Below are 118,551 nucleotides of genomic sequence, written 5' to 3' on the forward strand. Positions count from 1 at the left end.
ACATATTGAATTGTTTTATGGCAGAGAAACAACATTTTGACTGGACCATCACAACTGAAAGCATTTCCACACAGGAGAGGTCCATTCAGAGGGATTTCGCAACCCTCTTGAATCTCACTCACAAGGACGGTAGGTCTAATTTGTGATGTCTCATGTCTGACATGGATTATTGGGCATGAGCCTCTTCAGTCGTCCCTATTGTTCCCACATCCAAAGCGTATCCCTAAATTTATTCCGTCGAACATATGCTACCTGCAAATGGCTTTGCAACCCTCCTGGAAATCTCGCCACACACTCCGTCTCATCAGAGAGTCTGGAAAAGTGAGGGAAAAAAGAGATTGGAGCAGCGAAACAATGGGGAAACCCGTAAAAATCACGCAAACGACTTTTCCACCAGTGATTCTCAAAGTCATAATTCATTTTTTTATTGCACACTAAATTTTTTTTTTCGTGCGCCAGTGTCTCTCTCCCGCCCATGCTCATACTAAATTACGATCGTGTACCCTATTCTATGCAGCAATCCCGAGACAATAAAATGGTTATTATTGCGGCGAGAACATTAGTCATTTTATCCACTAGAGCGAACGAGAGTGTGGAAGAAAAATAATTGTAGAAGAATTGCACTTTAATATACAAAACAACTCAATTAATTTTGTTTATATATCTCCCCTTCTCAAAGTTAGGAGGGAGATTGTGTGTATTGTAATGGTGATATCCGTAAACTACTTTATTATGATACCTTCAGTCATATTCCTCTCTATCGGTGTTAATGATGTACAAAACCGTCAAAAAATTGTGATTTACTACATCCAGAGTCATAATCAAATGTCACAATTGCGCTTCTGTTGTTCTCCTCTCAACTCTGTTTTAATGTTTGGAAAGTGAGAGCGAGGGAAGATTTTAATAAACACAATTAGGGTTTTGCTACAAAGTGTGACGATGTCATGAATACTCTTTTGGCGTTTATTAAATTAACCTGACAAAATTACGTTTGCGAGAGGAACACATTTCTTTCTCATTTATCCGTGTCGCCGTATGAAATTTGAACTAAATTATTTGTGACTGAAATGTATGAGTAAATCATTTTTTTTCTCTATAATTTGAGAGGGTAAAGCCCGTGATCAAATGTTCAAAAAATGAGCATAAAATCCAAATACAATGAAAGATTATCCCAATTATTTTGCCCAGCAAATGTAACGCACTGCACATCGTTATTTTATGGAGGGTTAGCAAGATCGAAACACACGCCTGAATTTAATACTTACGTTGCTTTGATTTCTAATCACCTAAATTTGTTCAAGAACACACATAAAGAAGTTAAAAACCATATTCTCAATACCTCTGTTTATTTCTTTCACTTATTTAGCATATTTTCACTTTTGTCTACTTACAAATTACATAAATATCATGCAATTTCTTTTAATTTACGTAGCTACAATATTCTTCATTTATAAATTATTAATTATGTACTTATCTTAAAGTAAACAAGATTTTCTAAAGTTAGAATTTAAAAATGTATGTTTTATGGGTGTAGTTTTTTTTTAAGACAGCAAACTTATGAAGATTTTGAGTCTTACTTCAATTTATTAGCCCATGCAAATATGTATCTATTTCACATAATATCGTGTTTTGTATCTGCCAAAGTTATGCTGTATTTACACAGAGTAGTCTATATAAAAACTACATCTGATCCTTAGTTAGATTGGATTGAGATGGCAAGTTTGTATAACATACTTGCCCCAAAACGAACTTGAAAGTATTTAAAAATCTACGAGGACGTAAGAAATTTAGAAGTCTGTGCCTAAACTTTCAAATTGCTTGGCACCCACAGAGGATTTATGTGTATTTATTTACCCTAGAAACTCTCACAGAGATGAGAAAATTCCACTTAGGTTAATTGTAGTAGGAGTGTTGTCAGGGAATATTCAAAGAGAATTTCTCTGCCTAAAGCTACGGGTTTAGTTTACAACTAGACAACATTCTAGATTGAAATCATGTACAGAAGTCCTCGAGGATGGAAACCATTTAGTATGTTTCAGTCGATCGAGTGCGGACTGTGCGGACCGCCGAGGATGAAAGATGGACTGTGGGAACTGTAGCTGTCCAAGTCCAGGGAGATATCACCTTTGTCACCACCTCCGCCCTTGCCCTCCTGCTTCATCATCATTCGCCGCCACTTCGCTCTCGCGTTTTGGAACCAGACCTACAAGAGATTCTACTGTCAAGGGGCTCTCGGGGGACCTCACATGAGCTCACTGTACCTGAAGCACTCTCTTGGGCAGGCCCGTCTTCTGAGACAGCTGCTTCAAGTCCTTGGCGTCTGGATTGTGATTGATGGCAAAATAGGACTTCATGGTTCGCAACTGATGATGCTTGAAGGACGTTCGCATCCTCTTCGTCCGCGAGGACGCATTCAGACCACCTGGGCCACCCCGTCCGTAGCTCAGGTCCAAGTATTCCGAATTGAGATCTTAAAGAATCAGAAAAAGCCACAAACACATTAAAAAGCTTCTTTATGTAAATACGGTAAAATGTATATGCGCGAGTCAATTCTTCAGTGTTATTTCTCCTTTTTGGATTCATACAAAATTGTGTCCTATCCATGTTCTTCACAGTTTCGTCAGAATATTTTATTGTTTTATAGCAACACACCCAATAAAATAGATATTTTAACACCCTCAGCCTTGAATTTTTGATTCCTTTCTCAAGTGCCCAAAATAAACTTGTTTCTCTTCTAGGACAATCAGACCTCCTGCACAAGATAATAAAACCATCAAAATGCTTCATCCCTCGGCACAAGAGAGATATCAAGAGTCCACACAGTGAAATATGCCTTCTTCAGGCTCCCTCAATAAAGTTTCAAGTTTTGGAAGCGAATGTTTGTGATCGAGAAACGCTTCTTTTCCATCTTTTTGTTGAAATAACATCATGGCACCAGTGGATAAGGCTATAACACACCCCAAATGAATACGGGAATGAGGCGAGATATTGATATCATAAAGCCTTTTCCAGCATGCTCGTGAAGAAGGGCCTTATCGGGAATAAAATCAGTGTTTAGTGCTCCTCCTTCTCCGTCAGACAAAGCACCAGAGCCCTCCAGAACCAATCCAATTTTGGTGATTCTCGAGGGGAAATAATTAATGTTATGAGGATTCAATTTTATTTCGAATTTTTATGACACCGCAGTCCAGCTCTTTATTGTTCTCTGCCACTGGCCACACTATTCTTCTCTGCCTCCATGGCTCATCGGAATGGTTTCTCCGCGCTCCCAAGTTCAGAAATCTCGCACTAGCCATAGACCATGTCTATTGCGCATCAATGATTTCCTTGTACTTCTCTTCCACCTACCATATATTAGTAATGTTTATAGAGACTCTCGCGAGTTTATGTGTCCATTCGCAATGTGATTCCCGAAAGGCATGCGATTGCGCGATTTATAGAGCTGGATTTATTCAATGTTCGAGCAATATTTACTTTAATAGTAAGCCTTTCGCTAAATTGCGCGCCCCTTTCGCAGGCTCTTGCGTGCTCTGTGACCACTTTTCAAGATCTTCAAGAGAGTTTTGCTGCATTTCACAATGGAAAATAAGCATGGATAGCACATGAAGATTGTTGAATTCATTAAAACTCATGTTATGTAGCATAATTGTGATTCTTGCCATCAAAATTGGCAAAGATTTTCGTCAAAGCACAATCTAAGATTTTCTTTCGTGTAAAAGTTGTTAAATTTGATGATTTTGTAGAAAAATTCCACGTAAGGCGATCGGTGGAGATACAGAATCGGCAAAGATTCTCCGATGGACTCACAAAAAAGCATTCCCACGGCTTTTTATCGTTTCGAGGGGCTTCTGGGTCGAAGAATTTGAGCATTGAAGATATTTGTGTACTTAAAAAAAATCAGTAGCCTTCACTTTTCCGTTTTTTCTCCACTCATTATCCAATGTCTTGCACCTCCCTTCCTGATTTATACAGAGTATAATGATCAGTTTGTAATAAATTTCTTATGCAAAGTTTCAGTCAAGAATGACTTTTTTGATGAGTGTTGAAAGTAATCAGTGCAGACGCCTTCAGTTGCATAAGAATATGGCAAAAAGAATGAAGATAACAAAATGCAAAAATTGTTTCTTCACTCTATCCATCTCATCAGTGAAGTTTTTCAGTTCTAAAATCTCACATTATTAAATCTTCCCCTTTTTGTTGCGCCCCCGACAACAACAAAAAAACACACACTATTCCAGCACTCTGGCATCAGAGATGAAAAAGAAGAACCACCAACTTTATATCTTTTCTGGTGGTGTAAATTCACAATGCAATACAACTTGAAGGCGCCAGTAACACCCAAATTGTCTGACTTGCTGCTTTTATTTTAGAAGAAGAGAGGAAATTATATGGCAAAAAAGAACATCTTTTGTACCTGTTTCCATATAACATGATATTTCGTTTGGTGAAGTCCTAAAAAAGCGGAGTAACAAGGAAAAATAAAATGAGAGCTACAAGACTCTAGAGTCATAAAAATCATTTTATGAAATTGTTGAATGATGCTGAATTAATGGGCGAAGCGTCAAGCTTCACAGTAGCTTAACTTTTATGAAAGAAGACATTTAAGAAGTTTGTTGCTTTTGCATGAATTTGCAAAGGATTAGCATTTTCTAGGAAAAATCTTCAACACTATTGAGTGAAATCCATAAGAAAACTTCAACAACAATTCTCCAACGAGTATAAAAATAGTCATTTATGAAAATATGTAAACAGAAGGTCTTCACTTTTAAAAATTCACCCCAATCGTTTATGCTTCAAACGGAATTCATTCAACCCTTCGATTCTCGTGTTTTCCCTGAATTGAGTAACAAATATTTGCTGAGATTTTTGATGAATGCTCAGGCTAATCGAGAGATTAAAGTTTTCACTTTTACTATTTGCTTTTTTAACACTCTTCAGATCCAATGGGTAAACACACAAAGTGAAATAAATGCAAAATCCCTCGTATTTGCTCAAGCGGGTGGAAATTGGTGTGTTTATGCTTCAGGACAAACATGTTCAATAACAATATGACTCGTTAAAACCAAGAGCAAATACGAATCCCGAGAATACACAAAATTCCAGCCTTGCTGGCAAATTGAAGGGTCCACCCTGTGAGGGAGAAAATTTTCAATTCACAAAATGAGATCCTGCAGCAGTGGAAAAATTCTGCTGTGTTCGCTTAATAAAATGTAAACACACTCTTCCAAAATTGATTCCTGTGCTTCATTCCGCCGACTTCCGCCTTTTTTTTACGTTTCTTGCATGAATAGGTAAACTTGGCAGAAGTATATATTCATTCATTTTCAGAATTATTTACATTTTACTACTCATGCGAGGCAAGCACATAATTGTATGTAATGTATATTTCTAAAATTTTCCTTTTTCTCTTCTACATTCACTTCCTCTTTTCCTCAGGATATCTTCCTTGGGAAAATACCCAAATTTATGTCAATACAGAGAAAAGTCTCTCATGTGGTATCGCTTCAGATGTTGACGTTGGCTTGAAAGAACGAGAGGGGAAGACATTAAATTAATGAAAACATAAATTACACAATCTTCATGGTGGAAATATTTCAATGTGACACAGTCATTCATTCCAAATGGTTTTCTCTCACTGCCAAGGGAGAAATGTTCCTTTTCGTGTGGTTATAATTTATTTCAAGTCACCAGAAACTTCAAAATGTCCCGCACTCTTCTCTCCCATTCTACATACAATGTACTCTTGTGCTCTACTTCGGTGCCTTCTGGAGACTCCCAGAGTCACTCTTCAGTCGATTAAATTGTCACACCTGCCACTTCTAACCACGAAAAATATTTAAATTCACGATTAATTTCTTCTCCTATGAAACTAGCGTGGCGCTTCATTTCATGTTCATTACACACCATCTTCCGAGATGCTTCAATGCAAACTTAATTGTCTCATTATTTACCATGATCTGCCTCGCTTGTCTAGCTCTGCGACCCTCCCATTCAGCTTTCGAGTGAAATTGTAGGGATTTTTCACAAATTGCTCCAATTTCTTGGTATACGAAAATATATTTTTCACTCTCTTGATAGTCTTTGTTTTATGCATCGCACTAGAATGCAGTTAAAATTTTTAAGATGCTCAAGTTTCTTGACTAACTGTTCGGACATCCTCGTAAGATTCTTTGAGAATTATATAAAAAGCAGAAAAAATTGTGTGCCATCATTTAACTCCATGTACTGTATTTTTTTCCACCTATTTGATATTAAAATCATTACGACTGCAATTAATGTTTTGTCGACAAACCAACACAAAACTTCCTTGTATTAAGTGAGTGATGACTCAATGGATTTCGTGTATTAGTAAAGGAGATGTGGAAGAAAAGAATTTCATTGAAATGATGAGCGATCCCGCACGCGTAAATCTTTCAATTTGGGATCTCAACAGGAGTCTTTGGCTCTTTTAACAGTCACTTAAGACAAATCCCAATACACTGAACTCATTGTTGAGCACAGCAACATTACGAGTCATTGTGACGCTACATTTCATTTATATTTTCGTCAATAGAGATTTAAATCTTGATTTATGATTCTCTCGTTATTTATAGCTCTTCCTCGGCAGTCTGCCGTCTGCATTGAGATGTTGCTTACCTAAATTGGCCGTCATGGCCTCGATGTCCTTGGGCTTCCTCTTCCTGGGGCGCCCCTTCTGTCGCGGAGGCTGAGCCAAGGCCGCGGTGAGGTTGTGCTGCGATCCGCCAAAGAAGCCCGAGGGCCCCAGCTTCGTGGCGCCATCGCTGGGACTTGGCGGTCCGAGAGGAGACGTCCCGAAGGGCTGCGGATGCTGGCAAGCCATGGTCATTGGTGTGGTGGCTGGCAGGGCTTCGGTTTCCAGGGATATCTCATAGTGCAGTCTGAAATGAATTCGCCGGGCTTGAGATGGTCTCTCGAGTGTACACTGGGATCTTGCACGGAACTCACCGACACAGTACCGTTGACTCCCTCATCCCGAAGTGGTCCCCCTTTGTGAGGGGTGTATTGCACACGGCGCAGGAGAAGCATCTCACGTGAAAGACAAGATGACGGGCTCTCATCACCAATTCCGACGAACTGATCGTGGCCATGCAGCGGCAGCACCGTCTCGTACCGAATACTCTGAAATTATTAGTTCAAATTACAGGGTTAAGTTTTACCGCCATTTTTATGGGTCTGCATTTTGAATACGAGAGAGAGAGCAGGCTCAGAAATTCAGCATTCACTCCCTTTCATCTTCTGTGTGAAACTTGAGCAAACACTGAAATTTCCGCAGCCTCACTAACAGATCAATGAGAGTCATTCTTCAGCGGTTGAATGTGAAATTTAATCAGTGGTGTGATTCTCAGGAGCATCTCTGCACTTCTCTCAATCACATTTCGCTTCACGGCTCGGCACTAAAAAAGGGACAGAAGTATGGGCTCATTTGAATTTAAATTGACAAATGGCGCCAACACGCTCCAATTTCTACCCCGTTTTGCCCCCTTGCAGATGCTGATTTTAACAACTTCTTCTCGGAACGAGTATTTCCCGAGCGAGAATCTCATTTCAATTTATCCCTCAATATTTTTGTGGCTAGTTAGAGAGAAATTACAATGAGACTCATTCATTGTAACATTCAAAATAATTTCATTAAAATTTATAGGTTCTTGCTCTGACCACTGTGTCTCGGCCATCTCTCCTTGTCCCACAATGGGAGAGAGGAAATGGTCGTAAAAAATACACACTTTTTACCATCTACCTTCTTGGCGCATTTATGCTATAAATTCTGAAGGTAGAATCAACTATTTTTATTGCTTTTATGTTGTGTTTATTCTTTTTGTCTGACCCCCACTTCCCGCCAATTCTGCCCAAAGCTCCACCAATTCTCCCATTCATGAGTGCGATCAAGAGTGAGAAAGAGGTAGAAAAAAGAACCCAACGGACTCAACAATAAACCTGCCCGAATATTTTTCATCTTATAGTCGAAGATACACTAAATAAAATGGATAATTAATTTATTTTATGTATATTATACAACACCACATTTAGTGACATTCACAGGGCGAGAGGCGAGGAGGATCGTAAAGAGAACATCGCCGAAGACTTCTTCAGTGTTTCTCGAGATAAATCTCATCACAAGAGAGATGTTTCAACAGTGTCCCCACAAAACATACAGACCATGTCCGCACAAAAACAGGCATTCTTGTGCAATTTCCTCTCGACTAAATGTTGCCCAAAAATGTTTTGAAAGAAAAAAAAACGTCTCTAGTGAAAGTAATTTTTCCAATTACTCAAGGTATTGCTCAAAATTTTGCTGTTACTCAGCATGACCATGCTGTTCCGCTTTGAGACTCGTGATATATTTTTTGATAAGACAATAAAAAGGATCCTAATTGTGAAGTGCATCGATTGACAATCAGTGAACTTGAGTATGAAAATTAACTCCATGAACATGATTTGAACACCTCTTGGAATTCCCAATCGTCGAACATTCTGTATAAGGCATCAGCTGCTGAAGAAATCACCAGTCTTTCATCTTGTCATCTTAGCAAGGTGTCTGCCAATGCGAGGAAATTGCATAAAGTGAGATTGAGACTTGGATATAAATAAGATGAATATTGTCAAAGTGTCAGGTGCATGTCGCTAAATATTCAAAGAATGAAAATTGTTTCAACCGCTTTTTTCCCGCAACTCGCGAGCGCCTCTTCCCCTTCAGGCCTGGCCACAATTAAAATATTTTCCTCCATTGAGCAAATATGACAAGAATTTGTAATCGGATTGTTAATTTTGAGCTCGTTTGGATGGAGTTGTTGTGAATGTGTTTCATGTCATTCTCAGTGAAATTTCCCCATCGAAGAGGAAAATTTTACCCAACATTCAGGGGCAAAATATGTGTTGGAAGGTCAACGCGACGAGGCAGTACAAGTGAGGAGAGAGCAAATGCATAAATTTCTGAAATTATCGCCAAGATATTTCCTTCATGGCGACTCTAGTGCATCAAATAATATGCAGATAAGAATTTCATAATTATGCATAGAATTTTTTGTGTTGCTCATATGCTGTACGAAGGCATTTTATGTTTCTGTCTTGTACATTTCATTCTCGTCTTATTGTAATCATTCTTCACTGTTGGAAGCTACTAATTGGGAGTCAATGAGGAACATTTTTACTGTATACCATGACATAATTATGAACGTCGACTGATCTTTAGGAGCTACCAGCGAGGTATGATCGAAGTGAAGATTTCACGTGTCATGCGAAGGGCTTATAAAGACTCTTATAAAGATGTTTGAGGTGTGTCGTCTTCCTGCAACACCACCTCTGGCGATGCATTAAGTATGACTTAGATGAGTCGCGAAGGTGCCGATCATCAAAATCGATCGCGTGTCGACCAATTGAGAGAGAAATGAACCGACCAAATCTAATCGCAACAGTGTTTTGCACTCTTTTTCGCTGCATTGAACGAGAAAATGAGGAGGAAACGCCATTGATCATCGTGCAGTGATTATAATAATTCAGCACATGTTTATTCAAATTTGTCTCAACGAGCCTCATGCAGACATACGGAGTGGAACGGGTGTGAAGAGGCCCCTCTCATGCGAGGAGCTAATTCAGCAACTTTGTTAGACCATCCCCAGGTTTTCAACTGCAGACGGACTACAATGTTCCGTACCATGTTTCGGGATCACCCGCGGAGGGAAGAAAGATGCCCAGCGGGTGGTTCTTCCTCTGAGCCCTCGATGGGACATCTTTTGCGGTGATGAAACCACTTCCACCTTTCGCTCAAACGGAAAATCACGCAATTTCAACCATTGAAATGCAACATGGGAGTGAACCCATGAGAAATCAATAGGGGTATGTTTTCGCAGAGACATTCACCGAACTGGAAGAGTAACTGTATGACGTGTTTCGAAAATACGACTGCAAACATCGAAGCATGAGATTTTTATAGGCAGATAATGAACTATTGATATTTGAAATGTGGCACTTAATAGAGTGAACCCAGTGAAAGGATCAATATTGATGCAACAGATAAATTCCATATTAAGACACGTGAAAATTTAATAAGAACTAAAGTAATGGAAAACAGAATTCGATTTTAATAGAATAATAGATCAACCAAAAAATTAGGAAATATGTATGTCTAAGGCGCTTGGTTGTCTATTGAATTTGGCATCTGTAAACATTACGTTTCAGTGGGTCAGTCGCCTTGTGAAAATATCTCATTTCAAGTGCGAATGAACCTCTGAGTCCACGTGCTACGGAGCCAGATGTATCTTATATTTATGTATTGTAGGTTATGAATATGAAACTGATGGTCTTGAATCAAAAAAGTGAGACTTTTGTATTTGAAAGTCAAGTTTAAAGAAGTTTTCTCACACGTGACTTCTCTAGCACATTTTCAAATAGAAAATCATAGAAATATTTGACTGAAACGAAAAGTGATATCTTCTTGCTACACTGATTCCAAAACTTATGATATTAATTCAATAAACACACAAAAGTGTGCAGTTAAATATAGGTTGAAATAAAACATGAAGTATTTTCCCGCCTATTGATCTCGAGAAAATATAATAATTTATCCAAATATACCCAGAAACCGAGGGGGAGAAGAAGACTTTACAAATAACAAAAACAAATCTCAAGCAGCTTTTCAACAATAACACCCATTTACCCTTTTGTCGGACCATTCGCAGGAGTATTTCTGCCACTGGTGCGAGGACACACAAAAATGTTCCCATTGACGATTTGTTTGCGCAGGGTTGGCTCTGAAACAGTCGGAATGAAAAGGTACAATTGCAACTTTTCACCAACTCTGTCTCACTCTCAGATCTGAGGGACTGGTTTTTTGTCCGCTGCGATTTAAAGCCCCGCATTTTGAGACGCTTCTCTACGTCTATTGTGGTGCACTTAATTGGTATATAGGATAAATGCGAGTGCTCGAAAACCGCGCATTATCGCAGCGGGTTATCATTCTTCGGTGTTATGGGCGCTTCCCTAGTCGTTCTCCTCACTCTGGCGATATTGTTTGCGCTTGCAGCAGGGACCAGCCTTATTGGTAACAACATTTAATGCGAGAAACGAGTGTTATGGGAAGCAGTGGGACTTCCGAATGGATTTATGTGTGAAATTCACGACCCAACATGCCATTGATGGGCAGAACGTGGACACATGGTGATGGGAAAATATCAATGACGCCACATCATCTGCGAGAGACATTTTCACCGCCCAGAATCCCAGAACGCGCAGTCTTTTCTCACAAGAATTTTGCCATCTCACGGTCAAAGATGGAGGCCGAAAGGTCCCGCCAGTGGCAACAAGTGATGAAAAGTCGATGACATTAATTATCAACGTGATGACACGGAGTGATTGGTATTTACCACACCTCAGCCAATTGTGTCGTTCCGCGTTTATAAATTAACACGTCAATTTCGCGGGCATTTTCCTCAGCGGCGTGTGCGGCTTGCAAGATCGTTAATAATTTGATCGAGTTTTGCGTTCGACATGCAAATCAAACACAATTCATTCGCTTCAATTAATCGCCCCTTTTCGCTTGCAAATTATCTTATTGAGCTCTGTGTTACACGACGAAGGGTGAGTTTCATGAACAAAACACGGAAATTGCGGAACAAGTGATCTTAGCGCAATTACAGTAAAGGCATTCCTTGCTAAAGGCGCATTTCATGCATAATCACCTCAATTACAGTTTTTTGGGTCATTAGAGCTATTTTATGTGGTAGCGAAGTGGTTATATGTATTAATATAATATATTCCTTTTGACAGTTTATCTTAAATCGCATCAGAACGACTGCGATTCATCACTCTACAACATATTACCACTGCTAACGTGTCGCATGGAAAAAAAGCAGAATGATAAACTATCTGGAGATTAGAAAAAGTTTCCATATCGGAAATGAGAAGGATGAGTTCTGGGGTGAAATAAATTTTGGCGCCAACGAGACGAGTCTTGGTATGAAGATGAATTCCTCGGGAGAAGAAGTCAGCATGTGTACGTGATTTATCGAGATGATTTCTCAATTAATTGCCTACATGAATTTTATGACAAATGCGATAATTGTCATTACGGTGTAAAGAATTAAACACGAGGACAGTCCTCTCGGTGTACGCTCCATAATATATGACAGTGTTCTTTCACTCTTTCTCACCAAGATCTGTTTGAAATCTGATACTGCACAGGCTCTTTATCACTATGAGATCTTCCTCATCCGCGGCACTCCGCGTGGCCAGTTGTCTGTCTCACTCCGCCAAGTGCTTCTTAGGCGCACATTTGCACTGCACTCTCCTGAGGAGCCACAAGATCTCGAGGGCAGGATCACAGTGCATTCGCCGTGACGATCTCACGAGTAATTTGCCAGTCATTCTGCGCCGCGAAGCTCCCTCCGAAAATCGGCAATTTCGTGTGAGTCTTTATGTGAATTTTTGTGTGTCGCTCACAAGAGGTATAAATCTCGGATTTTATGTCGCGCACTCATATGTCCACATCTTCAGGTTACAAATCATATACACCTTCGTGCCCAGTAGTTTTATCCACTCTCATGTCTCGGCGGTGTCCAAATGCAAGAGATGGAATTACCTTGCCACAGGAGACCTCCATAAATTCCGTTGAATTTATTGAAAGCCACCGCAATCTCTCTCCTTCAACTTCGTGCCTTTATTTGGCACTCTTTTGAGTCAATCTCCTGCAGGTGACACCGTGGAGAACAACTCATCTCTGGTCTTGATCAAAAGAAGTCCCATCAACTTGCTTCTGTCCAGTCGTTGTTGATATCCAGCAGATTCACAACAACTTTAAGGATGTCTCACACTAAATTAATCGTCAAATTGCATTCTTTAATCCATTCATGAGACTCAATGAATTTTTAATGGTGAATCCAACTGATAAATTCGATAGATTGTCACTTAATAGGTTTTCCCTGAGATTTTTCCGCGAATGCGGCGTGAATTAAGAGGTGCAATTGGAGTTAAATTGAAAATGAAGGTTATACAAATGCACAGTGAAAGAGATAGGGAGAGTGTGCAAAGAAATAGTACTCAAATAATTGTTGGACAATTACTTAAAACAATACAGAATGCAATAATTACTCGAACAAACTCTTCATGAAGTGAGCGAGAGAGGAGATAGCAATAAGCCTCACTTTTCACTCCACCCCATACAACTTGCGCTTATACTCCCTGTGTGTGCATTATAAGAATTTTTTCATACATATTCAGACACGACATCTTGCGTTTTCTTCTGGTGTTGGAACGCAACCTTTAAATATTTTTTTTGTTCACATGTTATATTTGCATTAATTCATTTTTTCTCATCACGGAATTTCTCATCATCGCTCAGCGGCAAAACAGTATTACCTTCAATTGCTGGCAAAGTGCATCGGAATGGGTGGAAAGAGGACGCAGAGATTCAGCTCTTTTCTTCTTCGTTTTTTTTTGTATGAGATAATAGATTAGAAGGCATATCTGCAAAATGCAATTTCTTCTTCTCGCAAAAGTTGGCCGTTTGCACGCTGCCTGGAGGTTGTGGAGGGGCATTTTCCAATGTTTACATTAAAAATTAAATAACATATTATGCGATACCGAAAAAAACATGGATTGAATTGCACAGAAACACAATTCACCTGAGAATTTTATGAATGTGCCAATGAAGAGAATCACTCGATGAAGGTGAAAATCATTAAGAGATGCAACCATGGAGAAAAGCCAGCAGAAAATCCCACACATGATCAAAGAGAAATCCCATGGAGACGGTTTTTCAGTAGCATTTTCCCATTCGATTTTTCATATGAAATTTCATCAATGTGTCACTGAAGAGTAAATATCAAAGGCATCCTCCGTGACATCTTGACATGTGAAGAGAGATCTCTGAGCATTACACGAGAAAATAACCTTCCGCAGCGGCAAGTGATCAAATTACTTTAATGATCACGACTGACGATAGGAGAAAGTTGTGAAAAAATTGCCAGATTTTCTCTATGCAAACTTCGTCAGAAGAATTTAGCGACAAAAAGGCATCTTTTGCAAGCCACGCTAAAAGTGCACAAAAAAGATTGGAAAGAAACTCACATTGCCAGCGTTGAGAGTGGGAAAAAGTAACTTATCTCAATCCTTGTCTCAATCTTTCGCGCCCTCAAATTAATTGTGTCTCTTGCACGGTTAATTATTTCATTTCACAAAATGTTGACAAATTAATTCACATTTAATTTGCCGCCGTTAAATCAATTTAAGTGTCTCTCAATTAAATTTTCTCACTCAATAATTTGTACCTCTCTTTGTGAAATGATCACCATTCGCGCCTTTTTCACCCGTGCGCGCCTTGATCAAATTGTATGGCCGACAATCTGCTGAGGAGACGAGGAAAAAATATGAACTGCAATAACCTTATTTTTTGCCTCTTCGCGCTCTCCTGTAATTGAAAAGCGGAGATTAAAGATCTCTGATGGTATCAGATTAGCAGGAGTGACACCAGACCGCTATTTCAAACAATAAATACTTAATCTTATACCGACACATAATTGCGTAATTATTTTTTCACTCACTTTTCCGTTGATCTTTTTTGAATTCGGCACGAGTGGAGGGAAAAATTTCAGGGACTCCACTTATACTTCATTCATCTGAAGTGTTTTAGGCAACCTCATATTGGTTTTTATTCATGGTCGAGTTTATGATTTCGCTAAGTGAAATATGTCTCTAAATGCACATAATCAGCTGATTCTTTGGTCTCCTGAGTTTTTCCCATGCGAATAAATTGTGAATAAAAACAGTGGAAAAAGATTCAATTACTTCAGATCCGAACTGAAAATTTTCACCGCTGTGAAAGAAAACATCATCCACCATGAAGTCTTGGGCATGGCCAACTGATTGTGTGTGCTCTGCTAGTTCATTTACACCGAAGCATTTTTCCTGGATACCTTAAATTTTTTCCTCTGTTCTACCATAACGAGAGAGTGCGAGCGAGAGAAGTGTGCACAGGTATAAATTATATGAAAGTGACGCCAGATACAATTGTAAATAAAATATAATTATTTTTGTGATATAAAAAAATATATGCCACGTCTCATGATCTCTCAAGTTTACCTGACTAGTACGGGATGTGTTAATTATAATTTGTTACACCAGGATGATTTTTGGCATTTTCACCTCTCACTCACACTCACTTACACATCTAATAAATTTAATTCAATGTTCCATTTGATTTTCGCTCCCACTCTTCGCCCAGGTCGCTTCGAGTCCCGAAAATCGCGGTTGATATTTGTTTGAGCGCGCAATAATCTGCCATTAGCGAACAGAGGGAATTCAAGAGGCAAGAATCGTGAATGAACAGGGGACGAGAGTCGTTAATTATCGGAAATAACTCAATTCTGAAATTCAAATCCATTGTAGTGGTGACTAAAAAATATTCATATTGATTTATGCATGGATAAAATTCACTCCCATCCTTTTCAAGTTCCTCTCTTCACGTCTGTTATTATGCAACCTAAACTCTGCAATTATTGCATTTTCATCCTCTTTGCACACCTTTACGTCATGCCGAAAATCATAATGATGGATTTTTAAAAGTATAATCCACATAATGACAAAAAAAGTGAATGACTTTTGTAGACATGGAAGTTGGCAAGGTGCAGGGTATTTGAACCAAAGTACGGAAATACAGAAAAGAGAAATGCAAAGAAGTGGCCATAAGAAGTTTGTAAGCATTAAGTCGCCACAGTATTCATTCACTTGCTGGGACCTCTTCACTATTTACACTGTGTACATAATTTAATGTTATACCGCATAAATAAATAAAAAAAAGCATCATATATGTATACGTCTAATGTGTACACACGAAAAAAAGGCAAGAGAGCATCGACTGTCAGATGTTAATCTGGCGTAAAACATGCGAACATCAAGAAATGTATAAATTATGTAAGTGCTGTTTATATTTTTATACTTAATAATGTTTTATATTTTGTTATTTGGCTTTGGGTCTGCTTGGTGTGGAATTGGGTGGGATATTGCGTGTCTCTAGTGTTGCTTCTCAACTTCATGGACTGTGAGAGATGCCGCGCGAGAGATCTCTTGAACATCTTAGACTGTTTTGCATTAGGTGAGAAGCAATAGAGGCATGAAGTTTGCACTTTAATGCACCACCACATGGACTCACTCACAGAACCTTGTAATCGATTATAAAGTGCCAATATCTCGCCGTTAAATCTTGAAGTGTATCTTTCCCTTTCAATCTCCTTACTTCCTTCAAATTTTTCATTAGATTTGCAGAAGGAATGTCGTCAGAGAGATGAAATATCTAAAAATATACATCGGTATTTTCTCGAGTTCCACATTATCTTAAGATCATATAATGCAAAGATTAGAATTAAACCTGTGTTTAACTTCTTAATAAGTAAAATATGAACTACATATGTGAGTTCGACATAAACTTACTATTGTGCGAGTCATCCTAACTAAGCAAAATATAGTCTTGAAATACTTATCATGATTAACCTAATGCAGATTTCGCAATATAGTTCAACCAACAATTTCCTAATAAATCACTTTCAACAATTAAAAATTTCTGCAAATTATATGCTCTTAATAACCCTTACAAAGATACATAAAAATATCATAGGAAATGGAAATGTCACGCCGGAAGAGGAGAATAGAAGAGAGGCGAGAAAGAATTTAGAGACAATCTCTTAATGACTTTATTGTGAATTTCCTTCACTGTCATGCGCGTCTTCAGGAATGTGAAATTTTCTCACCTCTCTTAGACGGAACAATTTAATAAATCGTCCCTGTGACTGCGACAAAATCCAATTGATTTGATCGCTTTTCTCTTGTTGATCACTGGCTTTATGACATATCTTGTCCATTTAACACTATAAAATAAATTAGCCATAAAATCACCAATATTTCCACACGCAGAGAGCTCCATTCCACAGGAGGCTGTATGCCTCGTGAGCGACCGAAAATTATGATTATTTCTGAGAAAGACATGAAATTCTTGAAAATTCCTCCCGCAGTTGGAATTTTATGGAAGAAAAATGGTAATTCAAGCGAGAAGGCGACGGCCAGTGGATTTCAGCGTTTGCATTCTCTGATATCGTAATTGAATTTCTTTGATACAGCCTAGCATGGGCTTTTACGACACTTTTGTCTCCTTGACCATCAAATTTTTAATGGTCACCAGAATAGAGAAGATCACATGAGGAGAGGAAATTCATTACACACCATGGATCATTTGAATTTTGTGAATAGATTACACATTTGGCGCACATGGAGACGCCTGAGCCATGAAACTATGGGCCCCCTGTGGCGCTTCTGGCATCTAGGCTAGTCGCAGCCTTCGCCAAAAGAGCCCCGAGATGAGGATCATGAGCCTGCGTGGCCATGCTTTCATAAAGTTCCCAAGTTTAAGACGGAAGGCACAATTTTTCGACAGTTTTGATCGAAGAATCTCTCTTGTAAATTTATGTTCCTCATGATAAACTTGATGGCTTCATTCTCTCATCTTACTCCCAAACAGACCCATAAAGATCTTCCACTTGTGCTTCTACCCATTGACGATGATCGTCCATGCTTGAGTGTGAGGTGGAAAGCACGAAGACGCGATGATGGGCAAAAGAACACGGAATTAAATATAAAATTGTACCTGAGAGCGAAGGTGTCTCTCTCTCTCTCTCTCTCTCTCACTCAAATCTTCCAAGGCACAAAAGCCATTCAAGAAGTCTTTCAATATCTCAACAGAAATCAATAATAAAACTATTTTACGTTGAAATATCATCGTGTGGTAAATTTAAAGAGATAATAATCATAACTTTTCAAAACTGAAAGTCGACCGTTTTTCTTTTATTTGACTTTTTTTTCTCCATATTGCCTTTTTATTATTTACCCACCGGGAGAGGGAGAAGAACAAAAAAGCCAAAGAGACACACATTTAAATAGACTGTGGAGACTTTTAATGCCTTCTCTCAAGTCACACGCAGTCCATTTGGGAGAGATGAATGATCAACTTATCGGAAGGATCTGACAAACATGTTTGACAACCTTGTCATCAGACATATTTCTCTTTTATTGTAAAATAGAGAGATATACACTCAAAATAATATGCATATTAAATTGTCCACTGACATTTTATATATACAATAGATGGTCAGGCAGAAAAAGAGTCCAAGATAAAAATTTGTTAGGAAATATTCCCAACGTGACACTTTCAGCTCAATCTTTAGCCAAGCGAGTGCACACAAACACAGTCCTATTTGTGTTTTGTCTGATTAACCATGTTCATCAAATTGATTCCCAATTCAGTCTGCTGGATTGAGAGACGGACAGTCAGGAAAACGATGAACTCGTTTATAGATCACATATCGAACGTTGAGAATTCAAGAAGTGGAAGAAAAGATAGACAAAAATCACTCCACCAACATACGAACTTAAAATAGAAATCTTGTAAGAGATTATCGAATGAGTTCGTTGAATGAAATTTCTTAATTCCAGTTTTGATTTTACTGTCGAAAAGATTACACTCCTTCAATATGGATTTACGATTTCATCCTCTTCTCGGATATTTGATACTGTCAAATCCATTGGAGCTCGTCTTATCACCACAATTCTAATGTGGGATTTCTTTATGATCTACTAAAGCTCTGACGCACCCACAACGTGGCCACGGTGATCCAGAGGTGAAAACAAGACACTTTATTAGTTTCACACTTTATTAAGACAGTTCAATAATATCGGTGGAAAATTTCTCATTTCTATTCATTGTTCGTTAAATACGGGTTTTTAATTAATTTGAATTGGCTACCTAAATTTATGGCTTTTTGAATGCTCGAGAAGTAAATGGATTGATAAGAAATATCAGGCCTTCCTTAGAATTCAATTTACCTCAGAAAATGCCGACATTGATTTGAAGGAAATTAGTTTCTTTCATAAATAAATCAGTATTAATTAAACTAATCAATTGCCATCATTAAACGATAATTCGCATACGACAGAAAAGCAATTCACCTGACATCATTGACAGTTTACACAAAAAAAAACTCATTTCGTATTTGGTATGCCTTGACATGGCGCATTTTCTTCTCAAGGAAGTCCCGACCATAACAGCGGGTATTGCAATAAAAATATTTTTCCCAAATTTGATGCTTCTGCGAAAGAGGAAAAGTGCCAGTTAATTGCTGCACTTTTGCAACAACTACTTGGGCAGAAGTGGCTTGATGGACGCCTCCTTGTGAGGTGGTGGCACAACACTTAACCTGAATTCCTCTCCCTTTTTTTCTCCCCACAATTTTGTGTTAAAATCCAATAGTGGCTCTGTGCCAATTGACCGTAAATGCAAAATTGTAGAATTTTTCCCTGGCTCTCTTCTCAATCACGCGCCACGTCGTGGCCATTTGAATTGTACATAATGTGGCATTTTTTCGCCTTTTTTCTCAACTCGTCCCTCACACATTTCAGCATCAATCGGTGAAAATCAATCAAAAGTCTCTCGCGCCCGTATTTGGTGGACATCTCATAATCGCACTCTCCTGCCAACTCGCGCCTCTCATAGAAAAGTCCGCGCCACAGACGTGATTATGTGCAATGTGGAAGTTGCATAAAAAAGTGCACAAAGCTCTCTCAAGAAGGCGGCACATGTGTTGGAATTTCCCGCCAACTTGCGACGAGATATTGCCAATGATAAAAGCATTGCCGACAATTTTTTCACCTCCTTCGTTATGGCCTCTTCGATTGGAAAAGTCATACGGTGAAAAATGTTGGACAGGAATAAAATTGCATCACAAAGTCGTCTCACCAGACGCGCCATCAAAACGCCCCGAGGAATGACCCGCAGACACTCTTTATCACATATCAACACTTCTGCTCAGCTCATTCGCAATGTTGCCCATCGAGCTCAACAATAAAGTGACTCTTAAAGGAAGTTACCGTGCTGAGGAAGCAATTGGCATTTTTCCATCTAGCGCGAGATTTACGGAAAAGCTCAATGCTTTTAGTGCGTCGTAAAAAGCTTTCCCACGCTTCAAGTGAAATACACATTGTTGAAAATTCATCAAATAGAAACAATTCCATCTCAATATTCATCACTTGCTCTTCAACGGAAAGTGAAAATATGTGCTCGTGCCTTTAGATTGGAATTTGCTCTCCATAAATTACACCAAAATCGTACATCTCATCACATGAAGTTGTTTTGATTTCCCAGAAACACTTGAAATACATAGTTTACAAGGCCACAAGAGTTCTGAGGAAATTTTGAAACCATACATACATATTAAGAAAATGTAGGAAAAGCACTAGAAATTAACAGTTGTAAAATATAACTTTTCCGTAAATACTTCTGAATGAATTGTTAATTAATTATGAACTCTTACTGAGAAATAGTTGGTCTTCAATTCTATCAAAATACTCTGTTTATCAATGACAAATATAAAAAAAGACATGCCAGGAAAATAAGGCAAATTAAAATTCTAATAATATTTAACATTGTGTGGCGTTTAATTTTTTCATATAGTAATTAAGCAATTATTAGCACTCTAAAGAAAATTCCAGATAATTAATATGGTTTATAAAAATTAAAGTTATCTGCTTGGAATTTCTTCTATTCACCACCATTTCGGCAAATAAATAAAATATACAATAAAAGCAATGACATTTTAACGATCATTAAACTGGGAAAGCAGTTAAATTCAATTATCAATGCGTGATAATAATGTCATTCAATTCATTGGCATTTAATCTCTGTTGTAAGACGCCATGAAGAAAAATTGTTGAACTAATTGCCACAGTTATGGGTCGTATTTTAGGTAGGAAGACAGCATTTTCAATTGCCAAGTGATAAGTTTTTCATTCTGAATTAATGTGTGAAATTACGCATAAATTAGAGTAATAAATTGATCTCTGGGTGGGAAATGAGCGACCCCATTTTGATTATTCCGACTATTCTGTAGACTACGGATAGATTAATTTGTGTTTAGAGCCAACTGATTGCTACCACCGGAAGCTCAGGAATTTTTAGAGGGCCTCAAGAGAGCTTTGCACAAAACTGAGTCACAGACTAAAGCGAAGCTGGAAAGAATGGCAGAAAAGAGTTGTGTGACCAATTTAAAATTCGAAGAGGAGAAGCAAAATGGCAAGATTTACGATGATGATAACAAGTCAGGAGGAGGCTGCAGCATATTCTCCGTGCCAGGCAACTGAAGATGTGTGAGACAGACAAGGCGGTCAGAGGTGAAGAGGGGTGAGACTCTTGTCTCACCACCTCTGAGCGAGGATTCATATGGAAGCCATCAGATGGTAAGACTCGGTCACGATTTCTTTTGTGGGTGGGCCAACACTTGAAATTTTGCCTCTCAATACACTCATATCGCCCATATTCTCTCACGTAGAGCCAATTCCGAGCATCAAAGGCAGTGATTTAGGGGAGATTTGGTCGGACTTTCAGGAAAAAAGAAGAAGTTCCCCAGCGCTTTCTTTGCTTCGACGCAATAATTCCGCGATGAGAGCGTACTTGTGGCAGAGTTGTTGAGTGAATTCAGAGGAAATTTTTCCAGTTGTTTTATTATTTTCAAGGGGATATTTTAGCTCTCCTAATTAGAATAAAATATTTGTTTTTCCTTCCATCTGAGAAACATGCTCTCGCGCGACAAGGTTCCGTACAATTTATATTTATATTCTTTTTCACGCACGCATCCTTAGGCGCCGCACGCATCTTGGATGATTGAAGGAAAGAGAACGATGGGAAGTGCAAGATGAGGGAAATTGAAAAGTTTTTGATCTTGTGCACCACAAACACTGAAAAATTTACACTATAAATAGAGTGAGATGCATTTAGGTGGAAATCACATACTTTGATAGAAGTAAGATTTTCATTCAGAGACTGTTGCAATTCACATACAATATAATCCGAAAGTCAATTCAAAATGGTGTCTTAGAGGAGCTGAATTGAATTTCCAGGGAAATTTTATATTCTAATGCCACTTTAAAAAGATTTCATGATCAAAGGAAATTCAACCTTCTGATCCAGTTCCTCCTTTTTCCGCACTCCAAAAGGCGGGAAAAGTGGCAACCCGAGGAGCGAAAAAATGCCGAAAAAAAATAAATCACGGGCACACTGCAGTGTGTGACACCAATTACTATTTCCGTTGCGCCTAATTGGCCCAATGGTGAATGTCACACAAGATTTTGTTGACTTTTTCTCCTCGCCTTGGCCATTTGATGCGGCAAGCAATTGCATCTTTGAAATTGCCCACATGTTCCACGGAGAATCAAAACAAACCTTTTAAACTATAGCAAAAATTGTGTGATTTATCGTATTGTCGGGTGAAGGATGAAGGGCAATGCAGACACCACGACAGTGTGGCCCGGAGTTGTGTGAAGAAAACAGAGAAAACACGGAGAATTTCAACAGAAGTTGATAGACAGAGATTCCTTATCCATTCGGCATATTAGGCAATGACTTTCGTGATTTCTGCCACGAAATTGGGTAACATCTCACGGGAAATATTGGGAAATTATGTAATTTCTTATGACACATACATAGACGTGAAGGTAATTTCAGCGAAAATCGTCAGTGAAGAAAATGGAACATCATTGCACAAAAAATATTCATCACTTTCGGCTTCACTCTTTTGCACGTTATGAGTTAAAAACAAAAAGCAAGCTGGATGCTCTTTAACTACTTGCTTTAGCATCGAGAATCCATTTTCTTTGCAAATCACCGGTGGAGGAAGATGAAGAAGGTCTTTCTCTTTCTTCTTATTTTATCTCCTATCCACCAATACTGTAACCATTCTACTTCATGCTCTATCTTCGTGTTGGATCCAGCATCCCAAACAGGGATTTCTGCAAAAGACGCCATTCTTACTCCACGCAAATCAGCCATCGATGCATACGAGTCGCCGAGAAAAAATCTTAATATTTCAGTAATTTCCTCGGCTATATCAAATCTTACAATTATCGCAATGCAAAATTCTCCCAGTTGCCGCGCATGAGCGATTGAGAGTCGGCAAAGGTTAAAAGCTCTGCACCCAGGCAATATTTTCACGAAAGGCAAATGAAATTCATACATAAATGCCTCATCTAATGATAGGAAGCAAATTCTTTGATTGCATACCACAATATGAAACACAGACAATTTGTTCATGACACGAAGGAGATGCGAGGGACTGAGCAAAAAGGGTGAGCAATGGAGAACAGCACGTTGTAGTATTTTAAAATTGTTAATTCAAATGCAAATAAATTGTAAGAATAATTGTACGCAATGTAGAACATAACGCGATATAACAGTCTTTTTATGCCACTTTGACTTACAATGTATGCTTTTTGCAACTATTAGTTGGAAGAATTAAGTGAAAAGAAATCGTTTAATGATTTTACCATAATTTACTTAGGTATATAGAAACACTGCAGGAAAATGTTATACGAAATTCATTTGTTGATTGTGCCAATTTTGGGGTGTAAAAGTTATTTGAGATAAGATTTCTATCTCTTTGAATACATAAAAAAATCCTTTACGTGGTTTATATCTGACTAATGCGCTAACAAAAGTAACCTGCATGAACTAGACGTCAAAGTCTTTCTATTCCAACTCTCAAGAGAAAAAGTTATACAGCTTCGAAAAACATCACTTTATGGTATTAACTGTATACACCCACTCTTGAAAGTTTTTAAGTATGAACTACATCACAGTTGCGGAAGTTTTTGCCGTACATTTCAGCACAAAAGGAGGAAAGAAAGAACTTTCACGGACACATCATAATTGCGAAACTATGCACCACCTTCAACGCGATTATCATGTATCCGCGGGCGGGAAATTTACTCCCTGGCTCGTTGCAAAAGACTACCTCTGTGCAGACAAAGACAAGAATGGCAATGAAGAATTAGCAAATAGGGCAAAAAAGTGCACCAAACGGAAAGGCCAAGATTTTGCCCACGGAGATCATTTTTGCACACATAGAGTTCAAAGGCGAGATGGCGTCTCGTGGGTTTGCGTGCAGAAAAGTGGCAGTTGTGGGGTGTATCTGGCGAGAAAGAAGCTAAAGATGCACTCTCCGCTGCACTCACAATTCACAGCCATGAGACTCCGAGAGGGGAATGCGGGGATTATCGAGGCTCCTGCAGCAGTGCAAAATCTACAATTATCTCTCACACTCGCGCAGATTGAATTCGCCAATTTAGCTGCAACGCCGAACATCCATCTCGCTAATCTTTGCACTATCAGATGATGATGGAAGTCAAATTTACTCTTGAGTTGTTTGCTCATTCGCTGCGTGCCTCGCGGTAAGCGTCTTTCGGAAATTCGTGGGCGGTGTGATGGTAAAAATTGCAGAACCATGAAATCCCGCGCGCAAGTGAATTTTGCTGGTGTATAACAATAATGCGAAATCTATATTCAATTGCTATGAGCCAAGTTGAAAAAAAAAACACCACCCAAGATCTCTATAAGATCAGTGAAAGACAAATTGAAAAGATGTTCAGGCGCGATTAGGAGACGATCTTGTGAGAAGTGATCGCTAATGAACTTTCGCCGCACGTGAAACGCCGATCAGACTCTCATTGGGAGAAACGTCAGGGAGCTCACGTACCTGTAGTAGTCGGTCTTGCAGTAGATGTTCTCATCTCGGGCATAGCAGGAAGTCTCGCCCTCCAGCAGTTGGCGACACATGCAGCACTGAAGGCATCCGGCGTGCCACCGTTTCTCCACCGCTGACAAATAAAACCGATCCTGAAAGCGACAAACACATGAGAAATCATTTTCCAAAAACCAACATTTTAGAGATATCCCAAGATCAGAACTTTTAGAGTGTTTTAGATCTATCTGTGCATATAATCTGGGTATCTTTACCTGTATCAACTGGCCACATCCAGCGCAGTCGTCAGGATTGGAGGAGGGAATATCCGAGGAGGATTCTGGACTGCTGGGTGCCGATGGCTCCGCTTTCAGCTGTAGATACTGATCGGACATTGTGGTAGAGCCTGCGCTGGCCGCCCCGCCGCTTCCCGTGGGCACACTCGTGCGCTCCAGACATTCTTTGGGCAAGTCTGTGTAACTGAGGGAGGCGTCCTCGAATAGGCCGCCATGCTCCGGAGACTTGTAGTTGCTTGAGGGGAAGACAAGGTTGGTTATTTCTGATGGTAGTCGAGAAGCCTCGAGTGTGTCCTACCTGCGGCATGAGTCCGAATACACTGGATTGGGCCCGAAGGGCTTTCCGATGTGCTCACAGGGCTCTAGACAGGAGGCACAGGGTCTATGGAGTGGGTGGTTGTTGTTCCTGTTTGTACATTGGCCACTTATCACGGGTGTTGGAAGAGTGGGACTTCTTTCCCTCGTCGGCCCGAAGAATCTTGCGCTCTGCTGCTGTTATGCGCAACGATGGGGAAGCATGAAAGGGGGAAAATATGCAAATAAATTGATAATTTGGTTGCAGTTGTACATTAAAAAGGCATTTGCAGAGAGATGACAGTGGTGTACGATAGAACAAAAATACCCGTGGGCTTGTGGATTTCCGTGCTGACTTTTCTTAAAATCATCGTCGGTGAAATTATTAATGCATTGGGTTGCGGAAAGTTTAATATGAAATTAGGATAAATGTGCCATCAAAAAGTATAATTAATGTGGCTGTAATTATTTATATTGCGATATGATGATATAATAAATAACCACATGCAAGACACGGTAGTTGAATCAAGACGCTCACGGGAATGCCGAAAAGGATCTCAAGTGCATTTCTTATTCAATTATCGCATAATTGCGTATATTCACGTTATTATTGAATTATGTGTATCTGTGAGGTCTCTTACTCACTCCACATGAGAATTATACACCCATCCATTTCACCTTCGTGTGCATCACTGACGAGATACATTTTAAATGTGCAAATTGTGTAATTTATTGAGAGCAAGTGCACAAAGTCTTATCACTTTTTCTCCACCCCAAGTGACTCTGGCGGCCAGATATCACTTCACTTTCGCACAAAGCTGAACGAGCGTTCATTACAAAAAACGGGTTTTTTTCATTTTTACCTAAAATGCCAACTTTGCTTCCCATCGGCTTTCCATAGTACATGTTAAAGTTTATCTTCCAGATCCAGACGGTGGCTATTTATTCGTATTAAAAATTGAAATATTTTTCTCTACAACTTTTTCTGCACTAAAAAAAACTTTCCAGTCACTTTGCTATGCAAGTACATCGTTGACTCCAAGACATGCCACAAGCATATTCATAAATATTTATAAGCGTTTTGAGCTTTATATTTATTGTATCATTCAAATAATTATTATGAATTATGGTAGTTTCATTGAGAAGTAAGGCAATAAACTACAAATACGTGCTGGCAGAATTCTCTTCAAAGTGATCGTCTCTTAATCAAAAATGACACTTTGAACTGAACATAAAATCAAGGTCTTTTATCTTACTCTTCTTGCATATTTCAAGAGTACGCAGAATTTATGAAAGATTTTATTGAAAATTTTATGCCTAATCAGTCTTTTCAAAGAAAATCATCATATATACGCATTTTGAAACGCCTTGTGACAGTTTTGTAACCATCTGAAATTGATATCTCAACAATAATAAACCTTATAGTAGTCTAATGATTGTCTATTTAGTCAGTCTACACGTGAAAACAACCGAGAGCGGCTTCCATCTCTAACCTCAGTGGCTTCTGATCACACTGCACTTGTTCATGGAATGAAATATGGTGAAAATTCACGCAATAAAAATGAAGATTTTCCTTCTATCGCCGTGGAATGCCACACGTAGACAAATGAATGGAGCGCGAGGCAAAGTGGAGACTCCGAGTTCACGACCTACAAGTGGCAGGCAAACTAATCACGAGAGTCATCGTCTTTCCCGTCTTTCCGCATAAATATCGTGTGTGTGCGCGACAGTGAGAGTGCGGCGGAAAACGCATGTCTCTTTAGTGTGAAACAAATAGCGACTAATGTGCAATTATTAATTAAACACTACAAATTATTCTACAAGTTCCTCCCATCCACCCACCTTTGGCGCTTGCCTGACAGGCTTGAAATGGACGCGAAATGTGTTCAAGCTGATCACTTGTCACGCTGTTTCGCGTGATTTAGCAGCAAAAAGATATGACCGAAATTTGTAGAGGCCATTCGGCATTTGAGGGACACTTTTGGTATGTTTTCGCATCTGAGATGGGCTCAAAATTGTTGCCAATTTGGACAAAATATGACGCTAATTTGCCTCTAATGATCTTCAGAGAGAATGCAAGAAATTTATTAAATTTGAAAATCGAGATAGTGAGACAAGGACGTGATGCAAAAATGATAAAAATATCACTAAATTGGCGGAAAGATTTATGTATGCCGTTGTGAATATAAATTTCGGTGTATCTCTTATCTTAATAAGTGCGATTTTTATACAAATTTGGCTTTATTGCTGTCTATTAAGAGAGTTGTTTAAGATTTTTATGTGTTTATAGCATTTTTGAGAAATCTTTTCGACCCATTCATAATTTTGCGAAAATGGAGATTACAGAAAGAAGGAAAGGAGTTTGTAAAATCATAAAAAGGATTTATTTGTTCAAGTAAATTTTGCGTTATTATAAAACTAAAAAATTTACTGTACCAAACAATTAAGCAGTCCCATAAATTTTTACTATTTCTGGAATTATGGTATCCCAAATTTCAATTTTTAATCATTTCTTTCTTCAACCCAAAGAAAATTCAGTGATATTCATAAAAAAAATACACAGAGTAAAAGCTAGCGTAAAGCCGGTGATCTTCACAACAAACAACTCTGTATTTTCTCCGCGCGCTCGCGAGCAAAAACGGAGAGACAAACTTGATAATCTTTCAAATTGGAAATAATAACAATTTCTTCAAATGAATTTTCTTATCGCTCGTTTGAACCGAAATGAACTCTCATCTAAAAGTTTGTCTCATTTTTACTGCCATTCTTATAGACTTTTCCACATTTTTCATTTCTCAGTGGCGGTTTTCCCTGCGTCTTGGAGGCGCGCTGAATCTTGGTGGTGTTGATAATGAGCGGCTATAGTAGTGAGACTGACTGAGACTCGAAGAAAAATAACAAACATATAATAAATCCGTCTGGCTCTGATGCAAAGGTCAATTTGATGTTATGAACTAGGCGGATTAAGAGGTCGCCAAATAGGGCCAGTCAGAGTGTTGTTCTATGATTTGATCACGCGGAGACATTTCTTCCAGCTTTCTTTGCCTATCATCAAATATAGCGCTTTCTCAATAAACGGAGAATTGAGCGGAGAAATTCACTCTGACACCTTCTATGAAGTCATCGAAAAATTAAATTGATGAGTTAAGTGATTGGATTCGAGTAAGTTTCAGTGATCAATAAATTTGTGATATGGAAATTAACACAATAAAATTACATAGAGCTTATGAATATTCAATTAATGTATACGATCGCACCGTGTCACAACAAATTATTTTCTCTTGAATTCTAAATGATCTTCAGGGTGAATTTGTTAAGTGATCTTCGACAGATCTAAAAAGTAAATTTTGCTCATGTCCTTCTCATTTCATGAAAGAGATTGAGAGATATTGAGACGATCAGCTTCTCTCTCTCCACAGGAGAAAAGCGTGGGCCTCTGATTGATGATCGTGTGTCAATAGTTCGATGATGGGAGAAGGTAAAACAAAAGTCCATCTTATGAAGGTTTCTTTTTCACCTCTTGGCATGCTGCTGCACAATCAAAATCAGATCATCTGTATTTCCTCCTCATTCTTCATCTTCCCTGCCACAGTGTTTTGGATTAATATGAAATGTTTCCACTGGAGATCCATCATAATACCATCATGATCATGTCCAGTGTCCAACACGCTAAATCTCAAATGATCGAAGACACAAGGTGGAGAGGTATAAAAAGAGCGCGGGCAAAAAATTCATTCATTGAGTTTCAGTGTGAAGAAATTCTAGAATAGAGTCCATGCCAAGACTCCTGGATGAGCGACGAAGCGATAAGAGATCTTGAGTATTTGCTATTTGGACAGCAAGAGCGATTGCGAAGGAGAGGGAGACTTGGCGCCGTGATTTCTCCACCTTGGCCGAAGCTCTGCGAAGTCTCTTGCCCCCTCGCACACTTTGGCGTGCAAGAAAGGAGGGAACCAAGAGCGACAGCACATGTGAAATGCTGAAGAAGTTAATGTGATCACTCCTCTCGTGTACGCTTCACTGAACAATTGGATGGGAAGTCACATGAGATTGAGCAGAGATTCGAAATTCGTGTCATTTGTCCATGATAAATGCATCCACATGGCTGACGATGATGAGGTGATCATTTCACAACACCAATTGTCGTTTTGTCTTCCTGCATTCCCATCGCCACAATGATCGATGAGTGATCATTTAACTCACTCCTCAGTAACCCGTTTCATTCACCAATTAAAGTGTCAATGAGCACCTAAAATCATCCCGTTTTCCTCTCCTCACCCGACGGTCGTGATGATCTCACTTGTTTTCAACTTCTCACTTCATCTTCACCATCACTCAGATCATCAACCGATCATGTTTTTGGAAACATTTCCAGAACAAGCAATATACTTCTTAAATGCTCTTTCAATAGATCCCTTAATTTGCGTGATCTACCCACTTTATGTTGCAAACAAAGATCGTGTTTGCCAACAGACCACACCATAACTCATGATCGAACAATTAAAAGTCCGCCACTTTAAATCAAATTAACTTGAGATTCGTGTAACAGGCGTCGCTTAAGCTCAAAGTAGCCACTTTTCACTCTCGATTGACTCGTAATCTCACTATTTTGATCTTGTCTCAAATGGTCTCCATGTAAATCACTGGATTATCCTAAGCGATCGCACTTCAGCACCAAATCATGAGATTTGTATTGAAAATAATTCAACACCTGTCGGCAAACCGCCAATTGTAATTTCATCGCATGAAACAATAGACCGATCAGTTCGAGGCTTTTTATTTAAATTTTACGATCTTGTTAGAAGTTAGTTGATTTCAAGAGATCGTTCTACATATACAAGAAAATATATTGAATGACTTGAGAATGATTTTACTACTCATATGAATTATAATCAATTCTAAAATTCCACAGACACACGTGTGTAAAAAAGAACTCATTTGCAGTGTTTGCAATATAATTTCATCCACTTCAAGAATCATTTCTTCGTACTCAACATTTTCCATTGAGACATTTTCTTGAAGCGCATAGCAATACATATATGCAACACATTGCTACTGTATATCATTTTACGCACTTTACGTCTCAATGACGACGGAATATGTAATTATTCTTAAATAATTTTAATAGTATATAATTAAAGGTGTAATTACACTTTTAAATACTGCATTAAATCACACTCCCCGCACTGGAGCATGTATTCCTTGGCAATTAAAAATGCAAACATCGATGAAATTCTTGCAGTGGAAAAGTCATTTTAATTTTTTGATTCCTTCGTCTTTTTCACACTGAATTAATTTATCCACGTCTAGGTCATTAATGATCATTGGGTGAGACTTTTAACTGTCCAGTTTCACTGCAAATTGTGAAATGTCTGTAAAATTGGTTAACCTTATATTGTGAATTTCTTGGACACTTTTGTCCAATTACTTGTCCAAATTACATCTCTCTTTTGGCAGAAGAAATGCGTAATGGGAGGTTTTAGGATGAAATTAAAATTTTTACTACGTTTTTTCCACCCCACAAAATTATGCTTACATTTCGTCACACTCTTCTATTTGTTTCAGCTTTGTCGCTAAATTTTGTTTTTTCCCACACAAAGTCAAACTCTTCTCATCTATTAAAGTGTTTCCCAATGCAAAATCGTGTCAAGTGGACATTATAAAAAACAGCAACGAAAAAATTAAGACAAAGAAGACAATCTCAAGCTTAAACTGAGACTAGTTATGATAAAGGCTTATCTTAGAACTAAGATTTTTAAAAAACTATTTAAGACAGTCAATGAGTGAAGATTTTAGCAATTCAGCAACAAATTTGCATTTTATCTGTCAGTTTGTATAAAATCACCGGCCACAAGTATTTAATTTACGCGCGAAAGAAAAGAGATTAAAAATGGTGGCATAAATCATTAGAGGAAATGAGAGCTATTTTTCTTCGAATCACTTTTGCTTTTCAGTATCATATTTTTTTTACTCATCGTCCCGGCAAAAACATGCAAAGACATGGTCTTTCTTGGAAAATGTGCCTCTGTTTCTATACCCTCTCCAGAAATTTTCATCTGCTTGATATATTTTGAATTATGATGACGTGAAACAATAGCAATAAATCATATGTCGAGTTCTTTCTCCACTCATTCAGCTCAATGCAGCGAAATAAATAATTTCTTTTTCAGAGTCACTCCAGCCACTAAGCCTATGTTCTCATCTTTCAACTTGCATCTCCATTTTTCTCACATTACGCCAAAATCACCACAAATTTATCGACCTGACTCGATGACTAGTGGGACAAAGTAAAGGAAACGTTAATGGTAAAATGATAATTAATTGATGAATCTTGACTAAATTGTTCATCACATCGATGCTGTGCTATTTGTCGTGCTATCTGACTGTTGTAGGAAAGCATAAAGTGTCGATTTCTCGATAGGAATCACCAAAATTTATTGGAAAGCCCGTTAATGTGTCATCCGCAATTCCGGCCGTAAGAATTTTTTCCCTCACAAGTTCTCGGGAATTTTACCTTTTTTCTCGCAACTAAGGAATGTACAGATGTGGAAGCAATTTATAATATACTTCACAAAAATTTTCATGATCAAATTGCCGTAAAATGCGCTTTATTGAAAAATAATTGTACGCAATCGCCGTCACAGTCGTAAAATTTTTATCATAATCCATTTACTCTGATTTAATTTCGGTCAAAATACTCGTAATAATTTCATTTTTATAAACAACATTCAATGAAGATGTAAAATAATTGATTTTATCTCGAAACACAGAAATATTCTATTAAAATTCCTAATAATAGTTATGATTATTGCCTTGAAAATAAGAAATGCGCGTATTATTCAGAACACTTATTCATTTATTCATGTAACTTTAGAGGTGTTAACAAGTAATATAAAATTTTATAGGAAAAGTAATCTTATATTGCCAGAAAGAAGTTCTTTTCCCCATAACAGACGATATGTTATTGAGAAAAAGATTGATTGCATCTTATTATAAATAATATAATCACATAAAAATTAACTTCATGGGCAGATTAGAAGATCAATATTATGAAAAAATGTCAACATGAATCTTATAAACAACCCGGAAACTTGTCTCATGCTTTAAATTCCACAAACGTGCCAACTTTTAACTAGATATGATATTTTCCTGGATGGACAGCCGATTCCGCTGGACCGTAAACTTTATACGTCAAAGCTCGCCTCATATTCATTTGGGTAATTGAATTAAAGCACTGTGGTTGTTTGCATAATAAAAAGAGACACAAAATTAACATGAGAAAAGGAGAACATTGAAATTTGTTGAGCAGAAAAAAGAGGTGGTGTATAAAAATTTCAAGCCTTTCATTTGGCAACATAAAATAAATCTCGAGGTGGCTCTCGCGCAAACTGCCTGTTTTTGCACCCCACTGTTTACGATAATTTGCTTGAATGGGTTGTCAATGTGAAAACATTTTAATATTTTTCGTTAAAAATCTGTAGACGATAATTTTTCTTCTCCTCAATTCGCCACTCAATGAAAAACATCCAATTCCTTTACACTTGTCATAAATACGGTGGTGGGCCATCAGGTAAAAGGAGGAGAAAGAAGCATGGGAGATGGAGAAAAGAAGCCCAAGAGACTCGTGAATTGATGATAAAGAGAATTCATCGTCTCCATGAGAATCACTTAAGTGCCGTGATGATGTTATCAATGTCTTCGTTAACAATATTCACCCATAGAGGAGCCCAAAAGCTGATGGCGTGGAGAGAGAAGGAGTGCGATTAGTTGGTAAAATATGTCTCTCTCTTGGGATATTCCGGTAGAACGCGAGATATAAATGTTTGGTGATTTAAATATTTTCAAAACACGGAGCAATTCTCCTCCGGAGGGAGAGCAGCAGTCAGACCATGGCCAGAGTCTTGAGACCGCGACCAAAAAAAAATCGATACCAGTGGCTTCTTCTGTCCATTGCGCGATAGAATTTCCGCCGCCGCCGGTCGAATGGCGCGCTCAGAGATATGGGGATTGGCTGGCTGATGCTGGAAACCGGTTGCCGGTTCCGAGACTCTCATTCCAATGAGGCTACCACTTTGGTCATAAGACGTGCTGCATGATTGAAAAGGTGGAGAAGAAATAAGCCAAGCAATTCAGGTGGCAATCGGCCGGCTTTTTGCATGACTCGAGGTGCAAATTTGCAATTGTGATTCTCTCTCTACTAAAATGTGCACAATTGATAAAATTCCTTGACACATAACATCAATTTAATAATGCTAAAATACACCCAACTCAGCAGAAATTGCAAGGAGGATGGAGGAAAAAAAGCCCGCTTTCATCTTTTATATACATTTTTTCTTCTATGCTCTCGCCATGAATCTTTTTTCACGCACACTCATCACAACTCAGCCTTCGTCCCTAATAAGGGAGACTGATTCAGAAGTTCACTCTTTATTTGGCCATGGAGTCCCACAGAAGAACTCAACAGTGTTTCCCCGATCACTGGACTTTTCTCTTTACGTCAGCAAGAAATTCTTTTATGAGGTTTGCGGTCACTCTTAATGTTGGAAATAACCCTAAAATACATATTTGTATGAATATATAATAAAGAAAATCAATAAATGTAATAAAATTCTTCCTTTGAAATTAAGAAAAAGGAACTCTCCCAATAATATATTCACTAAAATATATACAACATCCGGCATAATTTGAAGAAAGATACAAAATACCCTAAAATTACATTACTTTTCACTCTTGTGACCACAATAAATTTTAAATAAGTATTCTTTTAGGCAAGAAAAAGATTCACACTCAATACTTTGCATGCAATATTTTGAGATCACGAAATTTTATCGTGTAAAATGCAAGAACTCACACTTCGTTCTAGATTAAAAACGCAAAGTCTTTTCCAATCACTTGCGTCAGTCTTAAGTTAAGTATAATTTTGCTCCACAATTTCACGAATTCTCATTCATGGACTGCGGTATATTTTGCAATGTGAAAGTCAGCACGGGGTTTGTTTTCTTCAAATTGGTAGAAGAGAATTTAGGGACAACTTACCCAATGCATTACAGGGCGCTCCTCATTGCAGACGCCCATAAGCGCCTCAATCGTTGTGCCGCTTATCGTTGTCAACGGAGCCCGTGCGAAGGGCACCCCTTTCTCAAGAGGTAAAATTTCGCCTCACAATATCTCAAGCTTAGTTCGCACTGACGCAAATCACCAATGCATCATTGCGTGCGTCGCACAACACTTTTTTTTTGAGGAGACGCACTATTCAAATTCTAATGACTCTAGAATGGAACTTGGTGAGTTCTTTTTTCGCCTAACACGTGAGGGAAAATACCAAGAGTTGGCCGGAAAAGACAAAGTGCTGAGAATTCACAGGCGAAAATTATTATCTTCAACCTGGGAATTGAGAGTCACACAATAAACACTTCACACTTTTTGAGGTCTTGGTCTTTAATAGGTTTCAGGCGGGGTTTTATTAAGCACCGATGAGGAAACCGGAAAAGTCGGAGGTAAGCTTTTCACCAAAAGTTCTTCAATCCCGATTCGCTTCAGCCGGCGTTTGCTCGTTTGAGACAGTTAGATTCAGTCCAGCAACCCCTTCAATTGTCCACACTCAAGGGTAACAACCCGGCGCTCTCGAAAGAGATTCACCTGGACGGTATGAAATCGGCGTTGTTGAAAATTCTTCTTCAGCAATTATTTAGGAGACTCAGGAGAGTGGATGACATTTATTAGAATATTTTTATCGTCTTTTTTGTCTTCCTCCTCTCTTCTGTAGCCGCCTGCAAGATTCCTTTTTCTGTCACTGGCGAGAAGGCCAAAAAGTCGAATCTTCTTCACTCCCCAAGAGAGATGTATCGTGGTGATAAGAAGCAATTTAGAGTACCGTGTGTGTCATTTAGAGATTATTCATCGATAAGGAATTATTTATATTTGTCTCTGCGCCTCTGCTGATGGATACATTCCACTTTTTGGGGCACTGCCTTCAGGAACACAGGTCTTAGTCAATAAAACACCAGAAACGATCTCTTCATTAGATTTTTACGGTGCGAAGGACCCGAGAGATCCAGGAAACGACACTGCAGTCGATCGGCGGGATCGAGGCTATAAATTGTGCATCAAGGGGGATAACACGGTTAACTTTGTCCGGAACGATGCTATTTTTCGTCCTGTCGAGACTTCAAACAAATTTTTCCGTGCTTCACTTTGTATTTTGAATCCTCTCGGCTCAGGACTTTGAAGATTTGCCTGGAGATTTTCTCGTCAGATTTCAACCTCCTTCTGCACTCGCGACTTTTTTGCCTCGCACAATTTCAAAAGACCGTTCTTTCCGCGAATTTTCCGCACAGGATCTCGATAGATCGGACGAGAGGAAGTTGCACCGCAAGAGTGAGAGAAACGCATGCGCCGTCCGCGAGGCTCAGCTGAACACTGGGGTTCTGCGGCGAGATGAGAGTTCTCAGGCTGCGAGAAGCCAACGGAGGCCTCGTGAATGAGGTGGGAGATGCCGAGTGCACAGCTGGAAGCACCCGGTACTCTCGGATCGCTCTCCGGTGTGTTGCTATGGTTTTGGGGCGGGCCTGGGCGTGGTGCTCTCTCGGAAAGGGAAGACAAGCTTCCACTCTTTCTCACCAAACCAACACATATGTACATCCGCCGAGAGAGAATCGCCGAGCAGCACGCCACACCGTGACTGATCTGACAACCACCGACCAACACATGGGCGAGAGACAAACAATATAAGCGACTCTTTGACCACAAATCCCCACTTCAAAACTATGATAATCTTCCAGCGTCTACGAAAATTTGCCCAACAGAGACGGAGAGGAACATCGTATGATTGATTTGTGTTGGAAGAAGTCAGAAATGCTTTTTTGGCGATTTTATTGTCTCGTAAAAATTATTTTTAATTTACCTGTTAGAAGCTATTTCAGATTATTGTAAGCGATTACATTCAGCAAAGTATCTCCAACACCTGCAAAGAGTTTTTAAAAAATAATTGACTCATTGCACTCAGAAAATCCTTAATTGTCTACATTCCTTTATATCAATTTATGTGCACGAAATGTCGATTGAAAAAGACTTCCGCATTCGCATTTCGTCTTAGTTTGAGTGATTAATTAGTCCCTTTTAGCAATAGCGTGTCTTTATTTAAGAACTTAAGATACTAAGCATATTTTATAACTAAATGTAATTTGAAAAATTCCTTACAAATGTTCTTTAAAAAGCAATTTATTAAGAATTCAATGGAAGATAGTAATATCTTTTGTATGTTGAAGAAAAGTAAATTAGCACTCGAAGATGTGTTGACAGGGAAAAATGTATTAACATTGACTTTGGTTGAAAATATTACCTTTCCACTTATGTAGAAAATTAGAAGAGGAGCACCGAAATAAAGAAACTTCCTTCCATCGCCGTCATCACAGAGCAAGATGTATGCGAAAGAACTGCCTTGGGGCCATGCACTCCCCTGCCTGTTCATAAACACCATAATCCTTGTGAATTAATAATCACCTGAGGAGTCTCAAGTAGCCAGAAGGTGGGTATTTTTTTTATCAATAAAGCGAAATAACGGCACCGTGTCGCAGGCTTCCATGTCGCTGCGGCGAAACTTTTGGCACACTTCAATTATCAGTAATTACCCCTTCTGCTGCCAAATCATCTTCGGTTTTTGGCGTGATTGCAGTCTTGTCCTAGAGGGAATGAATTGGAGAATCGCAAGTGACAGAAACTGCCATGCTGTAGGGAAGATGAGTAAAAAAGATTTGTCCGGATTTCAGGGAATCAATTAAGTGCATCGCATGGTGGCAGAGTCACATCAGCATCTTTCTGCGGTGTGCAATTTGCCATCCGCTGAAGACTATAATTTGTAAATCAATCATCATTCATATTCCAGCAAAATACGACACAAAACGAAGAAGAAAACTTATAAAAGAGTCTTCCTCGAGATGGTGATGTTTCCTTCACGACACTTCATCTGGCACCTCAAATACAGGTGATTTGCCCAAGAAAAAAAAAACATTTTTACTAAGAATTCATATCGAATTTATAGGGCATAAAGAATTATTAAAATTGATTCCTACCAATTTGGCGCTCTTGACCTAAAGAAAGACCAACAATGGTTCTTTTCAACATCAGCGATTTCTATAAAACCCCAACAATGCATGTGGATTCCTTCGCCCTGGGAAAATGTTCTATTGTATTTCAAGTTTGTGACTTGCAGTAACTCAAGGATGGCGCCACTTAACCACAAGTTATCCTCCTCTGCTTCGTCAAAACCGTTCCAGAATTTCCTGATAGTCATAGCAGGCCACGGAAGGTCAGTTGTAATGAAAAGAAAATAATTTTTAGCTTCTCATCACTTCACAATTTCACATATGCAATCCGTAAAATTATTGTATAGCCATGATAGAGATGTAATTTAATTTTATCGACATGTATAGTAATTTTGACGTCTTTCAGAAGCGAAAATGACAGACAATTAGCAGATCAGAATAATTTGAGTGTACACATAATTTAGCCATGATTTAATCGGTATTTTTGCTGTTTAAGAAATACTGAAGTGATTTTTTTCTATCTTACGATAGTTGTGATTCTATATGAAGCAATGTTCTGCTTCACGCAGAATATTGAGAGTCAGCAGAAATTCACACTTTTTTGTGGTAGAAATTGGTTGGATTTATTGTTCCTGGGCTGACAAAATAATATTTCTGTGTTATCTCTGGTGAATGTGATTTGAAAAAGATTTTAGATCACTATGCAGATGTGCCATTTGGATTAAAAAATCAAGTTAGTCGATCGGATCACTTGCCAAATGCATAGAGCTGAACCAAGAAATCTGCCCGTGATGGAATAAGCGTGAAGAATGCGCAAGAACCAGTAGCTCCTGTGAAAATTATTTCATCTTCCACGGCAACAATTGAAGGAGAGCAAAGTCGAGGAGGCTTCAGTGCGCTCGTGGTTAACAATAGAAAATTGATTCAACACCCAGAACTGTTATTATCGTATTCCCATTATTCCTCACTGGGCAGGCCAGACATTAACGTGCCGCTTTCGATTTCTGCTGATGTCATGGTTATTTGAGGGAAGCTCAAAGAAGCACCACATGTCAGAAATGTAGAGATAAAGAAATCTCTCGCGGAACACCTCTTTCTCACCTGACACCCTCATTTGCCATTCCTCGAGCACCACACACATAACATCAGCACTGTGAAGTCGCGGAGCATTTTCGAGTCATCTTCAGTCGAGCTTTGAACCAACAAGCAGTGCAGATGGCCACGACCAGATGGTGATGGACGGAGTTTCCACTTCAAATGGAATAATCGTTAATGCTCAGTACTCTATGTGACATTGTAATACCACTATAAGAGACATAGTAACATCAGTACAGGACTATTGACCCAGATAAATCGCTCTTACAGATGTTCTTCATTCCATATTTTGCCCTGAGTTAATTAATATAAATCTTTTGAACCTCGCAAAGATAAACATATGATAGTCCGCATACGAAAGGTGCTCCACGGCTGATCATGAGGTATACCCACCTGTTGAAAATGAGCATAGAGAGTCAGTGAGAGTTGATTGAGAGAGTATGAGAGTGTAGCACAGGTATAAAGTTTCTACATCTCTCATTTGTGCCATTGAATTCAAACACAAAACATCTTCCGATTTAGACACTGGCAAGTGATAATTTTTTCAGAATGCAAACTTGAAAAGTTACCAGCTTTTTCACATTTCGGAGACGAACGCTCGCCTGTGTTCTGCGAGATAATCAGCTAAAAGGTGTGTTGCGTGTGTCAGTGATAGTACACAGTACAACTTGTGATTCTACTGAGAACTACGAGAGAAGTGGCTTTCAGTGAAAATGCTGAAGTGATGGTGTGAAAACGAGCTGCTGGAGCGCAGAGTTTGTACAAAGAAAGTCAACAAAACGTGACGTTTTTGCTGTTAACTAGTACCTTTGGCTATTTTTCGTTAGTAAAAATCCTTTCCGTGAAATTGATTTTGTCGATATTCACTTCCGTGCTCACCGCATTTGCACTTTTACTTCTTCAATTGCTTCCTCAACAATGGCTCGATTTTTCTTCTGCTGAACGAGAAAAATCGGCGCGGAAAAATCAACACGTTTCTTTTTCACCGACTTTGTGAAGTTGGCCAACTTTAAAAGTGTGTACGGAGCAGGTTTTGGCATAAGCATAACAAATTGATGGGTTCAAAGATTCTGCGCTGAGTAGAAAAGTTATGTGTGCTATTGAGATGAGAGATCGTGGCAAAAGTTTCATGGAAATACTTAACTCACGCTTCTTTGCTCAGATTAATTCAACTAACATCAAACAATTAATAACATTAAAGCTATAAGTTAAAAGTATCTATAGTATCAGAGAGAGAAAGAGGGAAAGACAGAGAGAGAGAGCAACGACCCTCCAATCGAACTAAGTGACAATTTAATAATTGCAATGTAATAACTCACGTTCGTGCTAAAAAGTCGAGTGAAAAAAACACTATTATTGGAAAATTATGTAAAGAAAAGACATAAGAGAGGATTTCGACACGATTCAGAGGAAATGCTGTAGTTTAAAGAGTCTATGATTGATTTTGTTTTCATTAATGATTCACTCTTGCATATTTTATATGCTTAAATTGATTATAAAGAAAAACACGGTCATACTTTAATTAAAATTTTATTTGTCACACTTATATGTGTTTGCTCACATTGAATTGATAGAAAAGTGTAAATGTGTTATTGGCAGATTAAATTTAAATTACTTGATTAGAATGCTGTCGCAATAAATAATTTTGTGCGACAAACGCTTGCATAAAGGACACATTTGCAAGATATGCTCATTGAGTAGATTGATTTTACTGCGCACGCACACTCAAAACAATGCATTACAGTCGCCACTTACTCCTCAGTGACTCACACCTCTCGATAAGACTCATTTAAGTCTGCTGAAGCAGTGAATATATCTTTTGTTTAGTGTGTGTTTGTATTTTATTGTGATAATTGGAGGGAAATATTTTATGCCTTTAACTTACTAAGTTTACTTGATAGACCGTGTTAATTGAAATGGTAATCCATACAATTTGGATGGTAATTTTCACCGAAAGCGAAATAAAAAACTTAAAATATTTGGAGTGTCAAAAAGTCCAATTGTGATTCATAGTGTTGAGAGTTTTTGTGCTAATGATAATTTTTCTATTCTCTGGAGCGATATGCGGGGTGTTAAGAAATGTTGGTTTTTTCCGATGTCTGGTGGAAATGGTTGCAAAATGGAGAGTGATTGTGCAAATTGGTAGCGACAATCCAGTGTAATTGTCATGCAAAAATATTTTCGTTTTGTATATTGATTTACTAAATTACCTTTCGCACTTTTGCATTGAGCTGGAAATATTACCAACTCACGATTCGATAAATGATCTTCAATTGCGTTCAATATATTTCCCTCTCCAGGTTTGCAGCGCAGACGACAAATATGACATTGAATGAGAGACGTTTTCCAGTATCCAGGAAAATGGGAGAAGTGGCCACAAGAGCTCGTGTAGAAATTATCTGAGACTCGAGTGATAATCGCGGGTGGGTTGATAAGAAGCTGGTGAAGTTGAGGAGAAACATTTGTAATAAGCTATTCGCGACATTCTGATAACATTCCGTCAATCCTCGCGAGTGTGGAAGCCTGTGATCGATGCCAGAGGAGCTGATTTTTGGCTAACTTTACTACACATCATGGCTGATTACATCAAATTGTTCGATGATGAGTCCTCAATACCAATTGTTGTTTCTGATGACCGCTCTCCAGACGATGTACCACTTCTCAACGTAAGATCTCATCGGAAAAGTGTTGTGCTATTGACTAACATTGTGTGCGTTTACAGGAAAATGGAAAAGACCATCACGGACAGCAGGGCAGCAGATGTTTCTACGGCCAAAAAGGATTTCGGCATCCAACAGCGGATTTGCAGAGTATTAAAGCTCAAAAGCAACTACTCATAGCAACAGTCATCTGCACAATCTTCATGGTAAAATCAGTGATAGTGTGATATAATTAAAAAAGAAAAAGCTAGATTTCAAATAATACTAGTTTTGTGTGAATACTGTTGAACTTTACACGTGTAAACTACAAGCTATAGATTAGAGAAAAAACATTTCCTCTTTTATCAGCCGAAAATATAACCTTGAAATTTTTTATGAGGCAATGAAAAACGTGTTTCATATTGTGACTTAACAAATAATTAAACAGACAAATTATTTCTATTTTAAATATCGTGTCTCTGCCATAATATTAATTTATAGAGAAGATAATCTTTGAAATTGTTTTGCAAGTACTTTTGATAATACTTGTGAGTACCTGCAGTCAATTATCGAGACAATCGCTAATAATTAGTTTGACACGTTCCTCATCACACTCAATTCAATTCATAATTATACGATATGGTTTGCATCGTTTATATGCTTTTTAACTCCCAAATATTTTCACCAAATTATTCTGTGAACTTGTAATTTTTTTCGAGCAAAATGTTAATTTGTTCAGTGACGTCTAAGCGAACAATGTGGTTCACATAAGACTTATACTCTCAATTACACATTTGAAAATTCAACAAAGTAAAGAATCACGTACGAAAAAATGCGCGTGTTTCCCCATACCACGTAGTGCTGAAAATATTGAGAATGCAGAAATTTCTTTCTATCTTCCCTTTACAGATTGCAGAACTCATTGGTGGGTACCTGGCGGGGAGCCTTGCTGTGATTACAGATGCTGCTCATCTGCTCTCCGACTGCATTAGCTTCATTGTGGCTCTCTGCGCAATCTGGCTGGCCAAGCGACCCGCCGATGAGCACATGTCCTTTGGCTACAAGAGAGTCGAAGTGGCTGGAGCAGTTGTATCAATTCTCGGCATCTGGGCGCTCACTGGCGTGCTCATCTACCTCGCCATCTTGCGCACCATCAACTGGGACTTTGACATCGATGCCAACACCATGATCATCATTTCCTCCGTGGGAGTTGCCTTCAATGTTGCGTAAGTGTAGCCTTGAAGACTCTCCGAGAGCACTTCAACTTTCACTCCAACCACTTGCAGAATGGCGATAGTGCTGCACGGATCTTGCTCCAGTGTCCTTCATGCCCACTCCCACACTCACGACAGCTGTGATAGCGACCACACCAAAAAGACTCTGGCGGAAGCGCCGAGAGCCCGGCTCGACGTCGCCCTGCCCAATCCCCTAAGTCTGCACAGTAGTTCTTTCATGACGACGCACAGTCGCCACAACTCTTTCAGCAAGGCCAGTGGGTGCAACGGAGCCGCCGTTCTGGACGACGTAATAGACATGCAAGCCACAGAGATCCGGAGAGAGAGTTTCGATGTTGCGCTGGGAAGGTGAGGCTCAATTATTACTCTCTGTGATTGACACTTTCATTAACTCTCATTTGTATTTGCAGGTCCTCCTCGGATGGTAGGACATTTTCGCACAATTGCCACCCAACCGAAGACTACGCAGTCCTGGAGCTCAATGGTTCCGCTCAGAGATTCAATGAGGAAATTGATCTGACTATTCAGCAACAGGAAGGCTTCAACAGAAGCAATAAATCTAACAAAAATATCAACGTTCGAGCAGCAATGATCCACATTATCGGGGATTTTATTCAAAGCATAGGAGTCTTGATAGCGGCAATTATCATAAAGATTTTCGTAAGTCAGATAAAATAGTCATATTGAAGACATCAAAATTATGTGGTGAATACTTCTATTGCAGCCCAGTGCAAAAGTCGCCGACCCTATTTGCACCTTCATCTTTTCGATCATCGTCATGTTCACCACTTTTCACATCATAAAAGACGCAGTATTAGTTCTTCTGGATGCTGTTCCCAAAAACCTCAACCTTACGAGGCTTGAGCGTGAAATTTACTGCATTGATGGGGTCAAGTCAGTGCATCATTTGAATGTCTGGAGCCTCAGCACGGATTTGCATGTGATGTCTGTACACTTGATCATAGGTAAGTTCCTCAATTCAATCATTGTCTTTCCAAGTAAATCAATTAACTAATTTGCAGATCATCAAGCGAAGAGTGATAAAGTTCTAAAATCAGTCACTTCGCTCGCGCGAGATTCCTTCAATATTCAGCACGTTACTTGCCAGATTGAGAGGTGTCCAGGCATCATCGACTCAAAGCCACACAATCTCACAGAAAATGGACCTGATGTGACCTTATAGTATTGAAATACCTCAGTCTTCCTTGTGTGTGTTTTATTATACAGTATGCTTTAAACAATAGACATGAGATTCTTTGCAATACTTCTAATTTCGTCCAGAAGCAACTGTTGTGGCGGTATCTTTGATTTTCTCACCTTCTGGCAGTTCTCGGACCAAGGACAGAAGCTTCTCTAGCTTTTGAGATTCGAGAGTGGCCTGATCCATCCACTGTTGCTTCTTCGGTGGCTTCACCTTTAGTCGAAGGTTCGGGGATAATTTCAAGGAAATCGTTGTGCCTCTGTTGCAAGAATGAAGATAATTAGAATAAGATGTGACACTTCCGTGGCGTTCTTACTTATCATCTCCCACAATGATGAAAGGCAACTTCTGGTTGAAAGCCAATCGTGTGAGTTTGTTGCGCTTCTTGGAAACAACTGCCTGAATGCAGATCGGCTTGTACTTGTTCACATTCAAGTCGAATACGAACACTTTTCCCTCAGTTGTGACAGCTGCGAAGACGGTGCTTGAATAAGGAGCCCATTTCACATCGCCCACGCTTGCAGCCAGGTCAAAGATGAAAAGAGGTTCGCTTTGGGAATGATAAAGTCCAAATGTACGATAAATTTCGACAAGAGTCACAAATACTCACCCTCGCATGTCTTCCCAAACCTTGATCCTCCAATCGCCCGAACAGGAGGCAAAGATATTGGAGTTGTATTTGTTGAAATCAATCTTATAAATAGGTAAGTAGTGAGCTTGATATGTCATCAGGTATTTAGAACTGTAAGCGGTGCTGCACTTGAAGATCAGACCCTCTTCTGTTCCTACAAGAAAAATCTCAGGATTTGTAGGATGGAAAACCATGCATGTGGCGCATCCCTTGAGTTTTATGTCCGTCCCATCAGGACATCCTCCCAGATCTCGATCGAGATAGAGCGTCATGATAGGAGTGATAGCCAATTTATTCTGCATGAGAACCCAATTAAAGACTCTCCCATCCGACGAAGCTGAGTAGAAATTGAGCTCGCCATCCGTCATATCCGGACCCCATTTGATCTCTGACACACACTCGAGGTGCTTCCCGTTGACGCCTTGAGACATGTACATGGGCTCTCGGGTGTTGGCCTGCAGATTGTACACAGCGACATTGCCGTCGTACATGCCTTGGGAAGAATACATTCATTGGCAATATGTATCAATAAACACATTCAGGGAAATATCTCACCTATTGCAAGGAGATAGGGGTACTTCACGTGAATATCGCAGCACATCACGCCACTCTCGGTCCAAACTGGAATTCGTTGGAACATGTTATAGTGAAATTCTATTGGAAATTGCAAATATGACTCACTTCGGTAGTCGGGAAAGGAGGGATTCTTCATGGTGAACAGACAAACGGATCCCTCTGCGGATTGCTTAACAAAGTCCACTGAAAGGAGTGTTAATTATGCAAATTCTCACAAATTAAGGAAATTAAACTTACTGGATCCGAAACACACAGCGTAAAGGTCATAATAGTGCGTGTTAAAGCACAGATCAGTGACACTGAGCTTCTTCGTTTTTTCATAGGAGAATTTCCAAAGGGGTAAAAGCGTGCCCTCTTCTTCTCTGAATTCATCAGACGGATCTTCCCAATAGCGATAATCTTGAGCAATTTCATCGTAAATATTCTGATTAACCATCCTTTCTAGGATTTGCCAACTTTGTAGATACTTCTTGTTGAGTTGCTCTGAAGCTTTCGTCTTATCCTCCTTCTTCTTCGACTCATCCTTCTTCGGTGGGGGTTTCTTTGTGTCCTTTTCCCTCTCCTTCTGCTGTTGAGCATAATCCTCCGCATAGGAATCATAGATTACCCACTGGAGAACATTTCCGCCGAAATTAGATCTCGGTGGCGGAATGGTTTGCGTTTCAACAGTCTGTGGAATATTTTCTCACTCAATTCTTCAACTGAAACTTTAAAACATTTCCAAATTCTTACACGATAAGGATTATTGAACGTCAGCGCTGCTCTTTCGCAAAAATTAAACTGATTGATGAGCTTTTTCTTGGGACCAGCTTGAGCTGTGCCAGGTTCATCGTCAAGTACCTCATCTGGAATTAACAATTACAATATTGGCGAAATGTTAAATTGCACGTCGAATCAAATGTGATTACAAGTCGAGTTTTGGTGAGTGAAAATCCTTTGGAATGAAGCATGAAGCAAAAACATTTAGACAATTACATTTGAGGAAAGTGTGAGAAAAATTTACCATCAGCCGCCTCGCCATCAGCACCCTCTCCGTCGGGATCCACCTCCTTATCTACCTCCTGAATATCCTGATCGAGCGTCGGAAGTTTCTCCTCCACCTTCTCCGATTCCTCTTCAACCTCTGAATTTGGGAGAGATTTTTCGAGAGTCGAAAAGTAACATGCAAAGCTTCAATTTACAGACAAAGTTAGGATAGAAGGAAATGAGAATGAATTTGAAAAGATAGAGATAAAAAGGAGAAAGCTGTAAGAAAAATGAGACGAAGGAAGAGTGAAGCAATATTTGCTTATAAACTTTTTGCACTCTGCAAATAATGGAATACTTTTTAAACTCATTTCTCAGTCACTCAAAATTTGGATTATAAATTATTTCATTTGAAGCACCGAACAATTGTTCTGAAGATAGAATAAAGTTGTTGTAGTTCAAATGTACAAGTTAATAAACATTGAGAAGTGGAATAAAAAAATGACAACAAGGGAGAAATTCGAAAGATATACCCTCTTCTCCCATGCTGGCCAGTTGTGCCTTTGCTTCTGGTGAGTCCACATGAAGAGAAGATCCCTCGAATTGAAACAGAGTCACGGTGTTCCCCATGGAAGGAGCCTGAAAGCCATTCACACAATTCTTGGTGACGTGAGGAACATATTCCTGGACATTTAGAGAGACTCACGCTGACGAATCCGCCATCCTTGAAGCTGTAGATGACGAGATTCTTCACAATATTGGTATTTTCGGTGGTCAGCAGCTTGGGGATCTCCTCACTCAGCTCCGCTTCCGTGAGATCCAACTGATCCTCTGGCCTCTGCAGCTGTCGCGACTTCATCCAACTCTCATACTCATCGTTTCCCGACACTTCTCCCATTTCCTTGCCCAACTTCTGCTGACTCGGCGTCTTGTTCTGTGATTTGGGGGCCAGAGAAAGATTACAGTGCATGATTTGCGATGAAGTGTGATCAGCGGATGACTCACTAGAGGTGGTACACTTGAGGACTTGCCCTCAGTAGGAGAGGTAGTCATTTTGGGAAACTACGACAAAACAGTACGACTATAGGAAACAGGAAGTTTACATGCAAATACCGCGAAGGACTCCGGCCGACTGAAGCCGGAGCAGAAGTGAAAATAAAGTTTTCCGCAGATAACATTTTACATTCCTAAAATACAAATGTTTATTGCATTTTGGCGGAAGGAGGGGAAAGCCAAAAGTTAACAGTTTTCCCCATTCATGTGTATGTGATTTATTAGCTTCATGAGTTAACGGGGTGGTTGAAAGTTTGTTCACCACCCCCGCGCACACCCTCTCAAGACAACAAATTAAACTTTCATGCAGCGTGACTTTAAAAACTTTGTCGCCACCCCCGAGAGAAATGCCCGACTCGAAGTCACACACAACACAAAGTGCAAAGACGGTAGAATATGGAGTTCATGAGTGCGCTGTGAAGAGAAAAATTGCAAGTGCATGCAAATGGGAAACTAACAAGAACGACAAGAACTTTTCCCTCATTGAAATGTCTCACATGACCCACAACCTATGCCGAGACATTCCAGCAGACACACATTCTCGAGACTTTTCCACCAAAAAGCTCTGGAACGCATCGCGAAGTCTTGAAGATGCCTTCATTACAAGGCACTCCAATTCACTCTCTCTCTCTAGAAACTTACTCCAGCGCGCCTTCGCAGCAAGAAATCCAGTCTCGGCATCTTGATTGCAATTTATAGTACTTTGCTTTGAAAGAAAATGCAACACTTTGAAAATTCCACACGATAGAAGAAACAGTAGCAATTTACGTCTTCTTCAAATGAATTGGGAAAAATCAATCAAACTGATAACAATTCAACGTTGCCACGGAGGCCAAAGGGATGGTCGCAATTATGACGCTCGCATTGTAGACAAATCGCAGTCGCAATGCCGTAAATTAGAAGCATAATAAAATGTCCAAGTGTGATTAATAAAATAAAAAAAAAACTGAAAAAAACACCACAAACATATTGTTGTCTTTTAGAAAGAATAGATAAAAACATGCTAAACATTCTAAAGATCGTTCAACTTGCGATAATTAGGCGTGCTTCAGTTTATTCGTACGTCAATACTTTTTGCAATGTTGCAGTGTTTCTTGTTTCTGATGTTAATGTAAATATTGAAACTTGTTTTTATAAACATATTCAACTCTAGAGTAATAACGAGAAACGTGTTGAAAATAGACGAAATAAAATAAATACACACAAGTCTTGAAGAGCAAGAGAACTTGTTGAATGTTGAAACTCGAAGATATCAATAAAACGATAAAACATTTTAATGTAACATTACGAATTTATTCAATTCTAAATCCTCCCAAATTCTCCACTATATTAAGTTACGTAAATTCTTCACTATGTTAAAATTAAATTGCTTCGCTCATATCTGAGATCGTTTTCTCACACAGAGATACGAAATGTTGCAAGAAGAGGCGTAGTGTCAGCATTTCACCAAATGGAAATGCAAAATTTCAAAATATCCTCTTCGTGCGGTTTCATGATCGTTAAATTTTCGCATTTTGCTCAATCTAGTTTTTATATAAAGGTATAAATAACTGGAGGCTTATTACTTTTATTACTATCAAGATAAATCGCTATAAATAAAATATAGCTTTACAATAAACATACTTAATAAGCTAGGAGATTGATTAGTCACTCAGGATGATTTGTTATTTGGCATGAAAATTATAATCTTCTATTGCGGCATTATTTCCAACAAGAATTCAATTGGACATGCTCACGACTTTTGATGCGCTTCAATTGTATTCTTCCTAATATTTGTATTTGGCGCGTATTGAAAGTTTAAATTGCATATTTTGAGGAATCTTATGTAAATTTTAAAAATTTCCCTGCCAATTAAAAAATTGAGGTTTCCATGAAATTCCCAAAACTATTGTGTATTTTTCCGCTCAAGGTCTTCTTGCTCTCTTTCTCCACCGCTTTTGTGCATATTTCATCCAACATTGTAGGTACGTACAGCCAAGCCATCCATGTTCACTTGTACCACCACATTTAACAACTTTAACACACTCTTTGGCTCCGGACAAAATATCTTTACCCGAAGATAAGGAAATTACCCAACGTGATCACTGCTTTTAGACTGATGGAGAGCAAGAGTGGCCAGAAAAAAGCTCTCTTCTTGCTTGTTGACGCGAAGACAAAGACACTCAATTGTGGAATCTTCAGCACAAAAAAGCGATCAACGCGAATCAACAATTTGTTCAGGTGTGAAAAAGTTGTTTCAATGCCACTACGTTTTATGGCACATTTTGATGTCTGACTGCTGGGGTGCGATTAAATTGGCTCGAAGGGGATTGAATACACGCGCCTGAGGATGAGCAGCGGCAACTCGGGCAGGCAGATCGCCACCATGAAGATGAAGGGTGTGCAGAAGAAGAGCAGCGTCATCCAGATCATGATCAACCAAAGCGAGTTGGAGCTGTTCATGGAGGAGATCATTGTCTCCTCGGCTGGTTCATTTCAGAACTCTGCAGAGAGATTGCAAAAGAATGGTTGTTTTATTTATTTGGGCCACTCAACTGGTGAGATAAGACATTGAGTAACTCTTTTTTCGTACCTTGCATCTTTTGCTCTCTGCCTCAAAATCACCTTCTCCAACGTCGCTGAACGCAGAATTTGAATCAATCACTTCATTCTCACAAGATCACTCTCTAGATCATCTTTTGAGCCACAAAATGCTGCTTACTTTATTCACAATCAACGGGAACTTCCAGCAAATTCTTCGGGAGTCAGTGGTCTTCGCTGGACACGCAGCAAGAATGGTCTGAACGACGAGTTTTCAAAACTGCTCCACGAACACTGGCAAAAGTTGAGCCGAGGCTTGAAGGTAAACGGCGTCACAATATTTGTGCTATTATGAAATTGAGAGTCATTCCCAACACAAGCGTGCTGGAGGCCCCACCACTCGCCACTCACTCAGGTGAGACCCGTGCGGGCTCTTCACGTGTGAACCCTGGGCATGTGTGTGCAGACTTTCCGAACTGGGCCAATTTTCCCCACTTCACCAGTGAAAAAAATATTGGAAATTGCAGTTAGACGCCGCAAATGCATGTGCAATACTTGAGCCGACTGATAATTGGCCAATTGTTGAATGAGTTTTAGGAAAATTACCAACACAATTTTCTAGAAAAAGCACCTGCGGTTTTTTTGTGATCACAGACTGAAGTAAAAACGTAAAATGATCTCAATTCTTTGACGCACGCCGTTTCATGTTTAAGATTCTGTTGTATGCATTGTGTGAACAAGTTTCTAGTTCTTCCTGATATTCTCAGTTGAACTTCAATATAAACGTGATCAAATGTCGAGAGAAATTCCACATAAATTCTCACAAATGATTGTGTGCAAATATAAATAAAACACTTAAAGTATTCATTTATCCGACAATTGCAATAATCAAAGAATTGTAAAATCAAAAGTCCGGTTTTTATCATAATTTTAACATATTTACCTTATTTACACAAATTTTAACTTGAAATATTATCAAAAATGCACTTATTATCCTTAAAATTGAAAGAATATGTTTACTAGATAATTTCCTCTATTCAGAGCAAAACTGTCTTAATATCTCTACAATGTTCTCTGCTTTCGTGGCCTCGGAGGACACCAGGAAACTTTAGTGCCATCCGTGACTGAAACGATTTCCATTCCTCCCATTTGCAGTCCTTTTATCGCCGACTAAAAATAAAAAGAGATTCTTTTAAATATTTTTCTATAACTAAGTGACAATTTCTCACCATTCTTCCTGGTCCCAATCCTTGTACGAATACCCGAACGGTCTTTATGCCAAAGTCCTGGGCTTTCTGCAAGTGTTACGAGAGAATTAGAATAATTTTAGCGATTCTAGAGTGTGGCTGAGAAATCTTACCCCACTGATGCTGATGGCAGTCGCTTGAGCTGCAATGTTGGTTCCTTTCCTGGTATTCTTGAATCCTTCAATTCCACACGATCTGATCATCTTCACGGCACCTTTGTGGTCAGTCATCGTGATGATTGTGTTATTCTTGGACACTCTGATGTTACAAATCGGCAGCTCCTTGAATGGAACTCCATTGAACAGCTGATTGGCGGTGTCTGCGTCCGGGAACATTTTGTTCCTCGAGCTCCTGCGAAAGAGAAGTTAAGAAATAGGATTTGCGAAATATGTAAGCAAGAATAGAATAACTCACTTAGATATCATAGAGTCGATATCAACAACACTTTCACCCATTGTGCCTTCGTCTTTTTTGGGCATGGAAGCCAGCATTTCCCTTCGATCCTCCGCTTTTCTCACACAATTCGTCGTGTGATAGTGACAAACAGAAGCTCCATGGCTGGTTCTTCTCAAGAAATTGTTGATAATCTGAGGAAAAACACACTTCAGAGACATTTTCCGAGCAAAGAAAACACACGACTGCCGGCTGAGGTTATGTACTAAGCTAACAGCTGATTCGGTGTAGAGTGTGTCTCTGCTGTTCGGATGTTCGGTGTACTAAACCCCTCCGGAAATGTCCGGAACCCCGTGAATGTCACTGGAGGGGATTTGTTTTGACTTTTCACATCCGTGCGCGAGAGTATTTTGTGAGTACTTTTCGTGTGGTCTTGGCGTGAAAAGCACAAATCGCGACACAATTAGTGCTCTCATGTCGTCCTCTGAGTGTCTCGTGCGATATTTGACTGCATAAGTGACATGTTTTACGTGTAAAATGTGTGTGTAATTGCATAAGATCTGTGCTACATTTCCTCAGAGTTTACACGAAATTTTTACTTCCTGATCCGCTTCTATTTCGCATCAGTGACATTGAGGTTAGTAGATTTTATGCTGTTTTGATCAATTCAGGTGGTTTTGCTTCCTGCATTCGCGATGTTTCTCTTAGCCTGAGTGATTAGCGTTATCGCAAGGTGTGACTTTTACATTCTTCGATTTTTTTCTATTCATGATTCAGCGATTTTTTTCTCAGTTATGCGGTAAAATTTGCTGTTTTTACCCCTGCAATGTTCATTTCTCCAATCTCAATTGTTCAGAGCATCTGTACGTTGCACTGAGAGACAGTAGAAGTCATTCTAAGTGGAAGAATTCATCAAAAACATTGCTCCAAAACAACAGGAAGTTAATTATCTGCAGTTCTACACTGCAAAAAGTGGGATATTCTGACGAAACAGCTCAGTTGTTCGCATCTTGTTTATGTTTCCTTCCGCACAGAACCCCTTGAGAAGTGTAGGAGAAATTCAAAGAAAGTACACGACTGCGATAAGAAGTTGGCCAGAAAAGAAACTTCGCCCGATAAGAGTAAAGATCCAGCGAGATAGAGGCTCTTTAGCGTGATTTGCAACTCCGGCAAGTGGGTTGCGTCGCTCGATCGGGTGTCGATTCGTGTCCTCTCCTCCAAAAAGTTGGGGCCTTGCTTTCGATAAGATTTCCATACGCGATCACACAATCACGAAGCATTCTGTCGAGTCATAATTTTGTCATACGCCTCGCCATGAGCTCGGTTGGTGGTGTGCTCTTGCGTCACACACACAGCGTTTCCAATTCGCATTTCCAACCGTATCTTCGCCTATTCTCACACTCAGAAAACGTGCATCTCTTCAGATATCGCGGAAAGAATTACACGCAAAATAACACTTTGAATACAATTGATTCGTCCGACTGCCTGTGGAAACTTGATGAATTGCCGCGCAGCTGCAGCGCGACCCTTTCTGGATCGTTTCACTCCAATCTCGCCGATCCCCTGATCTCAGGCTGATTGTGCACTTTTTGCCAGCTTCTTATCGCGAATAACACTCGAAAAGGGGGTTTTTCAAAGGTTCATATAAAATATTTTACGTCTTTGCAAAGGGAAAAATTAACCTTTTCACGCCGTTCAATTTATAGACGTTCTATAACTCCTATTGTTGAGAACATTGAGATGATTGAGATTGATTTATCAGAGAATCTATTTTATGATGAACTTAGGATTTTATTCAAAAGCATGAAGATAAAGTTAGAAGTCAATTTACTTGGCAAAGAATATGAATCTGTGTGGATCAATTAATCTTGATACTTTAAATGAGATCATTCCTTTATGGCAGGAAGTTTGGGGATGTTCCACAAATAGAAATAAAGGCAGGAAGTTCATACCTGAGATATTGTGAAACTTTCCTCCACAACATTCTCGAAAAAGTGTTTACGTATGAGATAAATTACCAGGAACGACTATTTTTCGATTACAAGTGATACAATTTAATCACACGACAGATTTGATAAAGAATTTCTCAGGAAATTTGGTCGCACCAGTTTATTTCTCAACTCTTTTCGCCAAAAGTGAAAGCGTGGACAAACACAGCGCTTCAATTACAAAAAAAAATCATCATCACGCATGCTAAATGTGGAATACACAAAATTCTAGTAGAAACCACCGCTGTGATAAGAAAATCGCACGAGTTGACGAAGTGAGCAAAAAAGTATCATGTGATTTGTTGGCCCACAAAGCACGCGAGTTTTCACGAAAGGATTCCCTCACTTGAAATGATCATTTGATGGTAAATGATTGTCTATACTTTGTAAGTTTGAATTGCCCTTACAATTAACATTGTGCATATATTGTTGGGGATTGTCTTATCTTGATAATGTTCTCGAGTGGATTGTATTGTTAGATAATTCAAATATATTACAATGATTTGCAGATGGGAATTTTTCTCTGTAACACACTCTCACAATCGTACGTAAGGAGAAGGATGGCAAAAAGATATTTTGGCCAACATCAGAGAAAGTGAGGAAGGTCTTTGAAATGTTTTGATTTTGCCTGGCTCATGAAAAACTCACCAACAAAAATGTAATGCCTTTTTAGCCTGTGTTTATCTATTTGACCGGGCGGAATGTGTAAATTGAATATGATGAAAAACAACATAAATTAGCGCTTCTAAGTCGTTTTCGATGTACCTTTCATGGGAAGTGAGATGATGTATGGATTTTTTTTCTGTCTCTCTCGGAAAGTGCGAATTTTTTCAATTGAGCCGCGCGCGTGCAAAAAGGTAGGCAAAGCACACATGTTTGATTTCCTTGTCACACATTTTCGTCGATCATCTGAGGTGGGAAAAGCAAAGGCTGGGTGAATTTTCGTGGGGAGGGAAGCGTGGACAATACATTGTTGACTCGTCGATGCCAGAGAGCACATGTACTGTGGCGTATATTAAACCGGTCTCCAACACTCGCAAATATGTGTGACTGAAATTGAAAATGTTGAGGAAGAGTGTGTGCGACTGTGTGAGGCTTTATCACGATGAATAAGCAGAAAATATTTCTGCTCTGGCGGCATTTGTTTATGGCAGCCACACAATTTAATTCTACTGGTGGCCAGCAAGACGATTGGAGCTCTCAAGTTTCACCTCAATCGCTCTCGGATGACGAGAAAAGGTGTGAAAGTGTAACGGGGCAACAAGGAGAGCACACAGCGCAACTCTAAGCGTATCAGGACAGCAGACACAGTCTGAGGAAGTGTCCACGAAAGCCCGGGATAAAGTGAAGTGTGGGAAATTGAAGGATTTTCTCCCGCAGTGTGTAAAATAATATGCTTATCGCGTTGAAAGTCTCCTTGGCATAACAGACTTCTCTCAGCGGTTCATGTGATATTGCAGGCTTGCAAGGAACGTGTTGTGATTGTGAGTTTGAGAAGGACTACAATTGGACAGTTCCTTCAGTTTGCTTTGCAATCCTCTTTCAAGGACTGCGAAAATCTCAATCAGATCAGAGCGATTTCAGTTGAACTGAAAAAGGGGGAAGAACGAGACTGTTATTATGCATAGATCCAATGGAGCGAGGAGTAATGGCAAGGTAGACAAATGTCCTTCCTGAATGACTATGAAGAAAAAAAAATACAATTCAAGAGATCATACAACACCTACATCAAACTTGTGGTTTTTCAACTTTTTTTTTCGGTGTGTTCACAAAGAAAGAAAACACACAAAACTGATAAAAATTTAAACAGATGACTGGCAATTTTATTTCTTCGTCTTTCTTTTTCCTCCTATCTTTTGCCAAAATGTTTTATCCGTTAAAATTACGTCTCTTTTTCTTTAGACCATATAAAAGATTTATATGTTGTAATTTTTAATGATTTACCATAAAATTTAGAGAAAAAATTAAGTTCAATTAGAGCGATTCAAATGCTGCGCAGAATACGATTTGGGGAAACCATTGTCACCAAGAGATTTCAATTTTTCAAGTGATTTTGGCATTTTATCATGGAAAGTTTATTGATAATGGCATTTGAAACTTGATATTGTTATCAAATGGTTATTTTGTCATTACAAAAATACCCAAACAATGGATTTTCTTGCAAGAAAAGTTCTGTCGAAGCTTCCAATGTCTCGTAAGAATATTTATCTGTGAAAAAATGTCTTTAAATCGGTTAATGTGTCACCACTTGACAAAGAAATGTGTGGAAAACACAATTGATTCTGTCAAGATAAACGATAAGATGGGCTTTCAACAGCATGTCATTTGCAATACATCCATGATTCACAACTAAAATAATGCTGAAAGACCGCGCAAGAGAGAATATTTTCGCAATCTTCATCGCGTTGTTATCAATTTTCGTATTAGCAACTTTTTTGCCCACAACATTTGAGCAGGGAGAATTTTCCCACACATAAAGTGGTGTCATACATCGATAATTATTTCTCCTCGAGATAAGGCAAAAGAGGCAAATATTCAAGACAGGGTTATCTTGTGAGCCGTCCAAGAAGCGTGTTAAATGAATATTGATTTTTTTTTTCAGTGTATAGTTTCAACAATGAAACAATTGTTGCTTGGCTAAAATGTACAAAATTAATATCATTTTAATATTAAGACTTTTAGCTAAACTAGAATACTTCTTTGAAATCGTTTGTGGTAATTTTTGATTAACAGAGAAATTAATCTTGGATTTAACTCGATTTATTGGGATTAGAGATGCTTTACGGTATCTCAAAGTATCCATAATTAAAATCAGCCACAAACATTTAATCTATGGAATCTGACGCAAATGTGCATATATTTTGCATGCGTACATTTTCTTAGAAAGATCTTAGTACAAAAAATCATAAACCACTCTTCAAATAATGTGAGTAATTGAAATAATTAGGAGCTGAAAAGGTTTCTTTACCTTTCAAATGTTTGTCAAACAATGTAGGAAAAAAGTGTATTCTTTTCTGTATGGAGAAAATTGTTGTATCATCGGTGTTGTATCTGACGTTATTATCTCTCCATTTACTTTAATATCTTCCGGTGTCTCGTGCAATATTTTATGTTAGTGCTTTTGAGGGGAAAAAAAACATTCAATTGGATAAATACTTTTATAAATTGCTTCGAATAATAATTCTTCATCGTGTGACTACATTTTATGGGAGGAACTTTGAAATTTCCAACTGTTTTCATACTTCTCCAACTCTGACTTTCCACAAAATTGCGCGCTCGACCAATTGATTGTAATTTCATAAGAAGGGGGCATTTAACTTTGAGACGAAACACATCAGTGAACTTTGCATTTACTGTATAATCTTGACGTCGATATTCTTGCCTTGACGCCTTATCTAAGTGGATTGTCTTCGATGGGGGGGGGAAAAGGAAAGAAGAGCGCCTCATTACTTGGCCGATTTGCAACTGGAGATGAATAAAAGATGAGGTTTGAGTGAAAGAACTTTGCATCATGACATACAATTTCTCATTGTCTGGCCTCTGATTGCGACCTCAAATTAATAACTGCTGTTGAAACACGACTGACTCGATGACGCGGTGCAAATTTGCTAGGCTACAATTTGTCTGCTGATGTTGAGTGTTTGATTAAGTCTTCGAATTCCTTTAAATCCCACGGAATTCCGAACAAAAAGGGAATAAATCCTATGAGGAATTGGTGTAAATCCCACGGAATTCTTTCAAATCCCAATATATTCCAAGGAATCCCAATAAATCCTATAAGGTATTCCTTTAAATCCCGCGGATGAATTTGTCTGCTGATGTTGAGGCCTTCAGCAATGTCTTTGGCGCTTCATCTCACTTTCGGCCGAATATTTTCATCAGAGGTTGAAGAAAGTCTTCGGCCGTATTTCGTAAGATGATGCCCACAGTGATTGTCTGTAAATAGCCTCAAACGTCGTCTCGCGGAGCACTCTTATCAGCAAGCGCGCTCTTGGTGACTCTCTAACCGTTTGGCCTTTCCCTTTTGCAGTGCTACCAAGAGATACCAATGGATGTTGCCGATGAGATAGCCGTAACCGGTGACTCGACGTGTTCATCGTCTTCATCAGAGGATGTGGCTCTGATCAAAGAAGACTCCGGCGATATGACATTCCGCATAGCAAAGTATTCCAAAGAAGTGCTAAAGATGATGTTCATGATGAGATCTCACCATATGCTCACGGACGTGATGCTGGAGGTGGGCAAGGAGATCTTTCATGCGCACAAAGTCGTATTATCAGCTGCTAGTCCCTACTTTAAGGCCATGTTCACGGGTGGTTTGAAGGAGACTGAGATGTCGCGCGTTAAATTGCAAGGAGTGAGTTTTATTGCTCTTATTGCTTATTATTGATTGATTTATGTACGTAATTCGAATTGCTCAACTGATAATACTTTCCGCTTATTTGCAGATTTGCCCCACTGCAATGGGTCAAATGATGTTCTTCATGTACACGGGACATATTCGTGTCACGGAAGTCACGGTGTGCCAATTACTGCCAGCGGCCACGATGTTCCAAGTGGCCCACGTCATCGATGCCTGTTGTGCCTTCCTGGAGAGTCAGCTCGATCCCACGAATGCCATTGGAATATCGAACTTCGCCGAGCAGCACAGCTGCGACAGTCTCAAGCAGAAGGCAATACAATTCATCGAGAGGCATTTTACTCAGGTACATTCCGTCATTTTCGCTGATTCTTTCAAGCAAACGTGCCTGGACATCCTCCTGATCGTTTTGCCGCGAAAACCACTCACTTTCGGCGCTTCCTTCTAGGATATTTTGGCGTCTTTCCGCAAAGTTGAATGAAATATGTATCGCGCGTCGGGAATGCGAGTGGAAGCAAATTGTATCATTTTTATATAGATGTGAAAAGCACACGCCAATATCTCTAATCGTTTAACCTCCACGGATCAGAGATCGCCAATTAGTGACCTGCAAGTTATTATTTTGTAGTATTTTCAATTTTTTCTTGCGACACTTTGTGCGCTCTTTTTTTCTAAAATTGATTCTAATTTCTGTGTCTCACTTTTCATGAAGTATGTGGATGACTTTCCCGAAAACATAATAATCAAGTCTGCCGAGATTTCTTTTTTTTTGCGAGAGGAAAGACGATTTTCTCACATGATCTATAAATAGAGGCGAGAGAGTTCAAGTCAGAGTGTATTCCCTTTTCAAGCATGATTTCTAGACACTTGTGGCCAGATGTTTGGATTCTCTGAATATAACTTTTGGGAAATGACCGACGATTTAACAAGGAAGTTCTGCATGGAATTAAATTTGAGATGGAGAATAAGATTCTCGATAAATTAAACTACACAGCAAATGATAATTCTTTTGATTTTGGCGATATGATTTCTAATATCTTCTTCCTCTCTGTTTGTCTGCAAAATAAGATTTTGCAGTGACGTTTTCCACAGCTTTAGATAAGTGATATCGAGTGATAAACACGTGACATACCAAGATTTGATCAAGTGAAGTTTGACCATCGATATCTCGACGGAAATCGTCAGTATTTTTCGTACTAATGATGTTGTTAAAATCTGCAGCAGAGAATGACTTTCACTTTCTAAATCAGCCGATAATTATGCAATGTGTTGATCATTATCAACGCGATAAGAACACAATTCGAGATAGTCACCAGAGTATTTGGAGAGGGTGTTTGTTCACAAGCTGTACAATTAGAGATTGTATCAGTTGATTGCCACCATCGATGATATGAAAATATTTGCAGATTTGCCAAGAGGAGGAGTTCCTGCAGTTGTCAGCCATTCAGCTAGTTAGCCTGATTCGGAAGGACGAGCTGAACGTCCAGGGCGAGAGGGAGGTGTACAATGCCGTGCTGAAGTGGGTGAAATACGACGAGGACAACAGATATCCCAAAATGGAGCATATCTTGTACGCCGTGCGCTGCCAATATCTCACGCCGAGCTTCCTCAAGGAGCAGATGAAGAACTGCGACGTGTTGCGCAAGGTGCCGGCGTGCAGGGAATACTTGGCGCGCATTTTCAAGGATCTGACGCTGCACAAGAAGCCCGTGGTTAAGGAGCGACGACCCAACACGACGCGGATGATCTTCGTGGCCGGCGGCTACTTCAGGGGCTCCCTGGATGTGGTGGAGGCGTTCAATGTCGACGACAAGACGTGGACCACGCTGCCTCAGCTCAGGGTGCCTCGCTCAGGCCTGGGAGCAGCCTTCCTCAAGGGAACATTCTACGCCGTGGGCGGTCGCAACAACACTCCTGGCTCTTCCTACGACTCGGACTGGGTGGATCGGTAATGCCGCATCAATTGCCCACTAAAGGACGAATAATGAATGTGAACTTCTCTTTCCGATGCAGATATAATCCCGTGACAGAACAGTGGAGGCCCTGCTCTCCGATGACTGTCCCTCGACATCGTGTCGGAGTTGCTGTGATGGATGAGCTTCTCTACGCTGTCGGCGGGTCAGCCGGTTCAGAATATCACAACACAGTTGAATAGTGAGTATAAGAAAGAATGTCCCAATAGGAATGTAATCCTAAATCCTCAAACTTCCACTACAGCTTCGATCCAGAGGACGATCGATGGTACATGGTCCAACCGATGCATTCTAAGCGTCTTGGAGTCGGTGTGGCTGTTGTGAATCGATTGCTTTATGCTATTGGTGGATTCGATGGCGAGAATCGCTTGGCGACTGTTGAGTGTTATCATCCAGAGAATAATGCTTGGACATGTTTGCCTTCTATGAGAATTGGTCGAAGTGGAGCAGGTAAGTTTGCAATCACAATGCAATCCTCCGAGTTCGTTTAATTTGATTTTCTTGTGTGCTGTTGCAGGTGTTGCTGCCCTCAATCAGTACATCTATGTAGTGGGAGGATTCGATGGGCAAGCGCAACTGTCCTCTGTGGAGCGCTTCGACACTGAGCAGCAGATCTGGGAGATGGTGGCTGAGATACGGATCGCTCGAAGCGCTCTTTCGCTCACGGTTCTGGATGGGAAACTGTACGCCATGGGTGGATTTGACGGGCAGCAGTTCCTGGCTATCGTGGAAGTGTATGATCCAGTGAGGAATACATGGGAAGAGGGCACACCCTTGACATCTGGGCGATCGGGACACGCTTCGGCAGTGATTTATCAGCCTTGCGGCATGAATGCTCTTGCCGAAGGAGTGGAAACGTGCGCCAGTCGGGACAATGATAGCGAAATGAGGCACGAAGCTTCGCAGTCTGCGCCGGAAAATGGTCCGTCGCCCCAATGCAGTAGCGGCGGTGCGAAGGACTTGTGCGGCGGAGGCGGAAGCAATCGGGATGATGAGACGTGTCCTGAGCAGGAGCCGCAGGCGAGGAGAAAATCTCGAGTGATCAACTACACGAAACGCGATTGTAATCTCATAAAGAGCATGTGGGCAAACCTGAACCAGGGAGCTGACGAGAGGAGAAAGAGCCTCTCGGAGGCGGTGTGTGATGACCAAAGCGACAGTGAAGATGATGATGATGAGGAGGAGGGCGAGTGCTCGCGACAAGTCCCGCCGACGGAGCGAGACAATCCCTTTGTATTCAGTGCCACATCCTCGAAAGCCGCAGAGACTAATGCACCGGGCAGAGGAGCTGCTGGGACGCCTCCGGAGAAGATAGACAACCCAAAGAAGTGCCGGAGAAAATGTGCAACGTCCCTGCAGCAGCACTTCTACATCAATTACCGGCTGAGAGTCATGAGAGCGTACTATGACATGGTGAAGAGGAACATCAACAGTATTGTGAGACTGTCCAGTCGCAACATCAATAGTCTGCGGCTCAAGAGCGGTCGCTGTCGCGTGCTGGCAGAGAGGAGGCGTCTTCAGCAGGAGAACCAGAATCAGACCACGAGGTAGCACAAGCTGAACGGATCGTCGTGTACATAGTCCCCCCTTCCCCGCTAATTACACACAAAAGAAACGTAATTTATTTGAGAGTGCGAGCAAATGAAATCAGGAGAATTGAGAAAACCAAGGGGGAAGTCACAAGGCGATTTTAGAGGAAACTTAATGTTCTCAAATCAAATAATCGATTATTTGACTAAAATAATCAAAAAATGATTATTTTCCCATATAAAAATGAAAAATAATCAGAATAATCACAAATAATCAAAAATAATCAAAAAATGATTATTTTTCCATATAAAATTGAAAAATAATCAGAATAATCACAAATAATCAGAAATAATCAAAAAATGATTATTTTCTCCACGAGGGGGCAGCGCCGCCTCGCGGCAAACACGGAACATATTTTAATTATTCACGATTTTTACATTTATATTTAATTTTTAATCAAATATTCGGAAAATATTCATAAAATAGTCAGAATTGGTTCAAAAAAATCAATTTTTAATCAAATATTTAGAAAATAATCATAAAAAAATCAGAATTTGTGCAAAAAAATCGATTTTAATCAAATAATCATAAAATAATCAGAAATAATCAGAATTTTGTATGAAATAATCAGAATAATCAGAAATAATCACAAATAATCAAAAATAATCAGAATTTTGTATGAAATAATCAGAATAATCAGAAATAATCAAAAATAATCAGAATTTTGTATGAAATAATCAAAATTTGATTAATAATCACAAATAATCATAAAAATGATTAAATAATCACAAAGTTAATGGTCTCAACTTGCGAGTGACTTCCCCCTTGGAGAAAACGTTCCATTACTCTTAAGGACAACATTCCCGTATAATGTTGAGACTTTTGACTGAGATTTGAGGACATGAGATTATTTGCAAGTTTATCATCTTTGCGGATGTTAAAGGGAGAAAGATGATGCCCTTGTGAGCAGAATCTCAGTTAAGTGAAGATTTTTAATTTTACCATGTGCAAGTAAGAAGAATAAAGTTACTGTACAGTGAAATTTAAAGGACTTTTCTCTTGCTTTATGCCTTCTCTTATGCGTACTAAAAACTGAACGCTAAATATTACATTACAGCGTGTGAGTCAGCAGTTGCGCATCGACAACCGAGTAACGCTGAGTCTTGATGTGGACTTTTCTCATCGGCAAAAGGCTAATGTCAAATAGTCTTGCAATTGAAAAGGGCATCAGTGAATTTACACGCATATTCTGATCATTTTCTGTCCATTTTCAAAGGATTTCCTCAATTTGAGTGCAGATATTTTGTCAATAGACACGTCCCAAGTCGAATTTGTCTTTTTCATCGCAAAACACGGTAATTTGGAGATAAATTATCCTCGACTAAAGTAAAAGACTATTTATATGCTAACCGTGTAAATAAATACAACAAGAATGGATGATGAAATTGATCCAAAAGGTGAGAATTCTGAATGATAAGAAATTGTGTATATTTTCTAAGAAAGTACCTTTGTCATTCTCCTGCTTCTAGACATTATGCCAAGGATTAAAGTGAAGCCTCTTCACACTCTCACTATCCAGAGGATAAAATCGGTAAGAATGCATAGAATTGATTTTCCTAAAATCAAGACTAAAACCTCCTTTGCCTTATAGAAGCACGCCAATTCGAAGCAGAGAGAGAAGATGGTTGAGGTGATTCTGAAGAATCCTGAGCTCTTCCGGGGCAGAAAAGGCGTCCGGGCTGTTGAGAAGTGGAAGAAGGCGTGGGAGGATCTCACTGTTTGCCTGAATACTCTTGGACCGCCACGAAAATTGCATCTCTGGCACAAGGTAAGGCTTTATAGACACAACTGGGAGGTGTATTTGATGATCCTTCGCTTGCAGATGTGGAAGAACATGATCGGGAGAGTGAGGGAGAAACAGGCTGCTATTACCATTGAAGCGAAGAGATTGGGAGATGTCAGAGGCTTGGTGGAGCCTCTGAGCGAGATGGAGGAGCAGATCCTCAAGTTCATCAAGTTTTGCAGGGCTGAAAGTTCACTTCAGAGACTGGAAAAGGCAGTGAAAACATATCCTGGCTGCGTAAAGTCGATTCCATCAAATCCCCCTGCAGAAACCTCGTCAGAACAGCCCGCTGTCCCACCTGACGTTGATATGGACAATGAGGATACCGAAACATATTCAATTGAGAGTCCTCCGCCGCATACAAACACGTCGGAATTGGGAATCCAGATAGTCAGGACTTATCCTCGATCCAACAAGAACCTCGAAGCAAATTCTGCTTCAGACACACTGCCGGACTTGAACATTTCCAGCATTTCTGAAGATCAATCAGACGAGTTGGATCCCTTGGTGGAGACTGAGAGTTCGTCCGTTCAGAGTCCTCAGCCCAGCACATCTGCCTGTGCTCCGGAGATTGAAATTCTTCCAGCATCTACGCTAGTAATTGCGGAAGAAAAGCCTCAGATAGGCAGAGTAAGTTCATTGCAAATCTTGCATTTTTCAGTGCAACACTGAACAAGATTTTCTATCTTCAGGATCTCCTGGCGGAAATTGCAGAGCTTAAGCGGGAAAATAGGAGACTACAGGGGCAGGTGGAATACTTCCAAAAGGAGCTATCAAAAATCACCGATATCTTTCACCATGTAGTCACAGAACGTTCAAAGAAATAATTATTACTATATCCAAAGTGTAACATCAACTTAAATCTATCGCAGAAGCTTGAATTTCTTCACCATATGAGCAATTTCTCCCTTCTCGTAAACCTTTATGGCCAAACAAGTGGGAATGTTTTTCTCAGGATTTGTCCGCAGCTCGAAAGAAAAATCCTTTTCTTTGAGATCATTAGCCAACTTCAGCAATTGCGATTCATTATCAACCTGACAAGAAGAAAAGGAAACATCGTATTAAAGAATGAATTTGTGAATTGTTAAAGATGCATTTCTCACCCCCAGGACGACTTTGTGCATGTTGTCCACGTCCTTGAAGTACTCTTGCGTGGCCGGATCTTCTTGGCACGCAAAATGAACAGCGGAACAAACTAAACAAGCCTCGCCCATTATGAAGTGGAGCCCATGCTCCTTGAGGACGTCCTTCCGAACAATGATGTACTGAACTAGGTTCTGAGACATCCTTTGAAACGCTCTGCTGAACAGGATTGCACTGATTTTCATTAAAACCCACTTCAGCGGGTTTGCGAGGGTTATGTTTATGTTTTCATTCCGGAAAGAAACCCAGCTGGACAAGTCCTCATGACTCTCCAACATCGCGAGAATCTTTTGAAAATCATATCACCAAGTCCGTTGGTTGCCTAGGAAATGTTCGATTAAACTTCCTGAAAATCCCCTAAAAATGTCTTACATTTGCATCGGACCCAAAGGATCAGGTAATTGCAATCACTCTCCAAAGGAAGTCCCTGAAAATCAACGTTTTGCGAATACATTCAGGAAAAACCCACTTGCTTCACTGCCTCAAGGAAACTGAGTCCATCAATGAAACATCCTACTCTGTATCAACTGTTGGCACGAATATCTACACAATAAGGAATCCCAATGTGAAGGAGACAGAGAGTAATAAGCAGAAGGCAAGGCAAGTCCTTAGCGTGCAAATCCGTGAAATTGGCGGGACAATGGCGCCAATCTGGAGGCGATATTTCGAGGGAGTTACTCACGTTATCTACGTCGTGGACACGTCCAATCTCTGCCAGATCTCAGCTGCCGGCGTCCTCCTTTACACCATCCTCACGGAGCCTCGCCTGCAAACGGCCGATATCTTGCTGGTGCTGACGAAGATGGATCTGGCCTATCGCCAGATGCGAAACGAAGCCCTGCTCATGCTGCAATTGGCGAAACTGCGGAAGGAGTTGAGGCAGCGCATCACAGTCGTGGAGACAAGCGCTGTCACTAACAGCGGTCTCACGGACGTCCTGGATTGGATCTTCTTGCCACACAAGAAGGCCACGCAAGCCAAAGGGCCTCACGCACACTAATGGTAATCATTTATTGCACCCCATCCGGCATCATCGAGGATCTCTCTCACTTGAAGGTAAGCAGAGGATTGAAGATGATGTTGAGTACATATTTGCAACACTTGATGAAACTCTGACCGAAGGTCTCCCATCTGTAGTCACTGCCACTCACTTTCACGAAAGTGAGCTCCTTGTCCGAGCAACTCAGGCATCCCATCGCCTTCAGGTCAATCCTCACGCCCGGATTCTGCGCGGACCCCTTGTCAGTCTCACGAAGCATGTTCAGCTCTCCGACAAACCACACGCGATCCGACTGGTTGAGGCGCATCGTAAAGTTCCCAAACTCATGCTCTGCCACGAGAGCAATCTCCGTGGGCGCCTTGAACACTCCCGAGCTCATGCGAACGGTGATTTGATAGTCATACCTAAGTTAGAAGGAAACTTATTAAAATTTATAAATAAATAGCAATCGAATAAGAACTTACGTGTTGAATTTACCCAAATGGCATTTGGCATTATTCTCTATAAAGTCCTTCATGTCCTCGCAATCCTCATTTGATCCACACTTGACGGTGGTCTCCTCGCCAAAGTAGCACACTAACATATCCCTGAGAAACTTTGGCTTCACGTACTTGAGCAGGGTCTCTTTGCTGTTGCTGATCCTGCTCAAATCCACCTCCCTCACAGTTCCATCCCACTTCACGGTGACTCCATTGAGTGCGTTGCAGCGAATGCGGGAGTTGACCTTGCTCACGTGCTCCCAGGATGGGTTCTGGCAGTATCGATAGAACACCTCCCAACTCATGCCGTAAGATCTGTCAGAGAAATCGTGCGACGACTCAATGGGAGCCAGATTCTCGACTAGAGGATTGAAGAGTGAGTCTTCATTCCGCGGCACTCCAATATTCGACGACAGCATTGGACTGATTTGAATGGCAATCACGGCAATGCAGATGGAAAACTGCAAAGAACAAGAGAAAAAGAGTCATCTCAGCAAGAGATTCCATCTCTCAAAATCATACCTGGAAGAACGTCAAGTATTTCTGCGTTGTGGGATTTGTGGCCAGGAAGCTGCACCCGATGAGAATGACGATCGCCACCAGGGCAATTACAGACAGCTTGATAGTTGGTGTGGTGGTGATGAAGGAGTCCACAACAGTGAAGACAGGAAGCAGCAGAGTAGCGATGCCGAACAGAGGCAGGAAGAGGAATATTCCCGCCAAACCTAGCGTCGCTCGCACGAGGCCAAACATTGTGGAGAACTGAGAGCTGGAGATGCAGATTTGGAGCCAACTGAGGGTCACACAGTGCGGTATGAGAAATTTGTAGATGCCTCGCCAATTCTCTCTGGCCGCAATCTGCACCATCAACACTGGTATGATGAGGTAAAGCAGTGCGCGACAGTTGAGGCAAAACTCAATTCCATTCCCAATGACAAAGGATTGAAATGAGGGCACTTGGAGGTCCAGAAATCGCCATCCTTGGTTAACCACGCTGTCCATCTCGTACGGATACTTCGCGAGGACATTCACTCCGAACGAGATGAGGATGAGATAGTCGGGCATAAAGGAGGACGTTGAGTACATGAAGGCGAAGAGAGTAATGAAGACCAGCACGAATGCAATTACCGTCATCTCGGAGTGAAGAATCCACTGGTCAGAGACAATTGGCGTCAGCATCAGATTCGTAATGAGAGCCGCGAAGAAGTACATGAAAGGCTTCAGATTGTTCTTCAGAAACTGCGCCTCGGTGCTCTCCGTATCCAGCGATTCATCGCCATAGCGCAGAAAGAGGCCTGACCATATTCGAAAGTCCACGTAGTTGTGCTTCGACTTCAGAATCTTGCACGTGGACACAATGAGGAAGAGAATGGAGAGATAGTAGGCAGCAGTGGGTAGAAACATCGCCAAGTTTGTGCTGTCACTGGAAAAGGTCAGGTAGACAATAAGCAGCGCTGGAATCTTCACACTGTAGTCACAGTCCGGCAAGGAGGCCAACATCTTAATCAGGCGATGGTAGAGGAGCGTCCAGAAGAGAAACGGATGCACAATTGGCCGATAGAGCAGCGGCACGTGATCGAGGGAGTGCGGATGAGGTTCGGATATCGTGATGACTCGATTCAAGTTTGGCAAGTGGCCATGGGAATACTGTCCGGCGGCAGAAATAAGATTCGCCTCTGTGAACACCTCTTCGTCGCCACTGAGCACTCGGCGGCGGTAGAGCTGAGGACTTGCCGAGATGCCATTCTCCAGATTCTCAGGAGCGCCTCGTCTTCGGCGATTCTTCTGGATTCGATAGATTTCTCGCATTTTGCTCTCCAGCTGCGCCGCCGTGATGAACTCCTCGCCCTTGGACAGACAGAGGAAGACTTCCCGAGCAGCCTTCCTCGCCGCCCTCTCGGCCCGACTCATCGAGAGACACGCCTGAACCTCGTACTCATTTGATGCGCTGATGCCACGACGGGTTCTAAAACACTCTTGCAGGAGTGTCAAAGCACCCTCGTGACCCTCCTTGGCAGCCCGCGTGAGCCAATGGACGCCTTTGCTCTCGTTATCTCCGTCTGCAAAAGTGCAGAGTCAACTGGAGTTATTATCCAATAAGAACAACGTTGGACTCTCACCTGAGTTTTCCGCCAGCAATTTGGTTGCCAAATCATATTGGACTTGTGAACAACCATCCTCGGCTATTTGGTATTTGAGATTATCGAGAGACTGTTTGTCTGGAAGACACAGAGATGAAAACATGCAGGAATCCCAGAAACCAGAGAGAGACATTGCGTTATTCTTGCAACTTACTGTCGAGATTCCACTTTTTCCTCCTGGACGAATTCTGTGGTTCATTCCTCGTCCAATTGGCCATAATGTTGAGACTTCCCTGTGTAATCAAGCCACGAAAAGACCTCCTGCAGAGGAATGTCTGGAAATCCTACCCTCAGCACATAACCTCACTGTCGCTGAGAACGGTCAAATCTTACGAAATCCTTGAGTAAATAAACAATTTTCACCACCCAGAGGAGGAGCTCCACCCAGTAATCGCGATTGATTGGACTAATCACGTTAAATGTTGCAATTATCGCTAAATGAGTGCGAAAAGAATGCGCAACAACTTGCACAGCAAATCACGGCAGCGAAGAAAAAAACATTGACGTGTGCGTTTTCCGGAATTTCAAATATCAAAAATGTCGACCGTTGACGAGAACTAAAAAGAATAATTATTAATGTTTTATTTTTGTAAAATTATTATTGACATAATATATTACACAATAAAATACTTTGCCAAAAATTAACCTGAATTTAAAAAGAGAAACCATTTTTTTCATGAAGTGCGGGATGAGAATCAACATTGGAATTAAAGGAATTATACTGTGAAAAGTGATTGATAAATTCACAAAAGAATTTTATGCAGTAACAAAAATAAAGTGAAATATTTGCTTAAAAAATAGAAGAATTAAATTCTGTGTTACTTTTGCTCGGTAGTAAAATTATATAGGTTTATTTGCATTTACCATCTGACTTGTACACTGCATGGATTAGATTGGAAATTGTGTAGGTTGAATTTCATTTCTTGCCTTTTCAAATATTTTCATTGGTAAAAATTATAATCAATCATCTGTAACATAAAAAATACATCACCTAATATCTATCACAGTGCTTGCAAATTACAATTTTTTAACGCAATTGTTCTCATAGTTTTTTTTTCTCTAATTAGAATCTTCCTAAAATGTGTTTCTATATCGCAATGATTTTTGTTTAGCCCTAAAATCATGTAATTTTATCCACAATATTATAAACGTATTAATTTTTAGAGGATGAAATTATAAATTCATTTATTAACGATAAAGATTTTATATTGCAATTTTAGTGAGACAATTTCGTTTTTATGCTGAAAGAAGAGAGAATTATAATGTAACCATTTCTCCATCATCTCAAATTTGTACTCAATTGACAAAATATTTTAGTCTTAAAAATTATTAAGATTTTTCCATGGAAATTTTTGTCAATTTTTAAACTTTAAGCTTGATTCTACCATTTTATCTTTCACTTAAGCTTATTAAATAATCGTGAAGCTGGTAAAATTTCTCAACTGTGATAACTTTATATACTTCATTTTGTATATAGAAGAATAATAGAAAAAAACCAATGCATCTACAATAAAGAGATTCCAATAAAATTATACGTTTCTCTCACAATATGCTCTCAATCAGTTTTAACTCTCTTTCGTCAATCTTATCCAATTATTGCTCAAACTTCCTTCTTTATATTCTCTTAAGATCACATCCCATCCATATGTTAATGAAATCCCAGTTCAAAAACTCCCCAATAATCTCCATGCCCGCCATTCTGAAGAAGCGTTCTTAAGTTTTATCTGCAACAAGAAGAGAATTCATGATTTTATTCATGGAAGAAACTCAAAATGTCTACCGTGAGACTGGTTCCAGCATCTCCAGAAATAATTTATTCATCGTGACATTTCCCTCGCGGTAAATTCGGCTCCAGAACTTCCTGATTATGGGATCCGCCTGCCTGAGAGCCGGCAGCAGAAGGAGCAGCTGCTGCTGGTGAGAAACGGCTGAGCTATGCCTGCAAATGGCAAAAAATCCATTACAACTCTGTCAGCATTGGCATGCTCAAGTGGCAAATGTTTGACGATCTTATGCACAATTTCATGCAAAAATGCTTAAAGTCAATAATGCTGAGCAAGATTGTTTGTACAAATATTTTCAATGCTACGAAAACATTGTTAAGTCTATGCCTAAAAATGCTAATTCGCATTCAGCGTACAACTCATCTAACATCGTGCTGTGAGGGAATATATCTTACCTCAGCACATAAACACAATCATTGAGTGCATTGAGAATTGTCTCCCGGAATTTCCTCAGAGCTCCATAATTGTCCAATTTAACATCACAATTCGCCAATAGAAGAGCTTTAAGTAAATAATATTCCTCTTTGCTGGCCGCAATTCTTTCCACACGTTGAATTGTAAGGGCACACTGTTGCAAGTAGAACCAGAACGTAGAATTAATTAAGAGTGAACGAAGGATTTTCTCTATACAGAATAACTTACATGACTGTACAGTTCCACGGCACCACATTCTTTGGCTGATCTCTCGTCAAGCCAGAAGTCTGTGGCGAAGTACAGCTTGCCATTGAATGGCACTGACCGATGAGCCAACTGTAGTGTGAGAATCTCTGCCCAGCTTCCCTGGAGTAGCTTCATCTGATCATTGAGAGGTAAATCTGTAAAGCCTAATGAGAAAAGCACACATTCAGAGCTAAATTCACAGCTTCTTCATGACTGAAAGTGCTTACCTGGAATTTGTTTTGCCCAACTGATTACATTGACTAATTCTCTATCATACAAATCACTTAAAACGCTAAGCATTTCCTGAGCATCAACTCCCATACGATCATCCATGAAGACTTTCACATCCATCTGTCGATTCATGAGGTCAATCCCGCCGTGTCCCACGCAGAGCGGATCTGGCTCGAACGATGACAGCATCTCCAGGATCTTGTTGTCCTCGAGTGTTGTGCCACCCGAGGAGATGGCATTCGAATGAGGTAATTGCAGTTGATAGGGATTGTTTAGTGGATTGCGCCGATACTTCTGCCTTCCACCGCGCACTCTGTCCAACCGGACGCCCTCCTTGAGCATGCCCATTCTCAGGCATTTCTGGAAGCGGCACGCCTGACACGCTTTGCGACGCCTCTTGTTGATCTCGCACACATTATTCGCCGGACACGTGTACTCGATGTTGCCCTGGATGGTTCGCTTGAAGAATGCCTTGCACGCTTCACAACTCGCCACGCCATAGTGAAAACCAGACGCTGTGTCGCCACAAACAAGACAGATCCTCCTGCCAAAAAAGAACATTGTTTCCCATGTAACTTCATCATCAATTGAATCCCTAATTAATCACCACACTCACCTCGGCAATTCCTCCTTTATTGTACTCTGTTGTATAGAATCACTCGAAATTTCACCCAAGGCTGATGTTGTGGAACTACAGAACTGACCATCAGGTGATTCTGGTGACGAATTACCCTGATCCAGCACCGTCACTTTGTACTCAATCTGATTAGAGAGGATAGAAAATACATGTTATCAATGAATTGTATCTCAATGTAGCTGTTTAAAACAAAACTCATTGCTCTTGATTACAGTTCTGAGAAAAAAAAGAACCACGGAAGAAAATCATTGAGTGCAAATCTCTTCCTATTTGGAAAATCATTCCCATTCAATTTCCAGACTCCATTTGTCTAGCAAATTTAATAACACATGATCTACAGCACCCCATAATTCTGGATAGCAAAAAGACAGCTCAAAGATTATTTGCACTGTTATCAACGTAAATTGGTTCTGTGCACATAAGATTCAAATGTTGATTCTAGAATCACTCCACTCATAGATCATCCACCTAAATTATGGCAATGAGTCGTTGCTTTATCACAAAACTCCTCCAACTTCGATACTAACTGTTGAATTTGGAGATGTTCTGAAGTTGACACCGTGGGCATTGGTTGCCGACGATGGAGATGGACTGCAGCATGAATTTGTATCGACTTCTTGTTTGATTCTAGCTCCATTTTCCTCCGCCATCATAGAAACCTTGAGGGCAAAAATATAAGAAATCAATTAAAGAGAAATAAAATTGTAATGGATTTTTCATATTGTGGTCAGTATCAATTAAATGGTCGCACGATACTGTGTTTTCCCACTATGTACAACACATCAGATTACCAGCAATTTACTATGATCTCTCTGTGAGTCTAAGTGATTTTAATAGAACAGAAGAAAGGAGGTGTAACAAAGTGATTCGTTTAAGTTTTGTATAAATTATGTGCTTCTTTTTACGTGCCTCGTTTCCAGCTAAAAAAAAATGAGTATCGCGCATTACGTAATACGCTAAGGACCATAGAAATATGCAAATGAAACCTCAATTATATATTGATTATTATGTAATTCATTCGCAAAACAGTGTATATCTTTTTTTCGATTAATTTTATATTTGCGAGAACTCATAAATCATGAGTACCTATACTTTTTATTGTTTTTACTTCATGACATCTTCTTTTCAACATCCAACACCAAAACAATGCCTTTTTTTAATCCATACAGACAATACACACGCATTTTCAGAGAAATTATCGCCTGCAAAAAATTGTTTGATGACTATCAATAATTAATTATTCGCTTGAATAGACGCCTTTTTTCTCTTTTCAATCATCAATTAAGTGGGTCTCGATGAGATGAAAATCTGACAATAGACAATGAAAAAAACGACTTGATGAAAATTTTACAACAAGACATATTGAACAACTCAGCAGTGAGACCTTGAATGTGAGTCTTTTTTTGACAATGAAAAATAAGAGCAATTTCAGTCAATTTGTCTTAATAGCTCAAGAAATAATACACCAAATGTAAGACCCAGACAGAATTTTTGCCATCCTTCCATCTTCTTTATCATTCTCGTCGCCTTGCCATATGATGTATTTTACATTTTAAACAAAAAAAAGAAGAAGAAAATAAAACGAAGAGCCTTTCGGCAGAGCCTTTTGCAACTTCTTCTCAGTCATGGCAGTAAGACTTTAACAAGCGACCGCAGACACAGGATCGTGTTTGGTGTGTTAAAATAATTGAACATGATTTGGGATTGTAATTTACTTAATAAGCCACTTGTTTTGGGGGATTTATTTGCAAAGTACACACATGCCAAGATGAGAAAAGAGAGACAGAAACAGTGAGAGAAGAACCTTTGCCAAAGAGAGATTTTTCACTGTGTATTAGACAAAATAAACAATCTCATTTCTTATATACCACTATATGAAGAAAAACGCGTTCTTTTTTGCCCCCCACAAGAGTTATTTTCGGCAAACAGCGACATTTGGATAATGTTTAGTTGAAAATGGTACAGCAAAAAAAGTAAAATAAAGAGACAAAACACATGTAAGTGAGAAAGATTCATTGAATCTTTCAAGGCTGTCTCATAATGTTTCTCAAAAAAAAATTCCTTCTTCTCATGTGCTTTTCCCCGGCAAATTTTGTAATCCAAAACTTCATCTATTTCCCGATTGTTCGTATAATGAGTAAATTAGTCAAGCGAAACTTGGGAGAATTTTTTTTCTTCCATTTGCCGGCACTTTTTTCTCACAATCACAACTCTATAGATTACACAATCTTATCAATTATCGCTTTCGATATGGAATTATATCGAGACGAGCCTCCGAAACGATCTTTGCTCTTTGCAGACACTCTTCTGCATGTGAGGCAAAATCATCAAACATACATACATATATGACGATTTGAGCATTTATCGAGATATCAAGAAAAGTTAATTAAACATTTTTTTCACTTATATTTATATTACATTATTAGCAATATTCACGTATGAATGACGCTTTTATATTCTTACGAAACAATTTAAAAAAGATGTGCGCTTACGCCTCAAACGCAATCACGTCGAACAATCTTTGTTATTATGTCGTAAATACATTTTTAGAAGACGTCAATGCAAGGGTCAGCTAATTGCAGCATTTCTACACGACAATGTGCAAACGAGAAGCATCCAGAAAAGTGCTCAGATTGTATACAGAAAACAATCACTTATACTTTTCTATATACATGTTTCCTATAGGAACACGAAAGATCCGGATGCCATTCGATACGTTAGCGATTTTCTGTGTATTTTAGAGTGATTTACAGAAGTTTGCCCAATGGAAGATTATAAGCTCACGAGGTTCTCAATTTATCATCATTAATTCGTCTTAGTTTGCCAAAGGCCAAAAAAATCATCTTATTTTAAACCTGCAGACACATTTAACACCTCCGCATTGAAAGTGAAACATCAATTTAAAGAAATCAAACATTCTTTACAGACTATAAAACAATTGCCATTAGAATTTCAATGGCCGGACGCTATTTTGTCTATTGTGTCTCGTGATTCCAGATTTTTTTTTCTTAACACAGAATGATTCAATGCTGCTAAACCGGCTGCGTTTATGATCATTTTCATCTGTCACACCTCCTATAATGATCTTGTCATTGCTAATAAAACCTGAGTTTTGTATATGGTTGAGTCATGTGCATATGAAGTTCCATAAAATTTAAAATATAGACACAATTTAAATACTTTATAACTTTTACATAAAGGCAAACATAACAATTGTTTTTTCTTTGCCTCCCAAAATCCCCGAGATGCCAAACAAGACACCAGATTATGCTAACAGCCATAATTAGTCGTAAAACTAGAATCGCGATTCTTCGCTCTGTTCTGTTTGCGATTTGTTGTGTAAAAAATTTGTGTGCAATTTGCTTCTCTCCATTTAAAACCATTGTGGAAACCAATTTTTTGCCGTCTCTCCTCCTTTGGCTATTTTTGACAAAATGTTTAATGTATAATAAGACACAGATCCGAAAATATATAGCACGTATATCGTTGCATATAAAAACAGTGTGAGACAGAGATCGAGAGTGATTGAGTGAAGAAAAGAAATTAATAAAAACTGTTATTTTAAAAGCAAACCACCAGTGCGAAAGAGATGTAACACCACACTCGGCGAATCAATGCGCGATCAAATACTAAATAATGTAAATGTGTCTGTTGTGTGGTGTTTCTCTTTCACGGCCAAGTTCAAGGTAAACCAGTCTGTGTGTTTTATATGAGTGAGCCTCTTTTTTTATTTATTCCCTCCCCTCCTTTTCTTTTCATTTATATTTAAATAATCATCATTCATACAACACTCTAAAAGTTCTGTGTTTGCCACTTTTTGTGCCTTCCCCACCACTAGTTCAGCCGCGACGTTCTCTCTTCTACGTGAATTCATTTACATACCACCACACATCACTCCCAATCACGAGAGAACTTTAAGAATATCACACTGACCAAAGCGGGTGTTCCATGGCACGCAATTGAGCGCGGCTTTCGAGACAAGATCTCGCCTTTTGCCACTCCACTAAGCAATCTTACAAATATCCCCCAATATATATATGCCCACCCTGTTAATTTTTCCCACATTCTGGCAATATTACTTTCTATTCTCGCGAAAGAGAGAGTGACAGTCATGGTGAGAATGGGAATATACTGACACGCCAAGTGGCTCATACACCCAAACAACCCATACTTAACACACTATTCAAATGCTATTTTGACTCTATCAATCCTCTTTCTGATACATACACTCAGTAGCAGAATTGTCGCCACCGCGACTACCAAAAAGCCCAGTGAGAATCAATCAGAAAAGAAACAAATTGCACTGCACATCTTTAAATCAAAACTATTCACATGAGATTCTAAAAAAAAACCCCTTGATTCAATTCTATTCTAAGCAAATACTCTAGCTTGCAACACATTGATATGCAAAATTACTTCATATGCATAGATTCACTCCTGTCATCATTCTTCAGCCGCCTACTGTATGTAAAATTTACCATTTCTATGTCTGAGAAAAAAGGAATTTCCTTATGCCTACAATTCTCACCAAATTTTCCACCCAATTGTTCATTGGAGACATTCCTCGTTGGATATTTCGAAGAGAGTTGGTTTGGAATTTGCGTCACTTTCCTGAACAAACTTCTATCGAGTTTTTTATGGAGAAATATCAAAGTGCCTCGGAATTTTCATATTTGCTCACTGCATTCTATTTATTTTAAATACCAAAAATTCTATCATGACAACCATCTACACTTCATGTACAAAAAAATCCCTGTAATTGTGTTGCTACTTTAAAAAATAATGTTTTCAGAGCCATCAGGCAATTTAAAAAGAACTAAGGTCAGAGAAGAAAAAAACGTATTATTTCTATCGATAAACCTCCCAAACGAAAAATTATATCACTTTTCTTTCTCCTCTCTTCTCTATTTCACTTAATATTTGAGCAATTTTCCTCTCTCCCTTCGCGCTCTCCGTACAAAACATCAACAGCACTCCAACACGATACCAAGCTCAGAAGCAACTGACGAGAATTGTTGCTTGAAAGTAGTGTTTCTATAGAGAAGACTCAAAAAAGTCTCAATTGAATAGCAGAAAGAGAGGAGAGACTAAGCGAGTGAGATAGAAATGTCGTGGAAGAAAAATTCTCGAATCTTCACACACATTTTCTTGTGTATGGGCCAGAGAATCAAAGAAAAAATTCTTATATACCAGCAATATATTTTAGAATTATGAGAATACACATGTACGTGAGTTGTCTGAATTAATTTGCGCACATAAGAATTTTTGCAGAAGACACAGCGGAAAAAATCTTGAGACTGGCTCAATCAAACACACACACACACACACACAAACACACAATGAGGGGCGAAATCTTTGAAAGATTACCCATTAAATTGTACTTAAGTATATTCAATAAATCTCCCAAGACGTCCAAGCCTCGCAATGCAACGTCCATATTGGCCTATACACAAATCCCATAACTCCAATTATCTCCCTCAGTAATCTACTTCAATTGAATTTCCTTAAACAAGCAGCTCTAGATGAATTTATTATTGAAATATTGCGTAATGTCATTAAATGTAAATATAGCCGCAACCACATATACAACCACCAAAGCTTCACCACTGCACGATCACAAGCCAGAGACGCGATCACTGCAAATCTGTCGCATAATTCTCAATGTAGAACTACGCAAAATGTGAATTAATCTATACACACCTCCAGAACTATTCTCATCAAATTCAACTCCTCGCAATTATTAGCATCTCTCTATTCATTGCGACAGATTTTATTTTATTATTATTATATACAATTATGTCGCGATGACAAAAAAAAACCGACACAATTGACGCAATCCTCTCCGTGGGTGATTGATTTTTCTATCGATTCGCTAAATAATACGTTAAACATGATATCGCAAATACTAAACATCTGTTTCGAAGAATTTTTATCATTTCACACCTCATTTAGGCCTGAATAATGATCGAGTGTAAACAGTATACATTTATGTCAACATCATCCCATAACACCTTGTGGACATACTTCACACCATATTATGTGCCATAGAAGCTTGCAAAAAGAATTCATTCTAAAAGTATGGTTTGCTTTTCTTCTCAAGTTGCAATATTACAAATATGAAAGTTCCCCAATAAAAATCTATATTCTCCAATCTGTCGTTAGAATTAAACATAAAACACACACTGAATTGCGATAGAAGTGAACTTGAAGTACTCTCAAACACACATTAAGTACACCACCAATGAATCATTTATTACAGCTTTCAGCGGCATAAAAGCGACTGAAAACATTTGAGTAACTAATTAATAAACACTAAATTTATGTGCATATATTTCGTCGTTGTTACTTTTTCAGACTCTTGCCGAAGGGTTTTCTTTTTGTTGTTATAATGTGTTCGATAATTAAATTTTCAGCTTTATTTTGGTGAAAGTAGAAAAACATTTCTCGGAATTCCCTGAACATACTGGAAAGCATACGCTTGTCATATTTCGTGAGCAAATCAAAGCAGAAAGCATATGACGAGACTTGTAGGATTTTACGATCATCTTATTTATCAGCATTGAGTTCAGCTGAAATATGTACAATATACATACATACATATTCCTAGGACTGTTCCGATCGATTGCAAATTGTACAATTTACTGTCTTTATGTTCTCCCTGGCTCTGTCATGTCTTTTTTTCCCCCGTCAACTTGTTATCAATGCTAATGCTCAACCATTTTTCGCGTTTTCAACTTGACACGAAACTCTGCCGTTTAAACGCAAAAGGTCAATCAAAATGTGTATAAAAATAAAATCATTCTTCAACTTTATGTAATACTCTCGCTTCTCAACTCATATCGAAAAATATTTATTGATTAATTGCGCTAGGGCGCGATGAAATCTAACCCATGACTTTGCTGTGCCGGACGAAACAATGAGTATTCTGCGAGTGTTCTGGGTGAAAAATTGCCATCTCTCTCTCTCTCTCTCTCTCTACCTTCTGGCATGAGTTTTCTTTGCCGGGACTCAAGGATATTTCCACTGTTCAGTCGTGCGGATGGGAAATTTGCATATTTTGAAAGCCACCCGAGGATGTGGCACAGCTTCTGTATTCTCGGGGCACTTCTTGTGCCTTCTCTCGCCTTTGCTCGTCATATATTTTATTACTATAAACAAAATAATATGCAAAGAAATTCAGACACAAATTTTGGCAGACTCTCTTTCGTGTGTTGAAGCATTTGGGTAAATAATTTCACCGCTGTATGAGTATATCTTTGCCTTTTTTTTCGCCTTCTTCTCCCCACTTTTGTACATAATCTCCCAGGCAAATTCATTTATTTTCTATTCAACCATACGCGATGTGAGCGCGTATAATGAAAAACACGACACGACACAGAGAAATAAAACTAAAATGATTTTATATACTTCAACGAAACGTACATAAATGTGGCCATGAACCAGTAAAGTTTGTGGGCTTTTTTCTCTCTCTCCCCCACTTTCTGTCTCAAACACACGCCTAATTAAGTGTAATTTTGTGACAAGTATAGTGAGAAAAAAAACTATTTGTCCGGCCGATTCAACTTGAGGAGTCGCTGTGAAATATTCACGAGGAATCAACTCCTAATTTCGGGGCACCGCATTTTCTCTGAGTACATCGCGCTCCGCCTCAAGGATTCCACCGTCCAAAGTCAAGAATTTCACCTTAAACTTGAGACTTTTTTCACGCAGCTCGCGGAAATCGGTGTGTTATGCAATTGAGGCATTACGTAGTGCGCAATGTAAACAATTTCTCACTCATTAATTGAATAATTAAGTGGGATTCCATTGTAAAGTTGATATTTATGCAAATTTTCTGGCCACTTTTGACATTTTCATTGCTGCAAAATGCCAAAATAGTCCCCATTCTGCCTCACCACCCTCACACACATCGCTGCACTCGCGGGCACTTGGAAAAGACTCATTTTCCGCTTATCTGGCGAATGGAAAATGCGCCACGAGAGCAGAGAGTGAAATCAAGTGGAGAATTATTACGAAATGAGGTGTTTAGGATAGAAAAGTGCGACCATTTGGCTCAGGTGCAGGACACCACAATATTCTCACATTTTCACCCCATTCTCGTCACTCATCGCAAATATTTACACACTACAGTGAAGCATATGCGATAAATTACCTGAATTGGGTGTTTAAATATCCAAATAAAGTGTTAAAACAACATTAAAATAAAATAATAATGGCACAAGAAAACTTTGCGACGTGAACTAAAACTTGTGGAGAGTTGCCTGATGAAAAGTGGTCCGGAAGACCGAATGCACATGGCGGCGAATTTTAGTACACGAAATGTCACTGTGCGGAGAATGTAAACAATAGAATTGAGGGAGTTTTTCATCAGTTTTCCGCTACTTTTTCTCTCGTTTTTCTTTAGATCTGCCAATATGGCAACAGATGAGAGGAATTTTCGGTCAGTTTACTATGAGAAAGTGGGATGTCGCGGTGTTGGCGAGACGAATAAGTTGGAGAATTTGTTGAAGGAAAAGTTGGTGGATCAGGGAAAGTTGAAGCAGTTCTGCATTAGATTTGCTGTTCCCGTGAGACACAGGAGTCTTCTCTGGTGTTCACTGTTGAGTCAGTATCACTCAGCATAAAGTAATTGTTTGTAATCGTGAAATGATAAGCCTTTTGTCTTGCAGACATTCGTCCGATGTACACAAACAGTCTACAGTATGTTATGACCCAAAGGAAAGCTGTTTACAATGATCTCCTGCATGCCTTAAAGATGATGAGACTTGTGGATGAAGCCAAGATGCCGAAATCCCGTATTTTATACGCCATGTGGCTGCTGGAGACCAAGAGACTCCACTTGGGATTCAACATCTCCACGACTGAACACAATTTTATTGGCATTTCCGAGACTCTGCTTCAGTTATTCGACGACGAAGTGGAGATTTATTGGATGGCGAAGAAATTCTACGAGATTACAGAGGATATTGAGAAGGACCTGCCAAAATTGATCACCTTGACTACTTCTCTCTTCGAGAAGAACAACCAAGAGCTCTTTAGATACCTGGAAACCCACAATTTGCTGCAGAAACTGCCTCTGAATCGGTGGTATGTCACCTGTTTCTCAGGAGTTCTCAATGAAACAGCCCTGGCCAAGGTGTGGGACAAGATAATCGGCGGATCATTCCAAATTCTCGCCTTTGTCCTCTACAAAATGCTGAGTAAGCTTGAGAGGAGCATCTACAAGTGTAAAGATATCGACTCTCTCCTTGAATGCATCGAGAAACTGAACGTAAGTGAAATATCTGTTGATTTTGGACAATTTCAATGAATTATACTTGTTTTTCAGGCGAAGAATGACCAGGAAATGTCTGATGTTATCGTCTCCAAGTCCATTGAAATGTGGCAATCATCTGAATTCTTCTACAAATCCTCCTAAAGAGAAAATAAAGTCGGAAACAAAGGCAAATTGGGTCTCCGCTGTGGTTGATTTAGTTGATTACATTTGCTGACCTGTCTAAGCTAAGTTGCATCCGAAAAATCACGCACTTTGAGAAAATAAATAACAATTGTAAGAAAATAAAACAAGCGGTCTTTTATTGGAATTAATTTTATTTCTTATAAAGTAGAATGTATTAATGTGTATATTATAACCAATTTACTCCATGCGGCTTTAGCAACATAATTTACCACTCATAGTTTTGCCTGAATTCCTAACATAAAAATTATGCATTATAAAATCAAGAAAAAAAATTATCTAACATTTTACCTATTTTATTTACAGAGCTTTGTTGTTTTTATTACTGTTTCTTTTACTTTGCTGTAATTTTTGAGAACAAAATGACGCAATTACGGTGATTTTTGCTTTATCGGGACACAAGATACCCATTATGAGAACAAGAAATAGTAAATGTGATAATTTCTCTTCGGCAAAAAGGTCGATCAATTGTTTTTCTTCTCATATCCACACACTACTCATCATCGTATGATATTGACCAACAGGCAGTCGATCATTATTTTATCAATTGAAACATGCTTTCGTACAGTATGCATAACATAAAATATAAATATTTTTTTAATATCGCGCAATATTTTATCTGTCGCTCAAGAAATTGCCCAAAATTACGGATTTTTCACTCATTTGTCACATTTTCCCCATCCTCAGTACACTTTATCGTTCTATTTATCATATTTACTTTAATAATTATTTCATTTAAGGGAAAGTGCAATCCCACTCACGGATTTTTGATTGAAATTGAGTGATTAACTACTGTTTTCTTCCATTGAAAATGGTATATCTTTTCACTGTAATTTTATAAAATGTATTTCCGTTTTCACTGTGAAATGTCGCTGGATCAGTATTACATTTCCTTGTTGTTGTTGTTTACGAGATATCTTTCACCGAAAACTGATGAAAAACAAAATAATATAGCTTCACTTCTGCTTGATTTTGCACAAAAAAAGGGAAATATATAGAGAGAAGTGAACCGATTGATTTCGCAGACTTTCCATTTCGTAACACTGATCATCATATTGTATGTTACCTTTTTGTATGCAATTTAACATTATGTTATTTGATTCATTTTTTTGAAAGTCTGTTCACTTTATTAGCATGGACAGTTGTCCGAATTTCGTGGACGATTATTTGAACTAGTTAAGCTGATCGGGTCTGGAAATTCATTGTACAGTTCCACCTGAAAGTGCAGAGAGAGAGGAGTGTTTAGACGGGATCTCGTGAAGGAATGACTGATGCTTGAGATACTCACCTCACTCTCCTGGGCGAGGGCATTTTTGGCAATGGTCTGGAACGCCAAATCCACATTGATTCCCTCCTTCGCCGACGTCTCAAAATAGGGGATGTCATTCTTCGACTTGCACCACTGATCAGCCCTCTTACTCGATACCTGCAAATGGAAAATTTCAACGTTACTGGCAAAGTGAGCAAAACAAAACGACATTCTTTCACTGTAATCTTATCTTTATGGGAAAATAGCTTGATAGGTTTAACAAAATAGTAGTTTTTTGCAACGTAAGCTTTGAAAGTAATGGAGAATATTCTGTACAGATGCTCTTAATGAGAGAACATTGATAATCAGGTTCTTGCGTAAAGAGCAAATATGCACACTTAGTATCACACTCCCTGATTAAGAATATTTACATAAGAACAATGAAGCGTCTTTAGTTTCTCATTATTTCTCCCTTCATTGCTAAATTATGCAATATTTCATAGACAAATGGCTGAAAATCTTCATTTGTACTGCCTTTAAAAGCTCTCAGCAGTAATTACAGAATATAAAGACGCAATTGACCCTAACACAATATGATATTCTACCCTTGTTTTCAAGACTAAATGTTAATAAAATGCAACCAATACTCTTTACGATTGTTAATGGCTTTTTGCGACTTTGCGTCTTTCACACAAAAACAACCACACGTTCAGGCAATATCACGAATGAATCATAAGCTACCCGAGAAAGTATCGAAAAGTGAGCAGCTAACAAATTCCCTTGTTGTGCCTCATCCTATAATTGTTTGCTAACATGTTATGTCAACTCGCGAGCTGTGGTTCCACTCGAATGCACGAAAGGTAAGATCAACTTACAGCTCGGTTCTCCAAGTCGATTTTGTTGGCCAGCACGACGAAAGGGAAGTGCTCGGGATCCCTGGGACTGGCCTGAATCAGGAACTCGTCCCGCCAGGAGTCGAGGTTCTTGAATGAGTTGGGCGCAGTCACGTCGAACACGAGCACGCAGCAATCGGCGCCGCGGTAGAACGCCACTCCCAGTGATTGAAATCTCTCCTGACCCGCTGTGTCCCAGATCTGCATTGTCACCACGCGATCGTCCACGACCACCTCCTTCGTGAGGAAATCCGCCCCGATTGTGGCCTTGTACTGATTTGAGAAGCGCTTGTTCACATATTGATTCATGAGGGACGTCTTGCCCACGCTCGTGTCGCCCAGGATGATCACCTTCAGCAGCACTTTCTTCCTGGTGGCCATTCTCGCGAGATGATCACAATCTGCAAAGAGAGCGAGAGAGTGGAAAGGGGCGTCAGTCATTGGCACAAACTCAGACGTCAGCAGATGTGTCACACTTTATCAGCGAAAGCTGTTCGGAATCACGCTATCGCCCAGCTCACAATCACACTCAGTTCCCTACTTCCAACAATGGACACTCAGTTAATTGCATTATGTGGGCTCTGATTCTCTTCCAAGTTCTCTCTTCACTTCTTTGTCCTTTGCCCTCTTCTGGTCGATTCCAGCGGGGAAGTGAAACACATTTCCTCTTCTCTGCCCCTCCGCACATCTCCTTCCGCCCTGAACTGGACTAACACACTTCCTCAGATCGCCCTCCTCTGCCGCCACACACAATCTTGAGACTCGCCATTTCGAGAAGTGAACAAATTCTTTGTTTTTCTTCCTCAATATCTGACCATGAGTGACGTAACAAAATGACGACTCACTGCAATTTCGCCCCACAATTCCATCAGACACACTGATAAATGGGGAATATATCTATGCAAGCTCCGGATCTCCGGCACAGTGCAAGACAATTGAGGCCCAGAGAAGTGCTGCACTCAAAACCATGAATCATTAATTCAATTAAATGAGCACAATGGAATTTATCTTCTTACCAACTCGTGCCAAAAACTTATCACTTCCAACAGCGAAGATGTATGAAGAATCACGCAAATAGTGAGTAATCGCGGGGGCAAAATCAGCTGGATTTTGCCTTGAGACGTGTTTTTTTTATCGTGAAGAAATCCACACACAGCGTACTGGTTTCGTAGGTGTTTGGGAATTGTAATACGCAAATAACTGACACAGAGGGGCTCTCATAGGGACAGACAACAGCCTCGTGGGCCACACAAAAGCTCACTAGAACCTCTCCCTTGCATTTCCCCACATCAGCCCTGTCACGTCTCCACAACTCTTCATCCAAGCAACCAAACTCGCCTCAATTCCTCCGATTCCAACTCAATTTTCCAATTTGAACACGCAATTTCACACTGATCACCCCTCGAGTGACAAAACAATCGCCATTTTCTCTGTCAATCACAAAGAGCCCAATGCGAATTTCACCAATTTCTCACTGAAAATGCCACCCTTTCGTCACACCTCCACCTGCCCATACATTACCAGTTGCTATTTGATGATGCGGTAGAAAAATTGATGAATAATGTTATGGAATTTTACGCTTTTTTGCACAGAAAAGTCAGGAACCACCGAGCAAGACTGCGAGATTGAATAAGACTGCACGCGACCTCTTGCGGTGGGACAGGCACACCTGCAATCGATGAACTGTGGAACACACATTTGTGGAACGTGATAAGTGGGACATCGATAAGTTTTGGCGGCACTTTTCAAAGTCATGCCACATAGTCAACGGTGATATGCAAATTTAGCCACGATCGGAAATGCTCCTACGGCAATATGTACTGTAGAAATGCGCAGAAATGAGTTGAGAGGCGAGCAGAGCACGATTTCAAGGCGATTACTGAGAAAATGAAGATTACTGATTTCCCGATCATATCGAAACGTTTTCCCCAACACTCTTCCTCTATTTTGTGCAGAATTTTATATTCACTCACATTGTGATCTGTCTTAGATGTCCTAAAAATGTTTTAGATTAAAGTGTTATTAAGTAGAAATATCAAGAGATAATGCTAAATAAATTATCTCATAGCCCTCAAATTTACTCTAACGATATGAACGATGTCTTCTGAATACTAATAATCTGAAAATCACTGGAGGATTCGAACCCTAACCTGAAATAAGATATGAATTTATTGGTGTTAAAAATACAGTTTTAGATTGAGCAAAATAATATCGCGCTAAGTGTGGTTAAACATCAATATATTCCTGATTCATCGGGGTGATTTTTACACTAAAAGCTCATGTATCCTTGGCGATGGATGTTGCGGCATCTGGACTGGCTCCGCGTGTGTGCAGCAACTATGTCGGCGATAGTCATCAATATTATTTGCGCTATGGCCACATTATTGGCACAAAAGTGGAGGCTGAGAAAATGATGTGAGAATGGATGGGGAGCGAGTGAGGAGACATGAAGTAGGTGGTGGTAGATGTGGAAGATGCTTAGAGTGTGCAGAAAGGGAGAGAAACGAAATCAAATTATTGCGCGATGTTTTGTTTATTTTATGCTGTAATTTGTAATAATTGCATGCCAGCGGGTTGAATTCGTAACTAAACTGAGAATTAGCAGCCAATTGAACAGCAGATTAATGACTATAATTATGTTCACTGTGTTCTCTCGTGATGTTTGTGGAAATTCACTTCACTCCTTCTCCTTTTCATTCTAACAGAAAATTGTTTATTGCGCGAAAAGTTTTTCTGAAGGACTGCGCATGCAGAAGTGACTGGATTGGGGAGGTTCGCAGAGTAGGTAATTTAGATGCATTACAAAAATTTCTTCTCAAGACGTCTTCGCTATTCGATGGGAGAAATCCACATCGCGCTCCTTTTCCACTCACTCTGTCCTGACTCCACACAAAGTCTGGTCACTGGGTATTAAAGATGATGGTAAGAGAAGAGTGAGTACGCACGAGAGAACAAATAAAATATTAAGTGGATGCACAAAAAGAAGCAAAAAGGAGGGTGTAAAAAGTTTTTGTTTTGCCATCCACTCCATTTTACCTCTTTTTCACTTCATTTTCTCACTAAATAGCCCCACGGAGGAAAATGACTGTGTAACGAAAGGCTCGAGTGCAGACATAACAAGGAGATAATGTTTAGTTACTGAAATCTTCATAACCACAGCCGCAACTCCAAAATACTCCCAAATGAGGGTCCCATTAAGATGGAATCTCCATGGATGGGAGCTGGCCACATTGTGAAGGAAATATATTAAAAAATGATTAACTCAAATTAAGTGCATAAAAGAAAATAACAATAAAAGGAGAATCTTTCAACTGCTGCTTTCCACTCATGCCCCGATCGCCACGCGGAGCCGTGCAAAAGGGATCGCGGAGAACAAGAGCGCATACTAAAGGGAAAAAAAGAAGTCCCAGGCATCATCTCCCCTTTGGCTTACATGAGATAAAGGCTCCCTGGACCCGCGGAGAGCACAATGAAGGTGGAAAAAGGTCCACGATTGACAGCCCCGCAGACAACACAGCAACAAATTAGGGGTCATTATCGATCAACGGCTATATTTACATCAAGTTAGCAAGATGCTATACAGATAATAACTAATGGAATGGAAATACGTGCGGACAAATGGGTATTTAGTGCGCCCTAAAATATAAGATTTGAGAAATTCCTCATCTCCTCTCTCAGCGCTCAGCAAGTTGCTTCATGCTCGTATCCTTGCCTCGAGAAGCGTGAGCATCAGGGGGAAAATTGGTGTGCCCCAACTTCACAACCTCTGGGACGGATTTGACCAGATTCGCTTTTTCGCCATGCAGGACAATATTGAAAAGTAGAAAAATTACTTGTTTCCTTTTATATTACACATCTATGTATGTGATTGGTATTTGCGATTACTTAATGCAAAAAATTGTGGTGCTTCACCAAAGAAATGGCATGTTTCTTGCAAATCATGCTCTCTCTCTAAAACATAAGAAACACTTGAGGCATTTCCACCTAAACCAGCCCTGACAAATTCAAAGGAAAAACTGCGCATAGAGTTTGCAAATCTCGTTATTCTCTTTGATCACTTCGAGAAGATTGAAGATGTGATTTTGTGCAATTTGGACCCCTTGTCGTGTTGCACAAATTAACAGTCTGCAAAGGACAGAAAACGACGAAAATAGCGAAAAGAATGATTATGCAGAGGCATCCCCGAGGCGCCAATTGTCACAAGAGCAAAATCAATAAGAATGGGGAGCAAATTGCCGCCAGTGCAATTTTGCTTTGTTTCCGAATATCGCAAAATTGCCCATAATGACTGATTAGAAAATGCTCACCGAGACGCGTGATATCGATGAATAACGCCAAGAAGGAACGCGAGAATTATAGTGGCGGAGCAGCAAAGTATGACCATACATTACATATTTGCCTTATTTCCATTATATCAATTATCATATTAACAGTATCACGCAAAATAGTCTAATTGCCTCCTAAATCATTACATTAATTGCAAAAATGTTGAATTAATTACAAAGTGACTAATAACTTATAACGAGATTATTGCATAGTGTGGCTTTTACAAAGCACTCCAGTCGCGTATTTTGCCTCAATGTCGACAAAAGTTAAATTATTGATTATTATTTGTACTTTGCAACCTCCATGCATATCCCACCTTCTTTTTAATAAGACCAACTATACACAAGAACTACATTATCTCTCCTTAGTAATCATTTCAATAATATTTCATTTTATTAAACGCCCTTTTCGTACTCGCTCTGTCTTCAAGTCAGCAGATAACTTTTTCATATGTTATTCTTCCTTCTCCCCTTTCAGACTGAGATTTCAAAATTTCATGCAATCTCAAAATTTCAATATATTCATTTTCGTAGACTAAAATAATTCTACTATCTCAAAACCATCCCGAAAATAATTACATTAATTGCTATTCGATGAATAAAGCAGTGGCTGTATTTTTTCACAAAAGGACACGAAATGTGAGAAAATTTCAGCATTTTCGTCACCTTTTCAAGTCTAATTGCAATGTGTTGAGGAACTTGTGAAATCTCCCTTCGAAAATTATGATTGCGATAAACACGGTGTGGCGTAAGAAAGATTTCCAGCCATCAACACACTCACTTGCATTGTGAGAAGAAGCGCGAAAAAAGGAGAACAATTTCTGGACATGGACTTAACACATTCTCCGTGGGAGAAGTGCACACGAGGAGGAGGAGAAAATTCCGGTAAATTTTCTGCTTAAGCAGCCAGCATGATATTTACATTGGTGATGTAAATAAGCTGAAGAGGGTATTGTTCGCGTAATTGAGATAACTCGGTAAAAAATGACGTTCATGACAGATGAATCTCAAATCATTTAGGAGCTTGTTAGCTACAGGGCGAACCCGAGACGCCTGCCAGATTTTCGTGACGGACCGGCACTCAGACTGCCTCTTATATTATACATTGAAGTCTTTCGAGACTCTTGCGCGAGTGAGTCAATATATATCATTCTAATTGGATTACCCATGGGAGGATAATGTGAAAGCACCCTGTTATTCTACGTATATTTCAAAATGCTCTGTGGTGTGGATGTGAGGTAATTTATTTATCAGTTATTCCGTTTATAAGGTATTTATTTAACACATATCAAGATGTATACACCTCTCGTCTCACTAGTTAGAAGGCAGCAACACTTTGGTTCACAGCATGAAATGCTAAATGTGTTTCAAACTTATGTAAATAATTTCGTATCGGGAAGATTTAAAGTCACGATACCCCAATCCCGAGACTTATAATTCGTACAATATCTCAGATATAATAAACCCTATATATATAAAATTCTATACCACATCTGGGATGGAGTTGAATATTAAGGCGAGTATTAAATTATTCCGTGAGGGAAGATATTCACAAGACCAAAATTACAATGAACCATCATCAATTATCTCCCATTTTGTATCATATTTCTATAGGGAAAATACATTGTGCTATCGAGAGATTCTCCTCGTTAACCCGCCTTCCCTCACATTGCTCTTGTGTGTCCCAGATGACACGGTGATATAAAACCCAAATATTAGATCGGGGACATTATTACAAAATGACCCGAACAAGTGCGCAGTTGCAGAAAATGTATACAAGTGAAGAATGAGATGAATATTTTTGAAACTTTCCTCCATAAAACATTATGTGACATCCCCATTTTCCACACCCAAATCCAGTCCCAGAGGAGCAATTTCCCCCAGAATTGCTCAAGTAATTTTGGGCAAATGTTACTGGACAAATTGTCTCCATTCTCATGAAATATACCCCGATTTGCAAACAAGGATCTAGGAGAAATAAAATTGTAGTGTCGCAGAAAAAACCAAAGAAAATTCCCAGACATCCAAGTCCTTTATAAAATTAAACAAATTTCAATTGAAATTTCACCTTCATAACCTCTCTTCAAGAATATTTTCTGTTTATTGGAGATTCTGATTTCTAACCATATATTAAAAACTATATATTTTCGAGAACATTTCAATTGTCCTGAAATTTATTAAAATGAAATATTTTAGGTAAAAACATCAATCAGACGTGATTTACTTTATGGTATTTATATTTATTTCTAAGCTATTTCCCACGTAAATATTCCATATCAATTATTTGTGTGAATTGTGTAAAAATAGTTTTATGTATTTCTAACACGTAGAAATGTATAACCTACTTAGACACCTAAGTTTTTCATTTAAAAATGTATATAACTAATGTGAGTCCATATTTCATAGATTTTATTGAGAAAAAAGACAAGGGAAAAAGGTGGGAAAGGAGAAAATGCGAATGTGAGCTTAATGAAAGATAACCAATTATATTTGGAGTAGATCCTATCTCTGGCGAGCAATTCCACCTCTTGGTTCGCACTCTAATCCCTATGCACGCTGAGACACAGCGCAAATAGTACATGGTCTCGTTACTGAGAGCACATATTAATTGTTGAATGTCTCGATTAATCAGAAATCTAGACGACCGGTTCTTATAAAACACACATTTACTTTACAAATAAACTCAATTATCGCGTTAAATCAATCTCTCACCATCGGGAACAAAAACAACTACCTGCAACAGAGAAGCCCAGATTGCTCATGACGACACATGATGGTGTGATGTGTGGCGTAAATGCCACACAGGTCAGTCATTCGGGGGAGCATGTCCCACTCACCGCATGAAAATTAACCGGGGCTTCTGCAGGACGAGAATCACCGGAACTCCTCAATCCAACACAATTATAATTAAAGTATAATTGTTCCTCTCATTATTCGCGTGTGTTAGGAAAAATCCAACCCTCCCCCGGCTTTCACGAATTAGTGGCGCATGAGGCGCCGAGGAAAATTGAGTATATTTGCCCATGTATCGGTGCCTCTTCAGCTCAATTTGCAGCACTCTTCATGCTGCGATGGGATGGATGGTCGTGCGCGAGAGAGTGAGGGAGATGGACAGAGTGTCAAGAGGAAGATACGCGGGAGCAAGTGAAAAAAATAGAGTCAATTACAGAACCAAGAGTGTTTCCCCAGTAAGAGAAAGAGAGAATAGGAGAGTAATGCCAATTGGAATGACTTGATTGACTGAGGCGTATAATCACGTTTTATGTTGGTGGGCACAATCAGCCACACAGTCAGTCCTCCGAGGGCGCGTTGCCCCACACCGAAGGGGCGGAGCCCCGAATGACAGCTCCTCAGCCAATCAGCGCGTGTTGCCATGGTGCAAGAGGTGGCCTCTTGTGGTAAATTCATGGGGGAATCCACAGTCAGTGCACAAAGCCAGACCCCGCCTCGAGGAAACCAGTTTCCCTCGCTGGGCACACTAACTTGCTGCTACATTCCACCGGTTTAGTGCTTTTATTATGCGGCCAACGTTCGTTTCACCTACATGGAACGGTTTCAAGCGCGTCACGGAACGACTCAGCAGTGCTCTTGTGTTAAGTAGTGTGTGCTGTTTTATTACTCAGTGCCGCTCCCAACACCTATAATCACCCCACTAATTGCTTGCTAATATTGTCAATTTATTAATATCCATCCCCGCACAAATAGTGAAATAGTGTGAGGTGATTGTTTTTGAGCAGAAAAAACCCTTTTTTGACAACATTTTAAACACTATTCCAGTGATTTAGTTGAAAATTTTTCACGAGAAATTCCACACAAAAGTTTCTCAAATTTCTGAATACACAGAGTTGTGGTGCAATTCGAAAGCAATAGACATTCACGCTTCCGTTGTTGCTTCCTTGAGTGTGAATAAAATCGGGGAGAAATGCAAGATTTGTGAAGAGAGTTGGTGTGAAACCTAAGATGATGCCTCTGGCTCCGACATCAGTTATGGCAATGCCAACGTCCAAGCCAAAAATAGGCTTCAGCATAGACTCGATTGTGGGCAATGGTGTGACGAAGACACCGGCTCATTTTTCACCAAACAGCGAGGGCTCCGAGAGGCCACTGAGCCCACTCAGCGACTGTAGCTATCCCACGGAATTGTCGCATCAGCAATTGAGGAGTCCCAGCAGTGTCTCACCGTCTGACCTCATGCACCGCCGAATAGCCAGTTCACCCTCGAACGAGAAGAACCGCACGATGCGATTATCGCCATCGCACCAAACCATCATCGATACCCACCGGATGGCGTCCCAGGAGCGCCCCGATAAGAATCGATCGCCATCCCATCCCGGACTGCCAGCAGAACACGAGCAACATGCGCTACGCCGGCCATCGAGATCACCCTCGCCGCCGGGTTCGCTGCCTCCGCCTCCGCCGGGCAACAAAGGGCCCATCGTCGTGCCAGGCATTCCTGCGGGCCTCGTGCGCCCCTTCCCTGTGGCCCCCAGCAACATGGCCGACATCAAGACCCTGCCTCCGTACTTGAACTCACCGGAAATGGTAACGGCGCACAACCCGCACTTCCTGGCCGCTCAATTCCAAATGGCCGCCGCTCTGCAGTCCGGTCAGTTTCCACCGGGAGCCGGGATGCCGCAGCATCCAGCACACATGCCCAATCCTAACATGCCACGCGACAGCTATCCACTCTATCCCTGGCTGCTGAGCCGACATGGAAGGATATTCCCCCACCGCTTTCCTGGAAGTAAGTTCAGGTCTCCCTATCCTCCAAAATTACATATACAAATTGGGCTACTTCCCGGACGAAACATTCTTGCAGATCTGGCAAATCTATTTTAATCTTCACTTATCATAAATTAAGCCATTTACTCAAAGTTATATATGTAATAAGTAAGCTTCAAGATCGCCACATGATACCTATTAGAATATTAACTTGTAATTGATGCATTGCGTGACTTTTCTTGGAATTTTAAAGAACATACATAAGTCATTTGGTTAAATTACAAGAAAAGGTCTTTACACACTATATGAAGCATGTGAGTAAGGAAATATATATAAGTCAACATGCTGTGTGAAAAAGGAAAAATTTTATGTATATTTGAATGTACAGACGGTGCAAACTCAAGGAAAGGGAAATTCTCCATGAAAGTAGACGAAGAAAAATAATGACATTGATCTTAAATTAAAGGATATTTCTTTAAAGTTAAATTCTCACGGGAAGCAATATCTAAATTTAAAAGTGGTTTTGAAATTTTTTAAATTTAGGTAATTTTATTTTTCTTAAAATAACTTGAAATAGTACGTCACTAATTGTTATTCAAGCAAACAACATTCGTTTACAAAACACATTTTTTATAGGCCTAAAATATTCTTACGCATATATTAACTTTTTTTTCATACATTCCAATGGGGACAAAATTGGGAAATATCTCAGGGATGTTGCTTTATTAAAGTGATTAGTGTTGCTATAGTTCACAGCTTGTTCGGTGCCTTCCTCACTGCTTCGTGCAACATTTGAAACATTCCCTGAAAACCATCTGTCACACTCAATCAGCCAGTTCATACACTCATTTTTTGTGCCTCTAGTGTCACATATGATCTCGATAAAAAAAATCGACTGCCTTTTGTGTGGACCATTTCATGCCATTTTTGCGTCACCCTCCGATGTTGGCATCTTTTTTCCCCTGCCACATTATTCTCCACTTTAGCAGAATCTGTGTCTACCTGAGGGGCGTGAAATTGTCATGGATCAACGAGATTTTTTTTGTCCTGTCCTCGAGAAATCATAATAATTAACACCCAGAGAATGAGCACTGATGCTTTCTCACATTTTGTCTAGCGAGCATCTGAAGTGGGAAGAAGGAGCGGCGAGAAGAGAGATGTTTTAGACATTAACTATCACGGAGCGTTAAATTCAATTCGCATTTTGCAAACGGCGAATAAAAGACCGCCTGCTGGCAATTATGCAGTCAGAAGGCAATTTGCTCTCTTGAGATCGACTAATAGCTATCCAAGATCCCCATCAATCCGTTTCCAATTCCCTCACTCAGTTTCACATGGTGAATTGCAAAGGTAAACGTAACAATTAAATTTGACTTAATTTTTGCGTTCCTTACTAATTGATACTTTTCTTATAAATACACACGGTACACACAATGTTACCCTCCATCTATCCTTCTCACACTGCCGTAGTTGTGTCAAGTCACGAGCTCTTGAGTTCATACTTAATTCTCAATATTCTTTTTTCGCTTATTCTCCATGTACATAAATATCGACCATAATTGGTTTTCGTTTATAGCTAAAGGTTATATTACCCCTAATTATTCTCAAATTAACAACAATTTTGTAAAATAACATAAGTGTTCAGGAACTGTAGTGAGGATACATTCGTGTTCAACTCGTAATTTATTTGAGAGAGTCATTTAGCGTGTATTTAGCCACTTATGTGGCGCATCAATTTTGTGATTTAGATCAATAGACAACACCAAAAAGCCAGACTCTTTAGCGCACTATTAGTAAATTGCCACGATATGTTGAAATGGAGTGAGATTATAATTTGGATTATTGAGAAACTACAAAAGCATGTTAAGATTGAAGTGCTGTTAGCGTGCTTGAATTCCTAAACGGAGTTCACAGCTGTCTCTGTCTCAATTACTTTTCAGAGAAGAGCTGCATAAAGAATGTTACTTACTTGGTTACTTAGAGTGCAGAAAATGCTAAATTATTTCTAAAGAGGCTATGTTTCTAGTTAAGTTATTACAATTCTCTTTAAATATTCGCGAAATTCTGAGAAGTGAGTTATAGGTCTTGGCATATACATTTAGGTTTGTGAATTTTTAAAATCACAAATAGTATTAATTTTTGGTTATTTGCATTTGATAGTTTTTGAAAACTTTATTGATTTTTCATCTATCTCAAACTGCCAGATGAATTTTTTTCCTTTCCACTCTTGAGCTAGTTTTTTTTTATTCTTCTAGTCACAGTGCCACAGAAAACAACAATTATCAGTCAAAATAATTGAAATCGCACAAGAGCAGATCATGTGCTGGACTTACACAGTGCAATTATTGCGAAGCCATAACTCATAATTCCTTTCACCTTTATTGGAAGAACATTCTCCACAGGCATCGAAATTCTTACCACGGGCTGGGGAATAAACAATTTTTGCATCTTCACCACTAATTACAGTACATTTACACTTTGAACGCCAAAAACTGTAATTCAATTATTTTAAGCGTAAATTATCGCCGCTTCTTCTCATGCCCAGTTGAGAGATGTGAAGAGCGAAATTATATGCATTTTTCATCTCTTTTGTGTATTAAACTCCACCACCTGAGTTATTGCAACAATATTTCTGCACTGCCGTGAAAAATCATCTTGGTGTCCCTACGCGACCGCAAAGGCAGTTCGTATTTTTAAATTATATGTTTATTAACTCATTGTATTTTTAATGACGAGGAAAGAGTGTCAGTTATCAGCAAAATGCATTGGTTCATTTAATAAATTTATAATACGGGGTCATTACATATTTGTACACTGGCAGATACACGAAAAAGGTGAGCTCTCACAGTTGCACATGTGAGGACGGCACAATCATTGGGCGCGTACAGGCTTGTCTCGGTGACATGTCAACACTGAGTTGTGGACTTTTCGCCGGACAAGTCCTAATCAATTGCTAATTTGGTGAGATTCTGAACACCAATGCACTCACGCCACTGTTTGCGAATAGTGCGCAGTATTTGACTCCCTTGAAATTTGAATGTTTTAGCAAACGAGGTGATGGCGTGAATCGTGAGCTTCCTGTAAGCTCGCCACTCAATTGCTTTCATTTCTGATACTGCTTCACTTGTATGGACGTGAGCATGTATGGAGGTAAAATGCAGTGTATGCTGCTTTTCATGGCTTCATGTCCCGAGTAAACGGGTATAATTTACCATAATGAATGCTCGATGTTTATTAAGTTGAATAAATTATCATTGCAGATAATTGTCGATAAAATACCATATATACGCTAAATACCATATTGCATATATACATCTTTAATGGAGACTCGCACACACATTTTTATTTATCTCCTAGTTTGCATAATTAAAGACCTCCTAATGGTGGTGGAATAGTTTCCACAGTAGATTTATTGGAGGTGCAAATTCCTCCGCGCACAGCCATTCAATAATTTACCCCATATCACACTCTCTCGGCCCAAAAACTGATCCACAGATGCACTGGCGGGAATGATGGATAGATGTGCAGAAAGTGCACAAGAAGGATGATGATAGCCGAGGGAACTTCCCATTTTCAGCAAAATTATCGGTTATTATTTATTTACACCACAACGAGGTGATCTTCGCGTTGAATATTGCACTGGAAAATTATTTGCCAAAGTAAATCTTGATCGTTTAGGCAATCAAGCGCTTCTCATATCCACCTCTCGTTATACCCTTTTCCACCTCCTTGTGCCTCTTTTTTCTGGTGGCCTTTTATCTCTCCCTCAAGTACCTACACATTTTGCGAGGGAAATAACCCAGGCGCAAGATTAAGCGTGGAAACCACAGAGATTTTTGCGCGATGTGCTAATAAACTTTAAAGCGTCGTGATCGATTTCTTCAGCACACCACAAATTATCGTATGGCAATTTGAATTTAAATTAGTACAAATTTGCAGCAACAGATGCCAAGTATAGACGATGTGCTATTACCTTTCCTTTTCGGATTTGATTTGGTCGGGGCGCATTTGCTCACCCAAAAGCCACTTAATTCCAATTCCACATCACATACACACGATTCTCTTTCACAATCCTCTCTTTTTTCTCGCCCATTCATTTACTCTGACCACAAAGTTCCCTTAACTACGATAAATGAGAAGTGATTATTAACTGGAGAAGACCAATTGGTGTTGCTATTGACAGATTTTACCTCTTCAAAATAAATAACTTAAGATGAATTAATTGCGGGGCCCGAGCTGTGGTGCGAATCTTCACAAATGCAAATGGATTGTGAAAGTAGCACCTACTCTCAACAGCGCCTTTTGAAAGCCCTCTAGGTAAATCACTCTATCGCAGATCATCCACACAGTTAATGTTTATATAGGAATGAAATACAAATAGAAGAGGAGAATAAAACAAATTGATCATCGCGGTGACTCAATTATCTCACCATGTATCTAAATTGCAGAGATTTGTGGGAGATAAGCGGACGTGGAGTTTATAGGGTGGCTGAAAATTAGTCACCTGAAGCATGTCTATACACACATAGCAAAAACCATACGTAGAATAAGCCAAATCAATATGATAACGACATATTAAATTGTATAAAATTGCTCTTGATCTCTGATCTCAAATATTGAATTTCTAATTTGTATTTCTTCGTTTTTCTAGATTTTCTCCTGCAGCCGTTTCGTAAGCCAAAACGAGTGAGAACGGCCTTCTCACCTTCGCAACTGCTCAAATTAGAGCACGCCTTCGAGAGCAATCACTATGTTGTGGGAGCTGAAAGAAAGACTTTGGCGCAAGCCCTTAGCTTAACAGAGACACAGGTGAGTGAGGAATTTTTTGCGACCCCCACGAGTCCTTCCGGTGACGTCCTCCAAGTCACTAGTCGCATGACGACTATTCCATTCTGGGGTGCTATCGATTGTGTCCTGTCGGAGGTGCTCTGAAAGCCTATTTGCGATTTTGACAAGTGTTGCGTGCACACTCTTCAGAGGTGCAAAAATCAATACATTTACTCTTGATTAGCTCATTCCCGACGGTCGCTCGATTTCTCTCATTCTCTTCGCATCTTCAACTCTCAGAAGATGCCACGAATATTTTGCGGTCTTTTCGAGTATCGATTTCACTGAAATTCTATCGTTTTCATATGTATACATACCTGTGAAATTATAGGTATCAGAAATAAAATAAAGGTTATGCAAAGATCTTTGAAATTGGCAAATTCTACTCTCTTTAATTGCCTCAATTTGAGTGGAGGTTGGAAAGCCTTCACTTGAGAAAACATCAACATTAACCCCTGTTTAATCGTTTTTTTTTTCATATCGAAAAAAATTTGTTTAGCTTTGAATTTGATGGTCACAAATCATCACTATTAGTATAACAATGTGTTTTGCCAGGGTGTTATCTTGATATTTCAGTCTTTTCTTTAAATATCACTTTGAACAGAACGTACAAACTTAATAAATGCATTCAATTCCATATTTACAGCGTGATTGTAAGTCAATCAAATCAGTTTGTACGTGTCTAATTTGATTAAATAATTTTTCATTTTTACTTGAAACTAAATATCATGCAAATTGCTTGAACAATAAAAGACCATTACAAATTTATGCACTTTCAGTGCGATAAGTGTTGTGATTGATTTTCCCACACTTTCATGCCGCCCCTCAATGAAATATTCATCAAACAATGATAGATACAAATTAAATAGATTCTGAACTTTGATCCAAGCGTAACCTTTTCCAATGCAAATTTGGATAAAGTAGAGCATTTTGTGGGATTTTCATTGGAAAGTTTCGCAGTCTCCTGAGGAAAATGTGAGCATTGGTCGGGGAGTAATCTGGCGAGGGTTGGGATAATTTGATTAGGCGGCAGTTGAAGGGTAGATGAGGCTCACTGTTGCCTATGGAAACGGAATTTGCGCACATCCCTCCGAATCCCGTCGATGGTGGTGAAAATCTCTCTGTACATAGCAAGATAATTGACGTGATATGGAACTCAAATTGGAACAAATTAATTGAGTTTTAATTCTATTTAATTTCGACACCCGCATTCTGTGGGTGGGTTGATTTAGTGCATGGCGTGGGATGTGCCACTCAACACCAATTCCTCCATTACCTTTTCGAGCATCCATAGACCTCAGCGCCAAATCAATCTCTCGTGTCTGGCGAAGGAAGGTGAATGGAATGGAGAGAAATGAGGAAAATTATTGTGAAATTTATTGGAATCATTTAATTCCGTGTGACCTTAAAATCAGTTGCAAATCACGAAGCGCGACTTCAATTTAGTTCTCGCAAATAGTCACAGTTAACGACAGACAAATATACAAATCAGAAAATGCAAATTGTGAGCATTTTCAGTCGCTCTAACCAAATGTATCTTCCAGCAGCTAATGCAAATTGACCCCATTTTCTCCAACTAATGGTGAATTTTCCGCGCGCCAAATTGCACACCATGCCAGAATAAATCTCTCTCACGAGCCTTTTGAGGCGGCTCCAGGGCCCGGTAAACTTTAACGGTAGTGCACAAACCCCAAATTAACATATCACACACGGTCCTGATAGGGAGTCCACAAATGGTAATTACGCTGCAAACGATTTTGGAATCGCATATCCACACAATCACACATTAGCGGAGCGCCTTGAAACTGATCCACTTCTACTGCCATTCCGAGGAGTTACAGTACAAAGATTGGTAATTGGATCTTATATTATTAAGAATCTTTTGAGAGTTTGAAGATTTGGAGAAGTTTTATCACTATTAGATACTGATTTTCTCAATTTCATTTGCCCTATTAATTAGAAACCATCTTTGTAACCTGCTTGGAAAACCTTAACCGTGGCACATGATTAAATCTTTCTAACACGACTGCTTCGTTTTGCAAGATGCTAGAGTTCTGAATGATGAGCTCAGCACGTAGATCTTCCTTTAGCACCATAATTCACATCACAGCGTGATTCTGGAGGGACATAGAAGTGCAGAGAAAATTTTCCGTTCCTCATTTGACACCCTGATTCCACTCTTGCACCCATTCTAGCCATCCGAGAATCCCTCAAAGTTGTAATAATACTTTGCCAAGTGGTACGAAGAATGCAAATGAGATTGATGCAACTCGATGTACAAGACATTTTTTGAATACAATATAATCCACACATCGCCAGTGCGAATATGGAGGTGGAATAAACAATGGGAATCTCATGACTTGTACCTGTTCAAATTGCTGCTGATGTGACTTACAGTATCACTTTATTGCTCACATTCTGACGAAGGATTGTCCCTTGCAATTTTCCATCTCGCACAAATCCTTGCCAATGTGCAGTCATAAAGCACTCGCCACATCTTTCCCGAATACATTATGGCTGTGGCCATTGTGCGTGATTGAGAGCTGTGTGACATGGGTGAGGAAGGAATCTTTCCCAAGAAATTCACGTCCAATTAAATCAATCCCCATCACATTTATACAGTATGAATTTATCGCCCTGCGATTGATTAGCTTCCATTTATTTTATTGCACAGCTTCCAGCAGTTCCACTTCCGAGATTTATCTCAATTGTTCCAACCCCAAATGCTTCACATGCAACTTTTTTTTCCACGCCGTGCAACGCTCTCGTCAACCCCTAGCGCTCAACTTAATTTGAGCCGGGGAAGTCCCTGCTCTGTGCCTTGCGAATTGCGAGTTTTATTGAGTGAATATCAGTGAGATCAAGATGGCCGAGTGGAAATTGAGGGCCAGGAAGCGGAAACTGTCTCATACCTCGATAAGCTCTCCCTCTGGCCACTCAAATCCGAGGGCTCATCTCCCAGCGGGTGGCTCTGCGTGTCCCTAATGTTGGCACTTAGTTGTCCACACCCCACTCCCAACATAAATCCTCTCAAAAAGGGTTACTTATTTCGGCAGAAAGCCTTCCGAAAGCAGACTTCTTCGCCAGCCACTTTCCAACTGTTCTGGCGTTGAGAAACCCCTGGCAGAGCTGATTTTCAACCCCATTTTGAGGAGGGTGACTGATGATGTTTCACCATGTTGGTTACATGCTAGGGTTAAGTATGCTCAATCTCAATTCGTTCCCCCTTATTCAGAGGCCCCGCCATCCGTGGAATTTGTCTTTCTATTCGTGAAAATGGTCTTTTATTATTATTTGTGGGGTGTTCAATTTACATTGAACACAATCAAGCTAGAATCATGTTGAAGCGCACAGCCATAGAAATCACCCTTCATCAATTTATTCATGCAATATGTTATTGTGACTTGAAACAACATTAACTGTCGCCATACAGATATATTGCTAATCACTTCCCCAGAGAGTGAGAGAGAGACGAGAGTGTGTGTGCGAATGACTCAGTGGGATTGGAGAGGGATGACTGGGTATCGAGGGTAGAGTTTCCAGATTAAGCGGATTTTTATGCGAAGTGACGTTATACGCTGCTAAATGGTGTGGAAAATTCAAATAAATTGATGGGAATGCTTGTTTGGGCAACGGAAAGCGCCTGCGTACCATTCCGTCAGGCGTGTCCAAGATTTTCCATGAGTTCAATCCCCACGCGTTGCCGCTCTTGCGCGCACATTCCGCCCCACTCTGAGTTTCCCCAACTGCCACTCACTTCCACTAGCACTTCATCGTCCAAAATCATCATCATATTAGCACTACTCACAGCCCCCAAAATATTCTTATTGACACAAACGAGTCTCGAATATGGCACGTCAAATTGTTTCACACGAAATAATATTTGAATTGAATTTATCACACAGACAGAGTGTTTTAGCCAAAAGCATTTAATGTGTTTTTACATTGTAGGACTAACTTTTTGAGACATCACAGCAAAAATTCACATAAACTGTCTCTAAATCTTAATTTTGAATAGAAGATTGTCTGACTTTCTAGGATATTAGGTTTTGCACAGTGCAGATATGTTAATTTTTAGTTTAACCTTATCGGATTAAGAAAATAATAAGGTGAACTTTCTCACACTCTCTTAACTTAAACTAACGCTGGGTCTATAAGGCAATAGCGACAATATCCAATCGAGCAAGTTGGAGGCAATGGGGAGATGCTTTCTGAAATAGAGAGCAATCTTTTGAGATTTACTGCATCCCATCACAGTGTTTACGTACACACCACTGACTGTGTGTTCAATTTAACGTGCGCGCGAATCACATTTATATTTCTCCTGGAATATTTCCCTTCCAATCCGTTGAGCCAGTGATAAATGACTACAACCATTTCCGATTTATGCTCCTTTTTTCCTTCGACCAACACATGCAAATCGCTGAATAGGTTTACTTTTTTTTCTCTCCCCTGGACCAAGTACACGGAAAAAAATTATGTTTACAAATTCCTCCTTTAATGGCTCTCGCGCGTCGTCTGGCTTTCTCAGCAATTTGTTTTATGCAAATCGCCATGCTCCTCCATGATTTGCACGCTCTTTTTGTGTGTTATGGGACATTTGCTAAATATGTTTCTCTTGTGCGGATGCCTCTCGTTCCAGGTAAAAGTGTGGTTCCAGAATCGACGGACGAAGCACAAAAGAATGCAGCAAGAGGAGGACGCAAAGAGTGGCAATACCAACAGTCAGAGCCAGAAGAATCCCTCTAGTCCCGACAACAACAACGGTAGTCAAATTAGTTATGATGAGGACGAGCTCATCGATATGGAGATGGACGATTGCCCAAGTGACGACGAGGGAGATCCCAACATGTGAGACAATTTCTTCTACCAAAACCACTATAATCCCAGTGATGGCAGTGAGAGTGACGATCTGATCGTAATTGACTAAATCACATCGCTTTTCCCCTTATCAACTCCAACGGAAAAAAGGTGTGAGAACACGAAATTCTCTGTGCATGTGACTGGTGTACAAACGAAAAGATATTCATTTGCTATCAAGTATCATTTAAATGAGTTCCTCAATTAGTAAGTGACATCGTAATACAGCAAGCTATTTAGCCAGTCTTACCGCAATCACCCGTGCAAAGTGATTGATGGATGATGGCGTGTGGACGATGGAGAAGAATACAAACAATTAAGAGAATATCAGCTTAAAATTTGTGATATGACTTGTTTATACCATATTGCTATAAACAAAATACTTTCCGATGTAAATAACCATCAAATTCTTAAGTAATAGTGTCCTAATTTAATTACAAATCCGTAGAAATATAGTGGCTCCTGAAATTGTACATTGCATTTGGGAGGAGAATTTGTCATCCGCGGTGAAAAAATGTACTTTAATTTAAAATGTGCCAAATTTTATCTGACGCACCCGAAAACGCATGCAAAATGGCATCAATGCGTTTTCTCTTCACTTGCGAATTGTGCATGGAAAACGGGTAGAAGAACAAAAAAAAACGTGTGGTTGAGAGTGAGGCAAGTTAACTTAATTAGCAAACAATTTGCCCTTTTCCCGTGAGCGTCAAACAAATTAGCAAGGAGACTTATAAAATTACTATTGCAGCAGAATACAAGTAATTAAGTAAGTTACTTGATTTAAAGAATCTATGTATGTGTCAAATAAAAATGATGGATGTGTAAATAGTAGAGATTATATAGAGAATAGAGAACATTGTATGGATTGAAGTGAATATATGGGATTTCGATAAGGAATGATTTTGAAATTGGAATAAAATACCACCAAAAATGGTGGTTTCTGTCGAAAAACAGTAAAGAAAATATTGATTGTAAAATGTTTAGCAAATAAAAAGGCTCAAATAAAATCAATCTTTTGAAAAGAAATAAAATATTGGCATTTTCTTCTAAATTTTTACTAATGATTGACATTGAAATGATCTACGAACCAATTAAATCTCCTCAGTAGCATTAGTATGAACAACCCTTTTTCTCGTCTCTACATTTTAATATATATTGGAAACCCAAGTCCCATAAAAACAAAAACCCAAGTTCGACGAACACTTTTTCGGCAGACAGTGTAAGTCAACAAAAAGTGGAGGAATCGTGGAATCGAAAATTGGATTTTAATTACAGGGTGTAGACAAACTAAATGGGCCCTTTTCTCCCTCAAGTTCAACTTGGAATTTTTAAGAGCCTGCTGCTCACTATGAAATTACGAAGCTAAATACCCTCAATTAGGAATCATTTATACTCATCAAAAAAATTACACATGATTGATGGCTCGTTTGGAATTAATTAATTTCTCTATTTTTCTTGCGTGAAAACTGTGCGAAAGGTGAGGCTCTCTTGATCTCGTTCTGTGAATCACTGAGACTCGAATTAACGACCATACCGAGAATATATATATATAGACAAGTAATGTATATCTCGAGGAGACATAAAAGCTGCGCAGAGCAAGCTGAATTTTCGGCGAACGCGACCGTCGCAACAACTTTATAATGTTATTACAATAAAATACCAGAAATTTAAAATTTAATTTGCCTTAATTTGTCTTAACTCTCTCCATCTTTGACTACATAATTCCTCTCATATGTGTCTCAATTTTCGAATCACGGAACGCATCACGCGATGTAATTTATAAGTATGTACACATGTAAAATGCCACATATTAAATACCCACATCACCTGATGAAGAGTACGATGGTGTGGCAGGAAAAAAAATCTTATAATAGACATTTAATAGTGGTAATCAGAATTAACATGAAAATAGCAGGCCTTCGGTCATTCACAATCCACTTGCAATCGAGAGACACACATCTTCGTGGTTGGAGAATTGAGGAATCATAAGTTGAGATTATATTAAGAAACAATGATGTATCATTAACTAATAGCAATTTGTTGTGGATTATCTCTCACAAATTTTTCACGTTGTTCAATTGAGGAGCGACGCCACGAAGAGTTCTCTGGCAAGAGAGCAATAATGCCGAGCTGAAGAAGATGGTTTTCAGTTCGTCTTAGCGTGTAATAGCCGAGCAAATTATTCTAAGCTGAAAATTACCATTTCATCAAACACCGTCTATTTAATATTTTCAGAGATGGGAGAAAAATTTTGAAAAATTACACGAGTTTCTTAACATTCCGCGTTCATGTGTTTTGCCCAGGAAATTGAGAAATAAGTTGTGGAGAAAACGTGGTGAAGCAGCTATTAAATTACTTAAATTGAGATATTTCTTCTTAGCGATGACCAATTCCCACAAATTGGGAGAGAAATATGTTTTTTGTTTTGTATTTTTGCAACGTGTTCGGCGACTTTTGAATATACCTTGCGAAGCGTCAACTTACAAATCTCCAGAAATTGCCTGAGACTCAACATGGGAGATCCGAAAAGTTATTTTAAATGCAATTAGGAAGAAGATAATTCGATTACATGATGCGATTATTTCTCATAATCCCATTCGGAGTCCAAGACTGCCGCGAAAAGGCCAACGCCGAAGTCGGGCTTATCTGCAGAAGGCAAGTGACAGAGTCCCGGGGTCTGAGCCATCCCTGGGTGTCCCTGGGCGATTGAGTCTTGAAGATTTCGAGGCGGCAAAGGAGACAATTCTCTTTTTTCCCCCTTCTCAGCATTTAAGGAGAGATAAAAATTTTCATATTCTCAGAAAGATTTTTTTCTCGTCTCTGCGCATCTTTTTCTTCCACCATTAGTGATTAGACAACGAAACAACCACAGAGTTTGGGGTGATTTATGATGTCAAGGGGTTTAGATGAGCATGAGCTCAACTTAACACGATTCCCGAGGATTTGGCCAAGAAGGAGAGGCTCTATTCACCAAAGATGTCATGTTAAGTTAATAAGGCAGTTATTTATTGTTGAAATACGTTTTTATCAGTTATCCTTGTAAGGTCGCTAATTAATATGCAGGATGAAGAGAGAGAGAATGAGGGAAAAAGGAAGAATGATGTCCGACAATTTGTTCTCTTGCCATTGAGGATTTGTATGAAAAGAAAAAAGAGTCGTAAATCATTTTAATTGGAATCTCTTGGTTTCCTCTCTCGCCATGGCGAAAAAAAGAGAGAACCCAATAAAATTATCATAATCAGTTTTGCTCCTTTTTGGTCACTTTCTGCGCCAAAAGCACCACCAGCCAAATTCAATTTTGATCTCGCCCTCAGAACCATGTTTGCTGAATGCAAATTCCTCTTTGCTGCTCGCAAGTATCCTCCATATAGGAGCGGCTCATTCATTTGCAACGCACACTTCTGCATCGAGATTAGCCAGAGAAGGGAGAAGTGCCAAGGCACAATGCTACCAATGTTCAGGAGGCACAGGAAGAGAACACACTTAATTGATATATTCCCGAATCAAGCCTTTAACTAGGCTTCTACTTATATTCCAAATGCACTCATTGGAAATTATGATGAAGATAAAATCATACTTAAATCCTTATCGCGATAGAGCAGTAAAAAAACCGATATTCTTCCGCGTACATAACTTTCAAATGCCTTCTCACAATTCCAATTAAGGAACCTTATGTTCTGACTAATCAATCCCAAAATGCTAAACCACAACCGCCATGATTATCACGATTTAGCAGAGATGTTGTGTGTTTCTCACCTCTTCAACTCAACCCAGAGATATTTGGGATGAGAAGGTGAGACAAGAGACACAGATCTTAATTGAAATTTTCTCCTGGGTCTTCAACATCTAGAACAGCTGAACCTGAAATAATGACGCCGTCTCATCATCTGACCGTAGCGTGTAAATGTTTGATTTCAGTGGAGGCTCAAAGATGAAGAAGAAAAGTCATTAGATTTAACAAATTATTATAATCAAACAGACAGAATATGTTGTTGCTTTTTGTGGCCACTCATCAGTGTGAAGGCATACATTTCTAATTAGATTTCAGGCACCTTTAGCCAATATCATAATCCAAAAATCATCCCATAGGAGAGAGAGAGATTCCTCTCTTTTCATGCCATGATGAAAAATCCACTGATCACCGTGTGAAAAGGCCAAAAAAATCAATCTTTTTTACACTCTCCGCGCGCAACTCATACAATTTTTCACACAATTTCAGTCCATGGTGTGTGAATTTGAAAAGAACCAGTATTAACTTATACAGACGTCTGCCTAATGACTGATCAGTTATGATTACATTAAATGGTCGTAGATTATTTTAATGTGTTTCTCTGAATAAATTGAGAGGAGCAGCGATGCTGGAAGGAGGCGATTATTTCAGCAGAGTTAGTGGCTTGTTTGTACATACCTCATAATGTTCGACCATATAAACACGATTTATGAACTCTGTCACTTTATCATCCATCGGAGCACTGAGCCATTTGCTAACATCTCACACGACCAATCTATATGTGCGCATTATGTTCGCTGATGTATAGACACACCGAAGATGTTCAAAGCTTTTCAATGGCGAGCAGCGCTTTTTGTGAGCATTGTGAGAAAAAGAATAGCTTATTACCTGGAAATTAGATAGTGTCCAGTGTTAAATAAACACGAGGCGGAAAGGAAGAGGCGAGAGCGAGAGAAAATAGTCGTAATTGTTACTCAAATTTATGGTATCTGCACAATTGTATCAAAAATTATTGCTTAATCACTTCACACATAATAAATTGGGTGTGATTGTGTGTATTTATCTGAGAGACTGTGGCTCACAAGACGAATCATTTTCGATCGCTGCATGTTTTCTCTCCAATTTTCCCTTCTTCTTCTCACTTATGATCCGAGTTATTGCCAACATTCATCTCGTCCACTTAGCCTCCATCGCCAGAAAGTGCTGTACGTCCACATATCTGCTATGATATTATTTTAATAGAGACGTCTTATGGTACATTCGGTCGCAGCAGGACACTCAGTCCCCTGCGAAGATTGTTGCGTTGTCGGGCGCTCCCAGCATTCATCGTCATCTTTGGTCATCCAAATCAAACATACACCATTCGGTATTAATATGTTCTCGCGCGATGGGCATTTGAAACAATCTCCCGCGACCATTAATACCACGGCACAATTTCCTTAACACGACAGGATTGTGATTATATTAGACGTGTATTTTGTTACAAGAGTGAATACGATTTTGGGGGTTTATTTGCATGCCAACTGGAATATTTGGAGAGGTGTAAGTCTGAGAAGAGGTTCTTAGGCATCAACTTCGGCTTCTTACCACCTTCTGGAAAAGGATTACCATTCCACATAAACTACTGAACTTATAATCCAGTGTAGTTTATTGGCTAGGAAGTGCCATAAACGATCCTGCAATATTTCAAGTACTCAACAATAATGCCATATGCTAAGTAATATAATGATCTCATCGTCTGTTGCATATTAAACAAACCCATTAAATAATTTCTTTCCGTTTGCTTGCTTATATCGCCTCATTTAAGCATATTGGGAACGTTGAGAGCGTTGCTATTCGCACGTGTAATTAATGGTATTGAGTGTGAGTCATCCGGGCGACAATGTAATAAAATAATTTCTCGCGTAATCTAAAACCACAGATCGCGACAGTAATTCTCAATACAAGGAGAATCGGTGTCAGAATACAAACAACGGCATTATAATTAAATTAAACGCATAAATTTGTGCATATAAATATTATTTAGTATTTCTATATGTATCATACCGTTATTTATTATGTTGATAATTGGAGATAATTAAATCTATTAATCTTGTATTATACTTTTCTTCCAAGTGCCCAGGGTTCATTGTCGGGTAAACCGGTTTCCCATAGACCTATACAGTCTTCATTCGTCTCTCAACTCTATTCATCCTCCACTAAAACATCTCTTCCATCAGCCTTTATGATATTTCAATAAATAGTTGGAGAAAAGTTAATTAGCCACCTTCCACGAATTTCCTGGCAGAAATGTCCAACCTGTGTGACTTGAATAAAATCATTTATAATAAAGTCCGTCCATCTTTAGTCACCTCCATCAACATCATCATCTACCTGGAGGCACTTTATGCCTTCCTACGCACAACACTTAAAATCATAACGCGTCTAAATAATAACTTTATTACAATAAAATGACATCCAATGGATTGTTGTTAAATAACTCACAACAAAAGACACTCAAATGCTCACTAAGCAGCCAACCAGGCAACACAAAGAGACACAAAAAAGCACAATGCAACATAATGGCCATTCGGACAATGATAATAGTAATCGTAAAAAAGGACAAAGGTTTCCATAGAATTCCTGGACAACAAAAAAAATGGGAAAAAATCTTGGGATGCAACGATTCCCACTAAAAAGAGTCAAAAAGTGATATTAATAGAGAAAGAATGAGGGAATTTATGTCTATTGGGCACCTTTCCCATTTGACCAATAAAACATAAAATATATTGTTGGAAGGTAAATTAAATGGTCAGTTTTTTTCGCCTCTACCTTCCCTGTACAGGTGGCTATCGGGGGGTATTAAAAGCAAATTAATCATCTTCATCCTCAATTTTCATCGCACACTTTCAAACACCAACTCACATTCTCCACTCTCAAGTCCATAGTTTCGATTTAATGTGAAATTTTCCATGGTAATTTCTCCGTTTCTGTGGAATTATTTGTAGGTGTGAATGAGTGTGTTATTCCTAAGAAAAGTGGGCGATAAATCTTGGTAAAAGAAGGAGAAAAAAAAAGATGTGAATCTAAAATGCAACTATACATATTTTCATAGATACTTCCTTTGAGATACCTGAAGAATACTAATAGGTCCGTCTTTTGACCGCGGAATAATATGGCATTGCATTAGGAATTCAACAGGTGTTGCAGCTAATAGTAAAGATATCAAATGTTAAACCTGATGACTCGTTCTTCTTCACTCAAAAACTTGCCTATCCGCTCTGTAATTGCCCATCGATGGCTGAGCACTGTGGGCGAGTCAGAAGCCAGAGTCAGCGGAGATTTGAATAATTGATTTGATATTTTGTCAATTTTTCCGATATAGGAATAAATGGAGACTCCAAATGCCTGAGTGCTGCGTGCTTGCATTCGCCTGGAATTGAGTGGAGAAAAAAGTGAGAAGGAAGTTGCAGTATTATTGATAGGGCATAAATACACACGGAGGAGCGTGGTATGTGGATAAAATGAAATAAATGACTGAGATCATTTACGAAAAACAAGGTGAAGAGAACATTATAAATGCGTGTGTGTCTGGCTGGATGTTGAGGCACATCCACAACATGAAATTATATGGATACTCTCAGAGGTACCTCACATGGTAAATTATTGTGGTCCTAAATCAAATTCAACATAAGCACTCACTAACACTCGCATATCTAATAACAATGCGTCAGCAATCAATAAATTATCACTCATGACGCTTATACTTAAACGCTATTATGGCACTCCACACGCCTGTTTCAGTGCATTTTAAACACGGCAAATTTCCCCGGTGTTTGTCATCACGTGGTGGCCAGTGTTCTGAACAAATTCTTCGACTCCTCCACACGTTTCGGAGGCTTCTTGCCTTCGATGCACGTCGATGGGGCCTCCCGCCGCCCCCGCGCCCGGACACTTTCTTCGTCGTGCATGCGGAGAATGCTCAAGACATTGTAAAAAATGGGTGTTGGGCCGTCAAGCATAACACCAATTATAAATTAATATGCACATAATCTCTGTGAAATGGGTTAGGGAACATACACTCACTGGACTTTGTGTGAATGGCGAAGAGTGTGAGCGCACCATTAACGATTCCGGAGACGAGCGCAGTTAAACGGCGGTCGAGTCATTTGTTTATTTGCCTACGTGATCAAAGAGTGCCCAATACGGAGGGGCCGCAAGTGCTAACCTGGATGTTGCACTTGAAAGGTGGAGTGAGAGAGAGAAAAGGCGGAGGATCCAAGGAGTTCAATTAGGTGAAATTTTGCGCAAGGGGCAAAAAGAAGCCCATTATGCACTTTATTATTAACATCTCTCGCAGCGGGAGCAAGTTGGAAAGTGGCATTAAAGATTTCCAGCCTCTCGCGATCCGTCGACGAAATTCATAAATGGAGTATGGAAACGTGCACTCACATATGCAAAATTATAAGGGGCAGATCATTGAGCAGATGGCTGACAAGGAGTCTTAGAGTCTGTAGAAATGTTTATTGTCTGGGTGTAAAATGTAGTGAAGCAGGAATATTTATTTAAAAACACACTAATTAAAAGTAAGTTTGGATTGTGGCGTTTGACTTGAACTGATCGCCTTGTCAGGACACTTAATGACACTCTGTTGTTCCTCTGAGAGACCTCTGGTGAAAAGTGCAGAATCCACATGGAAGCAAATCAACGAGATAGCCACAGGGTGTAATGATTCTGTGGTCATGCGAACCACAAACATCACACTAGGCATTCATCAAAATATTTTAATTTGATGTCTGATTAGTTTATTTGTCGATGATGGCTGAATTATACTTCAGGAAAAGAGATCTTGCCATTCTCCACATTGCTTCTCACACTCACCCGAAACATGTTTATTAATTGTTCCACTGGCTCCAGTTGCCCGGTGAACACTTTAGCGCGTTATATACATTGTACTCGGCGCGGCGATTACTCTTCCTCATGACGACGACAACACTGTCGACTACCATCCATCGGGCCCACTCTCCTCGGCCGTGCGCCAGTTTGCGCTGAAATACTTTAGATAAAATGATTAAATAATTGGGCGGCCGAGTGAATTGAGTGGCTTCGCTTTGGGACGCGATGATATATGGTGAGCAATTACAACGCTGAATACTTTTGAGTCTCACCGAGCTTTTGGCGTTTCTAATTAATACATTAAAATAACTCTCATCCTTTAGACTCTGCGCGCGTCTCTCACTTCTTGGCCTCCAGACAGCATCTCCGGCTCTTCATTACAACATTATTAAACACATATCGGGGCCGAGACTGCTGCACGACCGGATAAACAAAAAAAAAGTGTCTCTTTCCCTGGTGCGTCGAGGAAAATAATAAATATTTTAATAAAACTTCCATTTCATCAAATTAACTCCTCACATTTTCAACTCTCAAGGGCCGAACTGGGTTTCGTCACGTGAGCAATATCTTCTTCGTCATCCGCGTGAATAGAGCCGTAAAGTGTCAGATGGTGGCGATCAATTAAAATTCTCACAATATTTTCATGACTCTTTTTCCACAATGGAAATCCCTAAATCCTGCCTTCCATCGCCTCGCCGTGTGATAGCAGTGTGATTTTTATTTGAAGAGCCCCTGCTGTGCCTGAGGGGGGCTAGTCACCTTTCCTGCGATTGATTTTCATTTCGTATAATACACAGCTTATGAATTTCAATGAGCACTTCTAAGAATATTGTCGTTTTAAATAATATGAGTGCATTTGTGAGTTTTTGATGCGCGTGAGATTCCCAACAACGATAAGTCACAATTTAGATTTTATTAATAACACCTCATACATTTTATTATTCTTTTTATCCTCTCGCACCGTTCGCACCACCGCTCATGATGAGTTGTAGTGGCACATTTGATAATTCAAACAGTGTTCTTGCTTGCTGAACTGCCTTCATGCACGATCACATTCTCAAAATGTCACTATCACTCACTGTGAGCGTCACATTATGTTATTTTTGTAATTGTTGCGTGAATTAAGCAAAAGCATTTGTGTGTGACAGCAGCAAGAGAAAAAAATCAAATTCTTTGTAGTATTCACGAGGAATTTTTATTGAGTCGCGTTTGTAGTTTTTTTATCCCTCATTTTATTAATAATTTAATTGCATTTCTGAGGTGAGGAGCAAGAAATAAAGGCAAGAGCAAATCAAGGATATCCTCTCTTTGACACAAAAGCCAACAAAAGCCAAAAAGCATGGTGAAATCTGCAATTTTCGAGTCAGAAAGTCATTGAAAGTCAAACACAATTCCTCTTCTTATTTGCGTCCACTTGACTTAACCCACATTTTAAGCCAATTTTTCCTCATAAATAGTGTACATTTCAGGGTGTTCGAAGAAACTGAATTGTGAGAAGTAAGTCATGCGAGTATTTTCATATAATTATTTGAGGAGGTATTGTTGGGATTTTTTGAAAGAAATGCGAGTCTCTCTCTCGTCTAATCCGACAGTCGAGAAGTGTCAACGTCAGGCAAACGCATGGAACTCATCTAATAAAATTAACAATTGCCTCAAAATGCTCCCACCTTTTGAATAAACTTTTAATAGAGTGGCTACTTCAGTTTCAGCTTCTGTGAGCCATCGTCGGGTATCAGAAACTCAAAGGGAGTCCGGCATCGGTGTTATTCCAAGGAGGAGAGAGATTTCAGGTACTCGACTTTTGGAGATGAGGGAAGGCGATTTGTGACATGATGAGCCCTATTGAAAAGTTAATGGGAAAAATGTAGACATGTGGGTAAATTTTGCACATGGTAGAGACCAGAGAGAAAAGAAAAAAAAACGAGAGAGAGTCGCATTCTCTGGCCAAATTATCCGTCTCATTTTTCTCATTCCTCCCTGTCAATGTCTATCTGTAAATGGTATCAGCATAATTTCCATGATCGAGTGCTCTCCTAAAATGCCATATCTCCTCACCCGGTAAAGGCCGTTCGCGTCCATCTGTCATTTGACTAGGTATTGAAAGCTAATTATACACAATGGACAGTCGTAATTTATTTAATAGCGAAGCATTGGGCGAAAAAAGAGAACTTATATTTTACAATTTAATAAGCACCGAGATGTGGCAGACTATTAATAAAAGTCATAATAAAATAAACACATTTTAAACACATTCAACAAACTCTCCGTCGCCGAAGCACACTGTTGCCCACCAATAGCACGGCATGGGAGTGAGGAAGAGGGAAGAGAGACTGAAAAAGAGGCTCTGGAGAATGTGTCTAAATTCTTTTGCTCCTATTTTATCTCCTCTTATGATTTGGTAAACGTATAATCAATCAAGTTATTGATATCTATCATTATGTATCAGGTCTCTTAGTTGTGCCTCAATATAATGCTTTATTCATTCTGAAAGATCCATTTAATTCAAATCAACGTCAATCAATTCGATCCGGTAACCATCATAGCACGTCCCCAAAAGATGCACACACCGGCAACAAAGGCAATAATAAAATTTCTTATTTATTAAAGCACCCAAAGTAATAACATAACGCGCACCGTGGACGCCTAAGATGATGGCTAGGCTCTACCCAGAAAAAAGCGTAACAAAATAAATAAAGAGACAACAAAAAGTTCTGACATTTATTCGATGAAACAAGAAAATGAATAATGATCTATGTTTATTGATTGTTGTTTACTGATCGAAACGAAATGATCGTGTCGAGAATTCTTAGAGCCTCTCACTCGGTTCCAGCCTCTCTCGCGCCTATAATCACGTAGAGACGATAGTCATAGGGCAAATAGAGATGTTGATCGCCTCAAAAATTCATTAAAATTAATGATTTCGATAACATTTTAATTATCTATGATAATTGGTGTTTCTTCTGCGCGACTGAAAATTTTACGGCAGCGAAAATGGGTCAATTTGACTGCCTTTGACGGAAACATGTTAATAAATAAGTCGGCCTCTTCACCTCCTCGCGCACACCGTCCGAGGGTGGCGTCTTCTGACGTGCACTCATAAGTAACTCAAATTTATTATTTAAAATTGATCACTATCCACACAATTATAGTCGATAACAGATCACTTTTCTGTTTAACCTTCAAGAATAACAACTTAATATTATGTTCGATACGATATCAGGTATTAGCATTTTTTACATAATGCAACAAGGGATAATTTTTCTCAATTGACGAGGGCTCAACACTCTTCTGGCCAGTTGTTTGCATTCTTCTGCAGCTCGGCGTCTTCACTTGGGCTAAGTATAGTGAAGCAATTGAGAGTGTTTTAAAAATTTCAACTCATCGCCCTACGTTACTAATTGAGAATGTCAAGAAATTTTAAAAATACACAAATATTTAATTGTGAAATCGAATTTTGTATTCACACAGATGCAATCTCTGTTAAATTAGTTTCTCGCATTGAAGAAGCAGTCTGCAAAGCTTCTTGCTTCCGACTTGTAGGCTTTCTTCTTCACCACCACTCATCTACCATACCACACTCTAGATATTCTGCTTAAACGATAAAACATATAAATTGTCATGTAGATAGCACGGCAATGTTTTCCACGATGGATATTGCTACAGAAAGCACATATACAGGAGGGAAACTCCATGAGCAACAGTGCAAAATGCAAATTAATTTAGTTTTAATAGTAATTGCGCTCTGATGATGGCATTATAATGCAGTGCCGCCGATGCAATGTGGCCACATCGTGCAATTAATAACAGTTTTACAGACGATGAGATAATTAATTATTTTATTTTCCCTAATCGAGGTAATGTAATTTAATTTGTTCTCCATACACAAGCCCCTGTCCCTCTTCCGTCAATAGCCAAGCGGAGGAGCGATGGGGCATCTTCTCTCATGGTGGCACAGCGGCAATTAAGATAATACGTATATTTTCTTAAATAATAAATTATGCAGTGTATCGACTTTAGCAGTTTTTTTTGCACAAAATCCCCCCATCTTCGAAAGCTATGGCGATGAAGGGTACGAAAGGTGGAGAGAAAACTGATAAAATTATGTGAAAATTCTTGGAAAATACCACATATATGTGCACTTCTCGCAGCCCTAGACATCACACAGTTATTCCTGTCCTGGAGTTAACAATCTTATGCGAAAATGAAGAAATATGTATTGAGAGAAGTGAAGGAACAAAAAGATCATCCACCGGAGGAATATCTCTCTTTCTCCTCCATCCACTTATAGCATTATTTATTTGTCTTCATCCATTATTGAAATTATTTATTGCGCCACTAACTAATGTTCGAAAATAAATCTGTGAATGGAGGAGATATAAAAATTAAACAAAAGCAAATTTACTCTGGCTATTTGCGAATATTATTTATTGCAGTAACAACAGCTTAAAATTACTGTATGGAAACACCTCTTGGCCAGACAACTCCACCATCGAAGTCCGTTTATGCAGTGGCGTGCAGTTATTCTCATTCACCCGCAACATCCATTTGTACTCACTTATTGATCACCACGAGAGAAGAACACCTTTCGCTAACACCATTCAGAAAATATGATGGATTGTCGAAGATGGAGATTTTCCGCGCTAATTTACATATTCTTAATTTCAAACAGTCCATCAGTTGTACTCTGATAATTGCATTTTCAGACTGATGTGGCACACAATTGGAAGCCCCTTAAATACATTCTGTGACCCCCAAAATTGATACCTTATGATAAAATGTCAATTTATCAGCACCCAAGCAAAGTGTCACAACAGTTTCCGCCTTCACTGGATCACATTCGTGCCATATATACTGCAATAAATAACAAATTCATATTTATACCCTGTAATGTAGTTATGCGTGTCGACTAATATAAGAGTTCCACCACCGAACGGCTAATAAAATAAAAGCACAATCGTAAGATTTTAATAATGCGAGAGACACAGTGTAAATTGCTACAAGGATACGAAACTCTGAGCAATTTCTGTTATATTGTAGCAGCTTTTAGATTAAAATAGGAGGAAAAAACCGTCATTGGCATAATAAATTGTCAAATGTCTTATTGCAGTCAGTGAAAGAAATTTATAGAAATTTGATACACGCACCATAAATAGGGTATTAATTTATGTTGATTTAATACTTCAACGTGACGTATTAATTTACGATGTGTACGGCCGCAAGATTGCCTAATGCATGCCTCTTGACGGTATATTAGGGCACCTTCTGGGAACTGAGTGATTAATCAGTTAATTGAGCCAGTGGAAGTTTTGACGAGTGTCATGATTAAATTGAAACTTCCATCGAGACTCCTTTGGGAGCACTGAATTCTCCCCGAATGATGATGCTGTGTGTAAGCAACAAATTAAAAGGAGAATGACTGTTTCTCAGAATTGGTCTTGGGCTCATCGAGGTGAGGCGGAGATCTTACCTGGATCGTGTGGTATTTAGTGGTTTTTTAAGGTTTAATAAAACTAAAATATATGGTTTGTGCCCTGATGCTTGATTATTAACGACTTCACCATATTTGAGTTAGTTATTTCTTCTCTCCACACACCTGAGCGATGTTCTCCTCCTTTTGGACTTAAAGGTAAATAAACCGAACTCCTTCAACTGTACAACAATATGTTGTGATGCTTTTCTGATTGTGAGGTGTCTGAAATGTAGATATCAGATTTTAAAATGATATAAGTATCTTGTTATTAATGGTTTAATACACAAAAGCCAATTTTCAACAGGTATTTATTCGAAATTAATTATTGGACTTGAGAGTTGAGAAGATCTTTTTTTTCCTCCATTTTCATTTATCTCATTCTCTCTCAGTCTGTCTTCCCGTGTATTCCCTCTTCTGTATTGAATTATGAACGAGAATGTTATGAATACAAATTGAGTATCTTTCATTTTTTTCTCTCTCCATTTTTTAAACTCATACCTCTGGTAAGTATATTGTGCTCCTCTTTTTGTGGCTCTGCATGTTAAATTTAAACGCCGTTGGCTATTTCAGAGGATGTTTATAGGTGCCCAAACTAATAAAATCCTCCAAATATGGTTCCAATTAATTAATAAATATTTCAAGAGCCCCGACTGTTAGTATTTTCAAATTTACAATCATTTATGCGGTCAAATTAAAATTTGCACACTCTTTATGACATGCCAAATTGACCATCTATTCTCGCATAGATTTACAGGTTCGACTGATGAGATGACTTTAGAGATCATTAATATTTATTTAAATTCCTCCGGAATGTACGGGCTCTTTTCTAATTAAAATAATTAACACTCCATTTCACATCACTCTGCAAAGTGTGAAATCTCTTAATTTATTCAACTGATCAATTGAGAAAAGAGAGGCAATTTTCCCAAGTTATCCTTCCTCGAGAAATTGCAACCATTTAAATCATCTTGAATGCACTGCCGACCTTCCAATGAGTTGCGAAATTATTGGGTTGATTCAGATTATTATTTTCTATTTCTGTGAAAACAAAGGTTTTTTTCATCATCATATTCCTTCCCTGACATGGGAAATAGTATGAAATCATTGGTATCCACATTAGCATTGGAAAAGGATAGAAAAAGAGACCCTAATCGATTCTCGAAATGCCAAACGCGAACTTTTTCAGACTCTGGCAGCGAAATCAGAAAGAGGCACATGCGAGAGGGAGAAATGAATTTTATATTATACCAAAATATTTTGTTATTGCTTTTCTTCGCGTGACCCCCTGTTGAGTAGCCAACACTTTAAAATGAAATATTTTATTTATTAATGCTCTCCATAATATACAATCTCCCTCTCTCACTCTCCCCATTTCATATAAAATGATTACTGAGTCCCTTTCACACACCACTTCTCCGATGCTATTCATCTCGATGGGAAAAATAATGATAGTGATTTTATTAACTTCATCTAGGCGTCGGCTTAGCGTAGGATAAACGGATAATTAGGCACCATTTTCGTGTGGAATTTGTGGTATTTTAACGGTGTGGAAGATTGATCATCACAATCAATTGGAAATAAATACCTCGACCAATTGATTCCAATCAATATAAAACACCAAACAAGAAACAGGAGTCTCCGCAGTCAAGACGACTCTCTCGGGCGCGAAAGCACAACCAAAAAAGCGGCTCACCAGACAATCTATTGAGAGGGGCTCAGAAATATTCCAACAAAATTATTTAATCAAGCCCAATTAATGGTCTCCACGTATAATTTGTGTGTGTGTGGTGTTGGGGAAAATCAGAAGCATTTTGTAAATCGCTTTCCGTATTGCCTGCACTCACTAAGGGCAGCCACTCAGCCGGCCTACAAGGAGGGATTCGCGCGGCGAAGCGCTGGACATTCCATCTCATCATTAGGCGGATCGCGCGAAAGAACGCGCGAGAATACCCAGCGAACCCTCCTTGGTTGATTCTCGGCCGGGAGAAAATGTGGAGTGAAATAAAATAATACAAAATTAACAAGAGATATTGCCAACTAATTTATGGCTTCACACATTTTAAGTTTTCCGTCTCTCTCTCGTCTTGCTTCTCTCTCTGTCCTTCTGCAGCGGTGCGTATACCTTGCGAGAACTTGAATGAACCGCATACACAGCTGGAGGATTAAAAGGGGTGATCTTCTTGTGGTGAACCTTCAATGTTGTTTAGTGTATCCTTTCTTTCTCATGCGCATCCACGCACTGAGACTTCCTCAAGATCTCAGAGTGAGACAGAGAGCATTAACTTGCGCTTGGTTAAGCCAAATCATCTTGCGTGGAAAGATGTCCTTTGTCACATTTGCCAATGATTCGGCTCAACTTTAATATGAGCTCGTACAGAAAATTTTCTCAAAACTTATACTAATTATGTCTTGGGTTCATTTGTTTGCTATCATAACATAACATTTGCAAAGTATTTCCCAAGCTTAACCTTTAGAGACCTAAGCTGGATATCATGACCCAGAAGCATCTGCAAATCCGGCACTTTCTAATTCAGAAATGTTTTTAATTAAGATACCTTAAGCGAAGCACGTAGCCATTTAATTACATATAGCTGGGATTGTGCGTAAATTATACCTTCAAATCTTAAACATACACATGGCCTTTATATGTAGCATATAATATAATTTACGTGAAATTGATTTGAATCTCTTTATATTTGTGCATAGACGTATAATAGAGTTTATATAGTTGAACAATGTATTCAATTATTCCGACATAATCAGAAGAGAGCCGAGGAAATGCAATAATAATGGTGTTTTTGCGTAGGATCGAAACACACAGACACTCCATAGGCGCAACTTTGACATTTGCCCTCCACACTCTTTTAAATTAGCCACGTTGAGATTCGCACTCCTGATAGAACTTCCAGCAGACAAATCCCGAGTCTCCTTTTCACTGTTTACCTTTCAACATTTGCCGCTCTCGGGCATGGAAATATATTTCGGGATAATTAATTTGATATTGCGAATGGGGATGTGGAGCAGGCGAGGCCACTTGGCTGTGGAATGTTGCCATCTTCCACGATCATTCCCAGAAGGGATGACAAAAAATGGTAAAGTTAGATGGGTGAATAATTAAGTTGTAAAGTGATATTCAAACATGGCTATTTATGTTCACAGATATTACACACATTTACACACCACTAATTAATTAGAATGGGACGAGTGATTAATTAAATGCTTGAAGCCTTATTTTTTATTGTATGTGATCATAATCGTAAATGCATAAATAAATTGATTATTCTGAAACAACTCAATTAATTCAACTTCTTCAGACCATTCAAACGGCAAACACCATAAAATCCATAAGACCAAACTATTTAAGATATCAGTGTATAGAATTTTATGGATATCCCACTGAGTGCGTTAAAATCAGCATTTCCCTGTACCCCCAGCCAGGCGAATGTGAGAGTGACCAGAGGGAGCACCACGGAGTGATCATCTCCCAACATTTGCCTGTAACAACACGGAGAGCATGGATGTTTCTTCACAGGCAAGTATTAATCTCGCGCCTACAAAACTAACAGCGTCTTCACCTTCCTCGCCACACAATTCCTCATGTCAAGGTGTTGTGTCTCTCGT

The 118,551-nt window shown here is 39.4% G+C and overlaps 13 protein-coding genes across 22 annotated transcripts; 6 read left to right on the forward strand and 7 right to left on the reverse strand.

The window, feature by feature from the left end:
* Window positions 1-1,339: 1,339 nt before the first annotated feature.
* Window positions 1,340-35,565, reverse strand: LOC132257361 (protein apterous-like). Of its 2 annotated transcripts, none has more exons than XM_059754227.1 (8): window positions 34,190-35,565; window positions 25,158-25,348; window positions 24,839-25,094; window positions 24,579-24,718; window positions 6,967-7,140; window positions 6,637-6,899; window positions 2,262-2,470; window positions 1,340-2,203 (listed from the first exon to the last, which is right to left on the reverse strand). In XM_059754227.1, the coding sequence occupies exons 1-8, from the start codon at window positions 34,226-34,228 to the stop codon at window positions 2,036-2,038; spliced, it is 1,440 nt and encodes a 479-aa protein (XP_059610210.1). In that variant the 5' UTR covers window positions 34,229-35,565; the 3' UTR covers window positions 1,340-2,035. The 2 variants fall into 2 exon arrangements, with proteins under 2 accessions (XP_059610210.1, XP_059610209.1); XM_059754226.1 differs by having other exon boundaries at window positions 25,158-25,351.
* A 3,216-nt stretch (window positions 35,566-38,781) lies between these two features.
* Window positions 38,782-43,428, forward strand: LOC132258115 (proton-coupled zinc antiporter SLC30A2-like). 6 transcript variants are annotated; one of them, XM_059755231.1, is made up of 8 exons: window positions 38,782-39,114; window positions 40,593-40,958; window positions 41,015-41,158; window positions 41,841-42,157; window positions 42,218-42,514; window positions 42,577-42,826; window positions 42,891-43,131; window positions 43,189-43,428. In XM_059755231.1, the coding sequence occupies exons 2-8, from the start codon at window positions 40,866-40,868 to the stop codon at window positions 43,347-43,349; spliced, it is 1,503 nt and encodes a 500-aa protein (XP_059611214.1). In that variant the 5' UTR covers window positions 38,782-39,114; window positions 40,593-40,865; the 3' UTR covers window positions 43,350-43,428. The 6 variants fall into 6 exon arrangements, with proteins under 6 accessions (XP_059611214.1, XP_059611218.1, XP_059611216.1 ...); XM_059755235.1 differs by having other exon boundaries at window positions 40,643-40,958; XM_059755233.1 differs by having other exon boundaries at window positions 38,782-39,047.
* A 5-nt stretch (window positions 43,429-43,433) lies between these two features.
* On the reverse strand, window positions 43,434-47,551 carry LOC132257969 (dynein intermediate chain 2, ciliary). The gene is made up of 12 exons (XM_059755051.1): window positions 47,236-47,551; window positions 46,247-46,474; window positions 46,074-46,179; window positions 45,871-45,880; window positions 45,578-45,744; window positions 45,307-45,419; window positions 44,812-45,244; window positions 44,680-44,757; window positions 44,554-44,619; window positions 43,978-44,491; window positions 43,684-43,917; window positions 43,434-43,626 (listed from the first exon to the last, which is right to left on the reverse strand). The coding sequence occupies exons 1-12, from the start codon at window positions 47,272-47,274 to the stop codon at window positions 43,434-43,436; spliced, it is 2,181 nt and encodes a 726-aa protein (XP_059611034.1). The 5' UTR covers window positions 47,275-47,551.
* Window positions 47,552-50,128: 2,577 nt separating this feature from the next.
* Window positions 50,129-51,037, reverse strand: LOC132257341 (small ribosomal subunit protein uS11m). Its single transcript, XM_059754204.1, has 4 exons — window positions 50,775-51,037; window positions 50,474-50,711; window positions 50,343-50,408; window positions 50,129-50,283 (listed from the first exon to the last, which is right to left on the reverse strand). The coding sequence occupies exons 1-4, from the start codon at window positions 50,972-50,974 to the stop codon at window positions 50,176-50,178; spliced, it is 612 nt and encodes a 203-aa protein (XP_059610187.1). The 5' UTR covers window positions 50,975-51,037; the 3' UTR covers window positions 50,129-50,175.
* A 129-nt stretch (window positions 51,038-51,166) lies between these two features.
* LOC132258631 (kelch-like ECH-associated protein 1B) lies at window positions 51,167-60,734 on the forward strand. 2 transcript variants are annotated; one of them, XM_059756022.1, is made up of 8 exons: window positions 53,881-54,225; window positions 54,289-54,397; window positions 56,772-57,098; window positions 57,190-57,447; window positions 58,508-59,049; window positions 59,115-59,255; window positions 59,319-59,524; window positions 59,592-60,734. In XM_059756022.1, the coding sequence occupies exons 2-8, from the start codon at window positions 54,362-54,364 to the stop codon at window positions 60,623-60,625; spliced, it is 2,544 nt and encodes an 847-aa protein (XP_059612005.1). In that variant the 5' UTR covers window positions 53,881-54,225; window positions 54,289-54,361; the 3' UTR covers window positions 60,626-60,734. The 2 variants fall into 2 exon arrangements, with proteins under 2 accessions (XP_059612006.1, XP_059612005.1); XM_059756023.1 differs by lacking the exons at window positions 53,881-54,225; window positions 54,289-54,397 and adding an exon at window positions 51,167-51,390.
* Window positions 60,735-61,795: 1,061 nt separating this feature from the next.
* LOC132257744 (uncharacterized) lies at window positions 61,796-63,274 on the forward strand. Its single transcript, XM_059754772.1, has 5 exons — window positions 61,796-62,061; window positions 62,134-62,195; window positions 62,256-62,432; window positions 62,487-63,077; window positions 63,140-63,274. Exons 1-5 carry the CDS (start codon window positions 62,037-62,039, stop codon window positions 63,272-63,274), a joined length of 990 nt encoding a protein of 329 aa, XP_059610755.1. The 5' UTR covers window positions 61,796-62,036.
* Window positions 63,275-63,310: 36 nt separating this feature from the next.
* On the reverse strand, window positions 63,311-63,802 carry LOC132257745 (putative peptidyl-tRNA hydrolase PTRHD1). The gene is made up of 2 exons (XM_059754773.1): window positions 63,551-63,802; window positions 63,311-63,481 (listed from the first exon to the last, which is right to left on the reverse strand). Exons 1-2 carry the CDS (start codon window positions 63,773-63,775, stop codon window positions 63,311-63,313), a joined length of 396 nt encoding a protein of 131 aa, XP_059610756.1. The 5' UTR covers window positions 63,776-63,802.
* A 151-nt stretch (window positions 63,803-63,953) lies between these two features.
* On the forward strand, window positions 63,954-64,590 carry LOC132257970 (ADP-ribosylation factor-like protein 16). Its single transcript, XM_059755052.1, has 2 exons — window positions 63,954-63,987; window positions 64,049-64,590. The coding sequence occupies exons 1-2, from the start codon at window positions 63,954-63,956 to the stop codon at window positions 64,588-64,590; spliced, it is 576 nt and encodes a 191-aa protein (XP_059611035.1).
* LOC132258632 (wolframin) lies at window positions 64,583-67,706 on the reverse strand. Its single transcript, XM_059756024.1, has 5 exons — window positions 67,365-67,706; window positions 67,190-67,288; window positions 65,592-67,129; window positions 65,055-65,530; window positions 64,583-64,994 (listed from the first exon to the last, which is right to left on the reverse strand). Exons 1-5 carry the CDS (start codon window positions 67,426-67,428, stop codon window positions 64,637-64,639), a joined length of 2,535 nt encoding a protein of 844 aa, XP_059612007.1. The 5' UTR covers window positions 67,429-67,706; the 3' UTR covers window positions 64,583-64,636.
* Window positions 67,707-67,790: 84 nt separating this feature from the next.
* Window positions 67,791-78,785, reverse strand: LOC132258633 (steroid hormone receptor ERR1). 2 transcript variants are annotated; one of them, XM_059756026.1, is made up of 8 exons: window positions 78,675-78,785; window positions 71,050-71,181; window positions 70,502-70,647; window positions 69,882-70,429; window positions 69,637-69,818; window positions 69,390-69,562; window positions 68,991-69,149; window positions 67,791-68,934 (listed from the first exon to the last, which is right to left on the reverse strand). In XM_059756026.1, exons 2-8 carry the CDS (start codon window positions 71,173-71,175, stop codon window positions 68,931-68,933), a joined length of 1,338 nt encoding a protein of 445 aa, XP_059612009.1. In that variant the 5' UTR covers window positions 71,176-71,181; window positions 78,675-78,785; the 3' UTR covers window positions 67,791-68,930. The 2 variants fall into 2 exon arrangements, with proteins under 2 accessions (XP_059612009.1, XP_059612008.1); XM_059756025.1 differs by lacking the exon at window positions 78,675-78,785 and adding an exon at window positions 75,051-75,676.
* LOC132258634 (TBC1 domain family member 7) lies at window positions 78,768-79,963 on the forward strand. Its single transcript, XM_059756027.1, has 4 exons — window positions 78,768-78,860; window positions 78,927-79,126; window positions 79,192-79,793; window positions 79,851-79,963. The coding sequence occupies exons 1-4, from the start codon at window positions 78,787-78,789 to the stop codon at window positions 79,938-79,940; spliced, it is 966 nt and encodes a 321-aa protein (XP_059612010.1). The 5' UTR covers window positions 78,768-78,786; the 3' UTR covers window positions 79,941-79,963.
* Window positions 79,964-81,080: 1,117 nt separating this feature from the next.
* LOC132258636 (ras-related protein Rab-7a) lies at window positions 81,081-83,949 on the reverse strand. Of its 2 annotated transcripts, none has more exons than XM_059756028.1 (4): window positions 83,643-83,949; window positions 82,104-82,522; window positions 81,268-81,405; window positions 81,081-81,195 (listed from the first exon to the last, which is right to left on the reverse strand). In XM_059756028.1, the coding sequence occupies exons 2-4, from the start codon at window positions 82,500-82,502 to the stop codon at window positions 81,109-81,111; spliced, it is 624 nt and encodes a 207-aa protein (XP_059612011.1). In that variant the 5' UTR covers window positions 82,503-82,522; window positions 83,643-83,949; the 3' UTR covers window positions 81,081-81,108. The 2 variants fall into 2 exon arrangements, with proteins under 2 accessions (XP_059612011.1, XP_059612012.1); XM_059756029.1 differs by lacking the exon at window positions 83,643-83,949 and adding an exon at window positions 82,598-83,636.
* A 6,457-nt stretch (window positions 83,950-90,406) lies between these two features.
* On the forward strand, window positions 90,407-108,047 carry LOC132257583 (homeotic protein empty spiracles). Its single transcript, XM_059754557.1, has 4 exons — window positions 90,407-91,190; window positions 95,820-95,977; window positions 100,638-100,846; window positions 107,950-108,047. The coding sequence occupies exons 1-4, from the start codon at window positions 90,407-90,409 to the stop codon at window positions 108,005-108,007; spliced, it is 1,209 nt and encodes a 402-aa protein (XP_059610540.1). The 3' UTR covers window positions 108,008-108,047.
* The last annotated feature ends 10,504 nt before the right edge of the window (window positions 108,048-118,551 follow it).

The sequence above is a fragment of the Phlebotomus argentipes genome, unplaced genomic scaffold (assembly GCF_947086385.1).
Source record: "Phlebotomus argentipes unplaced genomic scaffold, Phlebotomus argentipes genome assembly scaffold_4, whole genome shotgun sequence".
Lineage (NCBI taxonomy): Eukaryota > Metazoa > Arthropoda > Insecta > Diptera > Psychodidae > Phlebotomus > Phlebotomus argentipes.

What these genes read in the sequence shown, in the direction of transcription:
- LOC132258631 (XM_059756022.1), top strand. Translation starts at nt 54,362, where the DNA reads ATGCATAGATCCAATGGAGCGAGGAGTAATGGCAAG. An exon ending in GACTCGGACTGGGTGGATCG is followed by an intron (nt 59,050 to 59,114) that starts GTAATGCCGCAT and finishes TTTCCGATGCAG; the next exon opens with ATATAATCCCGTGACAGAAC. An exon ending in AATTGGTCGAAGTGGAGCAG is followed by an intron (nt 59,525 to 59,591) that starts GTAAGTTTGCAA and finishes GTGCTGTTGCAG; the next exon opens with GTGTTGCTGCCCTCAATCAG.
- LOC132257969 (XM_059755051.1), bottom strand. Translation starts at nt 47,274, where the DNA reads ATGCCGAGACTGGATTTCTTGCTGCGAAGGCGCGCTGGA. An exon ending in AGGATGGCGGATTCGTCAGC is followed by an intron (nt 46,180 to 46,246) that starts GTGAGTCTCTCT and finishes AATGGCTTTCAG; the next exon opens with GCTCCTTCCATGGGGAACAC. An exon ending in GTTTGGGAAGACATGCGAGG is followed by an intron (nt 43,918 to 43,977) that starts GTGAGTATTTGT and finishes TCATTCCCAAAG; the next exon opens with CGAACCTCTTTTCATCTTTG.
- LOC132258636 (XM_059756028.1), bottom strand. Translation starts at nt 82,502, where the DNA reads ATGGCCACCAGGAAGAAAGTGCTGCTGAAGGTGATCATCCTGGGCGAC. An exon ending in TCGACTTGGAGAACCGAGCT is followed by an intron (nt 81,406 to 82,103) that starts GTAAGTTGATCT and finishes TTCCATTTGCAG; the next exon opens with GTATCGAGTAAGAGGGCTGA. An exon ending in CCCTCGCCCAGGAGAGTGAG is followed by an intron (nt 81,196 to 81,267) that starts GTGAGTATCTCA and finishes CTGCACTTTCAG; the next exon opens with GTGGAACTGTACAATGAATT.
- LOC132257744 (XM_059754772.1), top strand. Translation starts at nt 62,037, where the DNA reads ATGGATGATGAAATTGATCCAAAAG. An exon ending in TGATGAAATTGATCCAAAAG is followed by an intron (nt 62,062 to 62,133) that starts GTGAGAATTCTG and finishes TCCTGCTTCTAG; the next exon opens with ACATTATGCCAAGGATTAAA. An exon ending in AAAAGCCTCAGATAGGCAGA is followed by an intron (nt 63,078 to 63,139) that starts GTAAGTTCATTG and finishes TTCTATCTTCAG; the next exon opens with GATCTCCTGGCGGAAATTGC.
- LOC132258633 (XM_059756025.1), bottom strand. Translation starts at nt 75,083, where the DNA reads ATGTCTCCAATGAACAATTGGGTGGAAAATTTG. An exon ending in ATAAAGGAGGAATTGCCGAG is followed by an intron (nt 70,430 to 70,501) that starts GTGAGTGTGGTG and finishes CTTTTTTGGCAG; the next exon opens with GAGGATCTGTCTTGTTTGTG. An exon ending in TTGGGCAAAACAAATTCCAG is followed by an intron (nt 69,819 to 69,881) that starts GTAAGCACTTTC and finishes TTTTCTCATTAG; the next exon opens with GCTTTACAGATTTACCTCTC.
- LOC132257361 (XM_059754226.1), bottom strand. Translation starts at nt 34,228, where the DNA reads ATGGGCGTCTGCAATGAGGAGCGCCCTGTAATGCATTGG. An exon ending in TGCAAGACCGACTACTACAG is followed by an intron (nt 7,141 to 24,578) that starts GTACGTGAGCTC and finishes TAATAATTTCAG; the next exon opens with AGTATTCGGTACGAGACGGT. An exon ending in GGCCATGACGGCCAATTTAG is followed by an intron (nt 2,471 to 6,636) that starts GTAAGCAACATC and finishes TGATTCTTTAAG; the next exon opens with ATCTCAATTCGGAATACTTG.
- LOC132257583 (XM_059754557.1), top strand. Translation starts at nt 90,407, where the DNA reads ATGATGCCTCTGGCTCCGACATCAGTTATGGCAATGCCAACGTCCAAG. An exon ending in TTAGCTTAACAGAGACACAG is followed by an intron (nt 95,978 to 100,637) that starts GTGAGTGAGGAA and finishes CTCTCGTTCCAG; the next exon opens with GTAAAAGTGTGGTTCCAGAA. An exon ending in GACGAGGGAGATCCCAACAT is followed by an intron (nt 100,847 to 107,949) that starts GTGAGACAATTT and finishes TTTCCGATATAG; the next exon opens with GAATAAATGGAGACTCCAAA.
- LOC132258632 (XM_059756024.1), bottom strand. Translation starts at nt 67,428, where the DNA reads ATGGCCAATTGGACGAGGAATGAACCACAGAATTCGTCCAGGAGGAAA. An exon ending in GAAAAAGTGGAATCTCGACA is followed by an intron (nt 67,289 to 67,364) that starts GTAAGTTGCAAG and finishes TGTGTCTTCCAG; the next exon opens with ACAAACAGTCTCTCGATAAT. An exon ending in ATTGCTGGCGGAAAACTCAG is followed by an intron (nt 67,130 to 67,189) that starts GTGAGAGTCCAA and finishes GCACTTTTGCAG; the next exon opens with ACGGAGATAACGAGAGCAAA.
- LOC132257341 (XM_059754204.1), bottom strand. Translation starts at nt 50,974, where the DNA reads ATGTCTCTGAAGTGTGTTTTTCCTCAGATTATCAACAATTTCTTGAGA. An exon ending in ATCGACTCTATGATATCTAA is followed by an intron (nt 50,712 to 50,774) that starts GTGAGTTATTCT and finishes TCTCTTTCGCAG; the next exon opens with GAGCTCGAGGAACAAAATGT. An exon ending in CTGCCATCAGCATCAGTGGG is followed by an intron (nt 50,409 to 50,473) that starts GTAAGATTTCTC and finishes TAACACTTGCAG; the next exon opens with AAAGCCCAGGACTTTGGCAT.
- LOC132258634 (XM_059756027.1), top strand. Translation starts at nt 78,787, where the DNA reads ATGAAAAGTGGTCCGGAAGACCGAATGCACATGGCGGCGAATTTTAGT. An exon ending in AATGTCACTGTGCGGAGAAT is followed by an intron (nt 78,861 to 78,926) that starts GTAAACAATAGA and finishes GTTTTTCTTTAG; the next exon opens with ATCTGCCAATATGGCAACAG. An exon ending in TCTCTGGTGTTCACTGTTGA is followed by an intron (nt 79,127 to 79,191) that starts GTCAGTATCACT and finishes TTTGTCTTGCAG; the next exon opens with ACATTCGTCCGATGTACACA.
- LOC132257970 (XM_059755052.1), top strand. Translation starts at nt 63,954, where the DNA reads ATGTCTTACATTTGCATCGGACCCAAAGGATCAG. An exon ending in CATCGGACCCAAAGGATCAG is followed by an intron (nt 63,988 to 64,048) that starts GTAATTGCAATC and finishes GAATACATTCAG; the next exon opens with GAAAAACCCACTTGCTTCAC.
- LOC132258115 (XM_059755231.1), top strand. Translation starts at nt 40,866, where the DNA reads ATGGCTGATTACATCAAATTGTTCGATGATGAGTCCTCAATACCAATT. An exon ending in TTCGATGTTGCGCTGGGAAG is followed by an intron (nt 42,515 to 42,576) that starts GTGAGGCTCAAT and finishes TTGTATTTGCAG; the next exon opens with GTCCTCCTCGGATGGTAGGA. An exon ending in CAATTATCATAAAGATTTTC is followed by an intron (nt 42,827 to 42,890) that starts GTAAGTCAGATA and finishes CTTCTATTGCAG; the next exon opens with CCCAGTGCAAAAGTCGCCGA.
- LOC132257745 (XM_059754773.1), bottom strand. Translation starts at nt 63,775, where the DNA reads ATGAAAATCAGTGCAATCCTGTTCAGCAGAGCGTTTCAAAGGATGTCT. An exon ending in TGCACAAAGTCGTCCTGGGG is followed by an intron (nt 63,482 to 63,550) that starts GTGAGAAATGCA and finishes TCTTCTTGTCAG; the next exon opens with GTTGATAATGAATCGCAATT.